Genomic DNA, 144,179 nt, shown 5'->3' on the forward strand with positions numbered 1-144,179 from the left:
AAGCTCTCAGGGTACATCTCTATCATGTCTCCAAAATGATTAAGGCTACAATTACAGTGAACACATACAAGAAAACAACTTGTGTAGCTTGGAGAATGATGAGGAATGCAAAGTGCCTACATGGTTTGTCTAGTTTTAAGTGTTTAACTAAATAAAGGGCAGAGGTGATTGTACTATGAAAAAACAATTATGCTATGTTAGCTATTAGATTATATATCACAAAACTAATAGTCTATGACAATTAGATGTATTTTCAATAGATCATAAAATGAAAACAGATTGAGAGTGAGTCCAAGGAAATATTTGTCAATGTAATTAAAAATGATTAAATTAATTTAAAGGCTATTATTGATATTCTTTATAAAGAGTTCAATGAAGCAATAAGATTGAGATAGTTGGGACAAATTTGGCTTAAAGATCGCAGTTAGGTCAAGACATGATAATGATGTTGATGGTGATGATGATCGATTAATCTCTTCAAACTAAAAAATAGAAACAATAATTAGCATATGTTTTAAGTTTTGACTCTAAGACTATCGTTGAGTGATGGCCTTTCTTGGTGGTAAAAAATGGATTCAGAGGAATTGTGCTCGAGAAACCAGTGAGAAAAGGTTGAATCGCTTTTTGAAAGAAGGGAAAAAAGCTAGCATCGAATTCTAAAGATTGGATCTGTCCTGCATGGAGTATCCAATGAGTCCAGAGACTGTCATTACCTTAGGGCGCATGTGGACCCGAATTTCCACATGCTAGGCTTCCATGAAAAGAGAGAAAGCTAAATATGACAGTAAACAGTTGAGTTAGCTGCCATTCCGCAATTAAAATCATTCAAGAGAGTGAAACAAGTGAAACACGAAGACAAATTATCCTAGCTCTCTGTGCAGTTCATGTTTGGTTTGATGGAAATGTTAGCTGTGAACTATTCTTTCACGAGTCACGAGGTCAATAGAACAATATTATTGTACTCAATAACAAGTGGAGTTTCAGGAGCTAGAAAATTAAATAAGCAAAAGAACAAGTAAACTGATTAATAAATATACTTTTCACTTTCCTTCCTCGTGAAAGATAGATGATTACGTTTGTCCCCAGCATCTCTGTCAATTCGTTCCAGGGTCAACACGGAAAAGATAAATCACGGACGGCTAATAGCCTTTGAAATAGTAACTAACACATAAGGGAGGCATTTACCTCGATTTTACCAAGATTCGAACCCCAGACTTCATAATGATAACACCTCATGTGTTTACCACTAAACTCATCAGATAGAACCGACTTTTCACCTTCCTCCAAGTCAAACAAGTCAACGTTAAAGGTTAATCATCATCATCATTAAGCCATCTTGGTACTAAAAATTTGATTTAAATACAAGAATCTTATCCCTCCATTAAACACTATAAAAGGCAACAGCACAATAATATTTAAATTACTTAAATTATTTTTTATTACATTGGCTAATCTATTCTTTAGTCCATAGTCCATAGTCCATAGTCCATAGTTGTCAAAAGCGAGAGGCGTAAAAAAGCATTCAAGGATCTTGTGACTTAAAGCATAAAACGCAGCACACATTTTACGAAAAAATATAATAAACAAAAGAATTATTATATCTATTAAAAGTCTTTGAATATATTTTGAATTAAGATTTAAATAAAGCACGTGATTTTTATTAGATTTTTTTTAATTATATATATATATATATATATATATATATATATATATATATATATATATATATATATATATATATATATATATATATATCAGAAATGATATGCTGCGGATAAAGCCGAGCGGACCGCTGTGGACATGCCTTCCTGATCGGTCACCAGACCGATCAGGGAACCGATCATTTTCTGATCGGTATATATATATATATATATATATATATATATATATATATATATATATATATAATATTATATTTTATTAGAATAATTTAATCAGGATTTATAAAAAATTATTCAAAATATCCCATTTAAGTTGAAAGTTAATTGAATTAATTAAATTTGCATACCTAAATTTTTTATCATCCAAAGTCCTACAGTAATCATGGTCATTGTGATGCCTCGCGTTGAAAAAATGCAAATGAATAAAAAAAAAAAAAAAAAAAAAAGAAGATTCTTACCAATGATTGAGAGGCAAAACTTCGGGCAGTGTGACACAGACAAGAGGTAGACCTAATGATCAATTTTAAGAGAGTTTAGGGCTTTAAACTAAAAGAGAGAGAGGATTATGCTTCGCGTAAAAACGAACACTAGTGCTTTGCATGAAGCACATGAAGCATGCACTTTAGAGACCTTGTACGCTTCCGAGGTCTCTAAAGCACAAGGCTTGCGCCTCACTGTGCTTCGCACTTAAGCGAGTGAAGCACTCAATTTTAACAACTATGCTTTGGTCTCTCTACCATTTACACCTTCCTCTCTAATGAATACAATTTTTCAAACGAGAGAATAATTATTTTATCTAAATTTATCATCTACTAGAGATACATACCTAATTCCTATTAAATACTAGTTTTTCTTTTTATTTTACCCTTTCTAAGAACACCACAATTTATCTTAGCTTTACATCTTAATATTTTTATCTTTGCCCGACAAACTTTTTTTTTTGTGTTGCTCCTGACAGTCCAACACTCTAGTTTAATACTCCCAATCTATAAAGTATTGTGTTGGATCACAATCTTACAAAAAAAATCATTTAGTCTACATGAAGCATGATGATCTCACAATCCTCCAAAAGCTCTTTAGTTCAAAGACTCATTCTTTATTCTATTATTGCTATTTTCATCAATAACCCTTTTATCAATTTTAAAAAACCTAATAGTTTATAATATCCAAATGCGTGCAGAAATAATATTCTGAGATTAGTTAAACATCTATTTAATTGTTTTTAAGTTAATTTTTAATTAATAATATTTTATTATTTTTTTCTTTAAAATTATGAGTTTTTAGATGATTATGAGTTTTTAGATGTTTATTACATGATTTTCTATGGAATCAATGGTCTTTAGAAATTGTTTCTAACGTGGATGTTCGAATCAAATGTTTTAATAGCTTATGCTACATCAACTACTTTGTTAGCCGTTAGATTAAGTGTGAACCATCTAAATTAATAATTAATTTAAATTTATACATGTTATAATATGATGGTAAAAGGCGAATGTGCTCGTCCCCAACGCCCTCGTCAAATCGTCCCAGGGTCAATACGGAGGAGGTAAATCACGAGCGACTACTAGCCTTTGGAATAATGACTAGCACATAAGGGAGTGTTGATGAGCATGCATATACAAACTTACTAATCTATTTATATGTAAATGACTTTTTAAAACTTTTTACTAATTATTAATTATGTACTATAAAATTTTAAGAGTTTTTGGTAACATCAATCTGACTGATTCTGACCTCAAATCGATTCGGCATATGATCATTGTGGTAAAAAGGTGAATATGCTTGCCCCCAGTGCCCTCCCGCCAACCCGTCTCAAGGCCAACACGGAGGAGGTAAATCACGGGCGGCTACTAGCCTTTGGAATAGTGACTAGCACATAAAGGAGACATTTACCTCGACTTTGTCGAGATTCGAACCCCAAACCTCATTGTGACAACATCTCACGCACTAACCACTAGACTCATCCGAAGGGACGATTCGGCGTATAATCATGATTCTATAATCTATGGAGCTGATAGTTCCTAATGCAAATGGGAGTGGAATTCTCTCGGGGCGGTGTGATGATTAAGGTATAGAGTATTGTCACATGAGATTTTAAGGTCAAAACTCGACGCGTCCAAATATATTAATATTAATAATTAATAGTTACTTATGATTTATCTCTTGATAAGGATATTAAAAGCGAACGAGTCACCTATTTTTGTCACTGGAACCTTTAATTAGTTGTAGTGCCCATGCAAAGTGATCAAACCTATTACCCAAAAACTTTTCAAGAATCAAAGCTGTGGATTGGGCAATAATTTTTTATTGAACTGATAAAGTGGTTCATTGATTAGCACGTCAGATTGATTGGACTTGCCAACATAATTGCAAGTACTTGCAACTTACCCCCTCCCTGCATCAAATTAAACGGGTTTGGATTTGCAGATTCTTTTCTGTTTAAGCATTGTAATCATCATAACAACTGGGCATCTGAATGACTTCACCAGGGTTATAAAGTGAGTTCAAAAGATCTAGACCATGCTCAAAATGTCAGCATCCACATGGAACTAACAAGCCAACTTAGTAAGATCCTTCAGTCTACTGTCTGCAACGACCTTCTCCAACTCAGGAGGAGGCATACAGGGCTTAGGCTTAAGGTGGGGGATGGTCCAGGTGGAGTGATCAACCAGGACAATAGTGTCCCAAAACGTCTAGAACCATTGCCATGGCAGAAGATGAAATCAAGAGCAGAAGCAAACTTGAAAGAAAAAGTTTCCTGCTCCAGATGATGACTGCTATAAGAAAGCAAGACCCAGTTTCTGTGTTAGATTACGGTTAACATAAGGTGGCCCCATAACAGTAGATTAGCGAGGAGTAAAATTTCAAAGTAGTTATTGATGAATGATGATTGTAGTAGAATTAACAATTCAGAGAATCAGATTTTGGGTGAGATTGATTTTAATGAGAGCATGGGTTAATTTGTGGCTATTGATGAATAATGCCAAATGAATTTGTCAGCTAGATGAACTTGGCTTGGGCAGATCATTAGAATAAGTCAACTATGATTTTTTTATTTTTTTTTGAATGTTTGACCTTGACCCAAAAAAAAATATATATATAACCAGGGAAGCGCTCACAGTGGTCAGCCCAAGAGTCCAGCATCCTTTAGTTGCGTACCCCATTTAGAGGAAAAATTTCTACAAATTTACCATAACTAGGGTTCGAACCGCGGATGCCTGGATAACAACCTGGATGCCCTGTAGCTGCACCATAGCACCTCACGGTGGCATAACTGAAGTGATAAATGAATGGAAATTTGCAACTTGAGGTCGAGGGGTCGAATATCGGGACTGACGAAGCGTAAATTCCTACATCTCATATAACTCACCCCCACATCCACTTACCTCCTCAGTTATCATAATTTACTTACTTCGTGTTGATCACAGAACAAATTAACATAACTAATATAAGTGAGTGTTTCATCTCTTGTCATTTGAATGTTTGACCTTAGAGGACAATATTGATTTACCTTAGCTTATATCATGATTGTCAAAATTCACGGGAGCGCTGGGGGCGAGCGATATCGCCTTTTGCCACATGATTGTCAAAACCCATATTGCAATCAAGATAGGATAGTCAAAGAATCCAAGTTTGTAACATGTTGCTCTACACATGTCAACAATATGTTGTATTTCTTAATAGAAAAATAATGTACAAAAATTGATAGAATATGACTAATGATATAAATTCTTTTTTTAATATAGAGAGTTCAATATATCCATAGTTTTTCCAATATAAATTTTTTAAGTGTTATTGTTAATATTACATATTATAGGGTTTAGTAGGGTTATTAATTATGTTGGACTGGATTTTAAATAAAGAAAAGAGATTTTTAGGGTTGTTCAAGAGAGATTTTTGTGATCCTTCTTAATCCATATTGAGCCTTCTCAATTGACTTTGAGTGAGAGAGATGGATGAGGCATCATGTTTAGTGATATGCAAGGCATTCCTTAAGTTAAAAAATATAAAGGTAGTCCGGTGTATGAAACTTTCGTCATGTGAGATCCTAAGAAAAGATTCATTGTATGCAGTCTTATCTTTACAAGAGGTTATTTTCAGGATTCGAACTCATGACTTTTTTATCATATGACAACAACTTTATTATTGCGCCAAGGCTTCCTTCCCTTAAGTTAAAAAAAAATATCTAAAAACTAAATTCTCGTCAAAAAGGGTCTAGAGAACCATGTTATTTTATTGAAATTGTAATTGACATCACTAATAGTTGAGGAGGCATCCCTTTACCTTAAAGAAATATATTGATCTTCTGAAAAATAGGCAGACTTAATGCAAACTTGTCAATATTTTGAGTAATTTAAAACATAGGATATTGCCAGAAAATGGTAGTAATTTTAATAACGCTATCATCATTGAACATTTCTGAAGAAACTTATTTGTTCTACTCACTGTCAGATATCTTTTTAATATTGGTTGCAAGAGCTTAAAATGTGTTATCAGGAAACAATGCCACTAATCCTGTACTATGTTAAAGGGTAATGCAGCACTAGAATGCCCAATACAAATGATGTAATGCAAGAACACTATAATACCAAATTCTATTACAGATTCAAATCTTATTTCCCGATCTGCATCAGCATGAAATGTGAATATCAATATATCATCTAATGTTGGACTGCATAAGATTTGCTATTGACTACTAATGTGGGAACAGAAGAGCAATTTTAATATTTTTATTATTTTTGTCAAGTCATGATATTTAGGGTATTTGACAATTTATATTTTTAGATTTTTAGTGTGTTTAGGATATTTTGAATTTTTAGTATGTTTAGAATTTTTTTTTTCTCCAAAATTTCTTTCCTTCCTTTGTGTCTTAGTATTTGGAGTTTATATAAATAATTGTTTGGGTTGATGTAAGAAAAAAAACTTTTGATCAATAAGAATTTACAACCATATAATTTTTTTCCAAACCTCGAGTTTGGTTGCTTATCTCTAATATTCTATGAAATCACAGGATTTAGAAGATCACTTCCGGTATTTGTGCGTGAATTAACTGAATCGATAGTTATCTACATCAGTTGATATGAGAGTGAGGTTGATCTTATGGAGTCAGTCGTCGCCTCCTTCTTCAAAAACAACGAGTTTTGCTTTTCTATTTCCTGGTATTTGTGTTCGAATCAATAGGGTTTAGAAGATTACTTCTGGTATTCGTACACGAATCAACGAATCCAATAGTTTTCCGCTGTATCACACCAAGAAGACCGTAACGCATCGACAACGCTTCTTATTATGATATGACTAGCAATTCGAGAGCGAATTTTCTTTACCATGGGAAGAATGATGCGGGACAAAAGAACAATTTTAATATTTTTAGTATTTTTATCGAGTTTGGTATTTAGCGTATTTGATAATTTATGTATTTTGTATTTTTAGATTTTTAGTCCATTTAAGATATTTTGGGTTTTTAGTATGTATAGAAATTTTTCTTTCTGTCATGATTTCTTTCCTTCCTTTATGTCTTAGGGTTTGAAGTTTATATAAATAATTGTTTGGGTTAACATAAAAAAAAAAGCTTTTGATTAATAAGAATTTACTGTCATGTAATTTTTTTTCAAACGTCGAGTTTAGTTACTTATCTATGATATTTTACGAAATTACAAGTTTAAAAGATCACTTTCAGTATATGTGCACAAATCAACAGAATCGATAATTATCTACTACATCAACTACTATCTATTTAGCATACTATATTTATGTTCGTGACAAATAACAACATGAGACAGTAAGAAATAAAGTGATATAATTTGTAATAATAATAAATTAAAAATAGATAGATGGCAGCACACGATTTGTGAAATGATCTGGATCTGAAAGTGTACTCAATGACCTCAATTTATTAGTTCTAAGTAAAGAGGTCGCGGGGTCGAAACCCAGGGTAGTCAGGGTATAAATTCTCGGTCCCTGTGCAACTCACCCTACCTGCCACATGCTCGTTCAGGATGTTGTGATTTACCTCCCTCGTGATGGTCTTGGGTCGGGTACAACAAGAGCACTGGGGACAAGCGATTTCGTCTTTTGCCACATAAGTAAAGAAAATGAATCGTGATAATTGAACAACTATTTACATTGCACTCAATTTTTTTAGTTTTTCACTAACACACTAAGGACACCGAAGCAGATTATTACTTCATTAGCAATATTGTTACAGTTGAGGAAAATTAACATGTATGTGCATCTCTTTAGGAGAGGGCATGCTCAAAATTTTCAACCAGGATACTCTGGTTTGTAAATTATGGATCAGAGGATAATTCATTACTTGTAATTGGTGGATTATGATAGATCCTATGTATTTAAGTAATGGGACCCATTAAAATAGATCAATTTATAAAATGGATCATCCTCTGATCCGTAATTCGTGGATCAAAGGATTCGTACTCCATATTTTCACCATGCCACTAAGTGGGAGTCGATTTATGTTTTGTTTGACAAGTACAGTATGATAAATATCTAATTCTTCACTTGAGAAAAATTGTTAGAATGAATAAATTAAGCATTAGTATTGCAAATTAACTTAAGAATTAAAGCATTTGGGGCCTTGGGGTCATGTATACTTGTTTAATTGGTGTTATTATATGCTAAATTATCAGTATTCATACTCTTCTCTCTATTCATGTACCATAATAGTATTTATGTTTGACTTGATTTTAGTGAAATCATACTTCAACCTCTTGTGATCAATCCATATTTGAAGTCTTACAAATGATATGTCAATAGTAATGCGAGCTTCAAATCTTAGCAGAAAATTTTAGTTCATATTTTTGGAGAGTTTTAGTTCAGAATCTTGTGAGACCGAACAACCTATATGATGTGGTGGAATGGTAAAGCCTCCACGCGTTTCCTCAAAGGTTAAAATATATCCCTATGTGGAAGACAAGGGTCAAGTCAAAGATAGACTGGCAGGGGCATGACCGGCTCAAATTCCGCCGACCGGATAGGGTTCGATCATAACTCATTCAGGTGACCACTCCCGACCAATAAGGCCTAGTCTTCTCTTGAGTGGTTATTCCCTGAGTCATTCAGGTGGCCACTCTCGACTGGCAAGGCTCGGTCAGTCAAAACTCACGGGTGACCAACCACTCACGACCGGCAATGCTCGGTCTTCCTGAGAGGTTTTTCCCTGAGTCCCTCATTCAGGTGGTCACTGACCTGGTCAGTCAGAGTTCACGGGTGACCACTCCCGACCGATAATGCCTAGGTTCTACCCTCGCTCTACCTTCATTCCTCCCGAATTAAGAGCAGTCTCATTGAGTAGATAGTCCATCAATATACGGAAGGGAAAGCGTACTAGCGCTAGCTGCCAATATGTTGAAGGCAAAGAGTCGAGGGCATTAATGATGATTCTTAACACCAATTAATGATGATGCTTAACATCAATGAAAGATAATTATTAATATACCAAAAAGATGTAAAGCCAAGAAGAGAAATAAATGGTCATTAATACAGAAAAAACAAGAAGCCAGTGAAGGTAGCATAAAAAGGGAGCAAGCAGAGGTAAAAGAGGATCTATTCTAATACGAAAAAACAACTCTCCACCATTCATTAGTTCACTTTGCTCTCCATCTTTAGATGCCTGTAACTTGCCATTGAAATCGTGGGATCGAAGATCGTCAGTTGTACTCGGGGATAAAACCTTGATCTGCTGTGCCAAAAATTCCTTCGACTCCCAGTCACCTATCCTGCCCAGCATTAACCGTGATTTACTCCCTCTGGAATCTTATGGGGCCGGGGCCAGGGGGACGCTAGGGTGGCGGTTCCACCTTTTGCCACTTTGCTCTCCATCTTGGACCGGTTTTTACTTTAGCATCGGAGTGACAATGCTGGAGCATCCCAGCGCCCTTCTAACTCCTCTCTTTATTTTCTGTTATTCTCCAGGTGCTCCGAAGAACAGTGATTCCTCCCTTCAGCCTCCTTCCCCTGGTGGTTCTGAGTAGTAGCAACAGCCAATACCTTTGCAACATCACCCATGAGAGTCTTGGCGCAGAATCACTATATATATATATGTTCTCCATTGATGTTCTCAGAAATCACACAAAACAAACTTAACATTCCAACAACTCAGGTCAATTTCCAAATTCCCTCTTATCTTGAGAATGGTTATCACAAATTCTTTAGGAATTGTGCCTAATGCAAATCTTATTAAGCCTTGAGTTGGGATTCTATCAACTCGGCAACTATAAATGAGATGCAAATGCCAGTGATTGCCTTCACTCAGGAATGCAAATTCATGACCTGTGCCTGATGCAAGCTCTGTGTTGAAACTATATACGGTGATTCCTGTGATACAAATAGATGGCCAACAGATAGATTTAACACATTCCTCTCGGAATCCTCATGGTCGAATGGTGAGCAATAAACTAATTTTCAAAATAGTTTTCCAAATTTCCTTTTATGATAAACACGAAATCAAAGAGTTCAGGATCATAGATCAAGGAGCGGTCAATCCGGAAGCTAGGTGTCCCAACGGGATTTATATCCATCTAACACAATGTAGGATTCTGAAGCAAAATTACGATCTCCGGAGGACTCATCAACTCCAAAAAAAAACACAAAAACTGATGTTTTTTTAACTTTCATATACATGCAATCTTTATTTACAAACCATTAAAACCCATTTAACAATAGGTAGAACAAATATTTCGATCAAAAGAAGAAGAAAAAAAGGTAGAACAAATCCCAATCTAAACCAATCCAACTTATTTGCTAACACAATAGCTCCAGAGTCAATTTAAAACTCTCTACATCCGCTTCTCTTCATTCTTCCCGAACTAGCCCATTTTGTTTCAGCAACCAATTTAAAAGTTAGCCAATTACCTGGGTTTAGGCCTTGCAGGGAATGACAGTGTGTGCCGCATCTTTGAATTTGATTGCCGCGTTGCGGGACTAAATGTTTGTGACCTCTGCAGCATGTCGACCATGGAAGGGGTTTGATAGGTTTGGGTAAAGCTTCCACTATTGGTTGAGTCCCCCCGTGTAGTTGCCCGCTGGCACAAGTGGGAGCTCAACCCGGACAAAACATATGCCCGACCCATTGCTTCATAGTGTTGGCGATCGACCATTCTTGCTTGCATCTCCTTGAGCTCTGCATCCAGGCTTGCACACAATTGGTCACCTGATTTTGCAGCCTCAGACTCGAAAATTCTTTTACGGCAGTCCTCCAATAAACGAACAGCTTCAGAGAGCTCACCATGTTCGGCAGATGCCCGTGCTTCGGCCATAGCCTCAGCAGCTTGGAGTCGGTTCCTTTGCCGATCAACCTCAATTGACATTGTTTGAGACACTACTAACTCTGGCCTAGAAATCTTCAATTCTACAGCTGCTGGATTAATTACCTCCTTGGTGACAGGATCACTATACACACAGCTAACTCTCAGAAGATGAGTCTCATGGTGATCAGGAGGAACATTAACAGAGACAAGATAATCCCTCTCTTCATCGGCATACAAGTCCCCAGCATCTATTGTCCCACTACGTCGACCATCTGTAACCCAACTAGCATATCGGCCAGATTTTATCCACCCTAGTTGTACATTGTGATGGAGGCACTCCAGCCGCACTTGCATTTCTTGCACCACCACACTAAGAAGCCCTCCAATGCACTGAGCAAATGCATCCTGGATTGCACCCTCACCTTCAATGAACGAAAATGTCCCCCCAGAGGTCTCAGAGATGGAATGCATTGATATGGAATCATGATCAGACCCAAATCCAAAAACATGGACAGGTACATTATGGACAGTTCTATCTCGGATGGATGATGGCACAAGCGATCTATAGTCTGGTTGAGTGTGTTGGCCATTGTGCAGCGTGGGAGAAAGGAGATAGGTATCCTGCCCGTCAGACAGTAGAATGATGCTACAGACAGGATTCTTCTCCTTGCGTTCTTCGATCACTTTCGCACCTTTCCTGAGTCCCTCTGTGATGTTTGTTCCACCACTTGTTGTCAGTGAATTGACAGCCTGAAATGCCTCCTGGCGACCAAATTCAGACATCCGACGGAGAGGAAAGAGCCTTCTGGCAGTGGATGAGAAGGCAATAACAGACAATCTATCCAGGGGACCAAGGTTTTGGATCACAAATCCCATTGCTTGCTTCAGAAGTGCAAGTTTCATGCCTGACATGCTACCACTTACATCAAGCACCGTCACAATGTCGACTGGGGCTCGATGTGTTCTGGAATCTTCAGCATCTACATAGACATTTTTTGAGGAAATTTCATTTCTGGGACCAAGAGGAGCCTTGAGATGAATCAAAATTGTAAAGTTATCCGTCGAAATTGACTCTGGAATGGCTGAATATTCTGGATATGTTTTTATCTCTACTGTGTTGATGGATCCATTATAGCAAACTCCAGAAGTTTTGAAGGTGGTGTCCAATGTTTCATCATCATTGAAAATGCAAGGCTCTAAGTTATGCAAGAGGGGATGCTGAAAACTCATATGAGCTTGACGCCTATTCATATTCACTGGATTAACTCTTGACCTTGCACGAGGAGAATCAGAGGATACATGGAATGGTATTTCCTTCCATTTGGCTCTACAAACTGGGCAAACATGATTGCCAAACTTAACACATGAGGTGATACAATGGAAGTGGAAGCTATGAGAGCATTCTGCAGTAAAAATTGCATGACCTTGCCCTGGTGTCATAGTCGTCAGACATATGGCACACGTCCTCTAGATATGGATAAAAAGGGAGGTTAGATTTCATGAAGCATGTCCTGACATTATGTTGCCATATAAAACGAAAAGGATACTGGTTAATAGAAATAAATTGAAAAAACAATGCACACAGACCAGGAACTTATATGTGATGAACCAAACAATGAGAGCAGATTAATTGAGAAGAGAATTTTAAATCCTTAAAGAAAATTTACTGAAAGGAATAAAAAACCTGTCTGTCAAACCAAGGTCAGAATGTAATGAAAATTGACCTATGTAAACCCTAATGGGCTTTTACCCAAAGAAAATATTCGAAATTCAAGGGGGGAAAAAACAAGTGTTGTCAAATAAGGTAACCAAGTAAAATTTTGTTGAATCCATCACAATATAAAAATAAAAGTATGCAAACACAATATAAAAATAAAAGTATGCAAACTAGAATTACAACAATAGAACACAAACTATTCTACCTTAAATTTAATATGTATTACCTCGATAAACAGTGTTGACGGGTGGCTCATATTTGGATGAGCTCAATGCGATGGATGTTATGAAAGAAAAATCTGTTAAAATTTTTCGTAATAAAATTTTATTACGATTTTGTATAGCAGAACTTTGTTACTGTTTTTCATAACAGAATTCTGTTGCGATTTTTCATAACAAAATTCTGTTATGATTTTACCGGGTATGGGGTTTGTGCATTATTTATAGAGGTCATTGTAAACTTATTGTACAACAACAAACACAAGAATCATTAGATGTGATTCTCTTGTATAGAGAGAATTCTAATAAAGCTTCGGTCGTTTTGTGGAGTAGACAGGTCGTCGAACCACGGTAACTCTTTTTCTTTCTCTTCTTCTCCTTCCTCGTGTTTGCTCTCCTTTTGTGCGTCTTTGCCCTGTTGCTCCACGCGATCTCTTTTCTCTCTACCTCTTCTTCCGCACGTTAGAGGTTGAGAGGTGTTGCCCCTTTCTTTGCGTAACAATTGGTATAAGAGCTATAGACTTTTGGCGGATTTCTTCAACATGTCGGGGACAACTTCTGCAAAGTTTGATATGGTGAAGTTTATCGGAATCGAAAACTTTGGATTATGGAAAAGAATTGTCAAGGACTTGTTGGTGCAACAAGGCATGGTGAAGGCGCTAGGAGAAAGAAAACCGAAAAGCATGAAGAGGTCAAATTGAGAAGAACTTCAGGCGAAAGCAGTATCAACAATCAAACTTTGTCTTACGAATGACGTGATGTACCATGTCATGGACGATGAGTCATCGGTGGCAGTTTGGCAAAAGCTAGAAAGCCGGTACATGTCAAAGTCATTGACAAACAAGCTGTATCTTAAGCAGAAATTATTCGGACTGAAGATGATAGAAGGAACCGATCTGAGCCAGCACATCTATTCAACCAGATTGTAAATGATCTGAAGCGGGTTGATGTGAAGATCGAAGACACAGACAAGGCGTTGATGTTGTTGAATTCTCTACCTTCGTCTCCTACGTACGAGAATTTGGTTACTCCTTTGATGTGGAGTAAGGAAACTCTCAAATTGGAGGAGATCTCGGGTGCGTTGCTAGGTTTTAACCAAAGGAAGAAAACAAGCGATGAAATTTCTCAAGGAGAAGGACTTGTGGTAAATAGCAACCAAGAGCGTGGTAGAAGCAAATCTCGACATGGATATGGCAACAACAACAAGACTCGTTCTAAGTCGAGAAGGAAGAAGGTGATCACGTGCTACAAATGTGGAGGCAAAGGTCATATAAAGAGAGATTGTCCAGAGATAAAGAAACATGTTGCAGAGATCAAAGATAGTTTGACAAAGTCTCCAAACATAGTTGAAGAGGAAAATTCAGAGAGCGGTGATGGAGATATGCTATCAGTTATATCAAGTTCAGAGCAGCTGACGGATGTATGGATTTTAGACTCTGCATGTTCATATCATATGACTCCAAACAAGGATTGGTTTGACACCTATAGGGCAGTGGATTCTGGTTCAGTGTTGATGGGAAACGATGTGTCATGCAAAGTTATCGGCATAGGGAACGTCAGAATCAAGATGTTTGATGGTGTTATTAGAACCCTATGTGATGTTAGATATATGTCAGAGCTAAGGAAGAACTTGATCTCACTAAATACACTGGATGGTATTTGTTGCAATTATAAATCAGTGAGTGGGTTGATAAAGGTCAGCAAGAGAGCTCTGACGGTAATGAAAGGACAAAATGTAGCGGGACGCATCTACAAGTTGATAGGGACTACAGTTGTAGGTGGAGCTACCTTGGTGGAGTCTTAATCAGACAATACTGTCTTGTGGCATATGCGGCTAGGGTATATGGGTGAACGTAGGATGCTAGAACTTCACAAGAGAGATTAGTTGAAGGGTGTTAAGACGTGCAAACTCAAATTCTGCAAATTCTGTGTTCTTGGAAAATAGAGCAAAGTGCAATTCAAGATGACAGCAAACAAGACGGAGGGGATTTTGGAATTCGTATATACGAATCTCTGGGATCAACCAGTGTAGCATCACGTGGAGGACACTTGTATTTTATGAGTTTTACTGATGATTTCTCACAAAAGGTTTGGGTATACTTTTATGCGTCACAAGTCGGAAACTTTTGCAAAGTTTAAATTATGGAAAACTGAAGTAGAGAACTAGACCGGAAGAAAGATCAAATGCCTTAGATCAGATAATGGGACTGAATACACAGATTTAAAGTTTCAGGAATTTTGTGAGCAGCATGGGATAATGAGGCATTTCTCGGTTCACAAGACACCTCAGCAGAACGGGGTAGCAGAAAGGTTGAACAGGACAATCATTGAGAAGGCAAGATGTCTCAAGCTGAATGCAGGGCTTGCAAAAAATTTCTGAACGGAAGCAGTTAACATAGCATGTTATCTCATTAATAGATCACCAAAAGCAGCACTAGAAGGCAAAGTATCAGACGAAGTATGGACAGGGAATCAAGTAGATTACTCTCATCTTCAAGTTTTTGGATGTCCAACCTATATGCACATATCTAGTGAGGAAAGATCAAAGCTAGATACAAAGTCAAAGCAGTGCATATTTCTGGGGTATCAGAAAAGAGTTAAAGACTTCAAGCTTTGGGATCCTAAGACAAACAAGGTGGTGATCAGCAGAGATGTGGTGTTTGACGAGAAAGATATGTTACAACGTACTCTGGAAGAAGGAAAGGAAACACCATAAAGCAACATGGAGAAAGATGTTATGCGGGTGGAGCTAGAGACTCATGACTCCGATGATTCTAATTCAAAGCACACAAATCATCGCACTATAGCTGGTGGCAAAACGAACCGAGTTGTAAAACCACCCACCAGATACGGATTCGAAAACTTAATATCTTATGCGCTTATCACTAGCAGTGGAGACCCTACATCTTTTCAGGAGGCGATACACAACTCTGAGAAGGGCAGGTGAACTGGTGCTATGGCAGAGGAGATGGAGTCGTTACATAAGAACCAAACGTGGGATCTAGTGGAACTTCCTGAAGGAAAGAAAGTTATAGTGTGCAAGTGGATATTCAAGAAGATTCTTGGGATGGAGATTCACAGGGATAGAGCTGCAGGGAGATTATGGTTGTCTCAACGTAGCTATGTGGAGAAGGTGCTGGATAGGTTCAACATGAAGAATGCAAAGTCGGTGAGCACACCCCTGGCGCATCACTTCAAGTTATCCAGTACACAGTGTCCAAAACGGATGACGAGATCCAAGAGATGTCAAAGGTTCCTTATGCCAGTGCAGTTGGTTGTCTGATGTATGCCATGGTTTGCACGAGACCAGATTTGGCGCAAGCAGTTAGTATGGTAAGCAAGTTTCTCTGTAATCACGGTCAACCACATTGGCATGCAGTGAAATAGATTTTCAGATACTTAAGAAATACAACTGATTATGGCATCATGTTAAGTAGACAACCGGAAAATTCTTCAGTTGTTGAATACGTAAATGCAGACTATGCAGGAGATTTAGATAACAGGAGGTCTGCTATAAGATACGTGTTCACTGTGGCAGGAGGATCTATTTGTTGAAAATTTATGATACAATCTATTGTTGCATTGTCTACTACGGAGTCCGAGTACATGGCAGCAGCTGAAGCAGTGAAGAAAGTTTTATGGCTTACAGAGTTGGTCAGAGAACTGGGTGTTCAGCAAGGTGGAGTCAAATTGTTATGCGATAGTCAGAGTGCTATCTATTTGGTGAAGAATCAAGTGTATTGATCCGATGATAAGGGCCCACCCCTCAGAGGGTCGTTGCCACGGTGGAAGTCAAAGTATAGGCGGTCAACGCCCCTATATCGCTGGTCGGTCGGACAACCCACTTGCTCGACCGGGGTGAAGGATAGCCAAGCCGATATCAACCCGATGTTACCAAAGCTTGGTCGCATTCCGAGCTTCCGACGCTCAGAAAACCGTGTGCGGCGAGACATACGCCGATCGGCCAGCTCCCTCGGACTTACATCGAACCTTGGAACCAGCGAAACAGGATCACAGCCGAGCAGTCACACTCAGATATAGCTCGACACAACAACGGAGCTCGGATAGTAGAATGTTGGCCGAGTGACAACTCCACTCGGCCCAAGGGCCAGACCACCCGGACGGCTGAGGGCTAGCCGAGCGACCATCCCGCTCGGCCCACTAACAGACGAAAGGAGGATCAGCTGATATCCTTGTGGGAACTCGTGCCACCAACAGACGGCATGGTTGGAGGCATGGCTAGGCAGAGTATCATACGACAGAAGCTTCCACTGTCATGTCAGAGATATGCTCGGATCGTTGAGGTATGATGTTAGAGACGCTTTCCTGACATGTCTTTTCAGGTAAACCTTTGAGAAGCATGCACGCCTCGAGGAGCGTGTGTGTGCGCCCTCAGAGCCCTATATAAAGGATCTCAAGCTTCGACGGAGGTATGCTAATCTTTATTGTAGTCACACTGTTACTCTGCTTCTCCGCTTCATTGCTTCCACACCGGTGACTGACTTGGGCGTCGGAGGGTCAGGGTCGGGGAACCTCTCCCTGGCTCAGCACTGACGCTACTGTGATTGCAGGATCCTCCAGCTCGGAGTCCACCAACGGTCAATAGGAACGTCACGTCCCCCAGCATCCATCGCCTCGACTTTCGGACAGGATCATGCGAGAACCAAGCACATTGATGTGAGGTTTCACAAGATCAGAGAGTTGATTGCTCAACTTGAGAAGGTTCACACTGCAAACAATGCTGCAAATATGCTTACAAAGTTAGTGACCACAAAGAAATTTAAGCAGCCCCTTGGTCGGCTGCCTCCTTTCTTTCTCCCCACCGACGCCTCTGGGGAGTGCCGCCGCCATCCTAGGAAGTCTTCAACGGCATCCGCAGCGGTCTTCGCTTGAGCTCGTTAGCACGCCGCAGCCCCTTGGCCAGCTGCCTCCCTGCGTTGCAGCCACCTCCCCGCACTGCAGCCGCTTCCAAACGTCGTAGCCAGCAGGCTCCACAGCCAACGTGCGCCGCCGCCCCCAATGGGCGCCGCCTCAACCTCTTGCAACCATCGTCGCTACCTCCTACGACCACCATCACCGCCTCCAGCAAAAGGCGCCGCCTCCAATGGCCAGCGCCGCTCGTACTATGTGTCTATGTTGGCCTTCGAGTCGAGATGGGGGTTCGGCCATCAAGTCGTGTTGTGTTTCACTATTCGTACTGTTATCATGCTTGTGCGTTACTTGTATCATCCGGCCTGCGAGCCGCTATCATATCCGGCCTGCGTGCCGTGTGTCGGCTTGTGAGCCGTTATCATATCCGGCCTACGTGCGGTCTTTTTGGATCCCTGCTACACTGGTTTCCATGTCGTCGCCCTCAGATCCGGCTCCTTAGCTGCCTCACACCCATCTACTCGTCAGGGTCGCGACGACTCGATCAACACCACGATTAGCTCATCAACCCATCCGAGGGCGCCCCCCGGAGCTAGGTTACGTCACCGTACTCATCTTGTATTTATTTCCTTGTGTTGTTATTATTCGGCTGCTTATATATTCTCGGAACCCGCCTCAAGCTCGAGGTACCAGAGACCGGGGCAACTCGGTCGTTGGCTGCATGTAACGTTGATCGGAGGTCTTCCGATGACTTGATCAACACAGAAGACAGCTCACCATTCGGGTCATGGAGATGCGGTCAACATTCTAGACACGTCACACCGGCAGCTCCGTCTTCTCAGATTCTCAACAGGAACATAATTGGCGCCGTCTGTGGGACTCGCGCCTCCTTCAACTAGACTTGAGAGGAAGGCTTGCGATACGGATATGGCTTAATAAGAATTAGAGAGAAAGAGAGGGGTATTTGTGTCTTTTTACTGTTAGGGCATTAAGAGGTAGAGGAGGGGTTCATGTTGAGGGGATTTTTTGGTTCATTTTCCTCGGCCGCCGCCATGAACCAAGGGTATGGGTGCTTCTATTTTCCGCCGCCGCCAAGCACAAGGGAAGAAAAGAGGAGGGCTCGAGTTTTGCTTCGGCCGCCAAGAGGAGAGCTGGTTTCCTCTCACGTTCCTAGTCGGCGCCGAGCCCAACCGCCATTCCTCTCCCCCTCCTCTTCTCTTCTTTCCCTCTCTGTTTGCCGGCCAGCCACCCCTCCTCCCTCTTCCTCTTCACACTCTCTCGTCGCTAGCATCGCCTCCTTTCTTTCTCCCCACTGATGCCTCTGGGGAGCGCCACCGCCGTCCTAGGAAGTCTTCAACGACACCCGCAGCGGTCTTCGCTTGAGCTCGCTAGCACGCCGCAGCCCCTTGGCCGGCTGCCTCCCCGCGTTGCAGCCACCTCCCCGCGCTGCAGCCGCTTCCACGCGTCGTAGCCAACGGTCTCCGTCGCCCCCAATGGGCGCCGCCTCAGCCTCTTGCAGCCACCATCGCCGCCTCCTGCAGCCACCATCACCGCCTCCAACAGCGAGCGCTGCCTCCAGCGGCCGGCGCCGCTCGTATTATGTGTCTATGCCGGCCTTCGAGTCGAGATGGGGTTCCGGCCATCGAGTCATGTGGTGTTTCGTTATTCGTACTGTTATCATGCTTGTGCGTTACTTGTATCATCCGGCCTGCGAGCCGCTATCAAATCCGGCCTGCATGTCGTGTGTCGGCCTGCGAGTCGTTATCATATTCGGCCTACGTGTCGTATTTTTGGATCCCTGCTGCACTGGATTCCATGTCGTCGCCCTCAGATCCAGCTCCTCAACTGGCTCACACCCATCTACTCGTCAAGGTCGCGACGGCTCGAACAACACCGCGATCAGCTCATCAACCCATCCGAGGGCGCCCTCCGGGGCCAGGGTACGTCACCGTACTCATCTTGTATTTATTTCCCTGTGCTGTTATTATTCAGCTGCTTATATATTCTCGGAACCTGCCTCGAGCATCGAGGTACCAGATACCGGGGCAACCCGGTCGCTGGCTGCAGGTAGCGTTGACCGGAGGTCTTCCGATGACTTGATCAACACAGAAGACAACTCACCATTCGGGTCATAGAGATGTGGTCAACATTCCAGACACATCCCGCCGGCAGCTCCGTCTTCTCAGATTCCCGACAGGAACAACACACACACACACACACACACACACACACACACACACACATATATATATATATATAGTGTAATGTTATGCTACGGACCGTTCCGCAACAAATTTTTCGGGGCGCCTGGATTTAATCCAGGCGCCTCGAATCGGTTTTTTATGTTTTTATTTTTAATTGTTGGTTGAGGCACCTGGATTAAATCCAGGCTCCTCAATTCTTTTATTTTTTAAAATTTTTAAAAATAAAAAATTTCTCTGAAACCTCCTTAAATATCTATATTATATCCCGTGAGGACCTAAAATTATTTATCTTGAACACTATAACTCAAAAGGGAAACTGAATCCTAGAGGAAAATCTTATTAGCTTAAATCCATTATAACTCAACCCCTAAATTATAAAATCTTAAACCCTAAATACATATAATATACCCCGTGAGCATCTAAATTTTTAATCTGGAACATTATAACCCAAGAGGGAAGCCTAAACCCTAAAGGGAAAATCTTATTAAGTCAAACATGTTATAACCCAACTCCTAAATCCTAAATTTTGAACCCTAAATACATATAATATATCTCAAAATAAAAATACAAATGACTTAAAGAGTCTAGGCGCTTGGACTATGTTACCCACAGGCGCCTGGATTGAGTCCAGTTGCTACAACTTTCTGGTCTAACCACGTTATAGCAGCTACGAAATCGTAATTGCTACAACAATTTGGTCTAACCATGTGGTAGCAACTATGAAATCATAGTTGCTATAACATTCTGGTCTAGACACGTCGTAGCAACTACAATTTCATAGCTGCTATAATGTTCTGGTTTGTAGTCTAACCACGTTGTAGCAGCTACGAAATTGTAGCTGCTATAACATTCTGCTTTGTGGTTTAACGTTGTTGTAGTAGCTACAAAATCGTAATTGCTACAACGTGACACTCCTACAATAGAAAAATAGTTTAGGATTTTTTTTAATTCTGACAGGGCTGTGAAAATCGTGCATAGTCATGCAGCAAGAGTCAGGAACATATTAGCGCGCTCTCTCTCTCTCTCTCTCCGTACACGTATATAGTTGACCCCACCTAGTAGAATAAGGCTTGGTTGTTGTTGTATATACACACACTTTGTATATGAGCACCATGTGGGATATAAATATGTGATTGAGACAACTCTTGTTTTACTAGAGAGAACATTGGGTCCACAGCTATGAAATAGTCAACATCAGCTAGTTGGCATGACAATGGCAACTGTCATGAAATTCCAACGCCAGCTACAGTGACAATCCATGGAACAAAAGAACATAGTAGTAAGCTAATAAAAATAATTTATCAACATATTTGGAGTTGGAATAACCTGTAAATAAGGCTGATGATTATCTACAACAAAATTCACAATTACTGAACTTTTGAGTATACTTTAAGGTCTATCCAGTTGTAAATTCTGAAGCACAAACACATAGGAATTGCGTGAGTTAAAAATTCTTTAACTTCAGCTCAACTCTTTAATGAACTTTTTCTGAGCAAATAATACACGTATTAGTGTAATCCAACTCCCTCAGAACTCAGCAGGAGTGCAAAGGGAAAATTGTACCTAGTGTGGTGCAGGGGGCAATAGCTTGAAAGCCTAGGCTAAAATACAATAGTTCATATGGTTTTTATGTTAAATTCTTGTGTCAGCAGAGAGAGCCCTTGGGAGCTGAGAACTTTTAAGTAATCTTCACAGTTTCAATTCTGAAACTTCCCCTCTTACATTAGTCATGGATGTCCAACAATAGACTGGATTATCTACTGTAGGTTCTCAGAGGGACATGGTCTTCCGAATTGTCAATTAATTCTTTATTTACCTTATGTGATTTTACTTGGATGGGTAACTAGTAAGGGAAATGAGGGGACAAGACGAAAACAAGTACAAAACTGGTTCATCATTCATCTCTAATTTTGTGACGTTTTCCCTCTTCCACACCCTCCTCCCATCTTTCCACCCAAGTAAATCAAGCCTTAAGACAGTGATCTTCCCTTGTAGAAAGAGACTGACATATCTAAGAGAAAGCATGAGAACTTTAAAGAATAAGCAACCTTATGCTCCATATACCATGCATTTTTTTTCGTGGATTTTAGTGTTGCATTCGTCAATGTCAGGATCATGACAGTGAAAACTCCAGATCTGCTGCTGCTAGCTTGCAACACACCAGCTAACTAAATAAGTTGCGCTTTTCAAATTAGGGCAGGAGTATGCATCCAAATGGATAACTGACAAACCATTTTGTTTTTATCGGAACAACATGCAACGGAGGATGACCGGTCATCAGTGACAATGAAAGTAAAGGAACTAGCATGTAGAGAATTAGGGGGAAAAAAAACAAATTTCTTTCACGTTCAACGGCTAATTGGAATACTAGCAGAGCGCTAAACAGATCCAGAAGAAGGCAGACCAAGCGCGGACAGTGGCGCAACTCAAGAACAAAAGGATCCAGAAACCTTTGCTTACCCACTCGATAAATCAAAAACCGAAACCCCATGGGAACAATAGCGCAGAGAGGATTCCGATGACTACCACGAAGAATAGAAAACGAAAACATCATTCTACCTTGGAAAGGCCGCTGCCGGATGCGGAAACCCGGGGGCGGAGGCCAGAGGACGATTGAGTGGGAGTAGGCAGCTGTAAAGCAGGCGGATCTGGCGGCGACAAAGCAGCGGGGGGATCGTAGGACGCACCAGGGGGACCGACGTCGCCGCCGCCTTCGGCGGCAAGGGGAGAGTAGACGCAAAGGTTGAAACCCCTTATTGCTTTCCTCCACCCGCTCCCTCCCATCCGATCTGTGGATCTCGAGTCCTTCTCCAACTCGAAGGGAGGCGAAGAAGAAGAAGAAGAAGAAGAAGAAGAAGTAGAGAGAGAGAGAGAGAGAGAGGGCAAGTGGTCACCTTACGAGGCAGCTGGTGGCGGTGGTTGCGGGAAATTATATGCAGCCGGCGGTGGACGGGAAATTGAGGTGTAATTTAAAGACAATAGAACTTTCAGTTCACCCCTCAACAGTTAATTAATTTTCAAATGCCTCCAATCTAGAACCTTTTTAGAATATCCTAAAATTTTATTCATACCAAAATATCTCAGTATATTTTTAATGTTATCCCCAAAATATTCTCAATTTGAATAATAATTTAAGAGGTATAATAGGATATTTTAATATTAGAGAAATTTAAATGGTAATTTTAATAATATACGCTATATATTTTTATATCAAATGGGTGACATTTTAAATGTAAAATAAAATTAGTATTACTCTTTTAGTATTAAAAATAATTTTCTAAAAAAAGATTAAACTTTAAATTTTATTTTAAAATTATACTAGAGTTTACCTATTTCATCAAAATACCCTTAAAAAACTTTTAATGGTTAAAATCATTTAAACAGTTTAAATTAATCTTAACATTTTTAGTGCATAAATTATAAAGTTTAATCAATCTTAAATAATAAAAAAAATAAAGTAATATAAAATCTATTGTGTATGGCGATGACGCGGAGACATAAATCCACCTCGTACTAAATAATGATAATGTTGAAGTTTTCTCGTAATGTAGTCTTCTCCTCGTGTTGTGGTCACTCTGTGAGAATAACATGCGTCAAAGGATTCGACTAAGTTATGAGAGAGCTCCAAAAATAAAAAAGAAGAAAATACCAAAAAAATAAGTTAAAAATTAACTATCAGATTATATTAATGAGAATTAAGATCCTTCTTTAGAGATTAACCTCGCCTTCCTTATATTAGGGAGAGAAGCCCAGGAAAGGCACTGTTTAAAAAACACATATTTCTTTATAACCAATGTCATGGTATTCGTCGTGTATCTTCGTATTATAGTAACTGTTATGTCTCTTCGTGTGCTAAGAGGTTGGACCAATGATAATAAGGTAGGAAGTCGGCTCAACTCAAACTGACACAATTCAGGATGGGATCGCGTAGATACATTTTGTTGACTTGAGCTAATACCGGCGGTATCAATGGTAAAATCTTACATAACTTAAGATTAATTAAGGGGGCGGTTGGTTTAGGGGAATAGGAGTGGGGAATGAGAATGAGAATCATTGATTGCCATTGTTAATGTTTGGATTATGGGAATAGGAATACAAATAAGGGAATGAATCCTTGAAATTGGGTAATAGCTCATTCTCATGTACCTCCCCTTCAATGAGCCATTACCCCATTTTCATCAATCAAAATATTCTCTTATTCCAAAAATACCCTTGATCTAAATTTAAAATTTTCTCCCTTAATATCAAATATCAAAATATATTTATTTATTTTTTCTTTCGTATCATTTCTCTCTCCTTGTTCTCTCTCATCATATTTTCTCTCTCATCATATTTCCTCTCTCGTCATTTTATCACACACTTTCTCTCTCCTTAATCTCTCCTATCACACTCTTTTTTTCTCATTACAATTTCTCTCTCATCATACTTTCTCTCTCCTCAATCTCTTCCATCGCACTCTCTTCCTTCTTTTTTTCTCATCATATTTCCTCACTTCTCAATCTCTCCCATCACACTCTCTTTTCTCTTTTTTTCTTATCACACTTTCACTCTCATCACATTTTCTCTCTTGTCACACTCCCTCCTTTTTTTCCTCAACACACTTTCTCTCTCATCATACTTTCTCTCTCCTCAATCTCTCCCATCACACGCACTGTTCTCTTTTTTTCTCATCACACTTTCTCTCTCATCTTACTTTATCTCACCGGACTTTCTCTCTCCTCAATCTCTCTCATCACACTCACTATTCCCTTTTTTTCTCATCACATTTTCTCTCTCATCTTACTTTATCTCACCGTACTTTCTCTCTCCTCAATATCTCTCATCACACTCTCTCTCCTCATTTTTTTCTCATTACATTTTCTCTCTCTTCATCCTCACCCATCATATTTTCTCTCACATCATATTTTCTCTCTCATCTTCTCTCATCATGCTCTCTCCTATCACACTCTCTTTTCTCATTTTTTTCATCACACTTTCTCTCTCTTCATTCATTGGCATCCCATTTTCTCTCTCATCATACTTTCTCTCTCATCATTTTCTTTCATCATATTTTTCTCTCACATTCATCTTTCTCTCATATATAATTTTTTCTCTTATTTTCCTTTAAGGGTAAAAAAAGAAATTTTGATTTATTCCGATAGAAAATAAGCAACTAACCAAACATTACTTTTAAGAGTGATATTCATGCTCATACTCATTCTCATTCTCATTCCACAATACAATGATTCTCATTCTGATTCCTATTCCTAAGAATAAACCAAACGCCCCCTAAATTTTCTAGGAAATAATAATTTAAAAAGTTAATAGATTATATCTCATCACCTGTTGAATTGTATGATATTTCGTAAGTTTTGCATTTGTCAATTAGGTTTTAGATTGTATTATACTATTTTGATGATGAAATAGTAGTACAGAAATGAATGTGTTTACCAAAAGTATTTAAAGTAATGGAGGCGGTAGAGTTGTTCATTCTGGATGAACAAAGCATGAGGTTGTTGACAACGACTCATCGCAAAGTAAGTGAGGGAGAATAAGTCAATATTGAGTGGGCAACTTGGGGTAGGGAGGGTGATGCATGTTGGTGGCCCCCACAATTTGGATCGGATGCGATCGCGAAGATAATATTAAAAGTAAAATAAATTCATAGGAACATTTTTTGTAGCGATGCTTTTTATATAAAAATTAAAATGTGTATATAATAAATTTAATTTTAGTGAAATATATTTTTATTGATATGGGAAATTAAATGCCAGTGGATCGTAAGATGCCCAAAAACTACATTGTAAAAAAAACGTAATACGATCACGGTGGGACTCGAACCCACAATCTCCCGCTCCGGAGGCGAGCGCCTTATCCATTAGGCCACGCGACCATGCTGCAACGAGTAGAAGCAATATTAAATATCAACATTAGTAAGAGTTTGAGATTGACAATGACAGTTCATTTTGATTTAGTCCCTTTTTACAGTGGACATCACATTATTGAGACTCGGTGCTTTACGAACCAAACCGGTAAGAAAATGGTGGCCCCACAGAACCTTTTTTATCTGTTATTGGACCGCACCAACATCTCTCAGACACTTCTGTTCATGGATCAGGTTTGACTTTCAACACGGAGACCAGATTGTTAATTTATCAATCAAAATGATAATAAGTTTGATTATATGATCAATGAGAATGAGAATCAGGATTATATTATCAGTGTTTGATTCAAAATTTGAAATAGATATGATTATAATTGATAATGTTTGTTTCGAATCAACATTAGTAATGAGAATCAAATAAATTTTTAATTTTACCCTTATTAGTTAATGTATTAAAAATTATTAAAAAATAATATCTATATTTTTTAAAATAACATACATGTTATAATAATCAAAAAACATTTTAATTTTTTCATTTTAATTATTTATGTATTTAAATTTGATTCATTTTAATTTGAAATAGAAACACACAATTTTAAAATGTAAAATATTGAACACGTAGTTGCTCAGGTACTCATCTTCACAATTAGATGAAGAAAAATCTTTGAAAACAAATATGTGAGATTAGACCTAAGCAACACTGTTCAAATCAACTTCACCTCTCCGCATGAACCAGAAGTTGGCACAACTAGTTCATAGAAGTATTTCGCAATCACAAGAAAGGATCATTTCTTGAAGAAAAAACATCACAATGTCTCTCTTTATTCAAAGAGTTGACTCCAGAAATATGAAATACTCGAGACTCAATCAAATTCTAGAACGAGCACTAAGTTCATGCATACATCATCTATTCATTTTTCAAGTAATATATTCAAAATATCATCAAACCATTTTAAACAATTATCAAGTAACATATTCAAAATATCATCAAAAACAATATCAGTAATAATGCTGTCCATAACCATTTTAAACATCATCTACTTGTTTAATACAAAATAAAATATCTCAATGCAAAATCAACTATGAGAAGTAAAATATAAACCTATCCATAAACATTAACCGGTAATGAAAATGGTGGCCCCACATAACCTTATTTATCTGTTATCGGACCACACTAACATCTCTCAGACACTTTCTGTTCATGTATCAGGTTTGACTTTCAACACGGAGACCAGATTGTTGATACCGACCGATCTCAGTTTCGATATGGAGATCATATCGTTATAACCGGCCGGTGGGAATCTAGCAGACCAAAGAGAGATCAAATATTTCAGAATTTGGCAACCCATAGATCAATTACCAGTGAGACTCGAGTAAGTTTTGCGTTCCACAAAGAAAAATATGGCAACAAGGAGCTACAAAAGAGGAATATGAATTTAACTGCTTTAGTCTACAAACACAATACCAACAGAAACAAGCCATTAAGAGACTCGAATCTCAGAAGAAGAAGAGAAAAAAGGACTTATGCTGAATACTTATTTTTCACTTAGTTAGCTTCATGGACACCAGAATCCAAGGGCATTATGCTGAATCCTTGGTGCCTTCATCTACCAGCCACAGTTTTTTCTGTATCACTAACACCACTTCCTCGTCTTCGGAATTGGCTTGGGCATCTGTGGTAGCTACTGATTCCCAGAGCAGGGCTGTCAGGTACTTCTTAACAAAATCTATGACCGGCTTCTTGTCACGGACGATCACGAAACCAGTTGGTCTGAGAATGCGGTCCATCTCGAGAAGCAGGTCCTCGACGCTGCACCCTTTCTTTTCAATGTCAGAGAAGACGGTCCAAGCATGAAGGAGGTCATAAGTACGAGGGTACGTTGAGAAGGCCTCGCACCTGCAGGAAATTGAGATTGGATGATATGATTATTACACTTTGAATGACAATGAAAACACCAGGGCAGTCTACAATTATACAAGAATTGGCAAATCGCTACTGCTCAATGGTATTGTCTCATTTAGAAAATTCAATAAAAAGAGCTAGCATTCTTTTATATCTTATGAAATCTATTGTCAATTGGATACAATACCAAAAATGCTTTGATGAGCGATTTGAAATAGAATCAGCAAGACTCTAACTTAGCTCATGTCATGATCAGCAAGGATGAAAAATTTTATTTATTTGAAATAGACAGGTAAGTAATCCAACAGATATGAGAATTTACTATGCAACAAGTTGCACGTGGGAGGAATATAAACTACTATGCAGAAGATTCCCTCATATGGAAATATAGTCTTACCAGTCGTGTGTAGTGCCGATAAGGCCTCTGTCATAAACTATCTTGAGAGTGTTAGGTCCATCTTCTGGGACCACATTCATAACCCAAACAGGCACATCTTTTAGAGAAGCAGCAAATGAACCCAAGTTTGCCTTCATATCCATCACATTTCTCAGTGTATTTGGTCTGATCTTTGAACCCAATAGACTCCAGTAACTATCAACCCTCTGTTGCCAGAGTTCCTGTGAAATATGTGCATTGTCAGAAAAAGGAATCTGTTCCAACAAGAATTACATCTTTACATGCATGTCCGTACTCTAACTATTGTTATTAACGAAACATGATATACAATGTTATTTACCATGTCCTTTTCAAACATGTCTGTTGAAATACCAAAATCAGCGAGGCGTGGAGGAGGGGTAGTCAATCGAGCTGGCCAAGGAGCCAATCCACTTCCGCTGTCTCTTTGAATCTCTGCAAAAAAGAAAATTCGCAAAAATTAGCATAAAAGGATTACAGTGAGCTATTGGTACACAACCTAACTTAATTACACCATCCAATCATGGTTATGGCAGAGCAATGCAACAAGGATGGCATCAGTGATAATAGACAAACATTTGATGAAGATGAAAATGGAAACTTTCATAGTATAATTAGGATGAGGTACTCAAAGATTTAAAACTGTTCCTAAGTTTAAAAATTTATGCTCCTTTCCTATCTAAATATTTCAAGCATCAATGTGTAATTCTGTGTGCATTACTCAATGTACCTCTATCATTTACAGTTCATCTTCTTCAGTTATACATAAAGCAATGCCCATATTCTTAAAATATAAAAGTTTACTACCCAACATAAACCGCCAGAAAACTTGTTCCAGGAGTATACAACATTTTTATGTGTGGAGACAATAATGAGCCATAGATTTGATTGAGACAGCAGAAAACCTCCTGTGGATTCAAAATTAGTGATCTGACAACCAAAAAGATTGGCTAATAACTGTCAAACCTTCAAGAACCTATGAACAGTAGTTTTTCCGTGATAAAAAGCTTGGAATTTGCATGTATCAATACCAAGAGTCGGTTTGGAAAAGGTAACCCAATTAAATACAATCACTTGTCAATTACATCACAATATCCATAATACATCAGTAATATGCTAAATGTGAAACTTATGAGTCCTAAGTGGGATTGTACGAAATTAACACTGGAAAAAAAAAACACTACAATTATGTTTTCCAGGCTACACATTACTTTGTGGCACAACTATGTAGGCATGGTTTAACAATCAAGAAAACAAATTCAGGCAAACAACCTCATACTTGAACATTGAGCATAAAATAAATCACGGCATTTCTTTATTGGTAAATAAATATAGTGGTTGCTTCAATCAGTAGAAAAATTTACAAGAAAAAAAATCCTTAATTAATGTTAAAAAATACCTACCTTAGGTGGAATGGAGAAGGTACCAAAGCTTATGCTAGAGAAGAGAATTAAAGGCTTCTGATTGAGAAATACAACAGAAACTCCTAGTTCGGCGCAGCATAGTTTAATTCCTTGTCATCATTTAAATCCTCTAATTCAGGGGGTCAATGTCACATTTTTCACTTCATCTAAAATCAGTATTTTTCAATTTTGTGGGATAAATAATGACCTATCAGAACCTTTGAATAATAAAACTAATCAAAGAAAAATATACAAAGCATCTACACAATGAAAATGCAGGATACCTCAATATATAGAGATCTATAGATAGAGATGCTATATATAGAATCAATACTTCCCTATAAAAAATTTAAAAACTCACGTTCAGAGTAAGGAGTAATGCAAGCCTCCATTGGGACACCCCAAACTGCATCTGGATCATTATTAGGTTTACACAGAGGCGGCTGAGTTCCTGGTTCTCTCTTCATGTAACAATCATTTGTCAATGGTTTTACCCATATTACAGTTTGGTTCTTTTTGGCAGCAATCTTCCAACACATTCGTTCAACCAGTGCACTCATCTGTTTCCAAATCCTCAGGTCTTCTTCATCTTGTGCATATGCTTCAGGAGATGAGTAAGCGAAATAGCCTCCAGGCCTAAGCAGCCTATCTAATTCAAGCAGAAGGATTCCATCTCTTTGCAGCCAATCAATTCGACATCGAGAACAATGTGCAAATTCAAAAGATCTGCTTGGATAAGGAAGCCTCTTTGTCCCCAGTACACCAAGGTAGGCAGGAATTCCCCTCTCAAGAGCAAATTGAATCTGATTTTGATGAACATCATTCGGTGCCAAAGACATAGCTATAATATCGGATGACAAGAGATATCCTCCAAAGCTAGCAACTCCACAACCAACATCAAGAACTGATCGGACCCTTCCTTCATTATTTAGGATATTGTTTGAGAAGTTAAGCATCTGACAATCCAAATAAAGAATTATTATTTTTTGTTTCAAGACAAATTAACGAGCAAACAAGATAAGAGACCGCAAGGGAAAATAAGGCCCACAGGGAAGCACAAAAATGACAAGTAAATTGAAAAAAGAAAGACTTGATTTCATAAACATTCCAAATTCGTGAATGATAGGAACAATTTTATTGAAAAGAAAAAGAAACTTCTCACAGCATTAATTCATACAAAAAGTGGACTTACATTTGCAAGGTGTGAAATATATTTACCAGCTCCATAGTGAAAATGAGTGCCACCTCCTGGAAAAACAATCTTATCTCCCTTTACAACCATCCAGTTCTGATCAGATTTCTCATGTGCTAGATGTGTGTGAGGAATGTTCACTTGCCAAACTTCATCTCGGCTTTTTGGCCACTTTATTGGTACCTACAGCATCATATACCAAAAACAGGTAACAGGTAAGTACTTACAAGACTCAGAGACCATGAAACAGAACAGTGACACAGAGAATGAAGTAAAATGTCCAGAACATCTCTGATCTTGCATGTCTAACCTTGTACCCAGCTGGTGGGGGAATCAAACAGTTATAGTGCCTTTCAGGCTGTGGGCAATGTCTTTCATAATGTTCCATCACAGACAAATCCAGCTTAAGTCTTGTCTGGTATATAAGATTTCTGTCCAGGCAAGGAATGAGCTCTGAATGTCGATCATCACAGACCTGAAGGAAGTAAAGAGAATTAATTAGAGTATCCAAATCCATAGATGATCCAAGAGACAAATGGCTAGTTCCATGTGCACTTACAGGAAAGCTTTTTGGTACAGGACCATCATCTCCCTCCTGACTAAAAATAGACTCGTCTGATTTGCCTAACTCTGAATTATCCACATTAGACCAACCAATCGTTCTCGAAAATTTAGTACCATGCTCTATTGCAGAGTTAGCATAGTTCCCTTGAGTACCAAAGAAGGAGCCATAGTATAGAACCAAAAAGACTAGAAAAAGGAACCCAACACACAATGATGGGATCAAGTGTTTCTTTTGGCTGCCATCTCTCCCCCTTATCATTTTGAAAATAGAGCTCTAGTGGAGAGCCGGGTTTCAGGGAACTCAATATATCATCTAATACCACTTCCTAATCCACGTAGTCAAACATACGGTAACCTGCAGTCGCAAGGATTAAAATCAAGGCAGACTGTTAAGAATTCAGTGATCTAGCGTACAACAAACCTCCAATACAAAATTATGAATAAGAATCACAGAGTACTTTGAAATTTCAAGAATAAAAACCCACGATAATCAGATGTTTCAAATAATTTATTGGTGTTGAAAAAATTGTAGCCCGTTAAAGAAAAGGCTGAACTGAAATCAATAAGCATATGAATCACATGATCTCAATTTCTAGATTGTCAGTAAAACAAATAAGAAAAAGGATAATTGAAATAACGAAGAAACCAAAAGAATCAAATATAAAACAAAGTGAAAAGCATAGAATTTTGCAACTATACTTGTGCTTGCAGCACAGATGGTGGAGAAATCCCTGAATATCATGCAAGCAATAAATTCACCACTAAAAGAAAGGATCGACCCAGGAATCCCGGCCACACAGGTCGTATATTACCAATAGACCCGATAGTTTCAATTCTGGAAATAAATCTAAAAAATTTGCGAATCGAACCCAGAATAAGAACTCTATTGCCCAAAAAGAAACAGATCTAATTAATATCTACAGAAAAGATCAAAACAACCACGAATCGCCAAAGACTGACAAATAAAAATCGCAGCCCAGATCGCAACAGGAATCGGAATGGAGTCGAGAGTGGTTACCCAGAGTCAAAAAAAGGGAATAACTGATGGCGGCGATTCCTGCGAAACCCTAAGCGAGATCTCGACGGAGCCCAGCTGAATGGGTTGTTCCTGGCAGAGGCGGAGCGGAGGAAGTGGAGGAAGAGAGAGTGTGGGAGAGATGGAGTGAGCGAGAAGGAGGAGAGATCCGATCTGGGAGAGAGCGAGAGATTTTAAAAAGTGACTCGGAATTGAAGAATGTTTGCGTCGGCAACGAGTCGATGTGATTGATCGATTAGGATAAGCGTTTAAGCTTGACTCCAATTTATCAAAGGAGACATTAAAATTATGTTTAAAAAAACGTCAAAGCGCGTTGACACCAATAATTTTTTGATATCTTTATATTTTAATTTAATAATAATACTCATGCTATTTTCACTTTTACTCAAAAATATCTAATGAAATTTAATTCATATGATAAAAACTATTATATAAAATAAATCAAAAAATGATTTGTTATATTACAAATGAAATAGGATGAAATGAGAACATTATTATTAAATACATAATTGTTTTGAATATATCAATCATTTTCTTATTTTCATTATAAAAAAATGAATAATAAGAAGTAAAGTCAGGTAAATCTTTCTCTAAATTCATAAAACTCTACTTTATAAGTTGTAGTTTTTAAAAAATACATTGAAAATATATTTTTATTAGAAAATAAATTTAGGAAGTTATTACAAAATAATTTTATTAAAAAATAGACATTAAAGTGATGGAGTTTAAGAGAAAACTAAAAAGGTGAAATATATATAAAAATATGATAATTTTGGTGAAGATTTATTATGTACTAGTCTTATCAAAACTAATACATTGTCATTTTCTAATTTAGAAAACGTCCGAAAGCTGAGAACTAAACCCGGCTGTGAGTATATTTTCTGATGAACCAAATGGCACACGGTCAGGATTCTGAATTGGTTTCTTGAGGGGCTGCAAACATGCAAGATGGCCATTCATTTGGTTGTTGCATGTTGGCAGTTTACTGACTTGGGTAGTCGCTTCCTTCTCCTTGGATACTGGAGCTCCAGAAGCATCCTGTTTACATTAAAAGATGGTAATGAGCATGTTTAAAATTCATAGTTGTAGTCTGAAGTAACCAAATTAACATTGAACATTGTTGCGCATACCCCAAGCAAAAGAAATGTGAATTCCTTGTTGTCCCCCTCTAGATCGATCTCAATTAGTTTTCGCAAGTCAGTAAGGCTTGAGTTCTTCAACACCTTAAGCTTCCTGATCAGACCCCCAGAAAGTTCCTTTGAGGCCTCCAATCTCACATCTATGTCTACAAATGCATCAGGGTCAATGTGATTAGGGCTGTTGTTCTCCTTCATATTCTAACAGGTGATGCAGATCTTTTGAGTTCCTTATGGGTTGACTTTTGCTTTTTTTTCACGTTCAAGTGAGGCGAGTGGTAAAATAAATGTGGAAACTGGACTTTCCTTTAGTGTTGTGTCAGCAACCAGCTTGTATTTTAGGTGTGATCTGTGGCTGCTCTTCTTGCAGGCCCAAATTTGATCCAAGCTCCTTGCCAAGTGCTAATGGAGAAGGTTGCTTATTCTGATCCTGAGATCCGCTCTTCGGTGGACTGGAAGTTTTCACTTGTTTGGCTAGCTCTCTGTGGTTGCCACACAGTCTGAAAATATTTTGGATACGCGTTTTCCTGGCAGATGCAGGATTTTTTGAGTTTCCAGTGGATCTGTTTTGCGATCCTAACCAGCAAGACAAGGAACCGATGAAGACACAATCGGCAGGATTATTACTGATTCCCCTGACAAAAGAAGTCGAACCATGAGTTCTACTGGCATGATCCATGTTTTCTCTGACAACTTCCTTGTCGATCTCATCTTCAATGCTCTCTCTTCCTTCTTCATCTTCCTCAAATACCGTGCTAAGGCAAACCTTATCAGGGAATCTAAGAATATTGGCATCAGACTCTTCTTCAATCGGCACGAGACACGGATCCAATTGGAATGGTTTCTTGTAACTTTCAGGTTGGCAGGAGTCCTCTCTTATCTCTTTTACTATATTTGTATCATGTATCTCTCGCATGTCTAACTCCATCGTTTTCATCATTCCTTGGTTGCTCCATAAGTTTCTAGCCACACCAGTCTTCCACCATCTGTATCCTGCAATACCTTCTCACCGAGTCTCTGCCTTGGCATATCAAGCTCCTCTTTCTGCAGTAGCATTCTTTCTTCCATCTTTGTCAATTCAAATTTTAAAGTCTTAGGATATTCCTCTTTCTGCAGTAGCATTCTTTCTTCCGTCTTTGTCAATTCAAAATTTAAAGTCTCAGTTTTCTGGTCAACCTTCAAGTTGATCTGTGATTTCCTTCCTTCAATGTGTTGGATTTTTGTTCTGAGCTCTGCTAGTTCTGCTTCTTTCTGCAACAGTTCGTTGCGGGCTTCATCACGTTCTTTCTCTTTAAGTTTGTTCTCCATTTGTAACGTAAAAATAAACTCATTCATGGCAACAATTCTTGATCTCAAGAGTATTGATGATTCATCATAATCCACTTTATCCTTGAAAGTTAGCAAATGACTCTGACTGACACGAACAATGCATTTTGCTTTAGCTCCATATTCAAGTGTCGAAATAGTCTTGTGGGTTTCCTTTGGATTAGGGCTTGCACAAAGAATCATCAAAATCTTAGATTTATCATCCTCGAATGAGTCCTAAAATAATGGAACAAGGGAAGCATCCCTCAGTCATTGTTCATTATTAAATCTGAAGTATTTAGAAGACCAGTTCCATGTGTATTGGCACCTGCAAAAGCATTGTAAGCTTGCTGTCTCTGAATGGAACATGTGAATCACCATTTGCAATGGATTCAACCACTCTTTTTAGAGCAACGTTGCATTGGTTTATTCTAGCTGTCTGCAAATAGTTGATAATTAGTACAACAACAACTAAGTTTTGTCTCACTAGTATAGGAGTCCTTTTACATCATTGAGCTCTAGTCCTTACTATATCATCATTTATATTTAAATAAACTTTATCTTGTTTAATTATTGCTAATCAAATCTTTTTTGGTCTTCCTCTTTCTCATTTGATGTGTGTATTTGTCATAGTTTCACATCGCCTAATTGAGACATTTATTGGAGTTAATAATTAGTGCAAAAGCAACAAATCCAGTTGAAGTATTCACATTTCATTGAATGTGTGGGAATAAATACATAATTGAAATGTTATTGCTAAGTTATGTTTTGACAAAGTGCATGACTAGATGTGAAAAGAAAAAGAAGATAACAAAAAAATTTGAGTGAAATGTTCATTTGATCATTACCAAAACAGATGCACATAAAAAGGATTGAATTAAAATTTATTTCTGGTTCATGTTGAAGTTGAAGTTAGGTATTGTCATGTTGAAGTTGGGTGTTGATGTTATGTCAATATTTTAACTTATTTATATTTGCTGATGGTTTTTGCAAAACCAGTCATTGTTTTGGTGTTTTAGAGGATTTGAGATGAATCTAGGCACTTTGGAAGGGCATTTTCTTCATATTTGCTTCAAACTAGTAAGCCTCAACTATTAGGATTAGGATTTGCTTCTCACAAGTGAGTCTCACCTATTAAGAAGCAACAAGAACTATATGTCTCATTGGTCAAGCTTTGCCCCATCTTTTTTCAAGTCTTACAACGAGCTCTCAGTAGCTCTTGCTACCCAACTTAGCCCGCACATGTTTTACAAGCTTAGAACAGCAAGACAGTTTTATCCTCTTCCTTAGATAGTTACCTTTCTATATACTGTATATTTAGATAAGGTCTGAGGATATTCTTGAAGACAAGGAAGAGGAAAATAGAGCCTTTCCTTAGGCCTAGAAATTTTATTAAGCCATAAGAATTATACAGGAAATGACAAACATACAAGCTAGGAATTTACAAGCATCTAAGCTAGGAAATTACAAGCATGAAAGCTAAGAAATTATAAGCATACAAACTGACTTACAAGTACAAGTTTGAGAAGAAAAGACTACGGTGGATGCTTCAAGTGTGGGCAATCATCGATGCTTGAAGAAAAGGAAGTACGGGGGGCTTCAAGAGGAAAAACAACAATCCAATTAAGTTGAGTCATCAGATAAGAAGGTATCTTTTCAGTGGAGAAATGAGTCAGGGCATCTTCTTTAGTGTCAGAACATAAGGAGCATTTTTTGTGCTAGTCAGAGAATAAAGTATAGTGAGAGTTAGTGCTCTCAAAAGTTAGTTTTAAATTTCCATCATATTAATTAGGTTGGCTTCTTCTGCTGACCCATGAGAGGGTAAAGTTGATGGTCCTATAGAAGGTGTCGGGCTAGCTTTGTTTTTGTGCATCCATTCTTTGTTTTTCTTGTGATAATAGTATTGATGGAGGGTAGAGTGCTGAGTAGAATATAGGAATGGGAAGAAAATAGCTCCCATGTCTTTTGGCCAATATATTTTTTCAGTGTAGGTTTCTCCGGCTAATGTGAATTCGAATGGATCTTGATATTTCTCCCATAACCATAAACTGCCTTGAACTGAGGCTCTCAAATGTTTAAGATAATCTTCAATAGGTTTTATTGTTGTCTAGTCTTGGTCCATATGAGAAGAATATTCTTCGAATTTGAGAGTAGGAAAATTAATACCTGGTATGCCCATTTTAATTACATGTCTAGCTGATTCAATTTTTAAATTGAGTCATTCAGGAGGAGAACTGTCAAATGAACATCTTCTATAGTACCATCAACTTTACCCCTCCATGGGGTTAAAAGAAGAAGTTAACCTAATTAATATGATGGAAATTTAAAATTTACTTTTGGGAACACTAACTCTCACTACTACTTTATTCTCTAACACAGCTAGCACAAAACATGCTCCTTATCTTTTAACACTAAAGAAGATGCCTTGACTCATTTCTCCACTGAAAAGATTCATTCTTATATGATGACTTAGCTTAGTTGGATTGTTTTTTCCTCTCAAAGCCTCCCTGAAGTCTGCGTGCTTCAAGCATCGATGATTGCCCACACTTGAAGCATCCACCATAGCCTTTTCTTGTCAAACTTGTAAGTCAGTTTGTATGCTTATAATTTCCTAACTTGCATGCTTGTAATTTCTTAGCTTAGATGCTTGTAAATTCCGAGCTTGTATGTTTGTTATTTCCTGTAAAATTCCTATGGCAGCTTAATAAAACTTCTAGGCCTAAGGAAAGGCTCTATTTTCCTCTCCCTTGTCTTCAAGAATCCTCGGACCTTGTCCAAGTATACAATCCTTCTAGGCCTAAGGATGAAATTGTTTCATTGTTCTAAGCTTGTAAAACCTGTGCTAGCTAAGTTGGGCAGCAAGAGATACTACTGAGAGCTCATTGTAAGACTTGAAAAAATCGGGATAAAGTTTGACCAATAAGACATATGAGTATTGTTCCTTCCTAATAGGTGAGGTTTACTGGTGAGAAGTAAATCGGAGAAAAATACCCTTCCAAAGTGCCTAAATTCATCCCAAATCCTCTAAAACACCAAAACAACTGGTTTTGCAAAAATCATTAGCAAATAGAAATAAATTAAAATATTGGCATAACATCAACACCCAACTTCAACATGATAACAACTTCAACATGAAGAAGATATAAATTTGGTATCAGAGCCTTAAAATTCTTCGGATCATCAATGACTTCTAGTTCAAAAGACTTTCAAGATTTTCAGAGAATACACTATTTAGATCTAGCCTCACAATTTCCAACTAGGAAAAACAATAACAAAGCAATTGCCCAATACTTATAAGTTTCTACTTATAAACCAGACCAAGCGAATGAATCTCACCATAACTTAGACTAAATTATGCTAGGTCCCTCACAAACAGTCAGAGGATGACAAACAGAATCAAACTACCTCTTGACTAAACAATATAATAGCAAGAAGAAATAATTTTTCTATTCATCATAGATTAGAAGAACTAATAGGTATTGAGCAAAACTTAAATATCTTCTCAAGCGAACAACTAAATACACTTAATCCTAGACAACTTTATAATCAAGGAATACTCAACTTTACTACTTTAGTAATTAGACACCATAGAACAGAACCACTTCATCTCTCTGATGGAGGAGAAGAAAGACAACTTAATGACCGAAACGTTAGCTAGAGCTTTATTAAATAGTAGACACAATTATATACATTTAGGATTAATTGTGTTCGAACTCATAAGACTAACCAAAACCAGAATAGGAGGAAAGGTCTTATTAATTCTATATGACTCTCGTCTCTCTGATAGAGAGAAAGCAATTATAGGGATGATAAAAGTAAATATGAATAGTAACTTAGGAATTATTTACTTATGCTCTAATTTCTACATGACTCTAAGGGTGCGTTTGGTTAGGAGTTATTCTTGATAACCTTGGTTATCCATCCAAGGTTATCAAAAAAACTCTGTTTGATTTAGGTAATCGATAATTCCCGAGTAATGTTCCATGCCCGACACGTCAGCAAAAGGGGCATGCAACCAGGAATCGAAAAACCTCGGGAAACTGAAATTTTTCTTGATTCTGAGGTTAACGATTTTTTTTTACACAAAATACCCTCAGATAAGAGAAAAATGTGACAAAAAAGAAAAACGTAAAGAAAAAAATAAAAAAAAACATAATTTTTTTTTTAAAAAAATAAAAAATTGTAAAAAACTTAAAAAAACATTAAAAAAATATAAAAAAGCATAAAATTTGTAAAAAATGAGAAAAAATAAAAAAATAGAAAAAGCTTTAAAAAATAAAAAAGTTAAAAAAATAAAAACGTTAAAAAATATAAAAATGTAAAAAAACATAAAAAAACAAAAAAATGTAAAAAAATTTAAAAAAAATTAAAATAAAAAAAAAGTAAAAAAAACTTAAAAAATTAAAATAAAAATAAAAATAAAAACATAAAAACATAAAAAAAAACAAACAAAATAAAAAATATATAAAAATAAAAAAAATGAAAAAGTAAAAAATAAATGTAGAGTTTTGGTTTTGTAACTAAGGGTAATATAGTAAAATATTAAATTAGGTTATTCATTAAAACCTTCAAACAAACAAATTTTTGTTGCATTACCTAAATTGAACCAAACAACATTTGGTTATGCTTTATTCCCCATAACCTTGGTTATGTGATTACCAGGTAATCACATAACCAAAATTATATATGATAATTTGAACCAAACGCACCCTAAAAAATTTTGTAAAACACATCAAAATACATGATATTCAAGGAAATGGTCAGTTTCAAGGAAATAAGATTCAATTAGATATCATATTCCTATAAAAAACAATGAATCATATCCACAATCACTTCAAAATCACAATAACCAACATAATTAAAGCACTAACATCAAAAGGAATATATTTCCTTAAACCACGAGAGTTTAACTTAGAAACTTTGGCACGATTAGAGTGGACTATTAGTCTACGTAATCTTGAAACAACACTAAGATCAACAACTTCTATAATGTATAAAGATAGAAGCGATAAACTATCAGGCTATCAGCCTTCTACTTCTCAAAATGAAGAAATAGAAGATAATAATTTAAACCTTATGTTTAAACAAGAAAATGATCTTATCAGTATACTTAGAAAACCATCTACGACTAATATAAGAACAGAAAATCAAAAATGCTAGCACTAAAGCAGATCATTTCAACTTAACGTAGAAATTAGAGGCAGTCAAAACTTTCTTTGGGGACTTAAATGAATACGTATATCTACCTTCAGAATTTGCTAAGCATCGGACTCACAATGATTTAGGAACCGAAGAATTTGATAAGCAACATAACAAATTAGAGAACAATTGAATATTATATTTTGATGAAGACAACAATATAATAGCCAAAAAATAGGAAGATGACACAATAAGTCTCCTAGCATTATTAGAAAAGAATCTGATGAATACGAGAGAATCTTCAGTTACTTCAAATCCAAGTCCACCCTATCAAGTAAAACTGTCAGAAGGTATTATGGGAACCATGGATTATGGTCAAGGGCATCCTCCTAGGAGAGGAGTCAATCCATATACTCATAACAATCCTTTAGTCAGGACTATAGGAAAAAGAAGGCAACCAGAGGTAACTTTCTTTGGAAAAGACACAGTACTTCTTAATATAACAGAATGCGATCCTCAGTTATATTTATATGACACATACTTAGAACAATGGATAGTTTATGTCCAAAGAGACTATCATGCAAAACATGAAATGGATATTGAAATTGGAGATGTTATGATCCGGGTAGGAGAAAACTACTTGGGAGATGTAACTAGAAGCCTTTAAACTAAAATTCCCAGAGGAAGTTAATAGAATTGCCTCCCAAGACAATAACATCTTAAACTTTTGTTATGCTATCCATAGAATATTAACAGCTAGGGATGTAAATACATGTCTAGTATAAGGCAAAAAGAAGAAAATCTGAGGAAAATGTTGGTGTAGTGAACACTAATAATTAAACTTAGGTTTTGATGTATGACAAAAGATTAAAGTTAGATATTGTGTGTTTTAATCTATTTACCAGGTTTGCAAGACTGAAAGACTTGATAGGACCTGACACCGCGAAAGTCCAGTCAGGTCTGAAGGACTCGATAATTGACAGAAAGTGTTGGGACTTTCGAGCCTCAAAAACCGTTTTTTGCGTTGTGGAAACCTCGAAGTCTTGCCACGGATCAGTGCGAAGATATATAAAATAAATCATGTACATGTTTTAAACTATGTTTCAAGACTTAGTTTTTCTTCAAAGATGTAAGAAATAAAAGCAACATAATCTATGTTTTAAACTCCCCCAGATTAACTTGACATTATTTCTTACTTTGTCTGAAGTCTATGTTTATGCTTACTTACTACATGCTTATTTTTGATGAATGCCAAAGGGGGAGGGTTAGGTGGTTAAGTTAGCTAGACCAAACTGAAAATACAAACTAACTTAAAAACCACATTAAATGCGTGTTGTTTTATGCATATGTTTACACTAACTTAACTAGATTGTCATTCCATCAAAAAAAGGGGAGATTGTTGGTGCGGTTTGCACTAACGATTTAACCCAGGTTTTGATGAATGATAAATCAGGTTAAGTTAGCTTGTTGTTGTCTAACACTCTGATCGAGTGTGCAGGAGAAGTCCAGACAGGTCGTCGGGCTGACCGGATGTCCGCACGGCCCGCCAGTCGACGGTCGATCGATACCGGCACGAATCCAAGCGGTCGACGGCCGACTGACGCTAAGCACGAAGTCCGCCTAGGTTGACCGGATAGCGGCACGAAGTCCAGACGGGTCGACAGTCGACCGGACGTCCGGTAAGTCACCGAGGGGAGGATCGCAGGACGCTGCCCGGAAGAGAACATTAGGCGTCGATCCGGCTTAGATCCATTTCGGACATCTAAGTCGATATCATGACTAGATTCCGGTCTCGGAAAGACGGAATCTAAGTTATACTTTATATTGAACTCATAAACCGTGCTAACACTTTATTTTGCAAGATCTATTTGTCTGACTAACCTTGTTTGCAGGAAAGCCGCTTGCAGAGGGAGTCGCCCGGGAGGCACCCGCGCCGGAGGCAAAACTATCCGATCGGCCGCCACTGGAGCTCGGGTTGGACTTACGTCTCACCGGCGCCGAAGAGATCCAGTGGCGCCCGAGCTTCATATAAAAGATGGGGGAGGCAGAGCTGATGTAACAACAATCAACTCGAACTCTAAGATCGCTTTATCGCTCGCCTCGCGACGCTAACGAAGATCCGACGATATACTCCTTTCCTGTTCTTTAATTCTTGTCGGTATTTTCTTTATTTTGCTAGCATTACTGTACCTTAAATTGTAATCATTTTCGAACTGCTAGTAATTGCCCAACGAAAGTACTCACGGAGTACGGGCCTTCGAGTAGGAGTCGTCACAGGCTCCGAACGAAGTAAAATTCATTGTGTCCAATTTTTATTCCGCTGCGTTTATACTCGCTATTTTTCGAATCGATATTCACCCCCCCCTCTATCGACGTTTCACGATCCAACAAGTGGTATCAGAGCAGGTACCACTCTGATTTGGTGCAACCACCAATCAGACAGGGGGTGAAAATTTTTTTTACGCTTAATTCTAATCTGATATTATTATTATTAATCTGGGAAGTTTTCTTTTTTTTTCTTTCCTCCGTTGCAATTAAATCCATATTGGTGTAACACTAATTTAGATATTCTTATTATTTTTCCCGCACTGCTAATCCAAGACCAAGTCTTGGGATATTCTTTTTCGTTGTTTACTTGTGTGCAGAATGTCTCAACTAGAAGGCTTTAGCACAGTACGTCCTCCCCTATTCAACGGGGATGACTTCTCGTAATGGAAGAAAAGAATGGAAGTATACCTAAAGACGGATTACGATCAGTGGTTCAGCGTTATAAAGGCCTACCGAGCTCCAACCGACAACTCCGGAAATCCACTAGACACGGAACAGTGGACTCCGGACATGAGGAAAAAGGCGTCGACAGAAAACAAAGCGATCAATACGCTACACTGCGGCCTAACACGAGAAGAGCTGAACCGGGTCGGACCATATCAGAATGCTAAAGAATTGTGGGACAAACTGATCGAGATGCACGAAGGAACAAGCGACGCAAAGGTAACAAAAAGAGACCTACTTTTAAATAAAATATTTAATATAAAAATGCAGGAAGGGGAAACGGCAAGTCAACTGCATGCAAGAATCAAGGACGTCCTCAACGGACTCCACGCGATAGGCCACCAGATGGAAAATAGAGATTTAATAAGGTACGCACTAAATGCTTTTCCTCGTAATAGCTTGTGGGCATCAATCGTAGATGCCTACAAAATTTCGAAAAATTTATCTAAGTTAAAATTAGACGAGCTTTTCTGTGAGTTAGAATTACATGAACAAACTAATGCTGGAGCCGAGAAAGGTATTGCTTTATTTGCAGGCTCATCCAGAGAAAAGAAGAGCAAGCCTGAATCTGAAGAAGATTCTGATCAAGATTCCGAAGACGAAGAACACCTAGTGAACCTGGTAAGAAAAATGTTCACCGGGAGAAAAAGAAGCTTCAGCAAGAAGGACCTTCAAAAGATCAGTTCTCCCTCGGAACAAAAGAACGTGACGTGCTTCGGATGCAACAAAAAGGGGCACTACAAGAACAAATGCCCAAGACTAAAATTCGACAAACCGAAGCCAACCAAAAAGAAGGCCCTCAAAGCAACGTGGGACGACTCCTCGGACGAATCGGAGGGAGAAGAGCAGAATCACCAGAGCCACCTCGCGCTGATGACCCGCGAAGCTGAAACAGAAGACGAGTCGGAACCCGAATCAAGCCACGAGTCCGTACTCGTTTCCGAAGGCCCGGATGAGGTATATTTTAATTTAAACAAAAAATTCTTTAAAATTATTTCTTGCTTAAATAGTAAGTTAATTAAAATAGAAAATGAAAACAAATCACTCCTTGAGGAAAATCAAGACCTCAAGGAACAAATAAAAAATTTAAATCCAACTCAAGATATAATACTTGAAGAGAACTCAACATTAAAATCAGAAATTAATAACTTAAAAGAAATACTAGAGAAATTCACAACAAGATCAAAAAATCTAGACTTAATCCTGAACAATCAAAAAGCATGTTATAATAAAACCGGACTTGGATACAAGTCGAATTCAAATAAAACTTTCAAATCGTTAATAACCCAATACAAATCAACTAATCAAGTTTGGGTTCCGAAAGCGTGTTTGACCACGCAAGTAGGAATTAATCAATATTACATACCTAAAGAAAAAATATACTATATTAACTCGAATAAATTAAATCAAAACCCAAAACACAAATCAAAGAAATCAAAATTTAAAAATATTAAAACTCAACAAAATATAAATTATCACCAAGTTAATTATAACTATAAAAGAAATCGACACAAACCTAAAACCAAAATTTAAATTAATGGCCAATAATTCAGGGGGAGGCTCCAGAATAGCTGGCACCTCCAAAACTAACCTACCCGACAGGGTAACCTAAACAAACTAACCCGGCAGGGTAATTAGGATTAGTTAAAAAGAGACCAAGTTTAACTTGAATCATGGTACTGGTGAAGTTTTTGGATGATAGTACGTTAGGGAAGCTTGGGCATCGCATGTCTAGAAAGATATGGTTTCGATCTGGTGCATTTGGCCAAGTGGAACTGACTGAAACTACCCTTAAATGAATCCCAACCAGTTAGACCAAGGTTTAGTACTAAGCTCCGTGGATAGGACTATTCGGAAAACCTCAAAAGGTTGGTTACTTCTAATGACGTCCATGTGACTCACCAAGCTTAGAAGTTTATCCGAAGAATGCCTGTTTGTAGAGACCAAAGCTAAAACTGAATCTAACACAAGTTAAACCAAAACTCCATAATTAAAAATCCAATCCATCTCACAAAATTATAGGATTCCCTGATTGACAACTTAGATCAGGTGAGATGACTAAGGATCAAAATCAAATTTCAAATTAAAATTAATTAAATAAATTAAATTTCAAATTTAATTAATTTTCAAATTAATTAAATTTCGAATTAAATAAATTAAATTTCAAATTAAATTAATTTAATTAAATTTCGAATTTCAAATTAAATTTCAAACTGGATCAGTTAAATTTTAAACTAACCAAATTTCGAATTAAATAACTAAAATGAATTACGATTAATTTACTTTTACTTCTAAAACTAAATTAACCACAAAAACTATTTTTAAAATTATTTAAAATTAACTTTAAAAATTATTTTTTAAAAAAAACGGGGCGGGCACCCCTGGTATACCCTTCCGGGGCGCCCAGATCCCTATAAATAGGGGGCCCAACACTTGCCACAAACTCCTTCACTCTCACCAAGGTTCTATCTGAACCTCAGTGTGAGAGTGTTCTAAAAATTAAATTTTCTTGCGGTGAAGACGCTGCCGCGACTCAACCGAGGTCATCAGTTCTATATTTTACGATGGCTTTAATTATTTTAAAGAAATAATTAACTTACTATAACCTACGAAACCTTGTTGAATGTACTAGTCCGGTAAACATAAGTCTGTGTGCTGAATTTTGTAACAACCTAGTGAAAGTAGACGACCTTACCTATACTACTAGGGCAGCAGGTACTGATATCACGCTATCACCTACGACGATCCGGGAGTTTTTAGGGTTACGTCCATCCACTTGTTCCTTTTTGTGCTATCCTCCCGGGGATCTACCATTCGGAGATCCCTACTCACATATCACTCTTGATACGATTTATTCGTATTTTTTTGGGGGAGAGCGAGATCCCACTGTGACCCAGTTTAGGTCTGTAGAACTTCGAGTCCAGGACTACGCTCTTTATAGGGTCTTAGTCCTTTTTACCACTGACTACTCGGGACATCGCTGTGATGCGCCCATTCCACTCATTTTTACTCTATGCCCTGAGTCATAGGTTAGATATTGACATCAGCCTACATATCTTCTCTACCATTATCTACTCTGCTGGATATGTGACTAATAGTCGAGTCCACATGCCTTTTTGTCACATTCTGACAGCATATATGTCCTCGTTGCACATTGATGTCACTAGAGGAGACATTCGCTGTATGACTGAGTTTGACGTCATAACAGCTAGGAACTTCTCTCTGGCTAGTATCCACATAGATGAGGGCGACGGTACTATGTCTTGACGGAGGGGGGCACAGCACCAGCACGACCCAGGCGCGCAGGGGGAGGCCGAGCAGGATGAGTTCATGCTTGCACTGTTTCCGGAGGAGGCTGTTCCACCTCCACCACCAGCTCGAGCACCACGTCACGCACCACGCACTCTAGCCGACCGCATGACTGGACTAGAGAGGGCCATGGCGAGTCTCCAGCAGGAGAACTCTGACTTTCAGCGTGACATGCGGCGAGAGGTCTCCGAGTTACGAGCTGACGGGCAGACTCGACACACTGAGCTGATGACACTACTCCGCTCCTGGGGATCTGGACCACCCCCTTCCTCATCTCAGTAGCTCTAGTTGTGACACTTCAGATATCTACATCACTTGTAGGATACTTATTGATCTATCTAGTGTTCTTTCTGGTATGAATTGATCATGTTCGATCTTAATAGACTAGGAGTTTCAAATTTCAAAAATATTTTCAAAAATGGTTATTCTCAAATTATAGGTTAAAACATATTTTGTTTTCAAAACTTTCCTATTTTTTTTAGATTTTCAAATAAATTTTTAGCCTTAGACTAGTTCAAAATCCTTAGAGAACATGTACCCACAGGACTAGTTTTGAGCATCTCACCAAAACCCTAGGCTTACCTTGCTTGTGTTTGACGAACATAGAAAGGGGTGAGATGCATAGACCACTTGCCTAAAGACTTAAGATGCTTATTTCAGTGCATCGACATAAGTCTGGGCGTTAAATACAAAATATATATTAATCAAGTTAAGGTTGACCTTAACTTGACTAACCAAATGAAAGCTGCTATCTTTTGATAAGTCAGTCAGTAACAAACTGGTTAGACATTTAATTTAATGTCAGGTTCAGGGGGAGAAATAAAACTACTTCGGTTTTTCAAACTTAATTTTAAAAACCAAACTTCTTAAGTATGTTAAACCATGTTTAAAAAATTAAAAAAAAAATATTCTCCTTTGTTTTAAAAAATTATTCTACTTTGAATATCTTTAGCAAATACTTTCAAAATTTTATGTCAAGATCAGGGGGAGGAATCAATTAAAATTTTCTCTTTATTTTAAAATATTTTTTTGTTTGTTTGAAAAATATTTTCTTAAAAATTTCTTAAATCTAGTTTTTAAAAGTTTATTGAAAATTGATTAGACTTAGTTGTTGAAAATTGAATTTAAAAAAGGTAAAATTTTACAAAAATTAGTTTTAATTGCTTAGTTATTGGATTTTGACAACTTATGTTTGAAAACTTGAATTTTTAACTTTGACCTTAGTTAATTTTATCTTTCAAAATTAGTTTTGGAATTTTGATTTTGAAAACTTATGTTTGAAAACTTAAATTTGAGAAATTAACTATCTTCCAAAATTACGAAGTTATAAATCAGTTATGTTTCAAGACTTAAATTTTCTTCAAAGATGTAAGAAATAAAAGCAACATAATCTATGTTTTAAACTCCCCCAATTAACTTGACATTATTTCTTATTTTGTCTGAAGTCTATGTTTATGCTTACTTACTACATGCTTATTTTTGATGAATGCCAAAGGGGGAGGGTTAGGTGGTTAAGTTAGCTAGACCAAACTGAAAATACAAACTAACTTAAAAACCACATTAAATGTATGTTGTTTTATGCATATGTTTACACTAACTTAACCAGGTTGTCATTCCATCAAAAAGGGGGAGATTGTTGCGGCAGGTTAACCTTGACCCTGATGATATTGACGAACAAAGTTAGTTTGTTGTTGTCTAACACTCGATCGAAAGTGTGGAGAAGTCCGCATGTGCCGATCGGGCCGACCGGATGTTTGCACGAAGCCCGCCCAGTCAACGGCCGACTGTGATAGCCGGCACGAAGTCCAAGCGGTCGACGGCCGACTGTGACGCTAGGCACGAAGTCCGCCCAGTCGACGGCCGACCGATAGCACGAAGTCCGACGGTCGACTGACCGACCGGACGTCCCGCGTGTAAGTGAGGTAAGTCACCGAGGAGAGTCGTGAGGACTGTCCGGGAGAGAACATTAGGCGTCGATCCGCTTAGATCCATTTCGACATAAGTCGAGATCGTGACTAGATTCCGATCTCGGAAAGACGGAATCTAAGTCATACTTTATAAATTGAACTTAACCTGTGCTAACACTTTATTTGCAAGATCTATTTGTCTCGGACTAACCTTGTTTTGCGTAAAAGCCGTCACTGAAAGGGTCCAGCGCCCGTGAGGGATCCGGACGCCGGATGGCCGGTGCCACCCGCGCCTGAGGCAAAAGCTATCCCGACATGCCGCCACTGAGCTCGCTGTCGACTTGCACGTCACCGGTAGCCGGGGATCCAGGCGCCCAGCTTCATATAAAGACGGGCTGAGGCAGAGCAAGTAACAACAATCAACTCGAACTCTCGATTGCTTGCTTCATCGCTCTGCGCTCCTGCGACGCTAACGAAGATCCGACGATATACTCCTTTCCTGTTCTTTAATTCTTGTCGGTATTTTCTTTATTTTGCTAGCATTACTGTACCTTAAATTGTAATCATTTTCGAACTGCTAGTAATTGTCCAACGAAAGTACTCACGGAGTAGGGGCCTTCGAGTAGGAGTCGTCACAGGCTCCGAACGAAGTAAAATTCATTGTGTCCAATTTTTATTCCGCTGCGTTTATACTCGTTATTTTTCGAATCAATATTCACCCCCCCCCCTCTATCGACGTTTCACGATCCAACAATAGTATGATGTGGATTTTGTCCCATGAAAATTATAGCTAATTGGTATGAATCTAGTAGTGTGGTTTGACCACATCCATGACTTGATTCTACAAAAACTCTATAATTCAGTGGGAGAATCATTTAGTTAAAGACATAATTAAATGATAAATGGAATATGATATTTACTTTCTGCATTATTTTTGTTGTAGATTGCCATGTTGTCAAACACGAACACCTTCTTCCTGTGTTCTGTCCTTGACAAGGACAAGCTCAATGGAGCTAATTTCCTGGACTGGTACAGGAATCTGAGAATTGTTCTCACACAAGAAAGAAAATTGTACGTCCTAGAGTAGCTCATTCCCAAGGCATCTCCTGCCACTGCCACGCAAGTTTACCGAGATGCTTATAAGAAGCATCAAGATGATGCATTAGATGTGTCATGCCTCATGCTCGCGACCATGAACTCTGTGCTTCAGAAGCAACATGAGTTGATGTCTGCTTATGATATGGTTGAACATCTTCGTCAACTATATCAAGGGCAAGCGAGGCACGATTCGAGATCTCCAAGGCACTGTTTCAGTGCAAGATGCAAGATGAGACTCCTGTAGGTCCATATGTGCTCAAGATGATTGGGTACATAGAGAACCTACAGAGGTTGGGATTCCCACTTGGCCAAGAGCTGGCCACAGACTTGATCTTGCAATCCTTGCCAGAGAGCTACAGTCAATTTGTCATGAATTACAAGTCACTGCCTGAGCTGCTAAGCATGTTGAGAACTGCTGAGCTCAACCTTAAGAAGGTAAAGCCCAACTCCATTTTTGATGGTGCAAAAGCATAAAGGCAAGGGCAAGCCTAAAGGTAAGGGAAAGTCTCAAGCCAAGGGCAAAGGCAAGATAATGAAATCTAAAGGAGGGGTTGCCAAGGATGCTACCTGCTTCCACTGCGGTTAGACTGGACACTGGAAGAGGAACTGCAAAGTATATATGGAAGATCTTAAGAAGAAGAGAAGTGAGACTTCTATTTCAGGTATATATGTTATAGAAGTCAATCTATCTATTTCTGGATTGTGGGTATTGGATACCGGATGTGTTTCTCACATTTGTACTAATGTGCAGATGCTGAGAAATAGCAGGGCATTGACGAAGGGCAAGGTGGACCTACGAGTTGGCAATGGAGCACGGGTTGCTGCTGTTGCTGTAGGAACTTACTATCTATCTCTGTCCTCTGGGCTTGTACTAGAATTAGATGAATGTTGTTATGTGCCTGCTCTTACAAAGAACATCATTTCAGTCTCTTGTTTGGACAAGAAAGACTTTTCTTTTGTAATAAAGAACAAATGTTGTTCTGTTTATTTAAAAGATATGTTCTACTATAGTGCACCTCTGATGAACGGACTCTATATTCTAGACTTAGAGAACCTCATCTATAACATAAATACCAAAAGGTTTAAGTCAAATGATATGAACCAAACCTATTTCTAGCATTGTCGCTTAGGTCATATAAATGAGAATCGCTTATCCCAGCTCCATCAAGATGGTTTACTGGACTCATTTAATTGTGAATCATATGAGACATGCGAGTCATGCCTACTAGGCAAGAAGACCAAGACTCCCTTTAGTGGACACAGCGAAAAAGCGACTGACTTGTTAGGACTTATACATAGTGATGTATGTAGCCTTTTTCAATGTCGCTGCCAGAGGTGGTTATAGATACTTCATTACATTTACTGATGACTTCAGTAGATATGGTTATGTGTATCTAATGACACATAAGTCACAATTCTTTGAAAAGTTCAAAGAATTCAAGAATAAAATGCAAAACCAGCTAGGCAAGAGTATTAAGATATTTCGATCAGATCGAGGTGGTGAATACCTTAGCCATGAGTTTCGTGACTATCTAGCTGAGTGTGGAATTCTTTCCCAACTCACTCCTCCTAGAACACCACAGTGGAATGGTGTATCCGAAAGGAGGAATCATACCTTATTAGATATGGTACGGTCTATGATGAGTCACACAGATCTTCCTATATCCTTTTGGGGATATGCTCTAGATACAACAACCTTCACACTTAACCGTGTTTCATCCAAGGCTGTGATAAAGACACCATATAGGATATGGACTGAGAGAGATGCTCAGGTGTCTTTTATGAGGATTTGAGGTTGTAAGGTTTACGTTCGACGTCAAGTCTCGAACAAACTGGGATCCAAATCTGATAAGTGCTATTTTATAGGATATCCCAAGGAAACGAAGGAATATTACTTCTACATTCTCAGTCAACACAAAGTGTTTGTGGCTAAGACTGGGGTATTTCTAGAAAGGGACTTTGTTTCTAGAAAAACTAATGGGAGTACGTTCGATCTTGAAGAAGTTCAAGATATAGATCATAGCACTGAAGCCTTGATAGAAGTTGAACTGGAACCACAAAGTGTTGTGGATGATGAGATTGTTCCACAAGGAGTTAAGGAACAACAACCAGTTCAAGTAGACCTACCTCTTCGCAGGTCTGATAGGGTACGTCGTCAGCCTGAGAGATACTCATTTCTCTTGTCTGATCATGATGATGATATGCTTGTTGAGAATGAGCCTACCTCCCATCGTGACGCCGATGAGACCAGATTTCAATCACAGAGGCCATGAGATCCGAGATGGAATCCATATACACCAACCAAGTATGGACTTTGGTTAATCCACCTGAAGGCGTCAAACCCATTGGGTGTAAGTGGGTCTTTAAGAGAAAGACTAACATGAATGGACTTATTACCTATAAGGATCGCTTGGTAGCTAAAGGTTTCAAGCAAATTCATGGTATTGACTATGATGAAACTTTTTTTTCCAGTAGCGATGTTTAAGTCTATTCGGATCATGTTTGCTATTGCAGCATACCATGATTATGAGATCTGGCAGATGGATATCAAAACTGTGTTTCTGAATGGAAACTTGCTCGAGGATGTGTACATGACACAACCTGAGGGTTTTGTAGATCCACAAGATATCAGAGTACGCAGTCGTAAGTCCATTTATGGACTAAAGCAAGCTTCTGGAGCTAGAATCTTCGATTCGATGATGCACAATTTGGTTTCATCAAGAATGAAGATGAACCTTTCTACAAGAAAGTTGTTGGGAAGACAGTATCTTCCTTGTATCAGATCAGAACTGCAATTACAAACTGCAAAACCCAAACTGCATATTTGGTCAGGAATTCATGCAATGTTAGGATTTAGATGAAACAGCCTGTATTCTAAGCATAAAGATCTATACAGATAGATCTAAGAAACTGCTTGGCCTAAGTCAAAGTACATATATTGACACAGTATTACGATTTGCCATGCAGAATTCCAAGAAAGGATTTCTGTCGATGTCACATGGTGTGAGTCTTTCAAAAACTCAAAGTCCCTCTTCTAGAGAGGAGAGAGACCGCATGGATAAGATACCTTATGCCTCCCATGATCTATGCGACGCCACGCCATGTACTCGTCCGATGTTTCAGACGCTGAGCATAATGAGCAGATACCAGTCAGATAGCCACTGGATAGCGGTCAAGAATATTCTTAAGTACTTGAGAAGGACTAAAGACTATTTCTTGATATTTGGAGGCGATGACGAGCTAACTGTAAAGGGTTACAGTGATGCCAGCTTCCAAACTGACCAGGATGATTATAGATCGCAGTCTGGATTCGTGTTTTGCTTGAATGGTGGTACCCAAAGAGAGTAAGTAGGACACTGATTCTACAACAGAGACCGAGTATATTCTCTGCATCGAAGCAAAGGATGCAGCTTGGATTCGCAAGTTCATTATTGAGCTTGGGGTGGTTCCTAGCATACCGATCCTATAGAGCTCTATCGTGACAACAATGGAGCATAAGCTAAGGAACCTTGCTCACACCAGCGGACCAAACACATACTACGGCGCTTCCATCTCATTCGAGAGATCATCGATAGAGGAGATGTGAAGATTTGCAGAGTACCCACAGAGGCTAACGTCGATGATCCCTTGGCCAAGGCTTTGGCACAAAGAAAGCATGATGGCCACACTAGGTCATTGGGCCTTAAAGTCTACACTGATTGGCACTAGTGCTAGTGGGAGATTGTTAGTTAGAGCCCTAGAGTCAATCATATGATGATTGTTTTATGGACACGATATATCATATTCCTATATATTTATAAAGGCATTTCTTTATGGTTATTATACTTATTTGTATTGGTGCCAAATAACTAAGTATCATAGCGTCCTCGAGTAGAAGGTTCTCATCTATATCAATCGATTGATTGAATTGATAGTGAGATGATATAGAGAACACTACTCTTAATCATTCCTAGTCAAGTATTAACATTCAGGGACAATGTTAATGCGATGAGACTAGCATGTAGGTCAACTCGATGACTTGATCTCATAAGTCATGAATATAGAGATATCAAGTTGACACGAGTACGCATCGAGAATGATATCGAATGACCCGCCACGAGAAAGTATCATGATCGTTATATGAGTGTCATATACTTTCTCACGTGACTATTAGTATGACTATCAGTCGACAAGTCACCATGGTTCCACATAAGGAGTTACATACTTTGGCACAAACGCCACCAGAATCGGTGGATTATAATGGCGACATCGGGTATGTAACAAATTACGTGAGGATGTGAGTGATGTAGATGGAATCTATCCCTCCATATAACGGAGAGACATCATGATTTTTGATAGAGTGAGACCACTAGTGCGACACGCCCTAAACGAGTCAATGAGATATTGAGCTCATTTGATTAGAGTGAGTCTACTTGGAGTTCAAGATATAAATTGATTAGAGGATGACACGGTCTATGCCTCATTTGATCAATCTAGATGTCAATGATAGAAGGACATTGTCACATATTGCGAGAGTCACAATTAGTAGTCACAAAGGTGATGTTGGATCTCAACATTCTTGTAACTTGGGTAGTAATGATATGTTGCTAGATACCGCTCATTACTTATTGTTCTAAATGGGTTTAGGAGTATTGCCAACGTTACAAGAACCAATGTCACACACAAAGGGCAATTAGATGGTGATTAGGTTCATATGATGGACCAAGAGGATTAGGTTCATGTGATTAATCAAATTAGATTAAGAGTAATCCAAATTAGACTAATTGAGTTGGACTCAATTTGATTCATGTGTCCAACGAGTATAATTTAGATTATAACTCATTGAATCAATTTAATTCAATGAATAGAGATTCATTAAATCAAATTGACTTGAATCAATGGTTAGATTTGATCAACCATGAGAGATAAATGAGTCAAGTTTGACTTGACTTGAGAGGGAAGATGAAGGGTCAAGTTTGACTTGACCAAATACCACATCATTTGTGACTTGGCATGGGTCGACCAATGATGGTGTTCCACATCATCAAGAGCCACCTCATTGTGTGACACCTCATAAGGATGACCAAGAGTCATGACTCTTGGTATTACATGGAGGTATAAAACACTCCATGTAATAATGTGGCCGGCCACACATTGATTCAAGGCAATCAAGGCTTCTTCTTCCTCCTCTCTTCTTTCTTGCTCTCCCTCTCCTCCATTGTCGTGACTCCTTGGGGTGCTAGCACACTCTAAAGTGTCTTCTCCACTCTCTTGTCCGTGTGGATACGTATAGAGGAGTGTACGCTTGACACTCTCGAGATCCGGCAACCTTTTAGACAAGCGGGATAAGCGAAGGGCTTCGCAACAAGGGTAACACTTCTTATTCATGTAGATCTAAGGTAGATCTAGTTTAGAAACTTGTACATGATTTATTTTTATATATCTTCGCACGGATCCGTGGCAAGACTTCGAGGTTTCCGCAATGCAAAAAACGATTTTTGCGGCTCGAAAGTCCCAGACTTCAGGTCAAAGGACTGATAATTATACTAATAGTCACATGAGAAAGTATATGACACTCATATAATAATCCATGATACTTTCTCATGGCGGGTCATTCAGTATACATTCTCCAATGTATACTCATGTGTCAACTTGATATCTCTATATCCATGACTTGTGAGATCAAGTCATCGAGTTGACCTACATGCTAGTCTCATCGCATTAACATTATCCCTAAATGTTAATACTTGACTAGGAATGATTAAGAGTAGTGTTCTCTATATCATCTCACTATCAATTCAACCAATCGATTGATATAGATGAGAACCTTCTACTCAAGGACGCTATTATACTTAGTTATTTGGCACAAATACAAGTAAGTATAATAACCATAAAGAAATATCTTTATAAATATATAGGAATATGATACATCGAGTCCATACAACAATCATCATATGATTGGCTCTAGGGCTCTAACTAATAGAAAGTCCATGTTTTGATGTATAACAAAAGGTTAAAGTTAGATATTGTGTGCTCTAATCTATTTACTAAGTGTACAAGACTGAAAGACTCGATAGGACCTGACACCAGGCTAAAATCTAGACAGTTCTAGAGGACCCGATAATTGATAGAAAACCTAGATAGATTGATGTCTGGTAGGAAGTCCAGTTTGGTCTCTAGAACCTGACAACTAGCTGAAGTCTAGATGAGACATCTAGCAGGAAGACCTGGTGGGTCAAGAGATCAGAATCAAGTAAGACTGCAAATGGTACGTGAAGCTAAGCACTGGAGAAGAGAAATCCAGTGAGGAAGTGTTCCCAAAGAGAATAGTAGACGTCGATCCGACCTAGGATTTTAGTGAAATCCAAAGTCATGATCGGACAATCTTGAAACTGTCAGATCCATTTTTACTATCTTTTGTCTTTTATGCTAACTCTGTGATGCAGGAAATCAAAATTAGAGAGGGCATTCTGAGCACCAGAAAAGGATCCAAGTGCCTAGAGGTCCAAGCACCCCGAGTGGGTCCACACCCGGAATGGCCCGAATTCAGCTTTACAAGCAAATGAGTCGGTAAACGCTGGTTGGCTGACCTACATCATCATTCAGGCGCTTGAGAGTGGTCTAGGCCTTCGGGAAGGGATAGAGGCGACTTGGATAGAGCTTTGTTGAGGTGTAACCATGTCAGCAATCCAGGCGCCCGGAGTTGGATAACTCAGTGTCGAAGCAAGATCGGATAAGCTTCAGTGGAGATGCCTGGGGTGGTCTAGGTGTTTGGACTGACCTATAAAAGCAGCTTTGATTAGTAGTTTCAACATATCAATTGCTATGACTTTCATACTCATGAACTATTATGAGAAGCTCTACGACACTGAAATGGTGCTCCGACAAACAACACTCAAGCTACTACTCTACTTGTTGTCGGTATAATTTGTTTATTGTTTTGTACTTAAATCTTTGTAACTATTCGAGCTTATAATGAATTGCCCAATGAAGGCACTCAACGAGCATGGACCTTAGAGTAGAAGTCGTTAAAGACTTCAAACTAAGTAAAACCAACCTATGTTAGCCTCCCTTGTTTTATCTCTTTCTTATTTCTGCCGCTTTAACTCGTGATTTCCAAAAAATGAAAAAAAACATGCATAATTCGCCTCTCCCTCTAGCGCTTTTCGATCCTACCCTTCCAAAATGCCTAGATTCATCCAAAATTTTCTAAAACACCAAACAACAACTGGTCTTGTAAAACCCATCAGCAAATAGAAATAAGTTAAAATGTTGGCATACCATCAACACCCAACTTGAACATGACAACATCCAGCTTCAACTTCAACATGAAGCGGAAATAAATTTGGTCAAAAAGGGTACTATCAGAGAATGGGTTGCAATCTATGAAAGAGGGACAGTAGTGACAACACCTTGAGTCAACTAACAAGATGTAAGTGGGATATAATACCTGCATCTTTGCTTCAAGACCAGTTTGACCAGCTGCTTCTATGTTTTCAGAACCAGCCATATCAACAAGCATCAACCTTCCACCCACAGATGGAACATCTAAGATTATCTGAAAATTGATTGAATATTTCAGTAGTGATTGTACTGCTTTTGATTGCATAAAATGGCAGAAGAAAAGGTAAACATACGATGCAGTGACTCCTTGAACTTCTTCATTACAAAGGGTGCTTTTAACAATCCCGCGCTTCTCAACTTTAGTAACTTCCCGAGTTATTTTTGCTGCTTGTTTCCTGATATATGGCTACCTTTTTTTGCCTTCTTACCCATAAATTCCAACCGAACCTGTTCAACAGAGGAAAAGGATTAATTGGAAAATTCCTAGCCATTTTCTCTAGCTTTTTTATAGCAAAAGTTGTTCAACAAACAAACCAACTTTCTTCTATCCGAAGTGAAATGGGTGATACTATACCATTTCCTTAGATATATGTATTTTATTTGGAAGACATTGTAAACATATGAACATGCTCTTGCAAATGCGAAGGATGATAAAATCTCAAAGAGAACCAATGTACAGCTGAAGAGGATGGCTTGTGCAGAAACAACAACTAAGAATAGTTCGTTTAAATGGAAGACACATAAAACTTTTAGCTAGTTTTAACACAACTTAAGTATATCTGCATCCTTACAATTATTTGGTTCATGTTGGACCCAAAGTCTATTGTCTGTTCTTCATCTAGCTTTAAGGCATATCTTTCAGTGTCTGTTATCTTCAGGGTTTCCAACATTGTGCTGACATGATCAAACTGCATCAACTCATCTAAATAGGTCATCAAAATGAAATATTATTACATTGATCACATTAAAGAAGAGAATGCTGTAAGTTTCTCAGAAAGAGAAGATTGTTGCAATCAATACAACGATATTTTTATTTACAATTAATATTGCTACGATGGAAAAAAGGAGAAATTAGATTGGACACTAGAAGATATTCTTCTTGGACAAGAACCATTGCATTTGTTAAATTCATATTTCTTCTGTTTAACTATGAATCACCTCTTATGTATTGTTACTATCTTGATAAGTCGAGCAGTTCAATAATGAATAATAGAATCGCATAGCTGATGCATCTGTAGCTCTGAAAAAAAAAATAGGTCAATTGAATTCGCTTCAAGATATCAATCCAATGAGGAGAGATGAAAGAGTGGAAGAAATAAAGATTAGAAACGGAAGGGGGGGAAACGACCTTGGGCGCATTGTTTCCTTTAGGAAGACGGAGACCAAAGCTGGCTCCTCCTTGGAAGCTCCTGCAAGAAGATCGTATATCTCCTCGTTGTAAATCTCTAGGACCGTAACCTGGACGAAGAGAGCAATCCCGAACGCGTCACCGCCGACGTCGTTTTCATCTTGAAGCGAACATCGTGTGGCTCTTCACGGATCCAGTAGGCCCATACATCATGATAGTGCACATGACGCCCAGACTCACGCCCTCCACCCTCGACGCCACGAACCGTCGGTAGAAGCCCTCCAGGTCCTCGTTCTCCGACATGGATACGCCGTCGAGGGCGAAGTCGCGGTAGCCGATGTCAGTGAGCACGCGGAATGAACGGGCATCGGCAGCGATCTTGACGACGGCTGAGGACTTGTCCTTCCGGAGGTCGGCAGGGGGATCTCGGATCCGGCCGATGACCTCAATGGGGTGGTCGGTGAGGGAAGGAGGAGGATCGGGGCGGCACGGGATTAGGGTTAGAGCTGGGGAAGCGGAGGCGGTGCTTGGGGGCGGTCTTCGGGAGGTAATGGCGGACGTGAAGCAGGCGGTGAGGAGTCGAAGGAGCGCCTCTTGGAGCCAGAGTAGGAGTAGAAGCTGGTGTCGGAGGAGCCATCGGAGTGCGATCGGCGGCCGGAAAAAAGTTTCCCTTTTCTTTCCTTTATTGCTTTATCTGTGGATCAAAATGGAGGCGATTGGGGGGAGAATAGTCGATGAGAAGCGTCCTCCTCTGCTATCCGTACCCCTCCCTCCGACTCCGAGCGCTGTTGTGGTATAACGGCTACTTTTGCCTACGTGTTTTTTTGTTTTGTTTTTGTGAAGATATATTTTTTCAATATTTATTTTTAGAGAAATTTACTTTTATAATTCACAAATTTATATATTTTTTAATAATTCAAGTGTTCCCAATTATAAAACTTCAAACTGTATAACAATTATCATTCAAAATAAATTTAACCAACTAATACATCTAATTTGTCAAACTTCACGTATAACTCTTTTGCCTTTTCTTTTTTCACCAATGCACTTAACCAAATATAAAACAATATTATTCAAAATGAACTTAAAAACATTCTCAAATTGTGCTTTAAATTTTTGTTTGTTTAAACAGATACATTATATTTTATTTTTCAAAAGAAATAAATCAACTAAAATTCTTCATCTACTTTTTTTATTAAAAAAAATTAATCTTTTTCGATCATTTATTTAAATATCAATTATATTTTTATTTTCATTGAACCCCATTTCAAGTCGAACATATTTATTAAGTGTGATAATTTAGGTTGGATTTAGATTAGCAAATTGATAGAATAGAATATCAAAATTTAAATTCAACCTTATTAATATTTTAATCAAATTATTCAATTAATATTTTAATCAAATTATTCGATATGAACCTGATTTATTTATTTGTATTTGATCTGAACTCGATTTAAAATGATCCACAATCCAAATCCAATCGAAATTCGACTTAACCCGACCCGAAATGCCCGATTCATAAAAACATGTTCATCTTAACCCGAACTCGACTAGAAAAGGCTCATTTTATAAAAATATGTTTATTTTAACTCGGACTCAATCAGAATTCGACTCGAACCCGACTCGAAAATATTTATAAACGGGTTTGCGGATTGTAATCTGTCATTTCAGGTTAATACAAACTCGACCCGTTTATTAATCGTGTCAATCAGGTCGACCCAAATCCAATAAGATCTGATTCTAACCTGATTTTTCATGTTCAGTTCGGATCGTGTTTTGATGTCATGTTAAAAATTATCACCCCTAATATTTCTCGTGTATGTAACTGCTCTTTCTTACGGGTTTCTAGAAAGGTATCATGCCTTTTTGATATTTAGAGATACCACTTGTTATTGAGTGTTTGAGGATTTTGAACTATAGCCCACTTCTAGACTTGCTAGTCTGACATATTAACTATTGGGCAAAAAAAATACTTTCCTATGCAAGAAAGGCTCAGCTCATCACCTTAGTGCTACAGGGAGTAGAGTACTTTTGACTCTCTATATTACTTCTTACTTTATGAATTATTGATCACATTTATAACATCTACAAGTCTTTTATGTGGACATCAAAATACCCCCGCTATCTTAGACAGGTATATGTAGGCCTAAAGAGGAAAGAGGACTAGGATTCTGTGACTTGAAAGCTTTGAACCTTTCTTATTGGCTAAGGTATCTTGGTGGATACAATCAAAGGAGAACGTTCTTTGGATCAAATGGGTGCACCATACCTATCTGAGACGGATAGATATATGGATTTGAAAGGCAGTGCACTCGAATTGCCCGCTGATCAAGCAGGTATTATAGATTCGAGACCTTATTCTTGTGGCAACTGGGTCAGTGGGAAATGCTATGTAAAAGTTAGTGGATTGGTTTGAACATGACAGAGGCATAGCTAGGACATATGACTTCTGAATCAGCCCTGTTGGACAATCTTATAGCCAGAGATAGAGGGAAAAGATCTGAATTTTCAAAAAACTAAATTCAAACTTATCTAATAATCTCAAACTGCCAAGCAGGGAGGGAAGAGGGAAGAGCTACTTGAGATGGCTAAGTTGGATGAAAAACTAGGTTGCCTTATATGCCCGAGTGTAGACTCCCGACTGTCGAGTCTAAGTGTAAACTCCCGACTCTCGAGTACAAACTCTCGTTTGTTGAGTCCAAGTGCAGAATCCCAACTCCTGAGTGCAAACTCTCGACTGTCGAGTCTGAGTGCAAACTCTCAAATCCCGAGTGCAGACTCCCAAGTGGCGAGTCAGAGTGTTGAGTCCTAGTGCAGACTTCCGACTCCCGACTCCCGACTCTCATGTGTAGACTCCTGATTCCTGACTTTGAGTGTAGACTCCTAAGTCTAAGTGGAAGAAAGAAAATGTTGAGGTCTATTTTTGAGCAGTTTTCTTAAAACAGATTCATCCTCCTCTAGCTATACTTTGAGGTTATGATGGATGTCTGTTTCCTAGGATACAATAGTAGAACCACATACACAACCAAGTACTGGTTGTTCATGATGAACTAAGAAAGTACTTAATTGCTATCATAGAAAAACCACCGAGTAGAAATGCACGACAGAGAGAAGATTTAGGGAATGAAGGTGGATGGAGATTCTCTTCTTTACTATAACTTTTGCTTCTAGATCTCACTCCTGCTGAAGACCATGGTTTTTTTATATAGGAGCATCATCCTTCATCTACATTGAATGTTAAATAAAGGTCATTTAATGTCCAAGGCTTAATGATAGTCGTCAGCCCTCAATGGTCAACCATTACTATATGAGAGATTACGAAATCATCATTAATACTTTTGTTCATATTTCTATTACATTCTTGAGCAGCAAGAAAAAAGAATCCATGTGGTAAAATATTGGTCGTTCTACTTGGGTAAATTTTGTCTCGGTCGATTTGACATTCGGCACGCGGAGGTTGTACTAATACATAAGTCAACTTGGTTTAGTACAATATGGGCCTTGGATTTTTCACCTCCTATGAACTCACGCGTGAGAAAGAGTGTCGCTCCTCATGCACTTGTTCATATCATACATGCACGTGAAACAATATAAACCAATACTAAGGCAATGAAACTTCTAATGTGAGACTAAAATCCTATTCATAATGAAGTCTCCTTCCACCTTTTGTTTTCCATTTACATTTCTAACAATCTCTCACATGAATGAAAATAAGGTATATGATAAAATTCAGCAGTTGAGTTCAGTACAAGGCATATAAGTTTTATTATTTGAACCGGCTCTTGTGAAAATTTATTTGTTTACTAACTGACAGTAGATATGATGTCATGCCTCAGAGGTATGTCTGTCCGATAATCGGACAACATCTCCCCCCTTAGGACTACATATGAAATTTGAATACATTATCACAAGGTTGTATAAATATAATAACTACAACCCACACGGCTGAAAACGATCACAACAACACAAGATAATATGCAGTCAACACGGCTAGAATAGAAACACAGCAAGAAGACATAAGATAAACTACATAAACCATAAAACGACTGACTAAGTGCCGACACGGCTTAAACACAACAAGTACAAGTACCGGAAATAAATACCCAACTAGACTCAAAGTTCACATACAGGTGAATTATTATAGAAACAAGTCCAAAATTCTGAAACAGAATCAAAATGCAAACCAAACGTGAAAAGCTCTCGATGAGATATAGGACTGGCGGACAAGATCTCTCAACGACTCCATGTAACTTCTATCTGCTACATAGGAAAGAAAGTATATAAAGGGGTGGTGAGTCCAATGACTCGGTGGATAATAGAGATAAATAGTACATGAATAGAATATATATCTAGAGATTTAAAGGTATATAGTCTCATGGAAAATAATAACAAGAATAACAGATGTTGTATGTATGTGAATAGAGAAGAGGTGGAAGAGGGAAGAAACTCTATTATACATAGGACTTTAGTCCCACATTCGAAGTTTTAAGGCACATGCATTGATGATGTGAACAAATGTATACGGAGAGGTTCATTCTCTCGTATGGATGTGCAGGGGGTGCAAATTTAGGGCCCGGATTGCACTGAACCAAGTTGACTCATGTACGAGCACGACCTACACGCACCGAATGTCAGACCGGCCTAGGCAAAATTTACCCAAGCTCACTAGAAGATCTCCTTCTGACGAAGTAGCCTCTTACAGCAGTTTAAGTACACAAACACAGAGTAGAACAAAAAATGAATTGAATTACGAGCGTTATTCTGAACTACTGAGACAAGAGCTTTATTTATAGTCTGCTGGTCAAATCTGATCGTTTGCTGACGTGGTAGCTCCAGGCGCCCAGAAGGGGTCTGTTGGTTGGATGTGGATAAAACTTTATCCATGTCAATAACGGTTTACAATGGATAAACTTATCATAGTCTGGGTGCCTGAACGTGACTTACGTGTCCCCGATCAATGGCTCGTCAAGGAGGTCCAGGTGCCCAGACTATCAACACTGAGTTGATTGTCCAATTTTCCTCCATTCTCTTGGGTGATTTCGGCCATCCAAAATTGGGCTCATCCGAACCCATGTTTTGGCTTTCTCCTCGAGCAATCTTTCACTGCAGCTTCTCATCCCTCCAAAACACCACGTGTTTCCTTCTCGTCTGCCAGCGCACTCTTCCCAGCACCTCGTCCCTCGAACGTACTAAGCTTGTCGACTCTCTTTCGTGTCATCCTTTTCACTAGCTACGTCTTTCGCTTAACTTCTTGTGCTCCTAATTTCCTACACACTTAGACACCATGAATCAAATATACAAAGGATCTAACTTAACTTGGTTAACCATATCAAAACTACCTTGGGGTGCTTACAGATGATTAGTCCAAGCGTTGCATAGTTACTATCCTTACTCAACCTTTGAGTATAACATAATAAGTGACCAACCAATACATGTCAAAAAAGTATGTTAAATCTCATCATTTCAGTTACTCAAATATCCATAATAAGAGAATGACAATCTAAAGTCCAAAGGGTCACTTAACCTCTTGACTAAGGTTTAAGAGTCTGTCCATTAAGAGAGTATCATCACAACTCTCATAATCATACTCATAAATGTCCTCTGACAAGTGTCGACAAAAGCTCGAACACTCTGATATGAAATATAGACTTAAAGACCTTGGATAAATGATCATATAGTCAAGGTGTTAAGCTACTTGATGAAGACAATGTTAGTTGAGTTGACTAACCATTGTCTTGTAACCCTTCACACTGCACTTGCTCTACTTAAGGTTTAGGAACCTCTAGTGACGAGCTATGCACACAATGGTAGAGGAGCACTATCATTAAATAGCTTGTTGAAATAACTGTCAATTGATGTTGTCCCTCGAAGATCATTATCTGAAATTTTCACTCAGTAATGGTTGGATTTCATAGGTGCAAGTTTGATTTCTTACAAAATCCTAATGAACCTTGGGTGAACAAGAAGATCAGTAGGAGTGTGGTCGTATTCCTAGTATTATATATTGATGACATATTGTTTATAGGAAACAATGTACCCTTTCTACAGTCAATTAAATTTTGGTTGTCCAAGATATTATCTATGAAAGACATGGAAAAATCAACCTATATCCTTAGGATTAAGATCTATATATCGACAAGGTTACTTAGTTTTTCAAAGTCTACATACATCGATAAAGTGCTAAAATGATTTAGCATGGAAAAATCCAAGAAATGTTATCTTCCCATGTGACATGTGTAAGTCCCCCAGGTTAGTTTTGATGTGATCAACCTAGTCAAGTTAGGTCTTGTTTGTATTTGATCCTTGTGTCTAAGTGTGCAGGAGATTAGGAACACAAGAAGTTGAGCGAAAGATGCAGTTAGCAAGAAGGATGACACGGGAAAAGGAGCTGACATGCTTGGTGCATCCGAGGGACGAGGTGCTGTGGAAGAGCACACGGGTGGACGAGAAGGACATGCGCGACGTTCGAGGGATGAGAGCCAGGAAAGAAGCCTGCTCGAAGAGAAGGTCGAAGTTGGATTCGGATGAGCACAACTCCAGTTAGTCAGAGTGTCACCCACGTGAAAATATTAACTAAGGAGTTGATTTACCTCATGGAAGGCGCCTTCGATAAATAGTATCGAAGGTGCCTTCCAGCCTACAGAAGACGTCTTCCAGTGATCATTAGTCGAAGATAAAGTTTTATTTTCGACGATAAGATTTCTCTGATTGAAGGCGTCCTAAACTCTATTAAAGGTATCTTCCAACTTCAGATAGAGTTTTCCATGGGCTATAAAAAGACCCCTGGAGTTAAGAAATATTAAACAACTTCTGTATTAATCTCCTAGCAACTTTATGAGCTTTTCAAAGAGTGTAAGAGGTTTCTTCGCCTTCATCAAAGGAGATATTTTTAGTGAAGTTTTGCAACCGTCTTAAATTAATAGCCACCTAGGTTGTAACCAAGTAAAAATCCTAGTCTTTTACTTAGTTCTTTTTAAGTTGTTATTTATTATGTCATATTTTGCTAACTAATATTATATCCCTGTCAAACTAGCTCAAGATTCTTCTAACTTATTTTTAGAGTAATTCACTCCTCCTCTTACCAACCTACCTGCCCCAACAACATGGTGTTGGTGCAACGGGGGCCGACAAGAGGGGGTGAATTGGCTAAAAAATAACTCTTTTTCGTTCTTTTGATTTGATTAGACTAGCACAACTAAAATAAACAAAATTAAATAATAATACCGAACAATTAATGAAAAGGAGGTAAAGTAATTTACAGTTACAACCTATGTGGTTGTTAATCCAAGGCGATAAAGAAAGGTCCACTAGTCAATCTCCTTTGTTGAATATGGAAAAGCATCTTACACTCTTTTTTTAAGCTCAGAAAATACTATGAAATTGAATACAGGATTTGTAGTTCAATTGTTGAATATTTTCTAACTCCAGAGACTTTTTTATACCTCCTGAAAAGTCTTATCTAAGGGTGGAAGGCGCCTTCAATAGGGTCGAAGGCGCCTTCAAGTGGAAAACTCTATCAATCTTCAGCTAACGATTAGGGAAGGTGCCTTCAACCGACTAGAAGGCGTCTTCCAAAAGGCAGATTATAGAAGGCGCCTTCAAGCCATGGAAGGTGCCTTCCAAGAGGCAGATTAGTTCCTTAGTTGATCTCTTTGCTTGGGTAATGCTCTGGCTAAACGGAGTTGAGTTCACCTGAACGCAACTATGACATTCTTCTCCAGCAGGCTTCCTTTCTAGCTTCTCATCCCTCGAACGTTGTGTACGCTGTTCTCGTCCACCGGTGTACTCTTCCGTAACACCTCATTCCTCGAATGCATCGAGCCCATCGGCTCCTCCCATGTCAACCGTCTCGCTAGCTGCATTTTTCGTTCGACTTCTTGTGTTCCTAAGTTCCTACACACTTAGACACAAGAATCAAATACATAAGACTTAACTTAACCGGGTTGATCATATCAAAACTAATCCGGGGTACTTACATGTGAGATTTACCTTTCTAAGTCAATGTGCCCGAGCACATAAGATGAAAGGATTCACATGATTTAGATCTCATATATGTAAGATATAAGATCAATCATGTATGTTATATACATGACCCAGTATATCGTACGCTCTGAATGTCATGAGTAGATATTAATCGAATCTAGGCATGAATCGTTGGATGGATATCAAGGTAATTCTTAAGCACTAAGGATTTGTTCTTAGTATATGAGAGGGGTGATATGATTATATGTGAGTATACTGATACCAGACTCAAAATGGACAAGGATGATTCTAAGTTCCAATTTGGATACGTATTCACCTAAAATGGAAGCACAGTTAGTTGGAAAGGTTCCAAGCAAGAAATCATCGTAGATGTTACCACTGAGGTGGAATACATTGCAGCTTCTAAAGTGACAATGGAAGCAGTTTAGATCATAAAGTTCGTCACTGAACTTGGATGAAGTTCCAAGCATTATTAAAATAGTACTAGTTTACTGAGACAACAATGAGACTATTGATCAGGCTAAGAAACTCAGGTTTCATCAATGATCTAAACATGTGATTTGCCATTATCACTTGATTAGAAAGATTAAAGTATGAATGAAATACAAATCATGAAGATTCCCACTGAAAGGAATCTAGTGGATCCTTTGACAAAACTATCTCAAAATAGGTTTGAGAGACATGTAGACGCCTGTGATATTGGATACCATAGCGATTGACATTAAGCCAAGTGAAAGTATGTTATATTTGAGAGGTGTCCTAAGATAATTACCTTATGATATGTACTATTTATTAGATAAATAAAAATTCACTATTTGAGTGCACATTCACTATGTATTTGATTGAATCTTAAACTCTTTTACTGAATATCCATAATACAATTCATAATATGAGAGAACTTGTATTTGAATCACAACTAGTGAGCATCTCTACATGTGTAATTATAAATGTATTGAAATATTCCTTAGTCGATGAATTGATAAGTTCATATATCATCGATTCTGTGATATTAGCATGTGTTATATTCCTTGGTTTATCCAAGCAGCTGTTTCTCACTAGTCAGAGATATTAGGATGTCGAGAGTTAAACGTGGATACTAGTTATAATAACTAGTTCATTAAAGTAACCTACTATGAGACTTCATATGGTTCTATACATATATAGATATGTCAATAAAGATCTCATTGCAACTCGAGTATAAGTTTCCTTCGACTTGAGGTATTCAAGTCATCTTAGTCATGAAGGCTTATACTTTAACATCTTAAGCCAACATCTCTGAGTTGAGGTGTGGATCCGAGATGATTAAGCATAAGTTGAAGTATTTAAAGGTGTTTGAATAGCCAACAAAAGATTCACCACTCCTTGCGAAGAGACGTATATCCTATAACCACTTGTTAGGATTGTTACTCAAAATCTTTAGCCAAAGCATCAAATGTCAAGAGTATGAGACTCTTGTACACATGTTGGAGTAATTTGAATTCGCAGGACAAGGAAATATTACTTGGGCTAGGTGTGACGTATTTAGTCTAATAGAGACTGACACATAAATCACGTCATAAACCAATTGAGTATAAGATGAGTGAAAGGAATCAAACATGCATAACTCACTGTAGTTGTTGAAAGATTCAGAAGTGGTCCTGTAATCAACTGTTTAATTTTCCAATTAATTGAGAATTATGATGTACTACTAGATGCTACTCATTATCGTTCCATAATTAATGGTTAATTATTGACGACCAATGTAACCAAAAACATATAAGGTCACACATTACGAGTTTATCCAAGAAACTTAAAACAAATTTAGGAATTGGATTCTCAGATCGAGAGAGATTGAGTCTGATTGGACTAGATAAAGGATAAATATGGAAAGAGTTTGGTGTAACAAAAGTATGGTTGGGTCACGTCTTTTGAAGACGACGTGGACATTCTTTAGTTTAATTAGTGAACTAAATTGATTTGATTTTAATTAAAACCAAATAGTTTGGTTTTAAACCAATATAATTTGATTTTGAATTAAATTTAAGACTATTAGCTTGAACTTTGGATTTGATCCAAACCCGATAGAAAATGTATAAATATGTTTGGGTAGAAGACATTTTAAGAAGTTTTCTTTCATGAAAACCTAATAATTAGGTTTGGAATTCTCTTCTCCCTCTCCTCTTCTAGCCACCGTCGCCCAAGGACTCAATTCACATTGGATTGCTGACCGTGAACAGCGTTGCTGATTGGAACGTGAAGTCAACTCAATAAGCTGATTCAACGTTGCTGATCACGTTGTTGGCCAAGCTTCAACACGTTGAAGAACAATGGTTGCTCCTCCGACATGCATGGTTTCTGATTGGGTGGCTTCTCCAAGCATCAACACGTTGAAGAGCAATGGTTGGTCCTCTCCAACTTGAACGTTGCTGATTGGGTGGTTCTTCCAAGCACCCAAGCTATGTTCCGGCCAAGTTTCTTGCCGCCCAAGCTGTGGTTCTGTTCTGGTAAAAAGAGGGATGTGCTGCTCCTACTTCTCCGCCCAACCAAGAGCTGTAACGCCGGCTCAAATTGTTCAGCCGCTGCGAACTTGATGTCCCCTTTTGGGTAGCGAGGTTTCGACCTCCAAACAACAGCCGTATGGCTGCCTTTTACCTTGCTTGGTACCGACAGATTGTAATTGTTACCGGGTACAAATTATACATGATCTCTATCTCGGATCATTTTGTCTCTCCACTTCGGCTAGTATCGAAGCGACTTGAGTTCTGGAAGTCGTCTTGACGAAAGCTTAGCATGAATATGAATAAAGGTGAGACTTCTAAGTACTGCTTGATTGATCCCATTCCCATTTCACATCGATCATTTTCGAATGGCCTCGATCTAGCTTCACCCTTGGAGTCAAGAACAATTGTATTTTTAATAAGGAATAGTTTGACTACGAGAGGATTTGTAAACAAGTATAAATATATATTTAATATTTATTGAATGTTGAGAGTATTTCTAATAGCACATTGCATCATTCATATATATAATTTACCAACGTCGTCTCTGAGAGTTGATCTTCTGTCCCACTATTTTAATTGATTGATTTGGATAGATCTTATCTATTTATTAAATGGGGTCTATACAAATCAATCAATCAACCTCTATGGTTTATTCTCTGATATTTAAAGTACGGATTAATCCTCTAATATTTAAAGTGCAGATACGATTCTAGTATTTCAAATTTATTTTTGATGTTGTGTTCTTTTATTTTTTTTTTCCTTGTGATTTGATTGTTCTTTTCGGTTGATCTAAAGTTATTTAAGGAAATTAAATATTAACTTTCCTTAAAAGGCTTTGTCTAGTCGGTGGTGATTGTTCCCATATCCAAGAAGGTCATGTGCCTCGCCACGTCAGTACTGGGAGTCAATTTTGGAAACTAATATTTAATGAAATTAATAACCTAGGTGATTTGGATCGAAAGTGTTAAGTTTCGCAGGAGATCCAAGTCTAAACCTAAAAGAACAAATAGATTAAACTTTGGATCAAACATGTAAAGTTCCGCAGACGATCCAAGTTTAATTTAAAAGAACACATGGTAGCTAGGTAAAGGTTCAGACCTTTGTACAAAATTTTTGTACAGTGGAACCATTAGGTTTACCGAGTAGTTGATTTACTAATTTTAACCAAAATTATTAAATAAATAATTATATAGTATTTTTTACTAATAGAATATTAAAGGTTACTTTTAAAAATTATTAAATTTTAAGTGCATCATAAAAATTATCATAAAAAATCCTCTAAAAATAATTTCATACCCTCCTATATCTATCTTTATTCGTGAGTAAAAATGAAGAGGACGTTCTTTATTATGATTTTCATCAAAGGATCCTAATTTAAATAACATTCCTTCCATTTTTATTTTAAAATTATTGTAATTCTAAAATTATTATCGAAGCAAGCTCCGTTGAAAATAGTTACCCATATAAATAACAATAATTTGTTTAAATATAATAGAGAGTAATTTTATTACTAATAATTTTGATTAAAAATATTATAATAATATTAGATAAATTTAATTAGTTGAATTAATTTTGGCTTTCAAAAAAGGTTATTTTGATATGATTACCTTCCATATGTAATAATTTAATGAAGCAAGAGCTTAGTTATAGCAAAGATGTGCTATAATAGTGAAATGGTATGGACCGTGATAAGAATTTCATTATTTTACTTTTTTTTAAAAAAAACAAACTTATACGACGTCACTCTAATAAGTTCCTCTCTGTGTTTACATTAAATTCGTACGAAAAAAATTTATTATTTAGCCACAACAGAGCGTGAGAGAGAGAGAGAGAGGGAGAGACGGAGAGTGAATGGAACCGTTGAGCAGTTCGAAGTTTGAACACTTCGGAACGATTTTTAGATTTGTTTTCGTTTTTTATTAGCTCTTTCTTTGTTGTTTTGTTCGATCGGAGGGGGTTCTGAATCAGTAATTCACGCTCGATCCGTCGCTATCGAGTAGGTGAGCAGATTTTTATGGCTATTTCCGGCGAAGAGCACTGATCGGGAGGCCCGTTCCAGTTCCCTCTCCACTCTGCCCTCGCCTCATCGATTGCGGCCTCCGGCGATTCCAGAAAGCTTCCCGCTTACTCTTCGATTAGGGCAGCAATCGGCCACTCCGCCTAACGCATTCCTTCTCCTTCAACCTGTTCGTCGATATGACTCCCCGCAAGCTCCCGATTCGGCAGAGAAATTATCAGTTGCAGTTCGCCGCCTCTCGTGATTCAGATCGAATCTAGTGTCCTCTTTTCCTTTTGAGCCTATTGTTGAGGATTCATCTTTTCAAGGTTGTTCTGCTACAATTCGAGTCTATTTTCTGTCATAAATTCTGATTTGTTCGGTATTTTTTGGGGGTATTTTGGAATAGTTCATCTTTACTTGTGACTGTTTTTCTATGATCATGGTGCGAGATGAAAGAAACAAAGATCTTAGTCAATGATTAGTGTTACAGGTTGTTGTTTCACTGTTTGTGCTAAATAATTGCCTACATTTATACAGACACTTGATGGAAGTGTAGGGTTTGATGTCTCACCAAACGTAGTGTTGGGACTAACTTGATGGAATTTCACTGGAGAGTAGCCTTGGCTTGTATTAGTGTGGTTCTGTTGGTCCAGCTCACGACTTGTGGTTAGTCTAAGTTTGTCCTCAATTGCAAGAGTTATGGGGTGATTCAATTCATCCTTTGTTTTTGGTCTTGGGTCGATGTGCCACTAAATTTGGTTGCATATTGTTTGTTTACAGAGAGTTCGTTGGCTCAACCGAACAGTCTAAAGTGGACGTGCATTTGCAATGCTGATCCTCTTGAAAATGCTCCTGCATTTAATTCCTCCTCTTGTGGTTGCATTTATGGTATGTGCAACCTATGCAAGACTTTCTAATTAAACTATGTGTCTGCATTTATGGTTTGTGAAATCTATTAAATACTTTCTAATAAAACTAGAAGTTGGTTGATTCTATTCACATTATTGACTGGATTATAAATAGGCTTTGAATCATTACTGCTGATAATATCCAAAGAATAGAAAGGCATCCAGCTTGCGTGGATATAAGTTTAACTTGTGGTTTCCATGTCATATGCATTTTTCTATTCCATTCACTTCTCGTGCTAATAGGTTTCTTGAGGCAGATTTGTCTTGTATTTATGGCAAGAAGGGATTCATGGTTTATACATAAAATCTAAACATCTATAGAATCAATTGTGTTATATATTAGATTGATGGGGATTTGTTCCAAACTCCAGAACAAATTCCTATTGCAATGTCGGGATCAATCAGTCTGTTTGCTTGATGAATAAAGTAATAGTAGGAGCATGTGTATCTCTACACTTTTCAAGATAAACAAGACAAGCAACAAAATTGTTTGTTTCAAGAGCTTAAAAGTTCTATGCATGCTTTTTCCTAAAAAAGATGCCATTTTAATTATTAAAATTTTCTCTGACAGGAACTACAGATAGAATGACATGGAATTGCTCTTGTTCAACACTCAACCGTCAAGCCCCTCGGAACATTCTTCATAACACTAGTTTCTCTTCCTGCAATTGCACCTTAGGTTACTTTTTCTCATCTGCCCAATTAAAGTTATCTCTGCTGTAGCTTAAAAATAACTCAAACTGAAATTCACTCAATGGATAATATTTGGGGAGAAATAACCAACACCAAACAGTTGACACTGACACAGCTCGACGAAGCTGATAATTTGCGATAACAGATATTTAATTGTATGTTATCTTAATACGTTTAGTTTGCTTTATTTTATTTTATGAATTAAAATCCTTATTATCTTTAGTATGCCGCTTCTTCTATGTCTTATATAGATCTTGCAGGAACACCTGCAGTCTCAGAGAAACATCTCTCTAAGAAAGCTCTTTTGATTATTGTACTTCTGTGTGCTGCATTTGCAACTGTTGCATTGGTAGCATTGTCTACATACTGTTTCTATTGCAACAATAGACTTCCCATGCAACTATCACAAACTCCATCAGTAAAGGATACGAGTTATAACAGTTCAGCAAACTTGATAAGTCATCGATCTGCTCAATTTCAGCCATATCAAAGCAAAACCTGTTTCTTCCTCAAGCCTATATCAGGTAAAGTGTAAACTTTCACTTAATTCCCCATTTGGAACACTAGTACAAAATTATTCATCCAGTTGATTGGTTATGGTTCTTAGCTTCTTGCGATTAGAGACCTGCCAGGAATCAAGTTCTATTAATCTCTTGTCAACAACCTAATTATTATCGCATGCATATAGAGCAAAGTTAATTTAATCAATTCGACAAAATGCCCCACTAAATTCACAATAGTGGCTAATCGATAAGACATTTATTTCCACATTTCTTACTGCACATTTAGTTATTTACAACTATAGTGAAATATTAAAAAAAGAAGCAAGAAATTCTAATTAAGAAAATTAAAAATGATCTAAGCGATCTAAATATTACTATGTAATGATAAATAGAGTCTAATGGGGATAAGATCCATGTAATAGTTGGGGCTGAAATGGCTTGTTGTCATGACTTGCCCACATGTTAGGAGTGATTCATTAAATTTGTTTGGTCCAATCGTTAGCTTTAATTGCTTAACCAGCCCCAGTTAAAATTAATATATGATCCTCCTTCATTAGTCCACAACTCTCCATGTAGTGTATGATCCTCCATTAGTCTACAACTCTCCATGTAGTGTATGATCCTCCATTAGTCTACAACTCTCCATGTAGTGTAAGTTAGGGCATCACAATCACTCCACAACAAGAGATATTGGACTGAAATGTTGCCAAATTTGCTCTGATGCCAACTATTACATTCTCCCTATATAATCCCATTAATTTTGTTAGATTCAACCACTAGTCCAAAATGCTTAAATCCCAGCTAAAATTCATAATCCTGAGCTAATAGTAGTTCATTCTTGTAAATATATAAACTCTCATGATTAATCCACGACTCTTCACGTGGGACTTTTTAAAGAAGAAAGGGCTATGCAATTGTAAATAAGCTAAATAGATGCTAGGATAGTAGGGGCACAACAACATATCACTTAAAATCACCATTGGGGTAATGGTGGGGAGGACCAAACTAGTGCAGTAGTACCAATCAGCCATTACCCATCGAGGTGGGAGACCGGAAGAAGATGCCTCGACGAGCAAAAATGAACAGATCAAGGAACAGAGGGGATCATCGACCAACCATCATCCAATTTCTCGGAGTCCCTAGGCAGCCCAATGCAACAATAGTGAACGACCATGTAGCTTGATCGCCAATCGACTTGGTGGTTGAAATTCAGTTGGCGAGATGAATGCTAGAATGCAGGCTGTAAGGCAAGATTTGTACATAGGAGTAAAGGACTATTTGGTGAAGCAACCATCAAGTCATGGAGCTATAAACACTGCCTGGAAGGAGGGCAAACTTCCATGTCAGCTTAAACTAGGGTGTTGATGTGTTGTTGATTAAGATAATCTGAAGCCACCTCTTTTGCTAGCAAATTTCACTTCGAAATGCCAATTCAGTTTCAATGTGTTTTTGCTCTTGCACCTATATTGGCTTGTCACTAATGGGAAAATTTTCTATGTTGCAGAAATCATACAAAAGCTTCCTTTCATGTTTGGAAGTGGAAAGGGAACTTTATCCGGTGTAGTTATCCAATTTTCCTATGTCGAATTGGAGCAAGCTAGTAAAGGATTCTCAACTGATAACCTCATAGGGATTGGAGGGAGCAGCAATGTCTATCGTGGAGAGTTAAAGGATGGAAGAATGGTTGCTATAAAGAAATTAAGACCATTAGGAGGGTCAGAAATTGATCCTGAGTTTTTGCATGAGGTATTGTTTGAATACATGTTTTATATTTCCTATTACTTGTTCATATTTTTGTCAGTGATCTAATCATATTAGTGATGGTCTAATAAATTTACAGAATTTTTTATTATTAGATTCGTTCTAGATTTTGCCATCTAATTGTGTTGGTGATCAAGTTGATGTAGCATGCGTATCCCCCAAAAGTCAAACTCTCGACCAATAAGGATCTCAGCCTGTTTTCAAATCATCAATAAAACCAGTTCTATATAAAATAAATGTCCTAGCTTATCTCTAAAAATATCTTACAATCTCTTTTTTTAAAAAAAAAAAAAATCTCATGTTGTAGCAAATTGGGGATTAAAGTCATTGATAATTGGTGCCCTAAATGTATTATCAATTTCTCATTTTTAATTTTTGAAACCTTCTTTGTACAGATTGAACTCATATTGAGGTTCAACCATTGTCATGTGGTGCTTTTGCTTGGGTACTGTATAGAAAACCAAGGAAGGCAATTAGAGAGGCTCTTGGTATTTGAGTATATGTCCAATGGGAACTTGAGAGACAGTTTAGATACAAAACAAGGGAAAGAAGCAATGGACTGGGAAACACGTGTGCAAATTGCATTAGGTGCTGCAAAGGGTCTGGAATATCTTCATGAAGCAGCTGCTCCCAGGATTCTGCATAGAGACATCAAAACCACCAACATTCTTTTGGATGACAATTATAGGGCTAAGGTGAGCAAGTTTCCTTGCACTATCAAACATGGTTTGCTTCTTTTTTTTTCTCCTCTGCTTGATTTCCTCTTTAATGAAGATATTCAGCATTGTGAGACAGAGCTCAATGACATAAAAAATCCATTTAGTCCAATCCAAACTGAACTACACAACTTGATCGAGCATTTTTTTTTTGTTTCTTCATGCAATTACCATTATGTATGCAAAATAAATATCCAATTGATTCATCATTGCTGAAGTGTTGTTGGACTTAAAAACAATCATGAAACTAATTTATCACTATCATAGTAAGTCTTGCTCATTATGAACAAGGGACAGAGACATCAACAAATTGTTCCCTTAGTAGAATGAAATGGAACAAAACAAAATAACTGCCTTGCCTAATTTCTTTTCCTCTTATACTTTTTTCATAGTTGTTCTTACTTGAACTTCAAAATATTAATATTCTTCAAAAAAAAAAGAATAGAATTTATTGTTTGTTTAAGTTCATTGGTCAACTACTTATATCAAAAGGTCAAGCTGTTAGGAAACGAACCAATTTATACTTTCATACTTCACTCTTCATATGTGGGCGGATATGCTTCTATTGATTGGCATCAATTCATATATTTATAACTTCAATATAGTTGAAGCAACTTGGAGGCTTCAACTAGAAACTTGTATTGCCATAGCATTTTTTAATTTGCCTCTGTAGTCTTCATGCAGTTGTTTGATGCACACGTTTCTTAGATTTCATGCAGTTGTTTAATTTAAAATACAAAATTTGACACACTACTTGCTCAGCCGAACTTCCTAGGGTTGTTAGAAAATTCATTTTGTTTCACTGCTGCGCTCAATGGACAAAATTTTTCATGCTTGCTTTATTTTCACTGATTATACAACTTTAAGTTCTGTTTGATGTTTGAATAGATAATTTTCTCTCATCTTGCAGATAGCTGATCTTGGTATGGCTAAACAACTAATGACAGATGATCTTACTAGTTCTTCCAGTTCTCCAGCAAGAATGCTAGGGACATTTGGGTATTTCGCACCGGAGTATGCCATAGTTGGAAAAGCATCGCAAAAGTCGGATGTATTTAGCTTTGGAGTGGTTATTCTTGAGTTGATCACTGGTCGCAGACCTATTTTCAAAGCTACAAATAAAGGAGAAGATAGCCTTGTGATATGGGTAAGTTTCTCAAGCATCATACACCATTCTATTTTTAGAATTTGAGCATATTTAGCATTAAACAAGCTTTACTTGTCAAGTTCTCCATTGGTGAATTCTGAGATCTCTTTTTTCCTGAGCTTGTGAGATCGTAGACCCATTCCATAAATTAAAGCACATATATTCCTCACTGTTATAGATTGAAATAACATTTCTGGTAATCGTCCTTGTTGCACACTAAAAGCATTTTGGAGAAACAACATTCTAAGATCAAAAGGGGATTAGGTTTTCATCAACAATGTGAAATAAAAGCAAGTAGGTCAAATTACCAGTTATTGCTATCATCGCATGGTAAATGCATTGTCTTACTGTAGTCAAGCATCTTGCGAACCAACTTCATGAGATTTAAAGGACTCAATTATCATCAATGAAAATGCAAGTCATTTTTGATCTTAAATTATGATTGCAGGCAACAAGTCGTCTTCAGGATAGCCAGCTAGTTGTCTCTGAGTTACCCGATGCAGTTCTAAGAGGAAAGTTCCCTGAAGAAGAAATGCAAATAATGGCTCATTTAGCAAGAGAATGCTTGCAATGGGATCCAGATTCAAGACCAACGATGAGCGAAGTTGTTCAGATTCTTTTAACAATTGCTCCTGGAAAATCTAGAAAGAGAAATATGCCGACAAGTCTTGAGTGGGTAAATAATTCACTTTCTGTGCTATTCAACATGTGTTTGAAAACTCTTGCTGCATATGAATACACCATCTTTCACAATTCATGCATTCTTCTTTCCTTATGCGATGCAACTATTTTCCTCATACAAACAAAATTCAGCTACTTCACTATATTTGATGCAACGCTAGAGAAACAACATCACAGAGAAAGTAAACAATCTCATAAAGAACAACTAAAACACACTAAGAGGAAATAATATGCAAAAGATGATTAATATGAGAGATTGTGAACCCTTTAAAGACTCCAACCATTCAATGAAAGAAATAATTTCATACCTAGAAGGACTCAATCGGAGTAGGAAATAAACCAAAGTATAAACTAGGAAATGAATCAAGTTAAATTAAACTTCTATACAATTTTAAATGGCATTATTATTAACCTTTAAAAGACTTGTTCTCCTGAAAAAATCTATCAAAACAAACTAAATTATTAACTTTTAAAAATAATAATAATAAGAGACAACTCATAAGTTAACATTTATATTTTTGTGTAGAGATCCAGTTTGTTTCTGATTCATGTCATTTATGCATGTCGGAATCATAATATTATGAAATAGTGAACCTATTGTGCAGGGTAGATTGGTTGAATTAGATCAACCATTTTTCATATAGAGATGTTTTATTATTATGAAAAAGTATTTCCTATTTATTCCTTGTAATATCCCTAAGAACCAAACTCAAGATACTCTGTTCCCTGAACCAAATTAAGAAATTGATTTATTCCATTTCCTTTCTTAGGAATAGTTATTTCCTTCCATTTCATTCCACTAAACTCAAAAGAAAGGGGAGAAAATTGTCTTGCTTGGCATAATTTTGTTTTGCATCTCTACAGAGTTCATACGCCCCCAGTACCAGGGAATCCAGCCTAATTCAAAATACAGCAGTTACAATTGAACGACATGAACCGAGTGGAGTGAGATCTGCTCGATCGCATCCTCCCCGTTCCATGTCAATACCAATTGAACAACAGTACTTGTGCAAAGAGCACCAAATAGAGTTGGAGATAGAGCATACTGATAGACTGATACCGTCGAGATCAAACTCATGGAGTGGGAGGTCCTCGGAAGACGAAATTGTGGACATGTTCGAGCCTTGTTTTGAATCCTTTAGACAGGCAAATATGGCACCCTCCCTGTTCCATGTTGATACAGTTGGATGAAACTTGTGCAACATATACCAAATGAAGTTGGAGGCACAATGCGATTATGGATCACGGTTGAAAGAACCAATCTGTCTGCGCGGATTATAGGAGTTGAAACTAGCAATAGCAATGATTTGTTTTTTCTATTCTTAGATGTCCTACAATTTTTTATTTGTTTGGGGAGTTTAGAATGAGGCATTCGTGTTTGAAGTCATTGAAGGGAATAGTGTTATTTTTTATTAATATCTACAGGGTGCTGCATACACATTGTATTTCTGTTTATCCTGATTTCTTAACAAGTTGGCTTGAATCATCGATAACAACTCATGTGGGCAATGGATCATGATCGATAGAGATGACTCGTTAAGCACATGATGTGGAGTCAATTAAGTGCGGGTCAAACGATGGAGGTAGTAGTCAACGTGGAGGTCAAAGTTGAGGAGTTCAACGTCAGAGGGGTCGAGCGGATCTCTCCTGCAATGGTTGATTAGGCATGTATTGCTCGACCGGCATAGGGCCGGTCCAAGCAAAGGGCTCGTTCAGCCAAGATCATCATACGACAGTCATGAAGTGGAGGAGCGTGCGGACAACCGAAGCATTAGCCCGGTCGGGGTGGGTGGGGCAGGAGACAAACCATCGAGACCTGTTGCCATGTGGAGGAGCAGCCAAGTCCGTCTGAGCAGAGGTGTACTCAGCTGAGCGGCTATCTTTCTTGGCCGAGCAGATGGATCACTAATGTATCCTTCCGGGAGATAGTGCCGCTGACACAAGACATGGTCAACAGGTGGATCATACGATGAAAACCTCTATTGTTTTATCAGGGATATACATGCCCTGTTAGGATATGGTGTCAGAGGTACTTTCCTGACAGGTCCTTTTAAAGGACAAATGGGAGAACGTGCCACGACCAATTGGAGAATGTACTCATGTCTCGAGAAGCGTGCGCGTCGCCCACCAGAGCACTATATAAAGGGGTCTATGCACTAGCGAAGGTACGCATTATTTACTATTCACGCCTGTGTCTATCGTTCTTCGTCTTTTTCCTCTTTCCGGTGACTGACTCGAGTGTCGGAGGGCCAATGCCGGGGACCCCTTCTTTGGCTCGGCACTGACGTTTCTTGTGCTTGCAGAGCAGAGCGAGGTTCACACCCAGTCAACACAACAGCTACATCCCAGTCAACCACCTCTATGATTTTCGGACAGAATCATATTGGCGTCGTCTGTGGAAACGTAGCCTGCATCCGAAACGCGAAGATGGAGGACGCTGGACGACTCACCACAGTGACTTTGATAAAGGAGGAGTTAGATATGCTGATACAAAATCGAGTGGCAAAAATGGTGGAGCAACAACAACATGCGTTGACCGAGGCCAGGAACAAGAGCCCACGACCTCAGTATCGGGTCATCAAGCCTGATATAGAGACCGAGCGGATCATGTACCCGTTCGGGGACAGAGTAAGAAGCCGACCGACACGTACGGAGACGCACCCAATGCGCTGATCTCCTTCCATCAGGCACTATTTCATACTCCATCAAAGGAGTTAGGCTGAGCAGATGGGGAATGAGCATCCTCTTTGAACGATGCATCTGTTCGGGATGCGCGGAAAGGGAAAGCACCAAGGAATGATAATTCGCCCGAGCGGATCAATCAACAGTTCTGACGAGGGATCTTGGATAACCCTTTGCCAAATCACTACACTCCGCTGACGATCGAGGAGTACAATGGAACAACCGATTCGGATGAGCATTTGGCCAAGTTTGATAACACAACCACACTTCATCAGTATACCGACGGGGTGAAGTGTCGGGTCTTCCTCACGACCCTCTCTGGATCGGTGCAACGCAAGTTCAAGAGATTACCGAGCAGATCAATTCATAGATTCAAAGACTTCTGAGTGGCGTTCTTACATCACTTCGCCAGCAGCTGCCGTTACCAGAAGATGAGCGTTAACTTGTTCGCATTGAAGCAGGGACCCAAGGATGCATTGAGGGCCTACATCACTCTCTTCAACCAGGTGGCCATGGATATTCCATCAGCCTCTTTTGAAATATTAGTGAACGTCTTCGCCCAGGGGCTCACCGAAGGAGAGTTCTTCCGCTCACTCATTCGGAGGCCACCGAAGGACTTCGACTATCTGCTCAGGAGGGCCACGAAATACATAAACATGGAAGAGACCCAAGTAGCAAGAAAAAAGGAGGCATCTGAGTAGCGCTTGAACGGCGACCACCTAGTAGCCATCAATCACCCAAGGGGCCCCGAGCGGTAGGAGCACAACAACACTAGGAGCCAAAAACGCATGCCGTGCAACATGTGGAAGTCGGTCGCCCAAAAGCTACAAAAGGCAAATCATGAACGCCACTGTTCTGCTCCTTCCACCAGTCAACGACACACAATACACACGACTACTACGACCTGACACTAATCGCGAGCAAACCAACTCCATGGGGATATCGCCATCGATCATCATCTCCCGATCGACGTCATAGGCACCGATCAGCCGGCCGAAGGGATGAAGAAAGAACTGTAGAACCATTGGCAGGCTAGAAGGGGGGGTTGGATATCCTTGCATAAAATCAAAACAAATCCTTCTCGGGCTTAAAAGAACACTTGCATAAAACAATTAAATAAACTAAAAAAGTAGAGGCTCAGAGGATTTACTTGGTTACAACCGGGGAGGTTGTTAATCTAAGGAATGGAGTAACATTAAATCTTCAAGCAGAGAAGCCTCTTTACAGTAGTGTAAGTACAAAAAATGAGAAGCTAAATGAAAACTAAGATGCATATAAGTGTTGATGCAAGAATGCTTGTTGTTCTTTAGCTTCTGGACAAAGATTGTATTTATAGCCTTGGTCGGGGTGTCTGGAAGAGTTCCAGGTACCTGGAGTGGGATAGAATTCTATCCCCGATGCGTCGGTCAAAATCCATTGATCATGTAAATTTTGTGGTCCGGGCGCCCGGAATGGGTCCGGGCGCCCGAACCCTAAAAGTCAGCATGGTTGACTTTTCCAATCTGGGCCCTCTGCTTCGGCTCTACTCGCCTCAATCTGGGTCTTCTGCTCCGGCTCTGCTCATTTGGCTGATTTCGGCCATCCCGAATAGGGCTCACCCGAACCCAACTTCCGGCCTTCGAGCAAACTTCCGCTCTGACTTCTCGTCTCTCGGAAATATCGCGTGCCTCCTTCTCATCTGCCCGCGTACTCTTTTGCAACACCTCGTCCCTCAGATGCACCGAGCCCGTCGGCTCTTTCCCGTGTCGTCCTTCTCACTAGCTGCGTCTTTTGCTTGACTTCCTGTGCTCCTAAGTTCCTGCACACTTAGACACAAGGTTAAACACAACAGGACATAATTTAACTTGTTTGATCACATCAAAATAACCTTGGGGTACCAACAAGAACGACGGCTGAACCACGCCATCGTCGAACCCAAAGAAGAAATAGCACAAGTTCCGCCCGAGCTTTTGCTGAACGGAGCCGACCCTCGGCTTGAGAAGAAGAGAACCGAAACAACGTCACTCGTGAAGAGATTGGAATGATTGTCGGTGGGATGACCGGTGGTGACTCAAATCGAGCAAGGAAGTCGCACACTCGGCGACTAGAAATACATGTTGTTAGATGTAGCATGGAGAAGGATGATGGGTCTGAGATCCACTTTGGCCCTCGAGACTTAGAGGGAGTGGAAATGCCTCACGACGACGTCTTGATCATCTGGAAGATAATCGCTAACTATATCATTCACCTAACTTTTGTGATACAGGTAGCTCGGTGAATATAAATATATAATATTCAAGGAGACGTTCGATCAGCTGTAAATTGCCCGAAGCTAGTTGCTGCCAATGATGACCCCGCTTTATGGGTTTACAGGCAACGAAGTAATACCGATCGGTCAGGCTCGGTTGGCCATATCGCTCGGAGAGGAGCCGCTCAAGAGAACAAGGATCACAAACTTCATTGTGATGGGTGTGCCGTCTGCCTACAATGTGATATTGGGTCGACTGGCCTTTAACGAGTTCCGAGTGGTGGTATCTACTTTTTGCTAGAAAATAAAGTTTTCGGTGGACAACGAGGTGGGCAAAGTTAATGGCGACCAGTTGGCCGCTTGACAATACTACGTCGATATGGTCAAGTCCGAAGCAAGAGGCGTGCGGAAGGCCCCATGCTTGGAAGTGAATGCCATTAAGGAACAACCTTCCGCGCTAGTCTACGAGGAAAAGGAGGAAGTCCAAAATCATCTCAGCCGATCGGAGGCAACCACCTTCATCACGGTCGACCTGACAGAGGAAAATATAGCAGAGTTGGTCACCTACCTTAGGTGAAATCACGATGTGTTCTCCTAGTCGACCCACGAGCTCCCGGTCATCTCGCTAAGTGTAGCTCAGCACGAGCTTCATGTCTGACTGAATGCTCGCCTGGTGAAACAGCAGAAGAGGGACTTCGGTGTGGAGCAGAACCAGATCATCCAGGCGGAGATAGAAAAACTGTTGGAAGTCGGTCACATCCACGAGGTTCAATTTCCGAGCTGGCTCGCCAACGTCGTGTTGGTCTCCAAGCCGGGCAACAAGTGGCAAGTCTGCATCGACTTTCATGATTTGAATAAGGCTTGTCCGAAGGGCTTCTATCCCCTGCCCAGGATAGACCAGATGATGGACTCCACGACAGGTTGCGAGCTGATCTACAGGTTCGATGCATATCAAGGTTACCACCAAGTGTTGCTCGCCCAGGAGGATCAAGAGAAGGTCTGCTTCATCTCTGCCAACAGAACTTACTGCTATAACGTCATGCTGTTCAGATTGAAGAATGCTGGCGCCACTTACCAGAGGTTGATGAACAAGGTTTTCTGACAGTAGATCGGCCGCAACATGGACGTATATGTCGATGACATATTAATAATATCCCTCCGAGCTGTTGACCTTTGTGCAGACATTGAAGAAACTTGCCGAACGCTAAGGGCGTATAGAATAAAGTTGACCCCTAACAAGTGCTTATTCGGAGCAAAGAGTTGCCGCTTCTTGGGTTATATCGTCAATGAACGGGGAATCGAGGCAAATTCGAGCAAGGTGAAGGCATCATGGAGCCCATCACACCACACCAAAAGAGGCGACTAGCATCACGCTGTTCCAACTGATGTACAGAGGTGAAGCAGTGGTTCCAATGGAAGTTGGAGTAGAGTTTGATCGAGTGCAGCTCTAGGACGATGGAAACGCCCAGCGGAGGCTCATGGAGCTTGACCAGGTGGACAAAGCACGGGATAAGGCCGCCGTCTAGCTGATGGTGTGCAAGCAACGCGTGAAGCAGAACTACAATCGTAGGGCGATCCCAAGATCATTCCAGGTCAACGACCTGGTGTGGAAAAGAGTGAAGCTGGTCGACGACATTACCAAGTTGGAGGCTCCATGGGGAGAACCTTTTAAAGTTATTCAGAATCTCCGCTCAGGTGCCTACTACTTGCAGGACGAGGATGGGAGAAAGCTCGAGCGACCCTAGAGCGTGAACCATCTCCAGCCCTATAGGGTCGGGTGAGAGGTGCGTGTTTAAATCCCGATGTACTTGTATAAGTGTATGTCTTATGGATAGAGGGAGACGATGAATAAAAATCTCAAATATTCGAGACTCTTGTGTCGTTCGGCCAAGTTAAAAGTCGAGCGGCAACTATAAACCCTTATATTTTTCAAAAGGTGAGCAGCGACTATAAACCCCAGTCTTCATCAATAGTCAAGTAACGACTATAAACCCTAGTCTTCATTAACAGTCGAGTGGCGACTATAAACCCTAGTCTTCATCAACAGTCGAGCGGCGACTATAAACCCTAGTCTTCGTCAACAGTCGAGCGATGACTATAAACCCTAGTCTTCGTCAATAGTCGAGCGACAACTACAAACTCTAGTCTTCGTCAACAGTCGAGCGGTGACTATAAACCTTAGTCTTCATCAACAGTCGAGCGACAACTATAAACTTTAGTCTCTGTCAATAGTTGAGCAGTGCCTATAAACCTTAGTCTTCGTTAGCAGTCGAGAAACGACTATAAACCCGAGTCTATGCCTTCAACAGTCGAGCGGTGGCTATAAATCCAAGTCTACGCATCAACAGTCGAGCGACGACTATAAACCCAAGTCTATACTACACTGACGAGCGGGAAAGCGGAGAGTTATACTTAGAAAATTTTCATGAAATGCTAAGTGGTACAAAGCCTCACCGGAGCTGAATGGCAATGCATTCATAAACACTTGCATATTCCGTCAGAAAGAGGATACGATGAACATGTTGGTGCAATATCTTTTTTGGTCAAGGTTGACCTGGTTGACTAAGCTTGAGTTGACTCAAGTTTAAGTCTTGATGTTTAGGTTTCGATGTTTGATAATACATGGAAATTGCAGATGCAATCGTTCGTTTGGGGAGATTGTTGATACAATTCTCCTATGGTCAAGGTTTACTAGTTAGATATAAAGAAGAGTCAAGTATGTCAAAGGGTTGACTGGAAAAGTCCTAACTGCAGGTTAGGCAGATGCGAAAGTCCCGATGAGTGAAGCCGAACAGTGGGAAAGTCCTGGTGAGTGGAGCCAGGAAGGTGAAAGTCTCGGTGAATGAAGTCGGACAGTGGAAAAATCCTGGTGAGTGAAGCCAGGTGAAAACCCTAATGAGTGAAGCTAGGTGAAAGTCCTGGTGAGTGAAGCTAGGCAGATGGGAAGTCCTAGTGAGTGAAGCTAGGCAGATGGAAAGACCTGGTGAGTGAAGCCAAGCATGTGGAAATCCAGGTGGGTCAAGGTTGACCGGACACCTAGTATTGAGAAGTCCAAGTAGGTCAAATGATTGACCGGATACTTAGCACAAGGAAATCCAGATGGAACAAGGATGACCGAACATCTGGTAGAAGGAACTCCAAGTGGGTCAAGGTTGACTAGACATTTGGCACTAGGAGAAAAACCCAAGTGGGTCAAAGGGATTGACCGGACACTTGGTGAAGAAGTCCTAGCAGGTTAAGGTTGACCAGATGTCAGACATAATGTTCCAACAGGTCACGGTTGATCGGATCTTGGAATTGGAGACCTTGGACTTGGTTTTAGGCAAGTCAAAGGTGGTTCAATCGATCAACCGATCGATTGAACCAAAGTCCAATCAATCAGTTGATCGATTGGAGGTGCGCTACGAAGAAAGATGGCTCAATCGATCGGTCGATCGATTGAGGACAGGCTGGATTTCTTGCGCGATCACGAGAAAGCCTAAATCGATTGGTCGATCGATTCAGGCTATTTCCAGATAGCACAGAGGCGCTCTGAATCGATCGATTTAAAATCTCCCAATCGATTGAGAGTCATTCACTCTATTGGGATCTGACCGTTACATAGGTTATAGTCGTTGGCGAACGCTTTCCTCCGTAGATCTTCGACTCCACTCTCAGCGATTCTTCTCCACCGAGCTCAGTGACACACGCCAGTTCTTGAAGGGTCTTGGAGTGAAGTGCAGTTGCATTCCCAAGCATCAAGAGGCATTCCCAAACATGAAGAAAGCAAAAGTGTTGTAAACCTTGTAAGTTTTGTGTTTGTATTTCTTCTTGTTTTGAGTTGTATGCGTGTGCGAGTCTTGTACGAGATTTCTCCACCTTCGGTAGTTACTGAGAAGGAGTATTTTCTTAGTGGAGAGTGCTCGCGTGTGTGGATCCTTGGATTAGTCACCTCTTCTTGAGCTGGATATCAAGTAAATCCTCGTGTTAGCATTGTAGAGTGTTTCGTAGTCTTATTCCGTTGCCTATTGATAACCATGATTTTACTGTATTATTTTCATTCATACAATCATGGTTTGATGTAGTTTGCATAGATGGAACCCATATTTACATCATATTTTAAGGACACTTAGATAGATAATCTAGGCATATTTTATTTATGTCAATTGTCATGCTTTGTTTGCCCATCATATGCCATGACATCATATTTTACATTCATGTTTATTATGAAAAATAACAAAAATACCATGATATGTCATACATATATCATGTAGCTATAGTATATTTTCTTTTGAAAATTATTTTCATTTTGATGTATGCCATAAGAATCATCATGCATTATTTTAATTTTCTTGCAATTAAGGTCAATGACATTTACTATCAAGTAACATCCTAGGTGGATGTTCATAATCCAAAATGCTTAGATAGATATGCATGATCCCTAGTTTAGGGCAAAATCAAACTTTACATCTCACAAAGAACTATAAGGTGACTTGTATGTATTTTAGTATACATTAGATACAAGTGAGATGTTAGGATGATGAACAAAACTCAAGACGTTGATTTAGTGCATTCTTTTTGAGTTTTAGGTTTATCAAAACACATAGTTATTATTAGAAGGTATACTAAAAGTCTAGCTTTTTGTAAACATTTATTTTGAAATAAGAATCACATTGGTCAAATATCTATATTTATGCTAAGTGTAGTTGTCCATTTAATTTATATTATAGATAACATGGTGTAAGGAGACACACAGAAGTTCATGTTATCAGTTCCTTATAAATTATAAATAGTAGTTCACAACCAAGATGGAATGAGACAAACCATTGGAGTGGTTGTAGTGTAATTTGGTATTAGTTTATTTTGACTATAAAATTAGACTAGTACACTATGAGTGTATTGAGCAGGACCATTTGAGGTAGTTTCTTTTTATACTGACTATATGAAAGAACAAAACCTCTGTTATTATGAAAGTACGTACTCTTAATCATGATATAATAACAAGCATGTATACTTAATATTTATTTCTTTAATTTATCAAAGGGTGCGATTTAGTTCATTAAATCAATAGGTCCGATAAGTTAGGAAATGATATTATTTATATGGTGTGTTGTTGATTATAAAATGAAACTGTGTCCTAGTAATCTAGGTTGATGATGTCCCCTTGAGGAGGTCATAAGAATTGTCATGTAAACCCTGCAGGTGGACTTAGTCCGACATGACAATGAGATTGAGTGGTACTACTCTTGGAGCTAGATATTAATTAAGTGAGTTGTCAATAACTCATTTAATTAGTGGACATTCAATATCTTAAACACACGGAGACTAACGTACTCATGGTAAGAAGGAGCCCATATTGTAATATGAGATTGGTGCGGTAGTGCAATAATAACTCTTTAGTGGTATGAGTTATTATTAATGAACTTGAGTTGGGTGTTCGGGGCGAACACAGGAAGCTCAAGCTCATCGGGAGATCGAAACTAATTTCTCCTCTCGGTCCCTGTTGTAGCCTCTTGTTTATAAAGCCTTATATCCACTTAGAGCCAAGCTTCTTACCCATCTTATGGTGGCCGACCAAGCCAAGCTTGGAGCCCAAGCTAGGGCCGGCCAAGCCAAAGGATGGAGCTAAGATTAATGGTCGGCCAAGCTTGGAGCCCAAGCAAGGTGGCTGGCCACATTAAAATAAAAAGATGCTTTAATTTTTAAAATCTTTCCTTTTGTGGAAGCCATGGTTTTAAAAGAGAGTTTTAAAATTTTAAAATCTTTCCTTTTATAGCTTTCTACAAAGGATTAAGAGAAATGTTTGATATCTTTCTATATTTGTAGTTAAAAGAAAGATTTTAATTTTTTTTTATAAAACTTTCCTTTTTTGTAACCATTCACATGTTTTAAAAGAGAGATTTTAATTTATAAAATTTTTCTTTTATAACCAACAAGGGATTTAAAAGAAAAATTTTTTAATTAAAATTTCTTACTGGAAACAAATAAGGAAGTTTTAATTTTATATTTAAAACTTTCCTTGTTTGGAGCACAAGTAGGTGGCCGGCCATGACAAGCATAAAAGGAAGTTTTAATTTTTTGTTTTAAAACTTTCCTCTTTAGTCATTGGCAAGGAATATAAGGAAGTTTTAATTATGTTTAAAATTTTCCTTTTTTGCCAAGACCAAGGATTATAAAAGAGAAGGAGGGGGGTGCCTCACCCATAACACATCTTCTATTCTTCTCTTCCAATCCTTGGTGGCCGACCCTTGTCCTTCTCTCTTCTCCTTTTGTTTTCTCTCTTGGTGGCCGGCGGCATCTTTTGTGAAGATCTCTTGATGGCCGGTTGCTTGAAGGAGAAAAAGAAGAGAAGGAAACACTCTTGTCTAGCATCCCTTGGAGGTTAGTTGGTGGCCGGATCTTGGAAGCCTTGGAAGAAGCTTGAGTGGATTTCATCTTGGAAGATCGTCACTCACACGACATCCAAGAGAATGAGAGGAATACAATAGAAGATCAAGAGGTCTATAAGCTACAAAAGGTATAACTAGTTATTAGTTTCCGCATCATAACTAGTTCATCTTTTGTATAGATCTTGAAAAACCAAATACAAGATGTTATCGGTTTTTAGTTATCGTTTTTGTTATCGATTTTATTTTTTGATTTCATGTTTCGATAATATGTTTCTATTGAGGTATCTATAGTTAAACCTAGTTTACTGTAAGAAGTTAAATATCTGATTTCTTTGAAAGGCTTTGTCTAGGAAGTGGTGGATGATCCCATACCCAAGAAGTCCTAGTGTCTCGCCATGTTTAACCTGGAAGCCGATCTTTGAAATAGATATTTGATAACTTCTGTAATATGGTTTAACTTAGGAAGATCACATCGGTTAAACTTGGAGTAAACATGTTAAGTATCATTTCCAATCCAAGTTTAACTTCTGAAGGACAATTTGGATTAATAATGTTAAGCATCGTTTGCAATTCAAATTTAACTTCAGTAGAGCACAAGGGTAGTAAGGATAGTTCTATGCTTGTACAAATTTTTGTACAGGGGAACTAGGACAGTATTCCGAGTAGCAACCAACAATTGGTATCAGAGCTAGGTTATACCTCTGTGTGTTTGGTTTTTAGTTTAATTATGCACATGTCATACATATTTTAGGCAGGATAATAGTAGAATGTGCAAATAGATTAACTCTGTGGTTGCAGACTCCAACTATTATGGCATATTGTGATTGTGTGTGATTGGACCCTCGGACATGTTGAGGGCATTTTATGTGTGTGCATGATTGTATTTATTAAATATAGCAGGAGTTGTATTAGATTTAGGATTTTACATTTTGTTCGATCTAGACTTTATATACATTCCTTTGTGGAATATAGGATCGATATATGTAAAATTTTATTTTTATCGCGGATTGTATCCTTGCGAGGCGTGGTGCTATTTGGGGACCAGAGGCACAGCAGAAAAGGAAGCTCGATGGATGCGATGACATGAGCCCTAGGGCTGGTGGCTAGTTTTGACGACTACTAGGACTGGCAACATACGGAGGACAGTGATGGAAGATGCCATAATAGTTGGAAATTATTTTTCCATATTTATTGCTTTTATTTGTTGTGATGTGTGTGTGTGTGCATGCTAAAATCCTCATCTTAAATAACTAAGTGGGAGAGAGATTTATAAATAAATTCTACGGTCTCCATTACTGGTTTGTAAGTGATGCAAATAAACTTGCGTGTTGGCTTTGAGTGCCTTTCTCCACATCGGATGAGTTTGTTTGCGGATCACTAGATCAAACTTCCTTTATGGATAATTATAAGAAATTATTTAGGAGTGTGTGATCTTCTCCATCTGAAAGGGCACAATCCTATTTAATGGACTAAGTATTAAGTAATGGTATATACTTAGGCGCATTTAATTGTATCCTCCCCATCAGAGTCACTGCTATTATTTGTGTGACCGAAAGAATATCAACTATTAATTTTATTTGTCATAAAGTTATGTTGATAAGAATAAAATTAATGGGTAAAACCTCCTCTCACAAATGTTTAAATTTGTATACGTCCACACTATCGTGGCATATAAAATTCACGGTATTTTGAGGTGTTGGTGAATTTAAATAATATTGTTTGAGGACTCAATATTATTCTAAATTCTAAAATTTTGAACAAAACTTATTTTGTGATTCTTAGGATGACTTTCAACCCACTAGCTATTATTCTGAAAGAGAACAAACTTACTGGTCCCAATTACATAGATTGGAAAAGAAATCTGGACATTGTCCTAACTGCTGAAGGTTATAGTTTGAACTATTAGAGGTCTGCCCTAATGAGCCTAATAGTGATTCTAGTGAAGAGGAGATTAAGTATCATAAGAAATAGGTTAAGGCAGATGAGATGACGCGGTGTTACATTTTGACTTCTATGTCAAATGTGCTGCAACATCAGTATCAGTTCATGCGTACTGCCTATAATATGATGTACAATCTCAAGGAACTCTTCGGACACCAAAATTGGGTTGTTAGGCAAGAGGTTATGAGAAACTTAATGACAGCCACCATGTCAGAGGGGACACCCGTAAGGGATCATATCCTCAAAATAATGGCTTACTTGAATGAAATACAAATCCTTGGAACTAAAATCGATGGAGAAACCCAGGTCGATATTATTCTCCAAATGCTACCCAAAAGTTTTGAGCAGTTCCGCCTGAACTACAATATGAATAAAAGGATTTATTCATTGGCGGAATTACTAACAAGACTTCAGGTGGCAGAAGGGCTATTTCGTCATAATTCTCAAATTCACTTTGCTGAAAATGTTTATACTTCTAAGTTGAAAGGCAAGAAGAAGGAGAAGAAGAAACAAGCTGGCTCGGCAAAGAAAGTGAACCGATCTCTAGGTACTGGACTAAAAGCAGGAATAAAGAAGTCGAAGGGCAAGTGCTTTATTTGCAAGTAGTCTAGACATTGGAAGGCGGGTTGTCCTTGTAGAAAAGAGAACAATAAAAGTATATCTTATTCCTAGTAGTTGAAATATGTTTAGCGGTGTTATCTACCAGTACCTGGTGTGTAGATACAGGAGCCACTGATCATGTCTGCAATTCATTGCAGGGGTTCCAGGAAACCCGACGACTATATGAGGGAGAGATAACCGTCTACATGGGCAATGCTACGAAAGTGGCAGCTGTTGCAGTGGGAGATGTCTATTTATCATTTGATAGGAATAGAACTTTGATTTTGAGAAATTGTCTTTATGTACCAAGTTTTAGAAAGAATTTAATTTCAATTTCTAAACTGTTTCTGGATGGATATGTTATTTCTTTTGATGACAAAGTGGTTATCAAGAAAAATAGGATTATTATCTGTTCTAGTACATTAGTTGGCAATTTGTATACTCTAAATCCAATAACTCCCGCAAAGCAACAAATAGAAATTAATAACACATCCTCTAATTCTAATAAGAGAAAGGAACCTTCGAAAATGAACCAAACATATCTTTGGCATCTAAGACTTGGTCATATTAACTTGAGTAGGATTCAAAGGCTTATAGCCGATGGACTCTTGGGTTCATTAGTGTTGGAAAATTTTCCAACCTGCGAATCTTGCTTGGAAGGAAAAATGACCAAGAGACCTTTTAAGGCCAAGGGGTATAGAGCAAAAGATGTGTTGGAATTGGTTCATTCTGATTTGTGTGGACCTATGACTATCCAAACGAGAGGTGGTTTCGAATATTTTATCTCTTTTATAGATGATTATTCGAGATATGGGTACATTTACTTGATACGCTGCAAGTCTGAGTGCTTTGATAAGTTCAAAGAGTACAAGGCTGATGTGGAGAAACGTCAAGGTGAAAGTATCAAGACACTACGGTCTAATCGTAGTGGCGAGTACCTCTCAGGAGAGTTTAGGAGGTACTTATCAGAGGTTGAGATTCAATCCCAATTGTCTGCACCTGGTATACCCCAACTGAATGGTATGGCAGAACGAAAGAATATGACTCTTATGGAAATTGTTAGATCGATGATGAGTTATTCAGAATTACCAAATTTATTTTGGGGATATGCTTTAGAAACAACAGTATACATTCTGAACTTGGTATATTCTAAATCAGTACCCTCTACTCCCACAGAATTGTGGAATGGGCGTAAGCCTAATCTGAGTCATATTCGGATTTAGGGTAGTCTAACACATGTGCTGAAGGGAGATGCTGATAAGTTGGAATCTCATACAGAAGTTCGATTGTTTATAGGTTATCCTAAAGGAACAAAAGGTGGTTTGTTTTATAGTTCTAAAGATCAGAAGGTCATTATTAGCACTAATGTCTGATTTTTAGAAGAGGACTATGTAATGAACCACAAGCCCATGAGTGAAATTATTCTAGAAGAAATGAAAGAGGACACACCTACTTTAGTACCAACAGTGCAAGATGAAATATCACAAGAAACTGCAACACGTATCACAAATGATACACAACTACAGATAATGCCTCGTCGTAGTGGGAGGGTTGTGAGACAACCTGAAAGATTCATATTTTTGGGAGAGTCTTCGGACTTGATCCTAGGTAAATATGAACCTGATTCCCGAACATATGGCGAAGCGTTCCAAGATAAAGATGCAGCATCTTGGCAAAGAGCAATGAATTCAGAAATAGAATCTATGTATTCTAACAAAGTCTGGGAGCTAGTAGAACCATCAAATAGTGTAAAAGCTATTGGATGTAAATGGATCTACAAAAGGAAAAGAGGGACAAATGGGAAGGTGGAAACCTTCGCAAGGCTTGTTGCGAAGGGGTATACCCAGAAAGAGAGAATCAATTATGAGGAAACCTTTTTGCCAGTAGCTATGCTTAAGTCTATCCGGATACTCTTATCTATTACTGCTCATATAGATTATGAGGTTTGGCAAATGGATGTCAAGATAGCTTTCCTTAACGGAAGTCTTGAAGAAAATATCCATATGAAACAACTAGAGGGGTTTATTGCAAAGGGAAAAGTGCATCTTGTATGTAAGCTCAATCGGTCTATTTATGGATTGAAGCAAGCTTCAAGATCTTGGAACATCTGATTTAATGAAGTAATCCAGTCTTATGGATTTATTCAGTGCCCGGATGAGTCTTGTGTATATAAAAAATGTGATGGAAATGTGGTGGTATTTTTTGTACTATACGTAGATGACATTTTGTTAGTTGGAAGCAATATCAAAGTGTTGTCGGAAGTAAGGGTATGGTTGTCCAAGCAATTCGATATGAAGAACTTGGGAGAATGCACACATATTCTCGGGATCAAAGTAATAAGGGATCGCAAAAAAAGAATGTTGTGTTAATCCCAAGTTTCATATATCGATACAATCCTAGCTCGTTTTAGCATGCAAGACTCCAAGAAAGGTTTTTTACCTTTTCGGCATGGAGTATCTTTATCTAAAGAGATGTCTCCGAAGACATCAAAAGAGATAGAAGAAATGAAGGCAGTTCCTTATGCTTCAGCTGTAGGAAGCCTAATGTATGTTATGTTATGCACGAGACCAAATATCTGTTTTGCCTTGGATATGGTTAGCAGATATCAAAGTAATCCAGGACAGGGACATTGGGCTGCCGTAAATCATATATTAAAGTACCTGAGAAGGACTAGAGATTATATGCTGGTTTACCAAGCAGATGATTTGCTCCCTATGGGTTACACGGATAATGACTTCCAATCAGATAGGGACAATAGTAAGTCTACATCAGGCTATGTGTTTACTTTAGGAGGTGGAGCCATAGCATGGAGGAGTGTTAAGTAGAAATGCGTTTCAGACTCAACCATGGAAGCTGGGTATGTGGCAGCCTCTGAGGCAGCTAAAGAAGCTATATGGCTCAGGAACTTTTTGATGGACTTAGATGTGATTCCTAATTTTCCCAAAATCATCACAATTTACTGTGATAATAGCGGTGTAGTAGCAAACTCGAAGGAACCACGAGCCCATAAGGCGAGTAAACACATTAAGCACAAGTACCACCTGATACGAGACATCATAAAGCGAGGAGAAGTTATTGTCACCAAGATTGTATCAGCAGATAACCTGTCAGATCCTTTCACTAAGTCCCTTCCGACGAAAGCTTTTGATCGACATGTTGAGGGGATGAGAATCAGATGTATGGCAGCGTTTAAGGCAGCATAGTCTTTTAGTATAAGTGGGAGATTGTTAGAATGTATACTAAAAGTCTAGCTTTTTGTAAACATTTATTTTGAAATAAGAATCACATTGGTCAAATATCTACATTTATGCTAAGTGTAGTTGTCTATTTAATTTATATTATAGATAACATGGTGTGAGGAGACACACAGAAGTTCATGTTATCAGTTCCTTATAAATTATAAATAGTAGCTCACAACCAAGATGGAATAGGACAAACCATTGGAGTGGTTGTAGTGTAATTTGGTATTAGTTTATCTTGACTATAAAATTAGACTAGTACACTATAAGTGTATTGAGCATGACCATTTGAGGTAGTTTCTTTTTATACTGACTATATGAAAGAACAAAGCCTCTATTATTATGGAAGTGCGTACTCTTAATCATGATATAATAACAAGCACATATACTTAATATTTATTTCTTTAATTTATCAAAGGGTGTGATTTAGTTTGTTAAATCAATAGGCCCGATAAGTTGAGAAATAATATTATTTATATGGTGTGTTGTTGATTATAGAATGAAACTGTGTCCTAATAATCTAGGTTGATGATGTCCCCTTGAGGAGCTCATAAGGATTGTCATGTAAACCCTGCAGGTGGACTTATTCTGACATGACAACGAGGTTGAGTGGTACTACTCTTGGAGCTAGATATTAATTAAGTGAGTTGTCAGTAACTCATTTAATTAGTGGACATTCAATATCTTAAACACACGGAGACTAACGTACTCATGGTAAGAAGGAGCCCATATTGTAATATGAGATTGGTGCGGTAGTGCAATAATAACTCTTTAGTGGTATGAGTTATTATTAATGAACTTGAGTTGAGTGTTCGGGGCGAACACAGGAAGCTCAAGCTCATCGGGAGACCAAAACTAATTTCTCCTCTCGGTCCCTGTTGTAGCCTCTTGTTTATAAAGCCTTATATCCACTTAGAGCCAAGCTTCTTACCCATCTTATGGTGGCCGACCAAGCCAAGCTTGGAGCCCAAGCTAGGGCCGGCCAAGCCAAAGGATGGAGCCAAGATTAATGGCCGGCCAAGCTTGGAGCCTAAGCAAGGTGGCTGACCACATCAAAATAAAAGGATGTTTTAATTTTTAAAATCTTTCCTTTTATGGAAGTCATGGTTTTAAAAGAGAGTTTTAAAATTTTAAAATCTTTCCTTTTATAGCTTTCTACAAAGGATTAAGAGAAAGGTTTGATATCTTTCCTTATTTATAGTTAAAAGAAAGATTTTAATTTTTGATAAAACTTTTATTTTTTGTAACCATCCACATGTTTTAAAAGAGAGATTTTAATTTATAAAATTTTCTTTTTATAACCCACAAGGGATTTAAAAGAGAAATTTTTTAATTAAAATTTCTTACTAGAAATAAATAAGGAAGTTTTAATTTTGTGTTTAAAACTTTCCTTGTTTGGAGCACAAGTAGGAGGCCGACCATGACAAGCATAAAAAGAAGTTTTAATTTTTTGTTTTAAAACTTTCCTCTTTAGTCATTGGCAAAAAATATAAGGAAGTTTTAATTATGTTTAAAACTTTTCATTTTTGCCAAGACCAAGGATTATAAAAGAGAAGGAGGGGGTACCTCACCCATAACACATCTTATATTCCTCTCTTCCAATCCTTGGTGGTTGACCCTTGTCCTTCTCTCTTCTCCTTTTGTTTTCTCTCTTGTGGCCGATGGCATCTTGTGTGGAGATCTCTTGGTGGCCGGTTGCTTGAAGGAGAAGAAGAAGAGAAGGAAGCTCTCTTGTCTAGCATCCCTTGGAGGTTAGTTGGTGGTCGGATCTTAGAAGCCTTGGAAGAAGCTTGAGTGGATTTCATCTTGGAAGATCGTCACTCACACGACGTCTAAGAGAAGGAGAGGAGTATAATAGAAGATCAAGAGGTCTATAAGTTACAAAAGGCATAACTAGTTATTAGTTTCCGCATTATAACTAGTTCATCTTTTGTATAGATCTTGAAAAACCAAATATAAGAGGTTATCGGTTTTTAGTTATCATTTTTGTTATCGATTTTATTTTTCGATTTCATGTTTTGATAATGTGTTTTTATTGAGGTCTCTATAGTTAAACCTAGTTTACTGTAAGAAATTAAATATCTGATTTCTTTGAAAGACTTTATCTCATACCCAAGAAGGTCTAGTACCTCGCCATGTTTAACCTGGAAGCCGATATTTGAAATAGATATTTGATAACTTCTGTAATATGGTTTAACTTAGGAAGATCACATCGGTTAAACTTGGAGTAAAAATGTTAAGTATCGTTTCCAATCCAAGTTTAACTTCTGAAGGACAATTTGGATTAATAATGTTAAGCATCATTTGCAATCCAAATTTAACTTCAGTAGAGCACAAGGGTAGCTAGGATAGTTCTATACTTGTACAAATTTTTATATAGGGGAATTAGGACGGTATATCGAGTAGCAACCAACAATTATGTGTTTTCCAATTATTGAGAAAGCTAATGTACAAGTCATGTGCATTGAGCCCAAAGAACATGGTTGGAAATTGGTTTTGAAAATATTTTTAAAATATTTTTGAAAAACCTTGGTAAAGGTTATCTTTTGATAACAATCACCATTGAAAAGTTAGACACAAACTAGAAGAAAACATTGAAGTTTTTTACAAGTTTTCAAGTTTGTGTCAATCTTTGAAAATAGGAAGTATTTTTATAGAAACTATTTTTCCATGATAGTATATACCCTAAGTAATGTTTACATGAGTTTTCATGATTTTTTGAATTTTGTAGGATTTTTTGGGAGTTTCTGAATTTCAGCTGAAATTCATTTTCAGGAAATCTGACCTTCAATCGATCACCCGATCGATTGGAGTGTCTCAATCGATCGAGTGATCGATTGAGAAGGATTTCTCGTGAGCAGAAGCTCACTGAATTAATCAGCTGATCGATTCACTTAAGTCTGGATCGATCAGTGGATCGATCCAAACACTTTCTTCGCGAATAGAAGCTCGCGGAATCGATTAGGCGATCAATTGGAATAGTTTCAATCGATTGAGTCCCAACTTCAATCGATTGGGAAAGCTATTTTCGACTGTAAATGTCTAATTTCAACATTTTAAATCATTTTCAGTCTAGGTAAACATTTATAACCCCTTGACACACATTTGTATACATTTAGGGGGAGTTTTCATGATGAATACAAGGATGGATTGGTTAAGGAAAACTAAGTTGAAGTTTAGGTTGAGGTTTGCATTCAAATATTGATACTTAAACCTTAAAACTTCTAATTTTGGGTTTCTTAAATGTTTAGGGATCCTAAGTCATTGTTGGTGCAATGGTAGAAGTTTGGAGCATGTCTTTATGAGGAGTTACTCTTTAAGGACATAAAAAATAATTTTTCATACACCTTGGAAGGTGATTAACTTTCCTTAGCATAAATGCTCAAGGGTGAGCGTTTAAACACAATGGAGAGTGGATATCTTCATTGTTTAGTTGTGTATGCTCAAGAATGAGCATTAGACACAATGAAGGGTATGAGACCTTCATTGGGTTTGTTGGATTGATTTATGCTCAAGGGTGGGCATTGAAGATAATGAAGGGTATGAGACCTTCATTGTTGGATTAGTTAATGCTCAAGGGTGAGCATTAGAGATAATGAAGGGTATGAGACCTTCATTGTGGTGTTGTGAACAACGAGTGAAGTTGTGAACAACGGTGAGTAACTCTTCAGGGGGAGAGTTCTTTTTGATGTGTGCCAATATGGGAAGAATATAGGGTTTAAGTTAGACCTTCATTACCTAAAGAGGGAGTTTTCCCTCTAGGAAAGGGGGAGAATAAAGGAAACCCTCATTCATACTTTGGCATGAAAGGAAGTTGACGCTATGAGATTAGTCTAACTTAAAGGTATTGTCAAATATTAAAAAGGGAAAGATTGTTGGTGCAATATCCTTTTTGGTCAAGGTTGACCTGGTTGACTAAGCTTGAGTTGGCTCAAGTTTGAGTCTTGATGTTTGGGTTTCGATGTTTGATAATACATGGAGATTGTAGATGCAATCGTCCGTTTGGGGAGATTGTTGATACAATTCCCCTCTGGTCAAGGTTGACTAGTTAGATATAAAAAAGAGTCAAGTATGTCAAAGGGTTGACTAGATACTTAACTAGAAAAGTCCTAACTAGAGGTTAGGTAGATGTGAAAGTCCCGGTAAGTGAAGTCGGGCAGTGGGAAAGTCCTGGTGAGTGGAGCCAGGAAGGTGAAAGTCTCGGTGAGTGAAGTCAGACAGTGGAAAAATCCTGGTGAGTGAAGCCAGGTGAAAACCCTAGTGAGTGAAACTAGGTGAAAGTCCTGGTGAGTGAAGCTAGGCAGATGAGAAGTCCTAGTGAGCGAAGCTAGGCAGATGGGAAGTCCTAGTGAGTGAAGCTAGGCAGATGGGAAGACCTGGTGAGTGAAGCCAAGCACGTGGAAATCCAGGTGGGTCAAGGTTGACCAGACACCTAGTATTGAGAAGTCCAAGTAGGTCAAATGATTGACCAGATACTTGGTACAAGGAAATCCAGATGGGTCAAGGATGACCGGACATTTGGTGGAAGGAACTCCAAGTGGGTTATGGTTGACCAGACATTTGGCACTAGGAGAAAAACCCCAAGTAGGTCAAAGGGATTGACCGGACACTTGGTGAAGAAGTCCTAGCAAGTCAAGGTTGACCGGATGCCAGACATAATGTTCCAACAGGTCATGGTTGATCGGATCTTGGAATTGGAGACCTTAGACTTGGTTTTAGGCAAGTCAAAGGTGGTTCAACCGATCAACCAATCGATTGAACCAAAGTACAATCAATCAGTTGATCGATTGGAGGTGCGCTACGAAGAAAGATGGCCCAATCGATCGGTCGATTGATTGGAAGCTTGTGTCGCGCGCACAGAAGCTTTCCCAATCGATCAACCGATCGATTGGGAACCTCTAATCGATCGGCCGATCGATTAAGGACAACTGGATTTCTTACGTGATCGTGAGAAAGCCTGAATCGATTAGTCGATCGATTCAGGCTATTTCCAGATAGCACAGAGGTACTCTGAATCGATCAACCGATCGATTCAAAGCCTCCCTAATCGATTGACAGTCATTTACTCGATTGGGATCTGACCGTTGCGTAGGTTATAGTCGTTGGCGAACTCTTTCCTCCGTAGATCTTTGACTCTACTCTCAGTGATTCTTCTCCACCAAGCTCAGTGACACACACCTGTTCTTGAAGGGTCTTGGAGTGAAGTGCAGTTGCATTCCCATGAATCAAGAGGCATTCCCAAACAAGAAGAAAGCATATGTGTTGTAAACCTTGTAAGGTTTGTGTTTGTATTTCTTCTTGTTTTGAGTTGTATGCGTGTGTGAGTCTTGTACGAGGTTTCTCACCTCCAGTAGTTATTGAGAAGGAGTATTTTCTTAGTGGAGAGTGCTCGCGTGTGTGGATCCTTGGATTAGTCACCTCTTCTTGAGGTGGATACCAAGTAAATCCTTGTGTTAGCATTGTAGAGTGCTTCGTAGTCTTATTCCGCTGCCTATCAACAACAACAAAGCAAGCAATCAAGCGCGATGAGCTATTCATCCCCACCCCCCTCCCCTCTAGCACATTTCGACCCTAACATAATAGTGATACATCGCTTGACAATGGTAAAATCTGACAATGTGAAGAAATACCGAACGATGATGCATGAAGGATATAAAAAAGATGCGCCGAACAAGTGATCATGCATTAACACTTAGAAGATTTTTACAAAACTTCAAGAAACATTACAAAAGGAGGCATGCGGAGCAAAGATGGGGGGTCACTAAAGATAATCCAACATGTCATCTGGCAGTGACTTAGTCAGCTTCTCCGGATTGATGATCTTGTTGGTCACGGTGGAAGGGAGATAGCCGCCGTCGTTCAACTGGTTGAGGGTTCCATCAATGTCGAAGTTGAAGAGGCGGAGTGCGCAGTCTATGTGCAAATCGTTGAAGGTGTCTGAGCAGAAATAATCTCGCTTGAGAATTTCAAACTGACCGAGCTTTCCATCTTGATAAGCATCCTTGGCGACAAGCTGGACCTTCGCCGTAGTTTGCTCTGATGATCGACTCTCCCACTTGGCACTCAGTGCTGCCTCAACCTCCTTATTCTTGATATCCAGGTCCTTGATGGCTCAGAGCTTTCGGACATTGGCAGAATTGATCTTCGATTCAAAATAGTTGACCTGCTTGTTGAGCCTCGCTAGTTGCGAAGCCTGCTTGACACTCTTGTCCTTCTCCGCTTGCAGCAGCTCGGAGCTCTTCTGCAGATCGACCTTCAGTTGGGCTGCCTCAGTAGTCAACTGCTCCGACGTGCCCCAGCAGCCTCTGATTGGCTGCTCGGAGCGTGCAGCTGTTGGACGTCATGCTTCAGAAAGGCCAGTCTTTCGCACATAGCATTACTCTTGACCCAATACTACAACAACAATAAGATTGTAAGTGTCGAAGGATGAAAACAGGTAAATATAAAAGCAACATACATACCCCAGTGCCCATCTGGATATGGCTATTCACGAGCTCCCCTGGTGAGATGATCGTCGTGCGAGCCCTAACATCGACCCATACTTGTGTTAGCGGCCTTTGAATCTGAATCTAGTGCTCGAGGGTACAGGGTACAACGTCACCCGGGTTACGCCATTCATCAGTGGGCAAATGGATGATGACCGTTATTTACCTCTGGCCGCTCGAACCGAAAGGCTCAGAAGTCACTTTCCCCATAGACTTGGACATCGAGGGCAGTCAAATGATGGATACTTGTGCGGTCGGCGAGGATTGTGGTGGCATGAAGGTGATCGGCGGTGCACAGATAGTCCCCGATGGTAACCCGGATAGTGAAGGCGTCCGATCGGAGGAGAGTGAAGTATGGAGTGTTGTGGCTCCCTGCTCAGGAAGAGCGGGCGTCGATGTCTCACCCTGCTCGGATGATGGACGAGAACTGGAGCGGGCGGGGGCTTGTAGGGCAAAAGTGGTGAAGCGGGAAGAAGCTTCCCCGTGGTACCTCTTGTGTTGTATCAGAGGCTCACCGAAGGTAGCAGACTTTGAGGCCACTGTAATTTGCAGCATGGAAGGTCGTTCAGGAGGTAGGTCATTATGGCAGCGGTGGCTCCGCTAGCCGCTGTCTGACTCCCTCCACCCTCGCTGGCCAGCGCATGTGTTTCGCTTGTCTCACTGAGCGGATCGCCCAAGTGGGCGATCAGTGTTAGCCCGCGACTCTCCAACTCGGCCATGACCGCTGCATTGACCTATTCATCCACGAGCCTACTCTTGCCAACTAGACGCACCCTCAGCATGATTCGAGCTACAAGAAAGGAAGAAAAATCAATTAGATTCAAAGATGAGGAGAAGAAAGAGCATACCGAGGTTGGACGACAATCGTGTTCAGATCGGGCTTAGGCCAAACACATACAGGGTGCCCTTCAATAGCAGTTGGTGGATGTGATATTTTTGACCGGTCAAACTGGACGTTGCTTGGAGATAGTCTGATCGACTTCGATATCTCCCGAGCGACGGAGGCATCATCACTTCCATCTGCCAACCGGTCAGGAAGTCGGGTAGCTCAAGAAAATGAACAAAGAAATAGTATTCCCTCCCATGCTTATTAGAGGACGATATTTTGTCAAAAAAGACTGAACCCACTCGAGCTTGAAACAAGAAGGTCCCCGGCTCAGATAGTTTAGGGTAATAAAAGTAATGAAAAACCCGAGACATCAAGGGAATGTCGTGCAGGAGAAACAAAATTACTACCCTGCACAGCAACCTAAAGTAGTTTGGCACTAATTGATGTAGGGAGATGTGAAAATATTTACAAACGGCGAAAAAGAAGGGATAAACGAGAAACCGGAGGTCTACAGAAAACTGGTCCTTAAAGAAGGTCAAGAAGTCGGCTGGCAGTTCATGTGGTCGGTTGTAAGCAGAGGGAATGACAACTTGATAATAAGATGGAAAATGGTATGTAGATTTAAGCTGATCTATCTCCTCCCCGTTAAACCTAGACTCGATTAAAGTGTACCAGAGCTCGGGGACGGGCACAGACGGTTGTAGAAAATCGGCCATCGAAAATAAAGAAATCGAGAAGAGGCAATGCACGGATTCAATGAAGGAAAGAGAGAAGAACCTTACTGGGAAAGGTCGTCGGATAAGAAGAGGAGAATAAACGTCGTAGAGACTCCTCGAAGACAAAAGTGCTAGGCAAAGTGAAGATGACAACGAGTAGATAAAGGTTTATAAACCTCATGGTCGATCGCTTAGAGTCATTCGATCAAGGGTTGTAAAAAGCAAGGACGAAATCTGACCATGGAATTCAAAAAGGTAACTGTCACATCAGCAGTGGATATCCGCCTATCACGTCAAATGTGTGACGGTAGAAGATAGGACACATGACACTCAACTACGAGGAGAGTATTAATGAGACTTAATTAAAAGACATGATCACGCGCTCAGCCGTAATGATCGGGGATTTGCACAGTTTTCTAGAAATTTGAATGGCGTCAGCCACTATGAAAGGGCAGTCATCCGGGAAAGCGTAGAGAAAGGAAAAAAATTCACTAAGTGTCATCGTCAACCATCCTGACTGGCACAGATATCTACCTATGATGCAGCTAAGCGATAGATCCACCGTAGGCTTTGAAGATTATGTGATCTGATCAGGAGCTCGAGTTCAAAGCAAGGAATGGTCGGTCGACAAATTAGACCTCCAAGTCAAAGATAAACTTTGGCGTTCATTACGTCCGAATGACGATTAGGAGATATGAGTCGACCAGCACCCAGAGCATAGAGAGTGTCCGATCGACGGAGGTCACCCGAGGCACTACTCGTCCAGTCAGTTAGACTTGCAGTCTCCTTCGACTAGACTTGAGGGGAAGACTTGTGATGCGGTGATAAAGGAGGACCCACTAAGTGTGGGTCAAACGATGGAGGTAGCAGCCGACGTGGAGGTCAAAGTCAAGGAAGTCAATGACAGAGGAGCCGAGTGGATCTCTCCTACACGATTGGGTGTGTATTGCCCGACTGGCAAAAGGTCGGTCCAAGCAAAGTGCCCGTTCAGCCAAGATCATCAGGCAGTCGTCACGAAGAGGAGGAGTGTGCGAACGATCAGAGCATTAGCTTGGTTGGACGGAAACAAACCATTGAGACATGCTGCCACGCGGAGGAGCAGCCAAGTCTGTCCGAGTGGAGGAGTACTCAGCCGAGCGGCTATCTCGCTCGACCGAGTAGATGGATAATTGATGTATCCTTTGGAGAGATAGAACCGCTGACACAAGACATGGTCAATAGGCGAATCGTACGACGGAAGCATCTATTATCTTATCAGGGATATGCATGCCCTATTAGGATATTGTGTCAGAGGTACTTTCTTGACGACAGACCCTTTCATAGGACAAATGGGAGAACGTGCTCATGACCAATTGGAGAATGTGCCTATATCTCGAGAAGCATGCACTCGTCCGCCTGGGCACTATATAAAGGGGGGCTCATACACTGGCGAAAGTATGTATTATTTATTATTCACACCTGTGTCTATCGTTGTTTCATCTTTTTCCTCTTTCTGTGACTGATTTAGAATTCAGAGGGTCAACGCTGAGGAGTTATTCCCTGATTCGACACTAACATTTCTTGTACTTGCATAATGGAAAGAGGTCCATATAACATAAATCACATCCCTAATTAGCTATCTCTATAATTTTCAGATAGAATCAACACCCATGATTTATTCCTGTCCAACAAGTGTGAGGGACTCTCAAGATAACGATTTTACTGATGTTGCTTGCTAAAATATCAAGAATTTAGAATATAAATATTTAATATGGTTCATTGATACAAGACACACATAAGAAAGAGACGAGACCATGAAAATCTAGTTAAAAGTTGCTACAAATATATTTAATTTTTAAAAGTACTGTAAAATAAATAAAATATTAACTAACATAAAAAAAATATAGACTAGTGAAAACTAAGCAAAATTCAGATAGATTAATAAAAAAATACTCAAATCATTTTGAAAATTATGAAATAAAAAACAATAAAATCCATTCAAATGCCAAACTAAAGAGTAGTAATTATTTTATTATTATTGTTTTTTTTAAAAATATTATTTTATAAAATAAATTGTTTTGCTTAGTGTATTAAGTTGTGTAGTGATGCTTAGCTTAAGTATATTCTCTGTGCTAATGAAAGAAAAGAAAGTTCATTCTATCCAGACTTTTAATTGATAGATAAATTGTTTGAGAAGACGAGAAAGGATTGAAATTTATTTATTGATAGATTTAAAATCTGTTTTTTTTTTTTAAATTTTATGCCAGACTTTTTTAAATTTTATGCAAGAAACAAGAAAGTAAAAGTTTCTTGGGATTTATTTAGGGCTTATTTTTTTCATCCGTCATTTAAGGTAAATACTATGGAAAGACAGTGTTAAAAATGAAGATAGGCAGTGTGATTAAATTTTTTAATATATATATATATATAATTTTAATAGATTTTAATTAAATTTATTTAAATTATTTCAATCATAATTAAGAATTAATTAAAATTATTATCTTAAAATTTAATTAAATACTAAGAGTTGATTACAATTATTATCTTAAAATTTAATTAAATCATAACTTATAATTTACCTGAGTACCTTATTTCGCCGGGCAATGAATTCGGATGCATCACCAACGTGCGACACATTCAGACACGTTGCCTTGCCTGGGCGACGTGTCAGAGCCTGTCGAAGGGCTTGGACGATGTCGTTGTGCTCGGGATTTATTATTTTTTATACATAATATTATAAATAATTATTATTCTTTATAATATTTATTTTTAATAAAATATATTAATTTAAAATTTAATGTGTGTATATATATAATTCAGGTTTTGATGAATGACTAGTGAGTTAAGTTGGGTGTTTTGTGATCTAATTACGTTGTTAAGTATGCAGAAATTGACGAGTCCGAAGGACCAGACACCAAGATGAAATCTAGCTAGGTCCGCGGAACCGGATAGCTAGTGCTAAGCCCAGATAGGCCAATGGGTCGACCAAATATTTAGTAGAAAATCCGGTTGGGTCCGTGGGACCGGACAATCGACAGAAGTTCAGTTGGGTTTGCAGACCGAACAACTAGCATGAAGACTTGGTGGGTTAAGAAGCTAGTCAATCAACAACAAATTAGCAAGTAAAGGTAAGTCACTGAGGAGAGTGACTAAGTGAGGACGCGTCCCGATTAAGGAGCAGTAGGTGTCGGTCCAGATTAAGTCCATTTTAGATTCCTAATCTGAGACCTTGAATAGTTCCTGGTCCTAAGAGGACAAGAGCTAATTACTACTACTTATTATCACTATGCTAATCTTGTTTTGCAGGTTAGATGTTTTAGTTTTGGACTAATACAACTTGCAGGGTAAAAAGAGTAAAAAGCCTTTGGATGAACAATACCCAAAGGCACTTTCAAGCAGTGGAAGGCGCCTTCGCACTGTTCATGGAAGATGCCTTCAATGGCTTGAAGGCGCCATCCAAGGGATAAAATTTGGACATCGTTGCAGATAAGGCTCAGTGACTTTGGGATCAGAATTGACCTATTGGAGACACCTTTAGTGCCTATGGAAGGTGCCTTCAATGCTTTTGGAATGCGCCTTCCATGACCTTTATAAGCTAGTCACAACAACTGATATACGAGCTACTGCGCGTCCATTTGAGGTTTCAACTGCTTCAACTCTCTGTTGTGACTCTGTTGCAAAGCTGCTATGCCCAACAACTGCTCCGAGGACTTCCAATCGTGCTCGGCAGACCGACACCAACAATGAGTGCTTTCACTTCGATTCCTAAGTGTCGGTAACGAAGTTATTTTTTGTATTTAATTACTAAAAAAAGCAAGTGTAGTTTGTTACACTTGTCCTACATTCTTTTTACTCGATTCCCTCTTCTGAAGGTATCGGAAAAGGTATTTTAGTGGATTACCCATCGATAGGTCATGTGACCTAAGTCTTGGAGTAGGAGTCACCGAAGGCTCCGAATTAAATAAAGCCGATCGTGTTTTCTGGTGTTCTTTTTCTTACATAATTTTCGTTGCATACTTATCTTTTAAAATCCGAAAAGAACGAGATTTTCAAAACCACGTGATTCACCCTCCTCATCTCACGTGTGACTCGATCCAACATATATAAATTATTATCTTAAAATTTAATTAAATCCTAAGAGCAGATTAAAATTATTATCCTGAAATTTAATTAAATCCTAACTTACAACTTACCTGAGTACCCTATTTTAGTCGGACGACGAGTTTGGATGAATCACCGAGAACATGTGACACGTCCGAACACGTTGCCCATTGAAGGTCTTGGACGATGTCGTTGTGCTTGAGCGATGCTTTCAGATCCTTCGTCGAGCTCAAGCGACATGTTTGGACGCGTCCAGGCCCCTCACTAAGCTTGAGTGACGCATTTGGGCTCGTGCGATGCGTCTGGACACGTCATGATGGCAAAACGATTGTTGGAACACTTCGGGAGTTAGAGGGGGGAGTGATTAGCTCCGTTCGCTTGGTCGATGAGTTCTTGCAATGGAAAACATTCAAGCAAACGCTAACGCCAAGGATTTACTTGGTATTCACCTCAAGAAGAGGTGGTTAATCTAATGATCTGACCCTCACTCACACATCCACTATAAAATACTCCTTCAGAAACACTCCAGAGGCGAAGAAACCTTGTACAAGCTCACACTACAACAAGAATAAAAGAGAAGCAAATACAATAGAAATCTTACAAGATTTACCCACATGAAGCCCTAGCTAGCTTCTTCTTCTTGTTTGGGAACGCCTCTTGACCTTATAAGTGCAGCAACACTTGTCTCAAATAAGCTTCAAGAACTAGTGGTGATGATCTGAGCTCGGTGAAGAGAGTGGAAGGAAGGATCTTATATGAACAATGCACATAAACCCTTTTATCGGCCGCTCAACGACCAGTTTTTCAGTCATAATTGATTACCCTAATCGATTATGCCTTCCTAATCGATTAGGAGACTCTCTGTTCGCACGATCATCGGTCATGAGCGATTAAGTCAACAGCTTAATCGCTTACCAAAGCCTCTGTGCCTTCATGAAATCCTAGCTTAATCGATTATCGTAATCGGTTAAGAACGCATAATCGATTAACTTAATTGATTATGGACCTCTTTATGCACTTCGTGGAAATAGGTTTAAGCGATTGCAGTAATCGATTACTAAACCCTAACTTCCAAACCTAAGTCTAGGGTTCGTTTACCCAACATTCAGCCAACCGTGGCATGTTGAGACTCCTCCTTATCTAGCATCCAATCATTCTTAACCTGATGGGACTTCTTTATCAAGTGTCCGACCAATCCTTTGATCCACTTAGACTTTCCTCCTCGTACAAAGTGTTCAGTCAATCTTTTGACCCACTTGAACTTACTATCTTGTGCCAAGTGTCCGATCAGCCTTGACCCACTTGAACTTCTATCACCATGTGTCCGATCAAACATTGACCCACCTAGATTTTCACTGTCCGGCTTCACTCACCAGGACTTCTCTTCTGCCTACCTTAACTCACTAGGCTTTTCCAACTGTCTGACTTCACTCACCAGGACTTTTTATCTGTCTAACTTCACTCACTAGGACTTTTCACACCAAGTGTCCGACCAACACTGTCTCACTTGGATTTTTTTTTGCTAACTTTCTCATTAGTCTTGCCTTTCCATAACCTCCTGTTAGGATTTCCCAGACAAGTATCTGGTCAACCTTAACCTACTTGACTCTTCTTCACGTCACATTGGTCAACCTTGACCAATCTCCCCAAATAGACAATTGTACCTATAATATTTATATATTGTCAAATATCAAGACTTAAGTTTGAGCCAATTCAAATTTAGTAAAATTGGTCCATCTTAATGTAGGAAAATTGCACCAATAATGATGATAATATTGATGACGATGGTGGTTCGGCGATGATAAAAGGAGATGAGTTATCGTATAAAGTATCACATCAAGTAAAGATGATGCAGTTGACGTCGGTTTCCCATTTAGGTGGCCTCCTCGATGATCATTTAGAACATTGCACAAGGAAAGAAAGGTGAAGGAAAAAAAATGATTAATCAGGTTGGGTAACATCGAGCCTGGGGTGATCGACCCGACCTCATGGAAGTTTTCCATCGGCCACCAGGGTAAATCGGGAAGCACTCGCAGCGGGCAGCCCAGGAGCCTAACATCCTTTTGCGCGCTCCATTTGGAGGAATTTTTTTTTACAAATTCGTTATAGTTGAGGCTCAAACCGTAGATATTTAGATGATAATTTGAATATTCTGTCGCTGCATCATAATCTCGGGGGCAAAGGAAGGTGAAGGAAGAAGGGAGGGAGAAGGGTCCATTAGTCAAATAAAAAAAGTTAAATTACATTTATATAAAAAACCTAAACTCAGAAATTTACTTGATTCTTCGCCCCATTTCTTTCTCGCCTCCCCACTTTCTCTCTTCCTCCTCTCGTCGCCCTCCCTCCCTTTTCTTCAAACCCTAGCCTCCGATCCCTGCAGCGTGCGTTTCCTCCCGGCGGCAGGCAACCGATTGACCTCTGTCAAGGCCTAGGCTTGATCGAGGGCCACCGGAGGCGATCTCCATCAATAAATTCGAGGAAAAGGGGGCGGCAACTCACGGCAAACTACCGCGGCGAGGATGAGCGCCCAGAAGAGGCGGACCTTCAAGATCGAAGCGTTCAAGCACCGGGTGGAGATCGATCCCAAGTACGCTGAACGGACATGGAAGGTGTTGGAGCATGCCATCCACGAGATTTACAACCACAACGCAAGCGGCCTCAGCTTCGAGGAACTGTACAGGTTCAGCGATCTCCTTGCTTTTTTGATTCATTGCCGCCATCGGTCTTCTCATCCATTTCGTTAATTATTATATAGATATATATACTCTCTCTTTTTTCCGCCTGAATGAGATTTTGTGTTTTAAATTGAAACCCGAGCTAGGTATTACTCTAGTATCTGGGAAACTTGAAGCTCTCAGATGGTTCTATAACACTGGTTTATTGTCACTGTACGCATACCATCGCCATGAAAGTGAGTAGCGAGTTCATAACATTTGCTGATGAGTACACAGTGAGTTGAATATTATCCATTTAAGAGTATTGGTAAGTGGCCATTTTTCTCATGATTGTATTCACTTTGCCTGGTGAATACTCTTGGCCTTCCTTGATTGTCAGTGATATTGTATCAATGGGACAGCCTTAATCAATTAAGCTAGCTGTTGGGTAGTAGGCTTTAAGATTTTCCTGAAAATGAGTGAAATTGGTATCTACAATACTCAATTTAAGCTTTTTATTTGCTGCACCAAGTACCTGGGATTCTTAGGCTCAGACATTGATTTTTTTATTCTCCTGTCTCTGTTTCATATTACATGTTTTTGCATGTTAGTTATTACCACTTCTAGCTAATTTCAGTGTATGATTTATTCTGTGACACTGTCTAGATCTGAGTGAAGTTGAATCATTTTATTAGAGAAAGTCTAATTCTATTAAAATCCGTGTATGGTTTATTTTGTATTTCTGTGTCTAGATCAGACTTAAGTCAGGTTGATTCTTTTTATTAGAGAAAGTGTAACACATATTTTTCCTTTTTAATATACTTAAATTGGATTCTATTTTGTTGTCTCTTAGTTCTTAATTAACATAAACTAGGACCAAAATTAACTTTGCTTAATTTTAATTAATTGATGTATATATTTTTTTCCTTCTGGTCAGTAGGCCTTGTTCTCACATTTGGTCCTTTTTGTTTACTCATCATTGTCAGTCCTCTCTTTATTCTATATAGTCTGTACTGTCATATGTAGGCACATTAAATCATTAACATTTTCTCTGTTTTGATCATTTTAGACCATCATTCAGTTTTTGTTAATTCACAGTTATTTTTGACTATGTTTACTGCTGATTATGGGATGTCATAAGTCATAACATTGGTAAGTAATATTAGATTGCTAAATAAGTTGCATATAATCTGAGGGGTAAATGCATGAAACAAGAGAAGTGGATTTTCATGCAAAATCGGTTGAATGTCTTGCAAACCAACAATGGTGTGCCTGTATATCTCACTATAGACTGTATGGGTGCCACTATTGTTGATGTTAGAGACAATATCTTCTTAAAACATCAGAAAGGGTATAACTGTTGAACAGAAACATAGATTACACAAGTTCTATTAAGATTTTTTTTTTCATTGACATAATGATGATGTTCAAAGTTCATTACTGTGGACACATCTGTATAGTCATCTTATTTCTGTGGGTCTATATGAGTGAATCGGGGAAATTTATTGATTGGATTTTTTTTGTTTCAAGATCTACCATGGTTTAGAACAACATAATTTGGTCAATTTGAGGTTTAGCTTATCAGAAATTTAAAAATCACCACTCGTTACCATCTTATAAACAATGATACGTGCATACAGAAAATGCAAAGTCACTAATGGATACCACCAAACAATGTGCAAATTGTGTTTACTAAATAGTTGTTTATTTTCGGTCACTTCTGGATATAAACTGTCCACAATACTTTTATATGCACAGGGACAGAGAGAACCCATTGGAAAACAAGAGAGTTCTGGATCTTCTGTAAAACTCCTCACATTCTCTCCTTTTTTAATTTCCTTCATCTTTTAGTGACAATAGGTGAAGACAGCTTTAACTTGTATTTTTAGCTATCAATGAAATTATGTTATGTTTATAGACAGTCCAGGCATCAGCTAATCACTCTGAAAGTGAAACCCACATAACCACTTAACTTATCCAACACTAAACATTACAAAATGGTACTTACAAGGCCCCTAGCTTGTGATAATTGGGTATATTACCATGTAAATAGATGCCTGACTAGTCAAACTTCTACATGTTGTGGGTAATATACTTGGAACTTTATACATGAGACCATAAATATGGAATGATAATTTCCTTTTCATTGCATGATCTAACTGTCTGTAAATGAACCGAATGTTCGTGAACAAGTTTGGTGTTCGGATTGGTAAGAGCTTCTTTATGTTCGAACACATATGTGTCAGCTTATTAATGTTCGTGAACAGTGTTTGTGAATAACATTCGCGAATAATATTTGTGAACCATGTTTATCAATAAAACTCCTATTAACCTGTTAAATAAATAAAAAAAGTTTCAAAATGAACAAATAAGTTTGTGTTATCAAGCTCAATAACCAACCAAACAAGCTTAAAATGTAAAAGTTTCAAACAATTAAACAAGTTTGAATTGAGAGTTCGATAACATCTAAAAAAATCAAACCAAGCTTGAATCAAACTCAAGCTTATAAAAAAGAAACCAAGCCAAGCTTGAACAATCATTCAAAAGCTTGGTTCATTTTAGGATCGGTTTGGCTCGGCTTGGTTACTTTATCAAATAAACTTGAACACCACAAAACTTAACTTGTTTACCACCCTAATCTGTCTAATTGATCCCAACACAATCAAATCATAAGGCATCCAAAGAACAAGGCTATGTTAGTATTGTTATTCAAAATCCCACAGTAAGCTCGAATAAACAGAATTAAAGCTATATGAATGATTTGAATGTTAGAATTGAGGTATAGCTCTAAACAAGTAGTAGCTCAGCTTCTGCAATAAAAGGACACATTTTGCCCAACAACTTGTTAAGTCATTTCACCTAAAAAACATTGAAATATAATTAATTTTACTGAAGAAAGAAAATATTTAAAACTGTACTTGTAAGTATTAATTTAAACTGTCGTCTTGCAAGTGATAAATATTTTAGAAATCAGTATAGACATTTCTATAATATTTAATACTGAATGCATTTTACATATGCACTATATGATGCATGCCATTTAGATATATATTTTTAAAACCTTGAGACCATGGTTATGAAATTATGGCTTGGTGTTATTGGCATTATATAGGCATGTCTGAGTTTGTAGTGCCTTATGCGATCAGCTCAGTAATATTATATTAGAGTTTGCAATATCATCAATTGAAGGGCAATAAATTCTATATTTTATTACATGATTTAGCTTACTTCGTTTCATATTATTTTACATTTTATTTTTTTAACTTTTCATATCATTTTTTAATATCCTGAGCCAAAATGTCAAATGAAAATGTTCCATTTCTTATTTCTTAACTTGCCCAAGTTCTTTACAAATGTTCATCAGTATAAATAAGGTGGCCATTTGCTTCTCTAGAATTATGCCCATTTGATTATCTTTATGTGTCTCCCTTTGTGCTTTTATTCATATGAATTATATGAAGCACATGCCCAATTGAAATGGAAGCATGACTAACATATATCTATTAAATCTATACTCACCCTTGATATGTAAATCCAACTTAAATTATAACTCCACCTTTAGTTGGTTATCAACATGCAAAATGCTTAGACTAATAACAATCATGTCAGATTGGCATGGAAAGCATGGCTTTTAAAGCTAGGCTCATCCTTTATATCATATCATCATCAAGCCATGTTTTGTCCCACTTATTTGGGGTTGCCTTACACTCAATCCTTTAGCTTCCAGTCCAAATTAAATCTTTACTCCATAATGAATATATTGATTTTAGTCCATCAAAAGGACTCTGTGTGTGTGCTAAATATTACTACACGGTCAATTGATTTTGGCAGTTCTACTATTTCCTTTGACATTTTGTTATGACATGGTGTAAATTCCCTTCAAGAGAATTTGAGGGGACAAATCTTTTATTTTATTTCTCTCATATCAAGTTTTTGGTAACTTGACTTCAGGAATGCTTACAATATGGTGCTCCACAAGTACGGAGAAAAACTTTACTCTGGACTTGTAACCACTATGACAGGGCACCTAAAGGAAATTGCAAAATCAATCGAAGATGCTCAGGGAAGTTTATTTCTAGAGGAGCTCGACAGAAAATGGGGAGAGCACAACAAGGCATTGCAGATGATCCGTGACATAATGATGTACATGGATAGGACATTTGTACCCTCTAGCGGCAGGACACCTGTTCATGATCTTGGGTTGAATCTATGGAGAGATAACATCATTCATTCCAGTAAAATTCAGTCCAGGTTACTGGATACACTCCTTGACCTTATACACAGGGAGAGAAAAGGTGAGGTAATTAACCGAGGACTTATGAGGAATATAACAAAAATGTTGATGGACCTTGGACCTGTGTACCAAGAAGATTTTGAGAAGCCATTTTTAGAAGTTTCTGCAAGTTTTTACAGTGGCGAGTCCCAGCAACTCATAGAGTGCTGTGATTGTGGTGAGTACCTGAGGAAAGCTGAGAAACGACTCAGCGAAGAAACCGAAAGGGTTTCCCACTACCTTGACAGTGCAAGTGAAGTGAAAATAACTAGTGTAGTAGAGGGGGAGATGATTGCCAACCACATGCAGAGACTGGTTCACATGGAGAATTCTGGTCTTGTGAATATGCTTGTAGATGACAAGTATGAAGATTTGGCCAGGATGTACAGTTTATTTCGTCGTGTCACTGATGGGCTTTCAACAATTAGAGATGTAATGACTGCCCACCTACGAGAAACTGGAAGGCAGTTAGTTAGTGACCCTGAAAAATTAAAAGATCCAGTGGACTTTGTTCAACATCTGTTGGATGAGAAGGATAAATATGATATGATCATCAGTAAATCATTTAACAATGACAAAACCTTCCAAAATGCTTTGAACTCTTCATTCGAATACTTCATTAACTTGAACAACCGGTCCCCTGAGTTCATTTCCCTTTATGTTGACGATAAGCTTCGTAAAGGACTGAAAGGCGTAACTGAAGAGGATGTGGAGGTTGTGTTGGACAAAGTGATGATGTTGTTCCGCTATTTGCAGGAGAAGGACGTATTTGAGAAGTACTACAAACAACATTTGGCAAAGAGGCTTCTTTCTGGAAAAACTGTCTCTGATGATGTGGAAAGAAGTATGATTGTTAAGCTCAAGACAGAATGTGGATATCAGTTTACTTCAAAATTGGAAGGCATGTTTACCGACATGAAGACATCTGTGGATACTTTGCAAGGGTTCTATGCAAGTCAACATGCTGAGATTGGAGATGGCCCTACCCTGGCCGTGCAAGTTCTCACGACTGGTTCATGGCCAACACAGCCTAGTCCACCATGCAATCTTCCACCTGAAATTATTGGCATATGCGAGAAGTTTCGAACATATTATCTTGGAACTCATACTGGAAGGAGATTGACTTGGCAAACAAATATGGGCACAGCGGACATTAAAGCAACATTTGGCAAGGGCCAGAAGCACGAGCTGAATGTTTCAACCTACCAAATGTGTATTCTCATGTTGTTCAATTCTGCGGAGCGGTTGTCATACAAAGAAATTGAGCAGGCCACAGAAATCCCAGCATCGGATCTGAAGCGCTGTCTTCAATCTATCGCCTGTGTCAAAGGTAAGAATGTCCTTCGCAAGGAACCAATGAGCAAAGACATAGCTGAAGACGATGCTTTCTACTTCAATGACAAGTTCACAAGCAAGTTCATCAAGGTAAAGATAGGTACCGTGGCAGCACAAAAGGAGTCAGAGCCTGAGAAGCAGGAGACACGTCAAAGAGTCGAAGAAGACCGTAAACCTCAGATCGAAGCTGCAATCGTGAGGATTATGAAATCCAGAAGGGTGTTAGATCATAATACCATAGTAACTGAAGTCACATCACAACTGCAATCTCGATTCCTGCCAAACCCAGTTGTGATAAAGAAAAGAATCGAGTCTCTCATCGAGCGAGAGTTCTTAGAAAGGGATAAAGCAGACAGGAAACTGTACCGCTATCTTGCTTAAATGCCGCAAGGGCTTCTCGGCAATTCACATCTTGCTACTGCGTTCGATTTTATTCAGTATCAAAATTCCTGTCGATGTTGCCTCATGAACGCATGTCAATACTCTGTTATAGGTTTATGTAATTTCATTTGTCTGATCTACTGCAAAGCTTTTGATTTCTGCTCTTTCTAGTTATCTTTTCCCTCACGATCATAATCTCCATTTGTTTTGGACCACAAAGTTGAGTATTTTTTACGTCAGCTTTCAACAAACTCTTGGGCGTTATTTGCTTCATAATTGTAGTAAAATTTGATTACTCACGTTCGATATTAGTCCGTTTCTAAGTTATATGAACAGAAATAAATTCGTTTCTAAGTTATATGAACAGAAATAAATCATAGGATGAATTAACTCATAGGGTGAATTTATAGTTAATTGAAAAGTTTTTTCCTGAGAGCGGTTATTCGCTCCACACTAATGGAGATGGTTAGTGGACAGACAGTTGACTAGCGTATTATAGTATTGTCACAATGAGATTTGAGATAAAATCTTGATTAGTAGTCGGATGTCTATCCTTCCTTTTATCAATTGTCCAATGTTAGTAGTCATTCGTAATTACTAGTCGGGTGTCTATCCTCCCCTCTATCAACTGTCTAAGGTTAGTAGTCATCCGTGATTACTAGTCGAGTGTCTATCCTCCCCTCTATCAATTGTCCAAGGCTAATAATCATTCATGATTTACCTTTTCCATGTTAACCTGTAGATGAATTGACAGAGATGCTAGAGATGAACGAATCACCTTTTATCGTAAGGAGAAGGTTAGTCGTCATAGGCATGAGGTTTTTGTGTATTATAATACAAAGAAATTATATTTTGTAACGAAGATATATGCATAAACATAAATTTTAATGGTCTTTTTAATGATTAATTACTCATTTTTTATGCATTCGCAAATTAATTATTCATAAATTTCAATTTTGAAATTCTAAAGTATGCAAATTTTTTTTAGTGCGCAAAGGGGTGTTTTTTTTCAAACAATTTTTTATCGAACTTAGGGTAGTTTATAAATGACCAAATTAGATACCCATTTCTATTTTTGCCCCTGCTATTGTTCCCAATTGAGTCAATTTTTTATCAGTCGAATCGATTTTTTTAGTCGATTTTGATTGATTCGTATTAAAAAAAATCACTGTTCTCAATATATTAGGTCAAATTAATTTTTGATAGCATTTTAATAATCAAGATGACTAAACGAACAAATAGGAATTGATTTTATGTCATTCTGAGATTTGTAGGTCTATCAGTCGATTTCGGTCTGATCCGGTGGTAAGGACAGGGCCCCACGTCGGCGGTGGTCAACGACACGTGGAGGTCAAAGGTCAATAGGGGTGGCCCCAAGGTCTTACCGAGCAGACAGAACATCTGATCGGACGACAGGGTGTCCTCCAGGCCGATCGAAATATAGCTTGACCACAGGTTGAGCTTCCGACGCTTAAGGTAAAGGAGCTTATGGGCCGAGCGGACATACCACTCGAAGTACAGATCATTGAGGTGTGATCCCATCCGAGCACAGGACCGAGGATCTTCCCGCTCGGTCCAATACATATACGTACTCGAGTGCTGGGAGCGTCGAGCGGCCGGATCGCTTGGCCCTAGAACCGACAAGAGACGCAAAAAGACGAAAGGGCCAGCTGGTAACATCATCCTCGAGACGTCTGCCGCCGACAAGCAGCATGGTCGGCGGCTGAACCGGACAGAGTATAGTACGGTGGAAGTTTCCACCGTCACGTCAAGGATATGCTCGGACGATTGCGGAATGGCGTCAGATATGCTTTTCTGACACACTCATTTGGAGGTATGTTTGGGGAAGCGTGTACACATCGAGAAGTGTGCCCATGCCTCCCCGGGGTCCTATATAAGGACCCCAAACTTCGACGGAGGTAAGGAGAATTCTCATCACTGTAGCCACAGTTACTCTGCCTCTTTTCTTCTTCGCCTGACTTGAGCATCGGAGGGTCGTTGCCGGGAACCCCCTCCCGGCTCGGCTTCTTTGCAGGTTCGCCGGAGATCCACATCACCACTCGGAGTCAGCGGAGAGCGCCACGCCCCCCAGCGTCTGTCGACTTAATGCTCGGACAGGATCAAATTGGCGCTGTTTGTGGGAACATACCTGAATCCGAGTAGAGACGATGGAAGAAGCTGGACGCCAACTCATGGTGACGCTCTCTCCCGAAGAACTAGACGCGCTCGTCCAAGTGCGAGCGACAAAGATTGTCGAGCAACAGCAGAAGGCCCAAGCCGATCGGATGGCACAACAAGCAACGTCGGCATCGGGTGGTCGAGCGGCACCAGAAGACCGGCCGGAGCAGCTCTCAATATGGGGCCAAAAGAAAGGTCCGACCGGCACCCAGGTGGAAACCCTGCCCGCCCCGATACCATTCCATCGAGCTTTATTCCAAACACCGTCAGAAGTTGCTCAGGTCAACCTCGACCGAGGATCTTCATCCGACGAAGCTCCCGTTCGAGACAATAGAAAGGGCAAGGCGCCTCGAGCGGACCTGTCACCTGAGCGGATCAACCGACAATTCTACGACGCCATCCTGAGAGACCCACTGCCAAGGCACTACACGCCCCCGGCGATTGGGGAATACAATGAGACCACCGACCCGAATGACCATTTGGGTAAGTTCGACAACACAACCACTTTGCATCAATATACGGATGGTGTGAAGTGCCGGGTGTTCCTCACCACCCTTTCTGGATCGGCGCAACGATGGTTCCGGAGGTTGCCGGACGGGTCGATCACGAGCTTCAAAGAGTTCCGCACAACTTTCCTCCATCATTTCGCAAGCAGCAGGCGCTACCAGAAGACCAGTGTCAGCCTGTTCGCCATCAAACAAGGCTCAAAGGAGTCACTCCAAGCCTACATCTAGCGTTTCAACCAGGTGGCCATGGACATCCCGACGATCACTTCAGAGACTATGATGAATGCGTTCACGCAAGTGCTTGTAGACGGTGATTTCTTCCGCTCGCTCATCAGAAAGCCTCCTCATGACTACGACCATATGCTGCACAAGGTCAATGAATATATCAACGTAGAGGAGGCCCAGGCGGCCAGAAGGAAGAAAGCACCATCTGAACCACCGACCTCAGCTGAGCGGAAGCCTCCTACTAGCTACCATCCACCTAGAGGACCTCGGGCAGAAGCAGCCCAACCTCATCAGCAAGCAAGGCCGCACGCCATTCAACAAGTAGCGGCCGATCGGCCTAAGCCAAAAGGGAAGATATGGACTCCCATGTTTTGTTCGCTCCATCAGTCAGCAACCCACAACACACGCGATTGTCGGAGCCTCCCCCCAATCGCTCATCCTACGCCTAGGAATTATCGCCGCAGATCACCGTCGCCGGACCAGCGACACCGACAAAAGAGCCCCGGTCGACGTGTAGGGAGGGAGTCCCCCGAGCGGCAACATCATCAACAACCCAAGACTCAACCTCGGGCATCTCACGAGCGTCCCAGGCAATCCGCTCAGGAGGAAGAGAATAGAAGCAACACGTCCCGAGGAGAAATCAACATCATCGCTGGTGGACCAACCGGAGGTGACTCCAACAGGGCAAGGAAGGCGTATGCGAGGAAGCTTACGATCCATGCGGTTGGCTGTAGTCAGGAGCGGGCGAACGGACCCGAGATCAGCTTTGGGCCTAGGGGCCTCGAGGGAGTCGAAGTCCCGCATGATGACGCCCTCATCATCCGAGCGGTAATAGCTAACTACACTATTCACCGCATCTTTATTGATACAGGCAGCTCGGTCAACATAATCTTCCAGAAGGCCTTCGACCAATTGCAAATCGACTGAGCCGAGTTGCTGCTGATGACAACTCCCCTCTACGGGTTCACCGGTAATGAAGTTTTGTCGGTCGGACAGGTCCGGCTGGCTATCTCGCTGGGAGAGGAGCCGCTCAGAAGAACACGGACTACTAACTTCATCTTAGTCAACGCTCCCTCCGCGTACAATGTGATCTTGGGGCGACCGACTCTCAACGAGTTCCGAGCGGTCGTCTCCACCTTCTGCCAGAAAATCAAGTTCCCAGTAGAAGATCAAGTAGGGGAGGTCCGAGGAGACCAGCTGGCAGCCCCGCGGTGCTATATAGAGATGGTCCGAGCCAAAGCTAGAGGCGCTCGGAAAGTGCCACGAGTCGAGGTAAACGCTATAATTGAAAAACCCCCTACATTAATTTACGAGGAAAAAGAGGAAGTACAAATCCACCCTGCCCGACCGGAGGCCACGACTTTCATAGCATCCGACCTGGAGGCAAGGCAGAAGGAGGAGCTGATCAAATGTCTCCAACAAAACTGCGACGTCTTTGCTTGGTCGACTCACGAGTTGCCGGGGGTCTCGCCGAGCGTAGCGCAGCACGAGCTTCATGTCGGACAGGACACCCGGCCAGTGAAGCAAAGGAAGAGGGACTTCAGTGCTGAACAGAATGTCATCATCCGAGCGGAAGTAGAGAAGCTCCTGGAGGCCGGCCACATACGGGAGGTACAATTCCCAAGCTGACTTGCAAATGTGGTACTAATCTCCAAGTCGGGCAACAAATGGAGGGTCTGCATCGACTTCTGGGACCTGAACAAGGCATGCCCAAAGGATTTCTACCCTTTACCCCGGATCGATCAACTAGTAGACTCTACCGCCGGGTGCGAGCTGATATGCATGCTGGATGTCTATCAGGGTTACCACCAGGTGCCGCTTGCCCGAGAAGACCAAGAGAAAGTCAGCTTCGTCACCGCAAACGACACTTACTGTTACAACATGATGCCGTTCGGGTTAAAGAATGCTGGCACAACATATCAACGGCTGATGAACAAAGTGTTCCGGGGGTAGATCGGGCACAACTTGGAGGTCTACGTAGACGATATACTCATCAAATCACTCCGAGCGGCAGATCTTTGCAAAGATATAGAGGAAACCTTCCAGACACTAAGGAAGTACGGAGTCAAGCTGAACCCACAAAAGTGTTTATTCGGAGCAAAAGGAGGGCGTTTCCTGGAATACATTGTCACCGAGCGGGGTATTGAGGCAAACCCTAGCAAGGTTAAAGCACTGCAAGATATGACGCCCCCCAGAAATCTGAGGGAAGTTCAACGTCTTACCGGTCGGATAATGGCTCTATCGCGATTCATCTCTAGAACGGCCGACCGGAGTCTCCCTTTCTTCAAGATCCTGCGAAGAGCTACAAAATTCTAATGGGACGAGGAGTGCGATCGGGCGTTCGAGGAGCTGAAGATATACCTGAATTCTTTACCTGTGCTGGCTAAGCCAAGCGTAGGTGAGCCGCTCCGCATATACCTGTCCTCCATGGAGCATGCTGTCAGCTCGGCGCTGGTGAAAGGAAGCGAAGAGCAGCCCGTGTATTTCCCGAGTCACATTTCAAAAGATGCCGAGTCTCGCTACACTGGCCTCGAGAAGCTTGCGTTCGCTTTAGTTCTCACCGCTCGTAGACTCCGCCCGTATTTCTTGGCGCATACGATCATCGTTATGACAAATAGCCCGCTGGGAAGAGTGCTCCTGAATCCAGAGGCATCCGGGCGGCTCATCAAATGGACGATGGAGCTCAGTGAATTCGACATTCAGTATCAAGCCCGTTCGGCGATTAAGGCGCAGTCCTTGGAAGATTTTGTAACGGAGGTACACAATCCTGAGCCCGAAGCTTCGTGGAAAGTATTTGTGGACGGGTCATCCACCCAGCTCGGTAGCGGAATTGGTATTCTGCTGCTTTCTCCTCAAGAAGAGCGGATGCATCTATCCGTCCGTCTGGATTACCAGGCAACAAATAATGAGGCGGAATATGAGGCCCTCATAGCCGGCCTACAGGCCGCGCGACATGTGGGAGCCCGCCGGGTGATACTGTATTCTGACTCCCAATTGGCTGCTCAGCAACTCTCAGGGTCCTTCGAGATAAACAACGCAAGGCTCCGGCTCTACGCGGAGGCCTTTGAAAAGCTCAGAACTAACTTCATCGAGGTTGTCATACAGAAGATCCCTCGAGCCGAGAACCAGTCAGCAGACGAATTAGCTAAGCTCGCTAGCTCAATATCGCCGATCGTCATCCAACAACCAATTGAGCAGGTGTCCTTAGTGGAGCACATCGACCGGATGGAAGACCTCACATTCCCGAGCGATTGGAGAACAACCATAATAAAATTTTTATGTTCGGAGGTCACGCCGTCCGATCGGGAGGAAGCCCAACTATTGAGGAGAAGAGCCGGCCGGTTCACACTCATTGGGGACCAGTTTTACAAAAAGGCGTTCTCCCGCCCGCTGCTGAAGTGTGTCAGCTCGGAAGATGCAGAATATATTCTCCAGGAAGTACATCAAGGATCTTGCGGAGGTCATCCGGGCAGACGATCGTTGGCTAGGAAGATCCTGCTGGCCGGATACTTCTGGTCAACTCTACAGGAAGACGCCACTTGGACCGTCGCCACATGCCTTTCCTGTCAGAAGTTCCACAGCTTCTCCCATAGGCCAACGGAGAGGATGAAGGCATCTACTGTGTCCTGCCCGTTCGACCAGTGGGGTATGGATATAGTGGGACCTTTCCCTATAGCGACGGGGCAGCGGAGGTTTTTATTAGTGGCGGTCGACTATTTTTCCAAGTGGGTCGAAGCCGAACCACTGGCCAAAATAACCGAGCAGATGGTCAAGAAGTTCATCTGGCAGCACATAATTTGTCGATTTGGCATTCCTCGTCGGCTCATTTCGGATAACGGGCGGCAGTTCGTTGATCAGCAGCTCGGAGAATGGTGCAAGGGATACGACATCGAACAACACTTCACTTCCGTGGCGTATCCTCAGAGCAACGGTCAAGTCGAGGTAGTCAATCCGGAGATCCTGCGAATGCTTCAGGTTCGGCTCGATCACATGGGAGGAAGCTGGGTGGACGAGTTGCCTGGCGTGCTATGGGCCATTCGCACAACCCCAAAGGAGGGAACGAGGGTGACACCGTTCCACTTGGTGTACGGGGGCGAGGCGGTCGTCCCAGTCGGAGTCGAGTCCGATCGGATCCAGAACTACGATGGGGACAATGCCGATCGGAGACAGTTGGAGCTGGACCTAGTGGACGAGGCGCGAGCTAAAGCAGCCATCCGGCTGATGGCGTACATGCAAAGAATGAAGAAGAATTACAACAGACGTGTAATTCCCAGAGTATTCCAGGTCGACGACCTGGTATGGAAGAAGGTGAAGCCGGTCGGCGATGTGAGCAAGATGGAAGCTCCCTGGGCGGGGCCCTTCAGAGTCGTCGAAAAGCTCCGATCGGGTGCATACTACCTGGAAGATGAGGGTGGACGGCGATTAGAACGACCATGGAGCGCAAACCACCTCCAGCTGTATCGAGCGGGGTAAAATGTGCGCCAGTGTAATTTATTTCATGTATGCTCCATTCGTCTGTATCCTTTGGTTGCAGGAGTAAAAATTAAAAAAGACAAAGGATATGAGCATTTGACACCGAATGGCAAAGCGCCTAGAAGACCGTCGAGCGGCGACGTTAAACTCTAAAGTCGGATCGGCGACTATAAACCCCTCGGCTTGAAGACCGTCGAACGGCAACGTTAAACTCTAGAGTCGGACCGGTGACTATAAACCCCCCGGCTTGAAGACCGTCGAGCGGCGACGTTAAACTCTAGAGTCGGAGCAGCGACATTAAACTCTAGAGTCGGACCGGCGACTATAAACCCCCCGGCTTGAAGACCGTTGAGCGGCGACATTAAACTCTAGAGTCGGATCGACGACTATAAACCCCCCGGCTTGAAGACCATCGAGCGGTCACGTTAAACTCTAGAGTCGGACCGACGACTATAAACCCCCCGGCTTGAAGACCGTCGAGCGGCGACGTTAAATCCCTGAGTCGGACCGGCGACTATTAACTTCCCGGCCCAAGGACTACTGAATACCACTCGGGAGAAATGCGTGCGGAGAAGTAACATTAGCAGAGACAGAATTTTATATTAACGCAGCGTACGAAAACAACACAGTCAAGTAGCTTGAAAGTCAGATTAAAGCGGATAATTGTGACTCGCAAAACGGCGAGCATACAGATATAGTTCAAAACATAAAAACAAAGATAAGCTGAAAACGCTCCTCACTCCAAGGCTTCAAAAATGGGCTCGGGGATGGTTTCTAGCAGACCGGCAAAGTCTTTAGTGTTGGTGCAACCTTAGATCAAGGTTGACCTGGTTGACCTGACTCGAGTTGACCTGACTCGAGTTGTATTTTGATGTTTGACGAGAATAGAAAAGTTCTATTCTGATGTTTGACGAGAGTAGAAAAGTTGTATTCTGATGTTTGACAGAATACAAACTTGGGAGTTTGTGGGTGCAATCTTTGGTCAAGGTTGACCTGGTTGACCCGAAGTGAGTCGACCTGATTCGGGAAATCCTGGTGAGTGAAGCCAGGTGAAAGTCCTGGTGAGTGAAGCCAGGCAAGGGAAAGTCCTGGTGAGTGAAACCAGACAGTTGGAAAGTTCTGGTGAGTGAAGCCAGGCAAGGGAAATCCAGATAGGTCAAGGTTGACCAGACATCTGGTGAAAAGTCCAAGCAGGGAGCTTGGCACAAGAAAAGTCCAAGTATGGAGACTTGGCACGGAAAAGTCCAAGCAGGGAGCTTGGCACGAGAAAAGTCCAAGTATGGAGACTTGGCACGGAAAAGTCCAAGCAGGGAGCTTGGAACGGGAAAAGTCCAAGTATGGAAACTTGGCATGGGAAGTCGGAGAGGGCTTGGGAGCTCGTTCTCCGAACTGTGGTCAGAGAGAGCTCGATAGCTCGTTCTCTGGACCGGATGGAGTCGGAGAGGGCTCGGTAGCTCGTTCTCCGGACTAGGTCAGAGAGGGCTCGGTAGCTCGTTCTCAGGACCAGGTAGGGTTTAGGGCTGGGAGCTCTAAACCTGGATCGGTCTAGTGACCGATCCAAGATCCCTTATCGATTCCTGAATCGGGACCCGAAATTCTGTATGTTTATTTTGATATGAAGCCAATCGTTAATCATCTGAAAAAGAAGATCGGGAGAAGAAGATGGACAACGATCCACCTCTGCTCGATCGGTCCACAGACCGATCGAGCAGGGCACAGAAAAGCGTGCTGATCGGTCTGGGGATCGATCAGCATAGGTCCTGATCGGTCCCAAGACCGATCAGAGAAGGTCTGGACCGATCAGGGTGGAGCCTGATCGGTCCAGCTCTAGCCGTTGAGTCACAACGGCTAGATTTCTGCTGTGTCTTATGCCCTCTTCACAGGTTCGCAGGTTCAGGGATATAAAGGGGTCGAGTGCCTCTACAGTAAAAAAGCCTCTCTTTTCTTTCTGATCTTACTGCAATCAGAGCTTTTTCGTGGAAGCTTCCTTCGGCTGGTTCCTGCTGTTGTAGGTGTTTCGTGAAGTTGCTGCTTCATCCAGTCGACGAGAAGGCAAGCTGTGTTTTTACATTCTTACTGCCTTTGTATTGTGTTGTATCTTTGTACTCCTATCTTGCTGTTGCAAGAAGTTTGTGGCGAGGTTTCTCCACCCAGAAGGAGTTTCTATTAGCCGATTTTCCGGGGTCTCATCCACCGACGGATTGATAGGCTTCGTCCACCTTACGGACACGCCGAGGAGTAGGAGTATCATCTCCGAACCTCGTTACATCATCGTGTTTGAGGTTTGATCTTCTCCACTTTCGTTTCTACATTATATTTCCGCTGCGCTAACCTAAATTGTAGGAAGAAACGATAATTTGAGGTCGGCTATTCACACCCCCCCTCTCTAGCCGCTATCCGAAGGTCCTAACAAGTGGTATCAGAGCAAGGTTGCTCTTCGTCGGATTAACACCCAAGGGAGCACAAGCTAGAGAATGGATGGATTTGGAGAAGACGTCACGATTCCACCCTTCTACGATCGCGACGACTTCGCGTTTTGGAAGATAAGAATGAAGTACTTGCTTATGACTAACTTAGTTAATTGGAATTGTGTACAAGTAGATTTTATTCCTCCAAGGGATGAAGAAGGAGAAATTCTTAAAAAGAAGAGGTGGACGAAGGAACAAATCCACCAATCCGTAATCAACGACGAGGTAATGAAAATTTTTGAATTCTCATTACCTAACGATATCTTGTGTAAGATAGGTGGTTACAACAATGCCAAGGAATTGTGGAACAACTTGGCCAAGTTCCATGAGGGAAGCTCCAATTCAAGTCATGAAGGGGAGTCAAGTGAGTCAAGTAGCTCACTTCATGGAGGTAAGGAATTAGAAGTTGAGGGCTACTCAACATCTAAGGAAGAAGAGGAGGAGAGTTCTTCTTCAAGATTGGAGCAAGAAGAAGAAGCTTCTACCTCCGGAAGGGATGAAGGAGAAAGCTCATATCCACCCTCAACACTAGGTAACTCAAGCAATTTAATTTCTTGTAAATTACATATAATCTGCTTTGAGTGTAGGGAATATGGACATTACAAGAGTAAGTGTCCAAGGAGGATTAGGAAGACTCCACCGGCGCCAAAGGTCAAGAAAGCCGGAGTCCCGATACGCAAGGGTAAGGAGCACGTGGTGTGCTTCCAATGCAAGCGAAGGGGACACTATAGGAGTCAATGTCCGAGGGGGAGGCAATCTCACAAGGACAAGAGACCGAGCACGTCTATAGGGGGAGCTAAGGCAAACCCTAAGGTAATCTCTAAGGTACATTCTTGCAATTCTAGTAGGATGCATGCTAGTAGCCTTATTGCTATTGTCAATAATAATAAACATGATAACTATAGTAACCGATACACGTGCTTAGGTGCCAAACATGTTAGCCTAGATAAGGACAATACTAGAAAAACCAACCCTAGAATTAACTCATCTAAGGTTAAGGAAAACCTAGGTAGGAATCCCAAAACAACTAGACATATGCCTAGGTATACCTCAAAGAAAAATGACAAATTAAAACTTGAGGTATTAGAAAAGGAAAATCAAGTCTTGAGGTCAAGACTTGACAACTTAGAAAAGACCCTTAAGAATTTAGAGAAGTCAACTCAAGGGTCTAAGAGTCAGAAATCAAAGCCCAGGAACATGAGAGGTTTGGGTCACAAACCTAAGACTCAAGTGGTCAAGCCCACTTATCATAATGTTCCATTCGATTATGGAACAAGACCTAGGGCTAGAAAAATCATCACTAAGGTCACAAGGGGAGTCACCCCTAGAGTTGATCTTGATGAGTCCCAAATGACCAAGGCTTTAAAGCCTAGGAGGGTCATTAGGAGGGTTGCTATGGAAGTCATCCCTAGTGAATATTTAGTGAACCCAATGAGCTCCAATAGGTATTGGGTTCCTAAGAGCGTGATTCCATCACGCTAGATGGTTTAGGGTGTGCCAACCTTACTTGAATAGGTAGTTAACCTAATCATGGCAAAAGGTGGCACTTCAGGAATTTTCAAGGTGTAATCAAGCCTTGAAAATGAAATGGAAAGTTATTCCTAAGGTGATTAGGATGTGCCAATCACATTTGAGGAGTTTTATAGAGTCAATCTAATTGGCACATAGTGATCTAAAAATCTTTGGTATATGATTTTAGGTCTATTACACTTAGGAATATAGAACCTATGACAAAATGATCAAAACTATCAAAAATGGCAACTAAGGCTAGAATTAGGTATCTTCTATACCTTTACATGTTATTTGCCATATATTGTTTGCCATATGCCATGTCATGACATCATATTTAATTTATTATCATTTGAAATGTCATGATAATGCTTAGGTTAGTTATATGTCATGCTTTATTTAAGTTTCATACTTTATGACATGACATCATGACATTGGCACATGTTTTCACTTATGATATTATTTTATGCCATGTCATCATCTCTTGCATTTATGATCAATTAAATTGATTTAAGGATAAAAACTCAATTTGATATGGAAATCAAATTGTTGTCTAGAAAATGCATGAGAACTTAGCTTAAGATGACCTAAACCCATATCTCACATCAAAATTGACTTGGATGTGTTTGATACACCTTAGATGTGTGTGAGATATTAGGATTATGAGTTAGGATCAAGGTGCATAGCTCTTGTACCTAGATGAGCCTAGTTCGTAATTGAGGATCATAGGGAAAGCTTGTGTACAAGTCATGTACATTTAGCCCTAAGATTGTGGTCCTAAATTGAATGGTTTAAAATCATTTCAAAATTGATTTGAAAAACCTTGATGAAGTTTTTCTAGTGATAGCATTCATCATTGAGCAAGTTGATACAAAGATGGATTAACCTTGAGCTATTTCAACGTTTTTCGAACTTTGTATCAAGATTTGAAAATGAAAGTTATTTTCATAGAAAACTATTTTTCCATGATAATATATATTATGAGGAATGTATCCTCAAAAGTTTACAATTTTTGAAATTTTTTGTGATTTTTTAGGGGTTTCTGAATTTCGGGAGAAAAATCAGAAATCTCTATCAGAGATTTGTGGACCGATCAGAGGGGATGCTGATCGGTCCAGGGAGGTCTGGATCGGTCACTGGACCGATCCAGGGAAGTGTGGATCGGTCTGGTGACCGATCCAGTGAGGTCTGACCGGTCTGGTGACCGATCAGAGAGTGCCAAAATGCTGATTTTCGACTGTGTTGTCTGAAATTTCAGCTAAAAGTTAAAACACAGTTTGTGTTTTGGATTTCTAAAGGGTTGAAACTCTCCAAGACATTGTTGGTGCAATGGTTAAGGGGGAGTTGACCTTTAGGGGGAGTTTTACCTATTAGTCAAGGGGGAGTTGACTTTTAGGGGGAGTTTTTACTCTAAAGACTTAAGTGATATGGGATTATCACTAAGTTGATTGTTGACTTTAGTATCAAGGGGGAATTTAAGGGTTTCAATGAAAGGTATGAGACTTTCATTAGGAAGAAACTCTTGACCTTGATTCACTCTTTTTGATGTGTGTCAAAAAGGGGGAGAATGGGAGAATGTCCAAAGAATGTTCAAGGAAGAACATTAGAGTTTGGGGAGAATGTTCAAGGAAGAACATTGGAAAACCTAAGTTAGGTTATCGGGTTAACCTAACTTGATTATGGTTTTTGTCAAACATCAAAAAGGGGGAGATTGTTGGTGCAACCTTAGGTCAAGGTTGACCTGACTCGAGTTGACCTGACTCGAGTTGTATTTTGATGTTTGACGAGAATAGAAAAGTTCTATTCTGATGTTTGACGAGAGTAGAAAAATTGTATTCTGATGTTTGACAGAATACAAACTTGGGAGTTTGTGGGTGCAATCTTTGGTCAAGGTTGACCTGGTTGACCCGAAGTGAGTCGACCTGATTCGGGAAATCCTGGTGAGTGAAGCCAGGTGAAAGTCCTGGTGAATGAAGCCAGGCAAGGGAAAGTCCTGGTGAGTGAAACCAGGCAGTTGGAAAGTTCTGGTGAGTGAAGCCAGGCAAGGGAAATCCAGATAGGTCAAGGTTGACCAGACATCTGGTGAAAAGTCCAAGCAGGGAGTTTGGCACGAGAAAAGTCCAAGTATGGAGACTTGGCACGGAAAAGTCCAAGCAGGGAGCTTGGCACGGGAAAAGTCCAAGTATGGAAACTTGGCATGGGAAGTCGGAGAGGGCTTGGGAGCTCGTTCTCCGAACTGTGGTCAAAGAGGGCTCGGTAGCTCGTTCTCTGGACCGGATGGAGTCAGAGAGGGCTCGGTAGCTTGTTCTCCGGACTAGGTCAGAGAGGGCTCGGTAGCTCGTTCTCAGGACCAGGTAGGGTTTAGGGCTGGGAGCTCTAAACCTGGATCGGTCTGGTGACCGATCCAGTGATACGTTGGTTGACTGATCGGTCTGGTGACCAATCAGTAACCAAACAGTGTGTTTCTGTGAATTACCTGATTGGTCTGGTGACCGATCAGTAATCATACAGAAGCGAAGAAGATCGAGAGAAGAAAGAGGGGGATCGGTTTGTGGACCGATCCACCTGAGTCCTGATCGGTCCATAGACCGATCAGAGAGTTGGGCAACTCTCTGTGAAGCGTGCTGATCGGTCTGGGGACCGATCAGCATAGGTCCTGATCGGTCCCCAAGACCGATCAGAGAAGGTCTGGACCGATTAGGGTGGAGCCTGATCGGTCCAGCTCTAGCCGTTGAGTCACAACGACTAGATTTCTGCTGTGTCTTATGCCCTCTTCACAGGTTCGCAGGTTCAGGGATATAAAGGGGTCGAGTGCCTCTACAGTATAAAAAAACTGCCTCTCTTTTCTTTCTGATCTTACTGCAATCAGAGCTTTGCTGAGCTCTCATTTTCCTGAAGCTTCGTGGAAGCTTCCTTCGGCTGGTTCCTGCTGTTGTAGGTGTTTCGTGAAGTTGCTGCTTCATCCAGTCAACGAGAAGGCAAGCTGTGTTTTTACATTCTTACTGCCTTTGTATTGTGTTGTATCTTTGTACTCCTATCTTGCTGTTGCAAGAAGTTTGTGGCGAGGTTTCTCCACCCAGAAGGAGTTTCTATTACCGGTTTTCCGGGGTCTCATCCACCGACGGATTGATAGGCTTCGTCCACCTTACGTACACGCCGAGGAGTAGGAGTATCATCTCCGAACCTCGTTACATCATCGTGTTTGAGGTTTGATCTTCTCCACTTTCGTTTCTACATTATATTTCCGCTGCGCTAACCTAAATTGTAGGAAGAAACGATAATTTGAGATCGGCTATTCACACCCCCTCTCTAGCCGCTATCCGAAGGTCCTAACATTTAGGAGGGATGGAGGCCGTCTCCGGAAGTTGGCCCTTAGCCTTCAGATAAACCGTTGTCGCCCGGATGGCTTCCTCAAAAGCTAGAACTAGCCGATCGCTAAACTTCTCGCCAAATTCGTCCGAGCGGAGATAGTTTTGTTTCATCACCTCAAAGCGGCCTGATTCACCGTTTTGATATTCCTTTAGCGCAGCTCGGGAAGCGTCAAGAGTGTCTTGGAGATCATTCTTGTCTCCTTGAAGTTTAACTTCAGCGGTCGATCGGCCCTCCTGCTCAGCAGATAGCAGATCACCCAATTCGCTCGGGCCTGCACAGTCTTTGCCTCTAAATCGGAGATGACCCTATTTTTTCTATTGGTCGCTAGCTTCATCTCCTGGTCGTGAGACTTGACCTGGGCTTCAAGTCCAGCTACCCTGGTCTCCAGGCCAAAGGACCAGTGCCGCTCGGCTGCCAGTAATTTCTTCGATTTGTTCAGCTCGACTCGAAGCGTGGCATATGAGGGCCCCTGAGCTGGCACCCCTCCAGAAAGTTGAAGCTTTTTCAATTCTTCCTCCAGTGCAGCCAGACGGTTGCTGACCGCGATGTTCTCTACCTAATTCTGCTCACAGAGGAAATAATATCACGAACGAAGTCAAATAGTCATGTAGTGTGTTAAGAAGTATACCCCGGTAGCTTGCTGCAAGTGGCTGTCGGCGAGCTGACCGGGAGTCATCAAGGCAACGCGGGCCCTCGCATCCTCCCATATCTTGGCAAGCGGTCCGCGGATAGTAATCTGATGCTCAGGGGCAACTGGCCGATCAGCCGCCAGGAGAAATTCTTCTGTTGGGAGGTGGAGGACGACCTTAACCACTCGACGGCCGCTCAGATCAGATTGAGCTGAGGTTGCGCGCCCGTATGACTCGCCGAGCGGGATAGATATTATACCAGAACGCCTAAGCTGAAGGGGAGCCCGTGGCTGGGAACTGACGGGCGGCGCTCCAAGGGAAGTCACCGGCAGATCAAGCTGGGAAGGAGTTCGATCCGAAGAAATGACCTTGACTGGAGCAGGGGCCGGGGCGATTGCTACAGAAGGGGCGCCGGTCGGCTCAGTCACTGGCTCCACAGATGTAGCTGACTGGGTGTGGAGATCCGTCCGGCGCCGTTTGCGTATTATCAGTGGGGAGTCCTCGGTCGAGTGCCCCGCTTCTTCCGATGCTGGTTGTCCGGCAGACGAGATAGCATCACCGATAGGTGGAGTTGCAGGGATCCGAACGGCCGACTCTCCATCCGCAGGAGAAGCTTCTTCGCTTTCACCCTCGTGTGAGCCGACCAGTTCGATGCCTAAATCGGTCATCTCCTTCACGGCTGCCGCCTCCACTTCGGCAGCTTTTAGCTTCATCCGATCAGCAACCTTGGCGCGCCACATGATGTTGACTGCATAAAAGAAGAATAAATCAGTTAGACCAAAAGGAAGGGGGACAAGGAAAATGCTTACCCATGCTGCTCGGAAGCTTCGTTCTGATCGGGCTCAGTCCAAATATATATAGCACCCCCTCGTGGAGCAGCTTGTTGATGTTAAATCTTTACCCAGCCAGCAATTTGGCTGCGTGAAGGTAATCTGGCTGGCTCTTATATTTACCGAGGTCCGGCAGGCTCGGCACAGTGGTCTGTCATTTAGTGCGGAAGGATGGCCGCTCGGGAAAACGAAGATAGAAATAGTTTTCCTTCCAGTGTTTGTTCGAGGTCGGCATCTTGTCGAAGAAAATGAGACCGATCCGCGATTGGAAGAGAAAAGTACCCCACTCGAACTGTTTGGGATAGTAGAAGTAGTGGAAAGTCTTAGGGACTAAGGGGATGCCGTGCAGCTTAAAGAGGACAACCACCCCGCATAGTAACCTAAAGGAGTTAGGGACGAGTTGGCCGAGCGGGAGGCGGAAATAATTGCACACCTCAAGGATGAACGGATGAATAGGAAAGCGCAGATCGACCACGAACTGATCTCGAAAAAAACAAACAGTGCCGGTCGGAGGGTCGTGTGGCCGATCGGAGGGTGTGGCTAATATCAGTTTATGGTCGGATGGAAGTTCAAAGGTTCGGGTGAAGCTCAGCGCATCCCTCTCATCAAACCAGCTCTCAGTGGTCGTATACCAGAGGCCGGGGGCGAGGTCGGATGGACGAGAAGAACTGGCCATTATCAAGACAAGGAACGATATAGAGGAAGTCTAAGTTTGACGAGTAGAATGGTCAAAACAGTGTCCAAAGGAGCACGAAAACAGCGAGAAGTGCAAAGAAAAGCACAAAGGAACTGAAAGGAAAAGGGCGAAAGGGCCTTACGAAAGATAGGACCGAAGGAGGCGGTGGTGGATCACTAGAAAGTAAAGCAACGAGTTCGCCGGAACGCTGAACGAGAGGAAGCAGAAGCCTTTGGATGCGCACGCGATATCGCGAAGCGGCCGAAGAGGAGATATGCTTATAAACATTGGGCTCGATCAACCGGAACCGTCCGATCCAGGTTACGGGATCTAAGGAGGGGATCTAACCGTCGAATTCGAAAAAACCAAAGGTCACATCAAACCTGACGGCTCGAGTGAACGGTGACGGATGCACGACCACGTGGCGCTCGCTCATGGGTCGCATTTAATGGGCACCATCATGCGAGCATGGTCGTGTGCTCAGCATTAATGACGGTGATTTACACAAATGCCGAGGAGTTTTCTAGGGATAATCAGCGTGACCGCTGCCGGAGCGGCGGGACAACGGCAGGCAAACGAAACTTTCCAAGTACCAACCGGGGACACGTCGAGCGGCGTTGCCTACTTGCATAGTCCTCGGACGGACGGACACTAATCTCGGTGGATGAGTGGCAGACACGCCACCAAGAAGCACAGTCCAGTCAGTCGGACTTAGCGCCTCCTTCGACTAGACTTGAGGGGAAGACATGTGATCCGGTGGTAAGGACGGGGTCCCACGTCGGCGGTGGTCAATGACACGTGGAGATCAAAGGTCAATAGGGGTGGCCCCAAGGTCTTACCGAGCAGATAGAACATCTGACCAGACGGCAGGGTGTCCTCCAGGCCGATTGGAATATAGCTTGACCACAGGTCGAGCTTCCGACGCTTAAGGTAAAGGAGCTTATGGGCCGAGCGGACATATCGCTCGGTCGAAGTACAGATCATTGAGGTGCGATCCCATCTGAGCACAAGACCGAGGATCTTCCCGCTCGGTCCAATACATACACGTACTCGAGTGCTAGGAGCGCCGAGCGGCCAGACCGCTTGGCCCTGGAACCGACAAGAGACGCAAAAAGACGAAAGGGACAGCTGGTAACATCATCCTCGAGATGTCTGCCGCCGACAAGCAGCATGGTCTGCGGCCGGACCGGACAGAGTATAGTACGGTGGAAGTTTCCACTGTCACGTCAGGGATATGCTCGGACAATTGCGGAATGACGTCAGACATACTTTTCTGACACACTCATTTGGAGGTATGTTTGGGGAAGCATGCACGCATCGAGAAGCATGCCCGCGCCTCCCCGGGGTCCTATATAAGGACCCCAAACTTCAACGGAGGTAAGGAGAATTCTCATCACTGTAGCCACAGTTACTCTGCCTCTTTTCTTCTTCGCCTGACTTGAGCGTCGGAGGGTTGTTGCCGGGAACCCCCTCCCGGCTCGGCTTCTTTGCAGGTTCGCCGGAGATCCACTTCACCAGTCGGAGTCAGCGGAGAGCGCCACGCCCCCCAGTGTCTGTCGACTGAACGCTCGGACAGGATCACGGTCAAAATCGATTGATGGATCTAGAGAACTCAAAATGACATGAAATTATTTCTTATATGTTCTTCTAATTCTCTTGATTATAAAAATGTTTTATCAATTTGACCCAATATATTGAGAGCATTAATTTTTTTAACACGAATGTATTTGAAAAACTAATTCGTGTTAAAAAAAATACTACTCTCAATATATTAGGTTAAATTAATATTTGAGGGCATGAATATAATCATAAGAACTAGACGAACTCATAGAATCTAGTTTCACGTCATACTAGGCTCTCTATATACATCAATGCATTTTTGCTGAAACTTTTTAGGTTCACTCAACCAAAATCGATTGATGGACCTAGAGTGCTTGGAATGACGTGAAACTATGTCATATGAGTTTATCTAGTTCTTATGATTATATTTATCCACTCAAACATCAATTTAACCTAATATATGAGAATAGTAATTTTTTGAATACGAATATATCTGAAAAATATAATTTGTGTTCAAAAAATTACTGCTCTTACTATATTAGGTAAATTGACGTTTGAGTGCATTTGTACAATAAGGAGAATAAGATGAGCATATAAGAACTGATTTCGTGTCATTTTGAGATCTCTAGGTTTATCAGCCAATTTTTGCCAATTTCAGTCAAAGCCAGCTGATGGACCTAAATATATCGGAATGACTTGAAATCAGTTCTTTTGTGTTTCTCTAGTTTTCTTGATTGTAAAAATGTTATCAAGTATCAATTTGATCTAATATATTAAGAGCAGTAATTTTTTAAATATGAATGTGCCCGAAAAACTAATTCGTGTTTAAAAAATTACCTCTCAATATATCGAGTCAAATTGATATTTTAGGGCATGTATGTAATCATAAGAACAAGACAAACTCGTAGGACTCAGTTTCACGTCATCCTAGGTACTCTAAGTCCATCAATCGATTTTATCCGAATGAACCTATAGAGTTTCAAACAAAATTAGTTGATGAATTTAGAGAGCTCGGAATGATGTGAACCAGGTCCTATGAGTTTGTCTAGTTCTTATGATTATATTCATGCTCTCACATATCAATTTAACCCAATACATTAAGAGTAGTGATTTTTTGAATACAAATTAATTTTTTGGACATATTCATGTTTAAAAATTCACTGCTTTCAATATATTTAGTCAAATTGATGTTTGATAGTATTTTTACAATCAGGATCCTAGATGAATACAAAGAAACTAATTTCATGCTATTTCGAGGTCTCTAGGCCCATTAGACGGTTTTGGTTGAAATCGGCTGATAAACTTGGAGATCTCGAAATGACATGAAATCAATTCTTATATGTTCGTCTAGTTCCCTTGATTATAAAAATACTATCAAATATCAATTTGACATAATATATTGAGAGAAATAATTTTTTAAACATGAATCGATCAAAACTGGCTAAAAAAAAATTCAACTTGACTGGAAATAGTAGCAAAGGCAAAAATGGAAGTGGATACATGATTTGATCATTTATAAACTACCCTACGTAATTCAGTAAAAGCATGGTAGTCACACTTTAATTTTTTTTTATTAAAAAGGTGCTCTACCCCACTATGTATTATGTCCTCCAATACTATTCATATTATTATTTTCCATCTAAATCCTAAGTCAGTCACGTTGCTATGGTTTCACAACTGCTATATATATTGTAACAATTATGATTTCATAACTGCTTGCTTAACCTATTAAAAATATTCGTATTATAGTAGCTATAAAACCTTAACTATTACAATTATTATAATAATTACAAAACTATAACTACTATAAGATATTTAACTTGTTTATCTAACATTCACAATATGTATTGTAGTGCTTATAAAACCGTAATTACTATAATATGTATAGCAATTATAAATTTTTTTTAACGTGTATGACTGATTCAGAGTTTAGGAGGAAGATAATAATAGAACTAATATTGAATATTACTGAGGGTAGTTGGATAATTTTATGCACTTGAATCATGGTGTGGGGCATTTTTTTTATAAAAAATTAAAATGAATAATTTGGTTTGATTTTTCCCCCCCCTAAAATCAACATTACATGCATTAGAACTGTTATTTTATTTCCACTAATATATTGTATAAATGAATACTACAAATTAAAAAGATTACTCAATAATTTTTTTTAAAATAATAACATTATTTTGTAAAACATTTATATTATTATTATTATTATTATTATTATTGACACATGGACAGTTTTCTTTATCTTTTAAAGGTCTGTTGCGATAAGATTCAATTAAAATGCTGTTAGTTAGGATTGCACTCATCCGCACTTCTGAATCTGTTTCTGTCGGTGTCCAAAGTTATCGCGTAGAAACCACCTCGAAGTGTGTCACCTATTCGACAGATCTGGTCGATTCCATCGTCCATCGCTAGCCACTTCGGGCATGGCCGGAATCCGCCCCGCTCGCCCCTCCGCCAGCCTCCGCTCCTTCTTCTCCTACAAGGTCTTTGCCTCCGCCCTCTTCACCCTCCTCTTCCTTGCCGCCCTCTCCGCCTTCCTCTCCTCCCCTTCACCCCCCTCCCGCTATTCGCCCACCTCCGCCCTCCGCGGTCGATTCCTCGCCTCCGACCCCCTCCGAGCCCGCGTCGACCTGATCTACCGCCAGGCCGCCGACCACTCCTTCCTCGTCACTGCCTACGCCGCCTACGCCCGCCGACTCAAACTCGACTCCTCCCGCCAGCTTCGCGTATTCGAGGGCCTCACCGATTCCCTCTCTGACCTCTCCCTCCGACTCGAAGGCACCGTCTTCGACGATGAGGACGCCCTGCGCGCCATCGAGAAAGAGGCCAAGGACCGCGTCAAGTTCGCTCGCCAGCTCGTCGCCGAGTCCAAGGAGGCATTCGATACCCAGATCAAGATCCAGAAGCTTCGCGATACCATTTTTGCCGTCCGCGAGCAGCTCCACCGCGCCAAGAAGCTCGGAGCCCTCGCTGGTTCTATCGCCGCGGGATCCACGCCCAAGAGCCTCCACTGCCTCGCCATGCGCCTCATGGAGGAGAGGATCGCCCATCCCGAGACATACCGCCACGCTGCTGCGGCTGCCCCGGCCGATCCCGAACTCTACCACTACGCCATCTTCTCTGACAATGTCATCGCCGTCTCAGTGGTGGTCAACTCCGCCATCAAGAATGCGAGGGAGCCCTGGAAGCACGTTTTCCACGTCCTCACCGACCCCATGTACCTGGCCGCTATGCAGGTCTGGTTCGTTCGCCGGCCTCCGACTGGCGGTGCCAAGGTGGAGGTGAGGTCTGTCGCCGAGTTTAGGTTCTTGAACGCCTCCTATTCGCCGGTTGTGAGGATGCTGGAGGGTGGGCGGCGGGACCTGTCGGTGCTCCATTACCTGAGGTTCTACCTGCCACAAATGTTCCCTAAGCTGAGGCGGATCGTTCTCCTGGAGGATGATGTGGTGGTGCAGAAGGATCTGGCAGGCCTCTGGAGCGTCGATCTGGATGGGATGGTGAACGGCGCTGTGGAAACGTGCTTCGGGGGTTTCAAGAGGTATAACAGGTACTTGAACTTCTCAAATCCTCTAGTTCAGAACCGGTTCAGCTCGCGGGCGTGTGCTTGGGCCTACGGAGTTAACGTCTTCGACCTTGATGCCTGGAGAAGGGAGAAATGTACTGAGCAATTCCACGAGTACCAGATCCTGGTGAGAATTCCTTCCTTTGAGTGTTTCTGCGCAGCTTCATACTATTTTTATTTGAATTTGGTTCCTTCTTTTTGCTCCTATCAGAACCCTTTTTTCTGCGTGTGGCTCTGATGCACTATATAGCTTTTTTCCTTCCTATGATAGCTGAGATTAAACTTAGATAGTATTTATCGTATTCTGTTTCCGATTGTTCACTTATGTACTTATCTTAGCAATTCATACATCATATGAAACACCAATTTAGTTCCTGGAACATGATTTTTTTTTGCAATAAATTAGAAATTGTATGGCGTTTATTCTTGTCCATCTTATCTAATTATCACACATCAGTTGACTTTGCACAACTCCCAGCTCCTTGAATGATTAAATCTTCGCTTGTCTTTCTCTACTTCTACAACATTTAAGGTTCAACACCTTCTTTATGATTTTAGATAATGTACAACATTCAAGGTGGCAGTTGGACCACCTTGACATCACTTTTCCAATAAGAATATGAGTTCTTCTCTTATCCTTGGAGTGTGTACCACTTGATGTGTACTTGTTTGTTAACATGAAGGCTGACTATTGGATTAAGGTGGATTCAACAAATTGATAATGAGATGGTTGAAGAAGTTTCAAATCTCTCAAGTTTGGGATGAGTTTCGTATTAATGAATTAATGTTGCTCTACCAAAATTGAACACTAGCACTGCAACTCCTCACATGTGCAACATAAGTGGCTTGGCTATCTCTAGCATTTTGACTCTTATGTTCTAGGTGGCCTCTACATCTTTCAGAGCATCCCTTCTCATACTCACTCTCCATTCTTGAAATGTGTAGCGTGGCTTGCATCACCTGGAGATTTTTATCCAACCCTCATTCTTCATACATAGGCTTGCTTGGCACTCGGTAATCAAACTTTTGTTGCCAACTTTTTATCATCTGACAGCTCGTTCTTCTCAATTAATTCATAGAAAGTGATTGCTTGGCACTTGGTGATGTTTTATCCACATAATGTCTTCATAATGGGATATTATATCCATGGTAGTTACATTGGCAATAGGTTCCTATGTGAGATTGATGACATGTTTCTTCGTTGCCATGGTAGAAGTTAGAGTGATATTAGATTAGACTTTCAGGCCTTCTAAGCAAGATAAGAAAATAGGGAGACATATGATGATGAAGAGACAGATAACCGCAGGGAAAGAAAGAACTAAAATGGTATATTCCCTCTGATTTAAGCTTCTTTAATCTTCATGTCTTACTCCCACATCCTCCTCCGTCAACTAATTTCTTCTTTCCTAAGGTTTTTCTCTCATCCTAATCTCTTATTCTTCTCAACCAACAATAACTGTAAAGAGGAAGAGTGTGAGGAAAAAAAGAGAAGAGGAGGAGGAGATTAGTGAACAAGAAACAGATTGGATTGGGGAAGAGGAAGAGGAAGTAGAAGAAGCATGTGTGGACAATGAAGAAGGCATAGTAAAATGGAGAAGATCAAGAATATTTTATAAGTTTGTTTCACCTTGTAACTTGCATCATATTGCTTAACATGCCTAACACACTGACGGAATGCTTGAAATTGGATGTTCAATCTGTCCGTTCCCATGCTTCCCCAGGTGGTAAGGTTAAAATTTTCAAATCTTTTGTTGAACTTTGATAAATAGATAGCACCTTTTAGAGCTTAATATGATTCTTGGTCATGCTTGAGTATCAATGACTCTCCAGCTAAGTTCAATGCCATTTGGGAGGTTTGATTGGACTTTCTTAGGCTTCAACCTGATATCCAGTTGGTCCCGCACCCTGGCAATGTTGGACTAAGGAGTCATAAGAGAGCAATGAGATCCACCTACTCCATTTTATCCCACATGGTTGTCATAAGTAGTGAAGTTCTAGCTGTCCTTGTATCACGGGACTCATTATTGGATTGAAAGAGATAGGGGGGTGATGAATCTCGCGCGTTTAAATTTTTTTTTTTCTTTTCCTAAAACCAAATCAAAGTTGCAACGGAAAACAAAAAACATAAATACACAGTCGGTTACTTGGTTCGTAGTCCAACGATTACGACTCCAAAGCCCACGATCCCTTGAACCGTTCCGACCAGCCAACCAACTAATCTTCTCCTTCCGAGAATCTCTTGGAGGCGGAGAAAGCCTCGTACAGATGGTATAGAGAATAGGACAACTTGTTACTCTCTACAAATAAAAATATGCAAAAATAAATTTACCAACAACTTAGTAATAGCAATTTGGCATAGGTTGTTGGTTGTCAATGAAGCACTTACGGACGTCGTTTGATCGTAAAGCAGAATCACAAATTTGAAGCTTTGAATGAGAGGATTGATACTAAATCTCGGACCTTGACGCTTCTTTTATAGTCTTCATCTAGTCGACGGGAAAACGCTCAATCGATTGAATCTCTATCAGGCTCCTTTCCATGCTTGCTCCGATATGATCTGATGGATTCCACAAAATCCGGGTTTTTGGTCGACTGAATTTGTTTAGGCAACTGGACCCCAAGGGTTTCCTTTACTGCGTGATCCAATCATATCCGTTTATTTTACATATTGGTTCGGTCGACTGATCCTCTTAATCAGTTAGTTTCCTTATTTACTGAATCTCGATCTTATATGTGCCTGTCTGCCTAGATCGGTTAATCGAACCACCATGTTCGGTTGGCCTAACCCTTCAGTCACCCGGGTCTTTGTTTTTTTTTGCAAAACAAAATTAGGACAGACCTACAAAACAAAGTTAGATAACATATAATATAGATGAGTTATTTAGACAGTTAAGATTGTTTGATCCCGACTTAGAAATATCCGTTGGTTTCTTCAGTCAGATCAAGTGATCAACACCTAAGGTGGCCCTTATAATGATGATTCATCCTTGCCGTTCTTTTCAGAAAAACCATTCCACTCGAGGAGCTTACCTCAACTTATCTGCTAAACATTTGGTCCTCCAGACTTGTTTGGGCTTCCTCTGCTTAGCATCTAATCATTGACTTGCTAGGACTTTCTCGTGACTCGATATCAGGTCCTCGCTTATCCCATCGAGTCTATGTTGCTAGATGTCCAGTCCACTAATCCATCTGGACTTCTTGCCTGGTGTCCTTGATTTGTCGAGACTTTCACTACCTAGTATCCAGTCCACCTGCTAGGACTTTCCGGATTGAGCTACCTGCACACTTGATCAATCCATTCAATCACAACATGATTTAACTCTGAACCTTTGTCAACGTCAAAACATAGGTTCGATTTTGGTGCTCTTTGCACCAACACTCTTTGGCTAAGTGCCTTGACATCCTAAGTTGGATTGCGCTTCCTTGTGCTTCTACAAAGATGATCCTATTGGCAGTATTTTTGATATGTTTCTATTTGAATTGTGAACCTAAAACCACACGTATGACCTCTAGAATGAGTTGTGGGATATAATGATTTTTCCTATTCAAATTGACTCAACATGGTTGTCACATGCTGTTTCCATGCTCTTTTATTTTCCATGTTTCAAGACATAAGGATGTAAAGTCATAATAAGACGACTACAACTATCTTTTATGATCACAGGGAAAACTATGTTAATTTTGACAAGTCTATTTTTAGTCAGCGAAGAATTCCTTTTCTGTGATTTTTTCAGTTAACAACAAACGTATATTTTGTTCTTTTTTTTGTTTTGTTTGTTTACACAAACTGTATGGCAATATTGTTCCTCTAGATTATTGCCCAGGTAGTTTATGCATTTATTATCCGAATTGAATTCTTAGACTGAATTTACTTGGGCAGAAAGATAGTAGTAGGGAGCAGCAAGTGGCACAAAGATTATTTGATTCATGATGGAGCATATGAAATCTTGTGTCTCTTTTCCTCTCCCTCTTATCAGTTTCCACCCAGTAAACCATCCTTTGAACTATAAGCCCATTTCAACATATGTTTCGAATGAATACCTGATTTAGAATTTGTATTAATGCTCACAATGACAGAACGAGGATGGAACTCTTTGGGATCAAGCATCAGTTCTTCCAGCAGGACTAGCCACCTTCTACACTACCACAAAACCACTGGATAAGACATGGCATGTTCTAGGTCTCGGTTATAACCCTAGCATAAGTCTCGACGAGATTCAGAATGCAGCGGTCGTTCATTTCGATGGTAACATGAAACCATGGCTAGATGTGGCCCTAAACCAATACAAGCATCTCTGGACAAAGTATGTCGACAGTGAAATGGATTTTCTCCAACTTTGCAACTTTGGCCTTTAATCAAAAGATGATTCGGAGAATTGATTTAGAGTTAGTACTCAGAAAGGTGCAAGTTATTATAGCATTTATCAATGTTTTCTTTTCTTTTCTTTTTGTCTCTTCCACTTTGTAGATGTATATTTTCTATTGCCATTGATATGTATAACCTCAATTATGAGTAACCACTTGTGCCAACAGGCAACATGTTTCATCATCATCATCATCATCATCATCATGCTGTAAAAGGCTTTGTTCACTAACGAGTCTGTTTGTATAAATTGGTTTCTTACAGTGAAGAATTGCTCGTGCCAGAATAACTTGCTGATTCATATTTTCTGGATAACGAGGTCAGCATTGTATATTTGTATAATTTTTTTTTTCGTGGAAGTAAACTGTGAGAATAATACATGCGGTTAACCTTTTGCCTGGAAAACGTTGATTTGAATGTTAAAGAAATCTTAGTTTTAATTTGATAAGAGCTCCTTTATATTTATTTATTAATAAAAAATTAAAACAAATAAGGTTGAACACACTAATGAGCTCTTTCATTAATATTAATCAACAGATTAAATTTTTAAGTATGAAGTTTTTTTTAAAAATATTTATTTAAATATACATTTTAATATATTTTTATAAATATTTACGGTAATATATCAAACATAAAAAACTCATATATGGGATTAACATTTTCATTGCCAAATTATAAAATGGTTGAGCTCCATTAAAAAAAAAAAAAAGAGATTTAAGTTATTCTTTATATTATGTCAAATCTATATTAGGGATGTAAATGAACCAAGCCGCTCGTGAGTTATTCGAAGCTCGATTCGATAAAAGCTCGTTTGAGCTCGTTTAATGAGGCTCGTTAAGATAAACGAACCAAGCTCAAGCTTTGCAATATTCGGCTCGTTAGCTCGTGAACACGTTCGTTAAGCTCATTAAGTAACTTTTAAATAAAAATAATAATAGTTTTGATATTGAATTTATAGATTTTACACTCTACTTATGAAAAATATAGACAAATATATTAAATTTATTTATTACAATAAAATTATAAATTTTAATAATATTATTATAATTTTCCCTAAATATATAATTTAGTTTTTAATGAATATTTTAATTTATGATTTATATTTATTAAGCTCGTTTAGACTCGATAAAAGCTCGAATAAGCTCGTGAGCCATGAATATATTCGTTAAATAAAGTTCGAGCTCAGTTCGATTATAAACGAGCCAAGCTCAAACATTCAAGAGTTCGGCTCGGCTTGGTTCGATTACACCCCTAATCTATATGATGGTAATTTAAAAAAAATACTTTTTCTAAAAATCATAAACATTAGTAGTTTAAAAGTGTTTTTGTATGAATTTGATTGGTCATGTAAATTAGTTTGTCACGGAAATAAAATATAAATAATAAAAAAGTAAAACAAAGCTAATATTATAATTTTATATGGTTTACAGTTTTGCTTCTTTTACAAGGCTATCTATTAATTTATTAGGTGAATCATTTTTAAAAATTCACTAATAAATTTCATTTATCGGAGGTGAAGAAAATCTATATTTTTTTTCAAAAATAAATATAAAATGAAAAAAAGAGAGAAGATTAAAACTCGTAGAAAAACTTCTGATTTGCTTCCCCACTAATCTCACCTTAATATGACATTATTTTAAAGGCTAATGCTATTATTTTTTTTGAGCTTTATGTAAAGAATATCTCGCAATTAATATGACGTAGGCGCATGCAAAAGAATAAAACAATCAAGAAAATTGCTGATTTTGAAAAAATATAATCTGTGCGCGCTTGTTTTTTTTTTCCCTTTCTATCTAGGGCGGTACACGAGCAAATTCAAATGTTCAAATTTATTTAATAAGGTAATTAAATTGAGTTTAAAATGAACCAAATTTTTAAAATAAGTTTTCAAATTTGATTTGGTTTATTTTTTTATGAGCTTGTTTAGATATTATCAAGCTCTTAATTCAAATTTGGCTTGAATTTGGTCCGTTTAAATGTTATCAAGCTCTCAATTCAAACTTGTTTGATTGTTTAAAACTTTTAGTTATTAGATTGATTATTGAGCTTGATAATTTATATTTATTTATTTTATTTTATTGTTTATTTAACATATTGAAAAGAGTTTTATTAATAAATATGGTTCGTGAACATTGTTTACAAACGTTGTTCACGAATATTGTTCATGAACGTTAACGAGCTGAACGCATATATATTCAAGTTTGTTTATTTAATTTAACAAGTTGTTTAAACTTGTTTGTTTAATTAATCTTATGTATATTGAATGAAGATAAATAAACTCTTACTAAGTCGAACACCAAACTTACTCACGAACGCTTGGTTCATTTACAGTCCTATTCCTGTCTTCCCTCATTGATGCAACCGATGGCCGCCTCATCGTCCAATTCACTGACACGGAAGGTCTTCCAGGCGGCCGGAGAATTGTACAGATGCTTTCACCGTGATTCCCCACATTGAGAAGGCCGACGAGGGCCATCGCAATGCCGTCAAAGACATCAATGTCAAAGCGATAGAGGAGAGGAGTAGTCTGAGATAGAGGATAGGAGTAGTCAGTCCGAGCGTGGCAACCGCGCCAAGAGCTATGGAGCTTTATTCGCTGCCCGAACTCCTCGCTCCGCAGAAGAGGAACCACTGAGAGTCGTTGTTGCTGTTGCTTTTGCTGTCGTAGAAGAAAAAGCAGAGACGAAGAGGCAAGAACAGGGTCGGCCCTGACTTTTGGGGGCCCTTGGACGAAAAGAGAAAAGTAACCTCTATAGGAAAAAAATTTACTAACGTAAATTTGAATATAATTTAATAGAAAAACATAAAAAATCAATATAGTTCATTTAAAATATGATAAACTTCATACATAATTTATTTCTCAAGATTTTTTAAAAAATGTAACACCATACAAAATATGTTTCCTAAGTTTCTCCAAAAAGTGTAATACCTACAAATAAAAAAAAATAAGTATGAAATAATCATTGAAAAAATCTATATCTTCTAGCATTTTGAGAAGCAAAACATCAATAAGGTCTTCAAAATCAAAATTTTCTAACACCTCATTTTCAATACATAAAATTGTCAAGTCATTTACATTCAAATCATTATCATCAATTTCTCTTAATTCTTCCTACTCATTCGTTGCAGGATTATAATCATCATTTTCTCTCAATTCTTCCCGCTTGTTGATTGCATGATTATTTAATTCTTCTTGATTACTCGATTGCTGCTCATTTGTTACATGATCATTTAGTTCTTCTTAACTTTCTTCTTGCAATTGATCAACTGAATTTTCAATTGAAGAGCTAGCTTTAAAAAACTTACGAAGAACACCTTTGTGAGTTTTAATAATTTGTTCCACTCTTTTTCTTTTGTTTCTTTTCTGACTCCAAGATTGATATTTTTTTAGAAACATGTTTATATTATAAATTTCAAGTGTAAAAATAAAACACATAAAACTAGGAACAAAGCTAAAAATGAAATAAACATAAGCAATGAAAATAATAGTCAA

At 39.8% G+C, this 144,179-nt stretch overlaps 5 protein-coding genes, 1 long non-coding RNA gene, 1 other non-coding gene and 1 pseudogene across 12 annotated transcripts in view; 3 read left to right on the plus strand and 5 right to left on the minus strand.

Moving 5' to 3' along the window:
- LOC121991958 overlaps positions 1-56 on the minus strand; it is a 2,368-nt gene extending 2,312 nt beyond the window's left edge. Inside the window, exon 1 of the long non-coding RNA XR_006114785.1 lies at positions 1-56. This exon is cut by the window's left edge and continues 747 nt beyond it. This is a non-coding gene — a long non-coding RNA (uncharacterized LOC121991958).
- Positions 57-10,259: 10,203 nt separating this feature from the next.
- LOC121991960 (E3 ubiquitin-protein ligase WAV3-like) lies at positions 10,260-22,870 on the minus strand. Its single transcript, XM_042546042.1, has 2 exons — positions 22,492-22,870; positions 10,260-12,391 (listed from the first exon to the last, which is right to left on the minus strand). The coding sequence occupies exons 1-2, from the start codon at positions 22,714-22,716 to the stop codon at positions 10,526-10,528; spliced, it is 2,091 nt and encodes a 696-aa protein (XP_042401976.1). The 5' UTR covers positions 22,717-22,870; the 3' UTR covers positions 10,260-10,525.
- A 2,861-nt stretch (positions 22,871-25,731) lies between these two features.
- TRNAR-CCG lies at positions 25,732-25,804 on the minus strand. Its single transcript has one exon. It is a non-coding gene; the product is annotated as a tRNA-Arg (tRNA).
- Positions 25,805-27,211: 1,407 nt separating this feature from the next.
- LOC121991961 (probable methyltransferase PMT3) lies at positions 27,212-32,559 on the minus strand. Its single transcript, XM_042546043.1, has 8 exons — positions 32,291-32,559; positions 31,268-31,627; positions 31,019-31,183; positions 30,709-30,891; positions 29,878-30,472; positions 28,436-28,548; positions 28,096-28,316; positions 27,212-27,692 (listed from the first exon to the last, which is right to left on the minus strand). Exons 2-8 carry the CDS (start codon positions 31,529-31,531, stop codon positions 27,377-27,379), a joined length of 1,857 nt encoding a protein of 618 aa, XP_042401977.1. The 5' UTR covers positions 31,532-31,627; positions 32,291-32,559; the 3' UTR covers positions 27,212-27,376.
- Positions 32,560-33,091: 532 nt separating this feature from the next.
- Positions 33,092-58,337, minus strand: LOC121990757 (annotated as a pseudogene).
- Positions 58,338-69,893: 11,556 nt separating this feature from the next.
- Positions 69,894-77,971, plus strand: LOC121991962 (receptor-like serine/threonine-protein kinase NCRK). Of its 5 annotated transcripts, none has more exons than XM_042546044.1 (10): positions 69,894-70,433; positions 70,645-70,773; positions 70,888-70,995; positions 71,587-71,694; positions 71,960-72,232; positions 73,716-73,957; positions 74,368-74,667; positions 75,599-75,835; positions 76,284-76,511; positions 77,381-77,971. In XM_042546044.1, exons 2-10 carry the CDS (start codon positions 70,704-70,706, stop codon positions 77,705-77,707), a joined length of 1,893 nt encoding a protein of 630 aa, XP_042401978.1. In that variant the 5' UTR covers positions 69,894-70,433; positions 70,645-70,703; the 3' UTR covers positions 77,708-77,971. The 5 variants fall into 5 exon arrangements, with proteins under 5 accessions (XP_042401978.1, XP_042401981.1, XP_042401982.1 ...); XM_042546047.1 differs by having other exon boundaries at positions 71,969-72,232; XM_042546048.1 differs by having other exon boundaries at positions 71,981-72,232.
- A 29,985-nt stretch (positions 77,972-107,956) lies between these two features.
- Positions 107,957-114,496, plus strand: LOC121991963 (cullin-3B-like). The gene is made up of 2 exons (XM_042546050.1): positions 107,957-108,363; positions 112,289-114,496. The coding sequence occupies exons 1-2, from the start codon at positions 108,203-108,205 to the stop codon at positions 114,324-114,326; spliced, it is 2,199 nt and encodes a 732-aa protein (XP_042401984.1). The 5' UTR covers positions 107,957-108,202; the 3' UTR covers positions 114,327-114,496.
- Positions 114,497-135,046: 20,550 nt separating this feature from the next.
- Positions 135,047-140,875, plus strand: LOC121991964 (probable galacturonosyltransferase 9). 2 transcript variants are annotated; one of them, XR_006114786.1, is made up of 3 exons: positions 135,047-136,450; positions 140,204-140,310; positions 140,401-140,542. XR_006114786.1 is itself a non-coding variant. In XM_042546051.1 (2 exons), exons 1-2 carry the CDS (start codon positions 135,185-135,187, stop codon positions 140,677-140,679), a joined length of 1,545 nt encoding a protein of 514 aa, XP_042401985.1. In that variant the 5' UTR covers positions 135,050-135,184; the 3' UTR covers positions 140,680-140,875. The 2 variants fall into 2 exon arrangements, 1 of the variants encoding a protein (XP_042401985.1); XM_042546051.1 differs by lacking the exon at positions 140,204-140,310 and having other exon boundaries at positions 135,050-136,450; positions 140,401-140,875.
- Positions 140,876-144,179: the final 3,304 nt, after the last annotated feature.

Source organism: Zingiber officinale, chromosome 6B (genome assembly GCF_018446385.1).
Source record: "Zingiber officinale cultivar Zhangliang chromosome 6B, Zo_v1.1, whole genome shotgun sequence".
Classification (NCBI taxonomy): Eukaryota; Viridiplantae; Streptophyta; class Magnoliopsida; order Zingiberales; family Zingiberaceae; genus Zingiber; species Zingiber officinale.

Coding starts and splice junctions, on each gene's coding strand:
- LOC121991961 (XM_042546043.1), bottom strand. CDS start 31,531: ATGATAAGGGGGAGAGATGGCAGCCAAAAGAAACACTTGATCCCATCA. Junction 31,184..31,267: donor CTGTACCAAAAAGCTTTCCT/GTAAGTGCACAT, acceptor TACTTCCTTCAG/GTCTGTGATGATCGACATTC. Junction 30,473..30,708: donor ATATTTCACACCTTGCAAAT/GTAAGTCCACTT, acceptor TTGGATTGTCAG/ATGCTTAACTTCTCAAACAA.
- LOC121991962 (XM_042546044.1), top strand. CDS start 70,704: ATGGAATTTCACTGGAGAGTAGCCTTGGCTTGTATTAGTGTGGTTCTG. Junction 70,996..71,586: donor CTCTTGTGGTTGCATTTATG/GTATGTGCAACC, acceptor TTTCTCTGACAG/GAACTACAGATAGAATGACA. Junction 71,695..71,959: donor TTCCTGCAATTGCACCTTAG/GTTACTTTTTCT, acceptor TGTCTTATATAG/ATCTTGCAGGAACACCTGCA.
- LOC121991964 (XM_042546051.1), top strand. CDS start 135,185: ATGGCCGGAATCCGCCCCGCTCGCCCCTCCGCCAGCCTCCGCTCCTTC. Junction 136,451..140,400: donor TCCACGAGTACCAGATCCTG/GTGAGAATTCCT, acceptor TCACAATGACAG/AACGAGGATGGAACTCTTTG.
- LOC121991960 (XM_042546042.1), bottom strand. CDS start 22,716: ATGGGAGGGAGCGGGTGGAGGAAAGCAATAAGGGGTTTCAACCTTTGC. Junction 12,392..22,491: donor CCGGCAGCGGCCTTTCCAAG/GTAGAATGATGT, acceptor ATCCATATCTAG/AGGACGTGTGCCATATGTCT.
- LOC121991963 (XM_042546050.1), top strand. CDS start 108,203: ATGAGCGCCCAGAAGAGGCGGACCTTCAAGATCGAAGCGTTCAAGCAC. Junction 108,364..112,288: donor AGCTTCGAGGAACTGTACAG/GTTCAGCGATCT, acceptor ACTTGACTTCAG/GAATGCTTACAATATGGTGC.